The sequence below is a fragment of the Vicugna pacos genome, unplaced genomic scaffold, assembly GCF_048564905.1.
Source record: "Vicugna pacos unplaced genomic scaffold, VicPac4 scaffold_195, whole genome shotgun sequence".
NCBI lineage: Eukaryota > Metazoa > Chordata > Mammalia > Artiodactyla > Camelidae > Vicugna > Vicugna pacos.
In genome coordinates, this window is record NW_027328874.1 from 135,222 (window position 1) to 256,413 (window position 121,192).

The 121,192-nt window shown below is 45.1% G+C and overlaps 15 long non-coding RNA genes across 29 annotated transcripts; all 15 read left to right on the plus strand.

The window, feature by feature from the left end:
- Positions 1-10,596: 10,596 nt before the first annotated feature.
- LOC140695293 (uncharacterized) lies at positions 10,597-12,516 on the plus strand. Of its 3 annotated transcripts, XR_012070987.1 has the most exons (4): positions 10,597-10,714; positions 11,769-11,881; positions 12,090-12,180; positions 12,311-12,516. It is a non-coding gene; the product is annotated as an uncharacterized lncRNA (long non-coding RNA). The 3 variants fall into 3 exon arrangements; XR_012070986.1 differs by lacking the exon at positions 10,597-10,714 and having other exon boundaries at positions 11,673-11,881; XR_012070988.1 differs by lacking the exon at positions 10,597-10,714 and having other exon boundaries at positions 11,673-11,881; positions 12,263-12,480.
- An 8,634-nt stretch (positions 12,517-21,150) lies between these two features.
- On the plus strand, positions 21,151-23,107 carry LOC140695295 (uncharacterized). Of its 3 annotated transcripts, XR_012070993.1 has the most exons (4): positions 21,151-21,308; positions 22,363-22,475; positions 22,684-22,774; positions 22,905-23,107. It is a non-coding gene; the product is annotated as an uncharacterized lncRNA (long non-coding RNA). The 3 variants fall into 3 exon arrangements; XR_012070991.1 differs by lacking the exon at positions 21,151-21,308 and having other exon boundaries at positions 22,267-22,475; XR_012070992.1 differs by lacking the exon at positions 21,151-21,308 and having other exon boundaries at positions 22,267-22,475; positions 22,857-23,074.
- LOC140695291 (uncharacterized) lies at positions 23,100-28,406 on the plus strand. The gene is made up of 5 exons (XR_012070983.1): positions 23,100-23,329; positions 26,533-26,605; positions 27,702-27,772; positions 27,981-28,071; positions 28,202-28,406. It is a non-coding gene; the product is annotated as an uncharacterized lncRNA (long non-coding RNA).
- A 3,338-nt stretch (positions 28,407-31,744) lies between these two features.
- LOC140695296 (uncharacterized) lies at positions 31,745-33,704 on the plus strand. 2 transcript variants are annotated; one of them, XR_012070995.1, is made up of 4 exons: positions 31,745-31,902; positions 32,957-33,069; positions 33,278-33,368; positions 33,499-33,704. It is a non-coding gene; the product is annotated as an uncharacterized lncRNA (long non-coding RNA). The 2 variants fall into 2 exon arrangements; XR_012070994.1 differs by lacking the exon at positions 31,745-31,902 and having other exon boundaries at positions 32,861-33,069.
- Positions 33,705-38,125: 4,421 nt separating this feature from the next.
- LOC140695297 (uncharacterized) lies at positions 38,126-39,000 on the plus strand. 3 transcript variants are annotated; one of them, XR_012070996.1, is made up of 3 exons: positions 38,126-38,366; positions 38,575-38,665; positions 38,796-39,000. It is a non-coding gene; the product is annotated as an uncharacterized lncRNA (long non-coding RNA). The 3 variants fall into 3 exon arrangements; XR_012070997.1 differs by having other exon boundaries at positions 38,748-38,965; XR_012070998.1 differs by having other exon boundaries at positions 38,751-38,964.
- Positions 39,001-43,437: 4,437 nt separating this feature from the next.
- LOC140695298 (uncharacterized) lies at positions 43,438-44,298 on the plus strand. Of its 2 annotated transcripts, none has more exons than XR_012070999.1 (3): positions 43,438-43,663; positions 43,872-43,962; positions 44,093-44,298. It is a non-coding gene; the product is annotated as an uncharacterized lncRNA (long non-coding RNA). The 2 variants fall into 2 exon arrangements; XR_012071000.1 differs by having other exon boundaries at positions 44,045-44,262.
- A 4,421-nt stretch (positions 44,299-48,719) lies between these two features.
- Positions 48,720-49,594, plus strand: LOC140695343 (uncharacterized). Of its 2 annotated transcripts, none has more exons than XR_012071065.1 (3): positions 48,720-48,960; positions 49,169-49,259; positions 49,390-49,594. It is a non-coding gene; the product is annotated as an uncharacterized lncRNA (long non-coding RNA). The 2 variants fall into 2 exon arrangements; XR_012071066.1 differs by having other exon boundaries at positions 49,342-49,552.
- A 4,422-nt stretch (positions 49,595-54,016) lies between these two features.
- On the plus strand, positions 54,017-54,892 carry LOC140695301 (uncharacterized). 2 transcript variants are annotated; one of them, XR_012071004.1, is made up of 3 exons: positions 54,017-54,257; positions 54,466-54,556; positions 54,687-54,892. It is a non-coding gene; the product is annotated as an uncharacterized lncRNA (long non-coding RNA). The 2 variants fall into 2 exon arrangements; XR_012071005.1 differs by having other exon boundaries at positions 54,639-54,850.
- Positions 54,893-63,526: 8,634 nt separating this feature from the next.
- LOC140695299 (uncharacterized) lies at positions 63,527-65,487 on the plus strand. 2 transcript variants are annotated; one of them, XR_012071002.1, is made up of 4 exons: positions 63,527-63,684; positions 64,739-64,851; positions 65,060-65,150; positions 65,281-65,487. It is a non-coding gene; the product is annotated as an uncharacterized lncRNA (long non-coding RNA). The 2 variants fall into 2 exon arrangements; XR_012071001.1 differs by lacking the exon at positions 63,527-63,684 and having other exon boundaries at positions 64,611-64,851.
- Positions 65,488-68,823: 3,336 nt separating this feature from the next.
- LOC140695287 (uncharacterized) lies at positions 68,824-70,784 on the plus strand. 3 transcript variants are annotated; one of them, XR_012070979.1, is made up of 4 exons: positions 68,824-68,981; positions 70,036-70,148; positions 70,357-70,447; positions 70,578-70,784. It is a non-coding gene; the product is annotated as an uncharacterized lncRNA (long non-coding RNA). The 3 variants fall into 3 exon arrangements; XR_012070978.1 differs by lacking the exon at positions 68,824-68,981 and having other exon boundaries at positions 69,908-70,148; XR_012070980.1 differs by lacking the exon at positions 68,824-68,981 and having other exon boundaries at positions 69,908-70,148; positions 70,530-70,747.
- Positions 70,785-80,532: 9,748 nt separating this feature from the next.
- LOC140695300 (uncharacterized) lies at positions 80,533-81,365 on the plus strand. The gene is made up of 3 exons (XR_012071003.1): positions 80,533-80,741; positions 80,950-81,040; positions 81,171-81,365. It is a non-coding gene; the product is annotated as an uncharacterized lncRNA (long non-coding RNA).
- Positions 81,366-101,688: 20,323 nt separating this feature from the next.
- Positions 101,689-102,564, plus strand: LOC140695302 (uncharacterized). 2 transcript variants are annotated; one of them, XR_012071006.1, is made up of 3 exons: positions 101,689-101,929; positions 102,138-102,228; positions 102,359-102,564. It is a non-coding gene; the product is annotated as an uncharacterized lncRNA (long non-coding RNA). The 2 variants fall into 2 exon arrangements; XR_012071007.1 differs by having other exon boundaries at positions 102,311-102,522.
- A 4,421-nt stretch (positions 102,565-106,985) lies between these two features.
- On the plus strand, positions 106,986-107,861 carry LOC140695346 (uncharacterized). Its single transcript, XR_012071070.1, has 3 exons — positions 106,986-107,226; positions 107,435-107,525; positions 107,656-107,861. It is a non-coding gene; the product is annotated as an uncharacterized lncRNA (long non-coding RNA).
- Positions 107,862-112,282: 4,421 nt separating this feature from the next.
- LOC140695345 (uncharacterized) lies at positions 112,283-113,156 on the plus strand. Its single transcript, XR_012071069.1, has 3 exons — positions 112,283-112,523; positions 112,732-112,822; positions 112,953-113,156. It is a non-coding gene; the product is annotated as an uncharacterized lncRNA (long non-coding RNA).
- Positions 113,157-117,579: 4,423 nt separating this feature from the next.
- LOC140695290 (uncharacterized) lies at positions 117,580-118,277 on the plus strand. The gene is made up of 2 exons (XR_012070982.1): positions 117,580-117,820; positions 118,029-118,277. It is a non-coding gene; the product is annotated as an uncharacterized lncRNA (long non-coding RNA).
- Positions 118,278-121,192: the final 2,915 nt, after the last annotated feature.

Genomic DNA, 121,192 nt, shown 5'->3' on the forward strand with positions numbered 1-121,192 from the left:
CCTGCACTGGTTTCCATTCCCTGCTTTGCATTCTCCTGCTTCCAGGTGTCCTGAGGCCTCATCCTGTCTTTGGGAGTAACAGACCTCTCTTCGGCCAGTGTCCTATGCTAAGGGCTGGGTGAGTGGATGTTTCCATTGCTCTGTACATGGGAGCGAGTTTGAGTGCAGGTTGCACTTCTTCTCTGCCAACTGGGCATCGATGAATCAAAACTATCCAGATATATTTCACAGAAATGTGATATTTGCTTAGCTCTTTGTTTCTATACAGCCGTGGTGGGAGGGATTGTCCGAAGACAACTATTTTGACATTGTGTTGATATCCCATTTGCAGTCTTTAAGAAGTTTAACAGAACTCATTTACATGTTTTGGGAGTTATACGAAAATGGAGTTATTTTTTGAAACACACTAAATCGACCTAGAAGCCAGACTTGTCAATTTTGGTAACATTTTGTCAGCTCTACGGAAAAGCTAGACAGATAGAATGCAAACTAGCAGTCCAAACTGTTCAAGGGGTCATGTCAGCTCTTTAAGGTTGAAGCCTCCGAAACCAACAGGAACCATGAAATAACTTTTGGAAACATGGAATAACCCCCAACCTTGGATACACTTGTGCATGTGGTGCCCTGTATCCCAATGACACCTACTGGCCAATGTTGGCATTTCAAGGGGTAACATCCCACTCTAGGAAAATACAAGAGGAAACAAACCAAATATATACATTTAGGTTTGAATCCAAAAGCACCTAGAGGCATTCTAGCTAGGAGAATCCTGCTGCAGTTATGCTAGTCTATTGAGAACCAGGTGTTTTTCTATCAGTGTTGAGAACGCTTAATCATCCGATCCTGTAGTTTAAAGCCATTTAACGCATCCAAGTCTGCACCCCCATGATATAGTGCCCCCGGGGGCTTGACTCAAGTGATAGATGATCCACATAAGCTGTGTCTTTAATGTCATTGGCGACTTTTACAGTTCAGTTCACTTTCTGACTTGTACTATTTACCTTCACTGTCTTGAAAAACTGAAGCCTAATACAGATTCATGTTCAGTCAAAGATTCCCCTCACTTACCACACTCCCTTCACCCCAGGGAAGACATAAACACAACATTTGCTGAATCTAGCGGAAGGACATCGTTTCTAGGTGTGAGCTAAGTATTCAATTTTATCTATTTCAGCCGAGACTATTTGACCTTGAAGGTGTTCACTGTTGTTCACAGAGAGTGAAGCTGGAGGAACTCTGATTCTAGGAGGGGCTTGCTCTTCTCGTAATGGCTTCATTGCAGCTCAGGTACTGATCCTTCAAAATGGATGCCTGAGTGGAGGGGAGGCAAGGGCAAGTGCTCACTAGCTAGGCCCAAACCTGGGAAAAGGCTTACCTGGGCTTGTTGAATTTTGGTCTGAATGGCTTGGGAATGCCCCTTGGGACGTGTGGATTCTCACGACCTCTTCCAAGAACAGGAGCGTTTTGATCATCTCTGCCATTTCTTCTCCTTCAGACGTCAGGGACCTTCGACCCGTTATTGGAGAAGAGAATTGAGGAACTTCCTCAAGTCCACGTTGGCACTCCGTATGTTTCTGCCTGTATCAGTGAGTTTCAATATGTCTCATGAATGTCTTTTGAGCCTGGTATCCTCTACAGCTGTCTCCACGCCAGTATTCTCCATTGTAGCAGAACATCTCTCATCCATGTGTTCGCATCTCTCCTCAATCCGTGCAGCCAGCTTACCGGCCAGCTTCTCTTCGTGTCTCCCCTAAAGTCGACTTCACCAGGACTGGGCAAGTCTGAAAGTACCTCGGAGCCTGACCAGTAAGCTGATGACAGGCAGATCTTCCACTGTCTGCCCTTTCAGGTTCTGGAAACTGACCTGTGACCTCAGGTCTTTGGGCAGCAGCAGTATCTCGAACTTACACAGCTTCCCGGACCAAAGACCTAAGCCAAGCTCCACAGAGGGCGGCAGCCCCTCCATCACACTGATCCACCCACAGAACTCTGCCCGGTTACCTAGGATCCAACAGCCACAACAAGCCTCGCGGTACACACCAACATTCCACCTGGAATCCAACCGTTAACTGCCATCCCCAATGGCTGCTGCATCTTGTCAGTGTTGGGGGAGGGGCTGCATCCGACGAGAGGTTCCTAAGGTAAATGTGATTCTACCCACTAGCGTCCCATGGGCCTTTCTTCTTCCCTCTTTCCTTTTGTTCAGAGCTCTATGCACCGTACCAATGGAGGGAAGTGTGTCCCTTTTCAGTTGATGGTTTCACACGTCTTTAAACTTTCTAACAGTTCACAGTACACAGGGACCCACTAAAGGAGACTTATGTTCCTATAATATCCGTACACCCGGAATACATATGCGTCGCCTGATTTCTGCTGAAACACCCACACTCTCAGGACATGGATCCATTGGATTCATGGGGGCTGAAATTCCAAGAAATGAAACCAACCCCAATGTGCACTTTGCTGTCGGTCTCTTTTGCACTTAGTACACTTTGGCAGAGCTACTTGCCTTTGTTATAGGCTTCTTACATTTCTTCTCTACGTAGCCTAGAATATGGCATTCCTTCATCCTGTTGGAAGACATACAAGTCTACATCACGGACTAGGAATCCATTTGATTCCAAATCGGCATTAGTGTTAGGTCACGATATGCTCTTATGAATCAAAATTTACGAATATGAATGCACGCTTCTGATTTCCGAATACAAGTGTGCTGAGTACATGCAAGCCACGATACTGGGTCGATGCGTTCTGAATGACCCTTGACCTCACCTTGAGTATTTTCTTTTGAATAATCATGGTTCCCTTTGTCTATGTCAGCCAACCATACCATTTTGGTGCTTGTTTGTTGGTTTGATTCTTTGTTGGTCTTCTTCTCGCTTGTTTTGCAAACACGTCAGGCCATGCATCTCTCCTTTCGCTTCAAACAGAGTCAAATAAGCTGATTCACTTAAGAGAGTGCTTCCAATCACCTATGATTTCCTGCTTCCCTCTCCCATCTTTAGGGTTTTGATGTCCTCCTTAAGTTCTTCTTCTTTCTTCTCTGCCACACATGCTCTTCTTGCATTTCCAATAATGGTTTCTTCTTTCCATTCCATCTTGCTGCTTTTCTATTCAGGGGAGTTTTCTCAACCTTTCTTTTAGAAAAACTTTTGAACTGCTGAATTCTTTTAAGATTTGCCGGTCTGTAGAATTCTCTAGCTCTGCCGTTATTTGAAATGGTGTTCATGTGGCATAGGCTACCCTAGGTGGCAGCATTTGGCCATTCAGGATATGGTCTGTGTCCTGGCACTCCTCCCTGTCCTGCAATATTGCTGCCGAGATATCAGCTGAAACCCCTCTGGAGGTTTCCTTGTGACTATGTTGTTTCCTCCAGGTGCATTTTAAATCACTCGGATATTCGTGAACTTTGTTGATTTGAATCATACAGCTGCTGGTAGGTCTATTGGGATTCCACCTCCTTCGGATGCTGTGTAATTCCTGAATTCGCATAGATGATTCTTTCTTGGCTTTCAGCAAGTTTCAGTCTGATTTTTCTACAGATAAATTTTCAGACACTTTTTGTTACTTTATCTCTTGCTTTTCCATCTGGGACTCATGATTTCTATTCTTTCATGCCCTGTCTTAACCCAGGGTTCAACTGCAATGTTTTCATTTGTTTGCACTTGCTTTCCTATGTCTGCTTCTGACCGAGGTTTTTCTCTTCCCCTGTCTTCACAGTCATTCACGCGTCCCTCTGCATTATCTAGTCTGCTAAGGACTGAATTTTAGCCCTGATATTATCACAACCATTGAGTTTCCTGATATTTTTGGCTCGTGTTGAGACTTTCTCTTCCCCTTTTCTGGTATTCTGCCTTTTGTGATTCTGAGACACTGGTGTTCTTCAGTGTTTTCCTGACCTTCATTTTCAACACTTGTTCTGGATAGCGTTTTGCAGACTAGTTGTTTGAAAGCTTATCTTTTGCGCCTTCAATATCTTTGGAACTGAAAATGGTACTTCCTGTTTCTTTTACTGTTCTTCTTCATCTCTACTGGTCAGGTAATATCAGGTATCTAATGTAGACTTCTAGGGCTTTGTTAATTGAAAAATTTAGACTCTTGTCTCTACGCAATTCCATGGGATTTCTGTGAGGACAATTTCTCCTAGGCATTGATGCCATAACCTGTACCTGTGTGTGTTGTTTGGTATATCTCCAATTGCTGGTGTTGCATTAGTTGTGATGAACAACCCATTCTACTTCGATTAGCATAACTTCATTTTGATTATACTTATCTCACACTTCTGAAAGTGCACAGGACACTTCCTCTTGTGGAAATGAAGCTTCTAAAAGTTCTCAGCTCTGCATTCTTCTCTATGTCATTTTGGAGTGTTTCCAAAACAGCAAACTGAGAGTGCTCTTCTGCTTTTTATTGCCACGGGAATGTCCCAATGAAATGAGTTCTTTCCAGAGCTTCTCTGTCTACAGAAACACCTGTGGAAGCATATCTATGGATGTCACATATCAGGGCCTGCTGGAATGATCCCGCAGACCTTCCTTGTTGTCCTAGGTGCCGTACCGTGCCGGTGCCATCCAAAATGTAGCATCCGCTTTTGGGAGATAGTGCTGAAGGGAATGCTTCCTCTTCTCACGCTGTGGACTTGGACCACTCTCCCTTGTCCTCTCATCCTTGTGGCACGGGTGCACGAAGGCAACCACAGAGTTGTTGCGCATCCTGTGACTCAAACCAAACCATAATCCCAGCCCAGGTTATGAATGTAGCATATCCTAAGGCTTTTCATTCTGATTTCAAATTCAAGGCCCCCTGGATCCCTCAGACCAGATGCACGATATCTCTGATTCAGCCCCACACGTGCTCTATTGGCAAAATGCCCAATTGGTCCCTGGTCCTGCAGATGTACTGGGTGTGGCCATGGGACATATCGGTAATCGCAACCGCGCGACCAGTGTGGTTGATTTATTATTGGTACACAGTTCGGTTTGCTCTCTTGATTCGACCCACCACATCCCACAACGCACTCCAGATCCCTGAGACTCAGCGTGTGCCATCATCCGTAGCTCTATGCCTCACTGACCATTGCCTCTGCTACCTCAAATTTGGCAGCTGGGATCTTGGTCTCAGAATTAACTGTGGGGATATTTTGCGCTGGTTTCTTTGAGTTCTCTCAGCCAAGCATCTGCTGTGCACTCTTGTAAATCTCAGCACATCACCTTCAAACCCATGTCTCCTGTCCGCTTGAGAGTGTGCGTCCAAGTTAAACAGAGTTTCACCCTTGTTGCTCCATCACCAGGGGTCCGAACCTGCACTGGTTTCCATTCCCTGCTTTGCATTCTCCTGCTTCCAGGTGTCCTGAGGCCTCATCCTGTCTTTGGGAGTAACAGACCTCTCTTCGGCCAGTGTCCTATGCTAAGGGCTGGGTGAGTGGATGTTTCCATTGCTCTGTACATGGGAGCGAGTGAGTGCAGGTTGCACTTCTTCTCTGCCAACTGGGCATCGATGAATCAACACTATCCAGATACATTTCACAGAAATGTGATATTTGCTTAGCTCTTAGTTTCTATACAGCCGTGGTGGGAGGGATTGTCCGAAGACAACTATTTTGACATTGTGTTGATATCCCATTTGCAGTCTTTAAGAAGTTTAACAGAACTCATTTACATGTTTTGGGAGTTATACGAAAATGGAGTTATTTTTTGAAACACACTAAATCGACCTAGAAGCCAGACTTGTCAATTTTGGTAACATTGTGTCAGCTCTACGGAAAAGCTAGACAGATAGAATGCAAACTAGCAGTCCAAACTGTTCAAGGGGTCATGTCAGCTCTTTAAGGTTGAAGCCTCCGAAACCAACAGGAACCATGAAATAACTTTTGGAAACATGGAATAACCCCCAACCTTGGATACACTTGTGCATGTGGTGCCCTGTATCCCAATGACACCTACTGGCCAATGTTGGCATTTCAAGGGGTAACATCCCTCTCTAGGAAAATACAAGAGGAAACAAACCAAATATATACATTTAGGTTTGAATCCAAAAGCACCTAGAGGCATTCTAGCTAGGAGAATCCTGCTGCAGTTATGCTAGTCTATTGAGAACCAGGTGTTTTTCTATCAGTGTTGAGAACGCTTAATCATCCGATCCTGTAGTTTAAAGCCATTTAACGCAACCAAGTCTGCACCCCCATGATATAGTGCCCCCGGGGGCTTGACTCAAGTGAAAGACGATCCACATAAGCTGTGTCTTTAATGTCATTGGCGACTTTTACAGTTCAGTTCACTTTCTGACTTGTACTATTTACCTTCACTGTCTTGAAAAACTGAAACCTAATACAGATTCATGTTCAGTCAAAGATTCCCCTCATTTACCACACTCCCTTCACCCCAGGGAAGACATAAACACAACATTTGCTGAATCTAGCGGAAGGACATCGTTTCTAGGTGTGAGCTAAGTATTCAATTTTATCTATTTCAGCCGAGACTATTTGACCTTGAAGGTGTTCACTGTTGTTCACAGAGAGTGAAGCTGGAGGAACTCTGATTCTAGGAGGGGCTTGCTCTTCTCGTAATGGCTTCATTGCAGCTCAGGTACTGATCCTTCAAAATGGATGCCTGAGTGGAGGGGAGGCAAGGGCAAGTGCTCACTAGCTAGGCCCAAACCTGGGAAAAGGCTTACCTGGGCTTGTTGAATTTTGGTCTGAATGGCTTGGGAATGCCCCTTGGGACGTGTGGATTCTCACGACCTCTTCCAAGAACAGGAGCGTTTTGATCATCTCTGCCATTTCTTCTCCTTCAGACGTCAGGGACCTTCGACCCGTTATTGGAGAAGAGAATTGAGGAACTTCCTCAAGTCCACGTTGGCACTCCGTATGTTTCTGCCTGTATCAGTGAGTTTCAATATGTCTCATGAATGTCTTTTGAGCCTGGTATCCTCTACAGCTGTCTCCACGCCAGTATTCTCCATTGTAGCAGAACATCTCTCATCCATGTGTTCGCATCTCTCCTCAATCCGTGCAGCCAGCTTACCGGCCAGCTTCTCTTCGTGTCTCCCCTAAAGTCGACTTCACCAGGACTGGGCAAGTCTGAAAGTACCTCGGAGCCTGACCAGTAAGCTGATGACAGGCAGATCTTCCACTGTCTGCCCTTTCAGGTTCTGGAAACTGACCTGTGACCTCAGGTCTTTGGGCAGCAGCAGTATCTCGAACTTACACAGCTTCCCGGACCAAAGACCTAAGCCAAGCTCCACAGAGGGCGGCAGCCCCTCCATCACACTGATCCACCCACAGAACTCTGCCCGGTTACCTAGGATCCAACAGCCACAACAAGCCTCGCGGTACACACCAACATTCCACCTGGAATCCAACCGTTAACTGCCATCCCCAATGGCTGCTGCATCTTGTCAGTGTTGGGGGAGGGGCTGCATCCGACGAGAGGTTCCTAAGGTAAATGTGATTCTACCCACTAGCGTCCCATGGGCCTTTCTTCTTCCCTCTTTCCTTTTGTTCAGAGCTCTATGCACCGTACCAATGGAGGGAAGTGTGTCCCTTTTCAGTTGATGGTTTCACACGTCTTTAAACTTTCTAACAGTTCACAGTACACAGGGACCCACTAAAGGAGACTTATGTTCCTATAATATCCGTACACCCGGAATACATATGCGTCGCCTGATTTCTGCTGAAACACCCACACTCTCAGGACATGGATCCATTGGATTCATGGGGGCTGAAATTCCAAGAAATGAAACCAACCCCAATGTGCACTTTGCTGTCGGTCTCTTTTGCACTTAGTACACTTTGGCAGAGCTACTTGCCTTTGTTATAGGCTTCTTACATTTCTTCTCTACGTAGCCTAGAATATGGCATTCCTTCATCCTGTTGGAAGACATACAAGTCTACATCACGGACTAGGAATCCATTTGATTCCAAATCGGCATTAGTGTTAGGTCACGATATGCTCTTATGAATCAAAATTTACGAATATGAATGCACGCTTCTGATTTCCGAATACAAGTGTGCTGAGTACATGCAAGCCACGATACTGGGTCGATGCGTTCTGAATGACCCTTGACCTCACCTTGAGTATTTTCTTTTGAATAATCATGGTTCCCTTTGTCTATGTCAGCCAACCATACCATTTTGGTGCTTGTTTGTTGGTTTGATTCTTTGTTGGTCTTCTTCTCGCTTGTTTTGCAAACACGTCAGGCCATGCATCTCTCCTTTCGCTTCAAACAGAGTCAAATAAGCTGATTCACTTAAGAGAGTGCTTCCAATCACCTATGATTTCCTGCTTCCCTCTCCCATCTTTAGGGTTTTGATGTCCTCCTTAAGTTCTTCTTCTTTCTTCTCTGCCACACATGCTCTTCTTGCATTTCCAATAATGGTTTCTTCTTTCCATTCCATCTTGCTGCTTTTCTATTCAGGGGAGTTTTCTCAACCTTTCTTTTAGAAAAACTTTTGAACTGCTGAATTCTTTTAAGATTTGCCGGTCTGTAGAATTCTCTAGCTCTGCCGTTATTTGAAATGGTGTTCATGTGGCATAGGCTACCCTAGGTGGCAGCATTTGGCCATTCAGGATATGGTCTGTGTCCTGGCACTCCTCCCTGTCCTGCAATATTGCTGCCGAGATATCAGCTGAAACCCCTCTGGAGGTTTCCTTGTGACTATGTTGTTTCCTCCAGGTGCATTTTAAATCACTCGGATATTCGTGAACTTTGTTGATTTGAATCATACAGCTGCTGGTAGGTCTATTGGGATTCCACCTCCTTCGGATGCTGTGTAATTCCTGAATTCGCATAGATGATTCTTTCTTGGCTTTCAGCAAGTTTCAGTCTGATTTTTCTACAGATAAATTTTCAGACACTTTTTGTTACTTTATCTCTTGCTTTTCCATCTGGGACTCATGATTTCTATTCTTTCATGCCCTGTCTTAACCCAGGGTTCAACTGCAATGTTTTCATTTGTTTGCACTTGCTTTCCTATGTCTGCTTCTGACCGAGGTTTTTCTCTTCCCCTGTCTTCACAGTCATTCACGCGTCCCTCTGCATTATCTAGTCTGCTAAGGACTGAATTTTAGCCCTGATATTATCACAACCATTGAGTTTCCTGATATTTTTGGCTCGTGTTGAGACTTTCTCTTCCCCTTTTCTGGTATTCTGCCTTTTGTGATTCTGAGACACTGGTGTTCTTCAGTGTTTTCCTGACCTTCATTTTCAACACTTGTTCTGGATAGCGTTTTGCAGACTAGTTGTTTGAAAGCTTATCTTTTGCGCCTTCAATATCTTTGGAACTGAAAATGGTACTTCCTGTTTCTTTTACTGTTCTTCTTCATCTCTACTGGTCAGGTAATATCAGGTATCTAATGTAGACTTCTAGGGCTTTGTTAATTGAAAAATTTAGACTCTTGTCTCTACGCAATTCCATGGGATTTCTGTGAGGACAATTTCTCCTAGGCATTGATGCCATAACCTGTACCTGTGTGTGTTGTTTGGTATATCTCCAATTGCTGGTGTTGCATTAGTTGTGATGAACAACCCATTCTACTTCGATTAGCATAACTTCATTTTGATTATACTTATCTCACACTTCTGAAAGTGCACAGGACACTTCCTCTTGTGGAAATGAAGCTTCTAAAAGTTCTCAGCTCTGCATTCTTCTCTATGTCATTTTGGAGTGTTTCCAAAACAGCAAACTGAGAGTGCTCTTCTGCTTTTTATTGCCACGGGAATGTCCCAATGAAATGAGTTCTTTCCAGAGCTTCTCTGTCTACAGAAACACCTGTGGAAGCATATCTATGGATGTCACATATCAGGGCCTGCTGGAATGATCCCGCAGACCTTCCTTGTTGTCCTAGGTGCCGTACCGTGCCGGTGCCATCCAAAATGTAGCATCCGCTTTTGGGAGATAGTGCTGAAGGGAATGCTTCCTCTTCTCACGCTGTGGACTTGGACCACTCTCCCTTGTCCTCTCATCCTTGTGGCACGGGTGCACGAAGGCAACCACAGAGTTGTTGCGCATCCTGTGACTCAAACCAAACCATAATCCCAGCCCAGGTTATGAATGTAGCATATCCTAAGGCTTTTCATTCTGATTTCAAATTCAAGGCCCCCTGGATCCCTCAGACCAGATGCACGATATCTCTGATTCAGCCCCACACGTGCTCTATTGGCAAAATGCCCAATTGGTCCCTGGTCCTGCAGATGTACTGGGTGTGGCCATGGGACATATCGGTAATCGCAACCGCGCGACCAGTGTGGTTGATTTATTATTGGTACACAGTTCGGTTTGCTCTCTTGATTCGACCCACCACATCCCACAACGCACTCCAGATCCCTGAGACTCAGCGTGTGCCATCATCCGTAGCTCTATGCCTCACTGACCATTGCCTCTGCTACCTCAAATTTGGCAGCTGGGATCTTGGTCTCAGAATTAACTGTGGGGATATTTTGCGCTGGTTTCTTTGAGTTCTCTCAGCCAAGCATCTGCTGTGCACTCTTGTAAATCTCAGCACATCACCTTCAAACCCATGTCTCCTGTCCGCTTGAGAGTGTGCGTCCAAGTTAAACAGAGTTTCACCCTTGTTGCTCCATCACCAGGGGTCCGAACCTGCACTGGTTTCCATTCCCTGCTTTGCATTCTCCTGCTTCCAGGTGTCCTGAGGCCTCATCCTGTCTTTGGGAGTAACAGACCTCTCTTCGGCCAGTGTCCTATGCTAAGGGCTGGGTGAGTGGATGTTTCCATTGCTCTGTACATGGGAGCGAGTGAGTGCAGGTTGCACTTCTTCTCTGCCAACTGGGCATCGATGAATCAACACTATCCAGATACATTTCACAGAAATGTGATATTTGCTTAGCTCTTAGTTTCTATACAGCCGTGGTGGGAGGGATTGTCCGAAGACAACTATTTTGACATTGTGTTGATATCCCATTTGCAGTCTTTAAGAAGTTTAACAGAACTCATTTACATGTTTTGGGAGTTATACGAAAATGGAGTTATTTTTTGAAACACACTAAATCGACCTAGAAGCCAGACTTGTCAATTTTGGTAACATTGTGTCAGCTCTACGGAAAAGCTAGACAGATAGAATGCAAACTAGCAGTCCAAACTGTTCAAGGGGTCATGTCAGCTCTTTAAGGTTGAAGCCTCCGAAACCAACAGGAACCATGAAATAACTTTTGGAAACATGGAATAACCCCCAACCTTGGATACACTTGTGCATGTGGTGCCCTGTATCCCAATGACACCTACTGGCCAATGTTGGCATTTCAAGGGGTAACATCCCTCTCTAGGAAAATACAAGAGGAAACAAACCAAATATATACATTTAGGTTTGAATCCAAAAGCACCTAGAGGCATTCTAGCTAGGAGAATCCTGCTGCAGTTATGCTAGTCTATTGAGAACCAGGTGTTTTTCTATCAGTGTTGAGAACGCTTAATCATCCGATCCTGTAGTTTAAAGCCATTTAACGCAACCAAGTCTGCACCCCCATGATATAGTGCCCCCGGGGGCTTGACTCAAGTGAAAGACGATCCACATAAGCTGTGTCTTTAATGTCATTGGCGACTTTTACAGTTCAGTTCACTTTCTGACTTGTACTATTTACCTTCACTGTCTTGAAAAACTGAAACCTAATACAGATTCATGTTCAGTCAAAGATTCCCCTCATTTACCACACTCCCTTCACCCCAGGGAAGACATAAACACAACATTTGCTGAATCTAGCGGAAGGACATCGTTTCTAGGTGTGAGCTAAGTATTCAATTTTATCTATTTCAGCCGAGACTATTTGACCTTGAAGGTGTTCACTGTTGTTCACAGAGAGTGAAGCTGGAGGAACTCTGATTCTAGGAGGGGCTTGCTCTTCTCGTAATGGCTTCATTGCAGCTCAGGTACTGATCCTTCAAAATGGATGCCTGAGTGGAGGGGAGGCAAGGGCAAGTGCTCACTAGCTAGGCCCAAACCTGGGAAAAGGCTTACCTGGGCTTGTTGAATTTTGGTCTGAATGGCTTGGGAATGCCCCTTGGGACGTGTGGATTCTCACGACCTCTTCCAAGAACAGGAGCGTTTTGATCATCTCTGCCATTTCTTCTCCTTCAGACGTCAGGGACCTTGGACCCGTTATTGGAGAAGAGAATTGAGGAACTTCCTCAAGTCCACGTTGGCACTCCGTATGTTTCTGCCTGTATCAGTGAGTTTCAATATGTCTCATGAATGTCTTTTGAGCCTGGTATCCTCTACAGCTGTCTCCACGCCAGTATTCTCCATTGTAGCAGAACATCTCTCATCCATGTGTTCGCATCTCTCCTCAATCCGTGCAGCCAGCTTACCGGCCAGCTTCTCTTCGTGTCTCCCCTAAAGTCGACTTCACCAGGACTGGGCAAGTCTGAAAGTACCTCGGAGCCTGACCAGTAAGCTGATGACAGGCAGATCTTCCACTGTCTGCCCTTTCAGGTTCTGGAAACTGACCTGTGACCTCAGGTCTTTGGGCAGCAGCAGTATCTCGAACTTACACAGCTTCCCGGACCAAAGACCTAAGCCAAGCTCCACAGAGGGCGGCAGCCCCTCCATCACACTGATCCACCCACAGAACTCTGCCCGGTTACCTAGGATCCAACAGCCACAACAAGCCTCGCGGTACACACCAACATTCCACCTGGAATCCAACCGCTAACTGCCATCCCCAATGGCTGCTGCATCTTGTCAGTGTTGGGGGAGGGGCTGCATCCGACGAGAGGTTCCTAAGGTAAATGTGATTCTACCCACTAGCGTCCCATGGGCCTTTCTTCTTCCCTCTTTCCTTTTGTTCAGAGCTCTATGCACCGTACCAATGGAGGGAAGTGTGTCCCTTTTCAGTTGATGGTTTCACACGTCTTTAAACTTTCTAACAGTTCACAGTACACAGGGACCCACTAAAGGAGACTTATGTTCCTATAATATCCGTACACCCGGAATACATATGCGTCGCCTGATTTCTGCTGAAACACCCACACTCTCAGGACATGGATCCATTGGATTCATGGGGGCTGAAATTCCAAGAAATGAAACCAACCCCAATGTGCACTTTGCTGTCGGTCTCTTTTGCACTTAGTACACTTTGGCAGAGCTACTTGCCTTTGTTATAGGCTTCTTACATTTCTTCTCTACGTAGCCTAGAATATGGCATTCCTTCATCCTGTTGGAAGACATACAAGTCTACATCACGGACTAGGAATCCATTTGATTCCAAATCGGCATTAGTGTTAGGTCACGATATGCTCTTATGAATCAAAATTTACGAATATGAATGCACGCTTCTGATTTCCGAATACAAGTGTGCTGAGTACATGCAAGCCACGATACTGGGTCGATGCGTTCTGAATGACCCTTGACCTCACCTTGAGTATTTTCTTTTGAATAATCATGGTTCCCTTTGTATATGTCAGCCAACCATACCATTTTGGTGCTTGTTTGTTGGTTTGATTCTTTGTTGGTCTTCTTCTCGCTTGTTTTGCAAACACGTCAGGCCATGCATCTCTCCTTTCGCTTCAAACAGAGTCAAATAAGCTGATTCACTTAAGAGAGTGCTTCCAATCACCTATGATTTCCTGCTTCCCTCTCCCATCTTTAGGGTTTTGATGTCCTCCTTAAGTTCTTCTTCTTTCTTCTCTGCCACACATGCTCTTCTTGCATTTCCAATAATGGTTTCTTCTTTCCATTCCATCTTGCTGCTTTTCTATTCAGGGGAGTTTTCTCAACCTTTCTTTTAGAAAAACTTTTGAACTGCTGAATTCTTTTAAGATTTGCCGGTCTGTAGAATTCTCTAGCTCTGCCGTTATTTGAAATGGTGTTCATGTGGCATAGGCTACCCTAGGTGGCAGCATTTGGCCATTCAGGATATGGTCTGTGTCCTGGCACTCCTCCCTGTCCTGCAATATTGCTGCCGAGATATCAGCTGAAACCCCTCTGGAGGTTTCCTTGTGACTATGTTGTTTCCTCCAGGTGCATTTTAAATCACTCGGATATTCGTGAACTTTGTTGATTTGAATCATACAGCTGCTGGTAGGTCTATTGGGATTCCACCTCCTTCGGATGCTGTGTAATTCCTGAATTCGCATAGATGATTCTTTCTTGGCTTTCAGCAAGTTTCAGTCTGATTTTTCTACAGATAAATTTTCAGACACTTTTTGTTACTTTATCTCTTGCTTTTCCATCTGGGACTCATGATTTCTATTCTTTCATGCCCTGTCTTAACCCAGGGTTCAACTGCAATGTTTTCATTTGTTTGCACTTGCTTTCCTATGTCTGCTTCTGACCGAGGTTTTTCTCTTCCCCTGTCTTCACAGTCATTCACGCGTCCCTCTGCATTATCTAGTCTGCTAAGGACTGAATTTTAGCCCTGATATTATCACAACCATTGAGTTTCCTGATATTTTTGGCTCGTGTTGAGACTTTCTCTTCCCCTTTTCTGGTATTCTGCCTTTTGTGATTCTGAGACACTGGTGTTCTTCAGTGTTTTCCTGACCTTCATTTTCAACACTTGTTCTGGATAGCGTTTTGCAGACTAGTTGTTTGAAAGCTTATCTTTTGCGCCTTCAATATCTTTGGAACTGAAAATGGTACTTCCTGTTTCTTTTACTGTTCTTCTTCATCTCTACTGGTCAGGTAATATCAGGTATCTAATGTAGACTTCTAGGGCTTTGTTAATTGAAAAATTTAGACTCTTGTCTCTACGCAATTCCATGGGATTTCTGTGAGGACAATTTCTCCTAGGCATTGATGCCATAACCTGTACCTGTGTGTGTTGTTTGGTATATCTCCAATTGCTGGTGTTGCATTAGTTGTGATGAACAACCCATTCTACTTCGATTAGCATAACTTCATTTTGATTATACTTATCTCACACTTCTGAAAGTGCACAGGACACTTCCTCTTGTGGAAATGAAGCTTCTAAAAGTTCTCAGCTCTGCATTCTTCTCTATGTCATTTTGGAGTGTTTCCAAAACAGCAAACTGAGAGTGCTCTTCTGCTTTTTATTGCCACGGGAATGTCCCAATGAAATGAGTTCTTTCCAGAGCTTCTCTGTCTACAGAAACACCTGTGGAAGCATATCTATGGATGTCACATATCAGGGCCTGCTGGAATGATCCCGCAGACCTTCCTTGTTGTCCTAGGTGCCGTACCGTGCCGGTGCCATCCAAAATGTAGCATCGGCTTTTGGGAGATAGTGCTGAAGGGAATGCTTCCTCTTCTCACGCTGTGGACTTGGACCACTCTCCCTTGTCCTCTCATCCTTGTGGCACGGGTGCACGAAGGCAACCACAGAGTTGTTGCGCATCCTGTGACTCAAACCAAACCATAATCCCAGCCCAGGTTATGAATGTAGCATATCCTAAGGCTTTTCATTCTGATTTCAAATTCAAGGCCCCCTGGATCCCTCAGACCAGATGCACGATATCTCTGATTCAGCCCCACACGTGCTCTATTGGCAAAATGCCCAATTGGTCCCTGGTCCTGCAGATGTACTGGGTGTGGCCATGGGACATATCGGTAATCGCAACCGCGCGACCAGTGTGGTTGATTTATTATTGGTACACAGTTCGGTTTGCTCTCTTGATTCGACCCACCACATCCCACAACGCACTCCAGATCCCTGAGACTCAGCGTGTGCCATCATCCGTAGCTCTATGCCTCACTGACCATTGCCTCTGCTACCTCAAATTTGGCAGCTGGGATCTTGGTCTCAGAATTAACTGTGGGGATATTTTGCGCTGGTTTCTTTGAGTTCTCTCAGCCAAGCATCTGCTGTGCACTCTTGTAAATCTCAGCACATCACCTTCAAACCCATGTCTCCTGTCCGCTTGAGAGTGTGCGTCCAAGTTAAACAGAGTTTCACCCTTGTTGCTCCATCACCAGGGGTCCGAACCTGCACTGGTTTCCATTCCCTGCTTTGCATTCTCCTGCTTCCAGGTGTCCTGAGGCCTCATCCTGTCTTTGGGAGTAACAGACCTCTCTTCGGCCAGTGTCCTATGCTAAGGGCTGGGTGAGTGGATGTTTCCATTGCTCTGTACATGGGAGCGAGTGAGTGCAGGTTGCACTTCTTCTCTGCCAACTGGGCATCGATGAATCAACACTATCCAGATACATTTCACAGAAATGTGATATTTGCTTAGCTCTTAGTTTCTATACAGCCGTGGTGGGAGGGATTGTCCGAAGACAACTATTTTGACATTGTGTTGATATCCCATTTGCAGTCTTTAAGAAGTTTAACAGAACTCATTTACATGTTTTGGGAGTTATACGAAAATGGAGTTATTTTTTGAAACACACTAAATCGACCTAGAAGCCAGACTTGTCAATTTTGGTAACATTGTGTCAGCTCTACGGAAAAGCTAGACAGATAGAATGCAAACTAGCAGTCCAAACTGTTCAAGGGGTCATGTCAGCTCTTTAAGGTTGAAGCCTCCGAAACCAACAGGAACCATGAAATAACTTTTGGAAACATGGAATAACCCCCAACCTTGGATACACTTGTGCATGTGGTGCCCTGTATCCCAATGACACCTACTGGCCAATGTTGGCATTTCAAGGGGTAACATCCCTCTCTAGGAAAATACAAGAGGAAACAAACCAAATATATACATTTAGGTTTGAATCCAAAAGCACCTAGAGGCATTCTAGCTAGGAGAATCCTGCTGCAGTTATGCTAGTCTATTGAGAACCAGGTGTTTTTCTATCAGTGTTGAGAACGCTTAATCATCCGATCCTGTAGTTTAAAGCCATTTAACGCAACCAAGTCTGCACCCCCATGATATAGTGCCCCCGGGGGCTTGACTCAAGTGAAAGACGATCCACATAAGCTGTGTCTTTAATGTCATTGGCGACTTTTACAGTTCAGTTCACTTTCTGACTTGTACTATTTACCTTCACTGTCTTGAAAAACTGAAACCTAATACAGATTCATGTTCAGTCAAAGATTCCCCTCATTTACCACACTCCCTTCACCCCAGGGAAGACATAAACACAACATTTGCTGAATCTAGCGGAAGGACATCGTTTCTAGGTGTGAGCTAAGTATTCAATTTTATCTATTTCAGCCGAGACTATTTGACCTTGAAGGTGTTCACTGTTGTTCACAGAGAGTGAAGCTGGAGGAACTCTGATTCTAGGAGGGGCTTGCTCTTCTCGTAATGGCTTCATTGCAGCTCAGGTACTGATCCTTCAAAATGGATGCCTGAGTGGAGGGGAGGCAAGGGCAAGTGCTCACTAGCTAGGCCCAAACCTGGGAAAAGGCTTACCTGGGCTTGTTGAATTTTGGTCTGAATGGCTTGGGAATGCCCCTTGGGACGTGTGGATTCTCACGACCTCTTCCAAGAACAGGAGCGTTTTGATCATCTCTGCCATTTCTTCTCCTTCAGACGTCAGGGACCTTGGACCCGTTATTGGAGAAGAGAATTGAGGAACTTCCTCAAGTCCACGTTGGCACTCCGTATGTTTGTGCCTGTATCAGTGAGTTTCAATATGTCTCATGAATGTCTTTTGAGCCTGGTATCCTCTACAGCTGTCTCCACGCCAGTATTCTCCATTGTAGCAGAACATCTCTCATCCATGTGTTCGCATCTCTCCTCAATCCGTGCAGCCAGCTTACCGGCCAGCTTCTCTTCGTGTCTCCCCTAAAGTCGACTTCACCAGGACTGGGCAAGTCTGAAAGTACCTCGGAGCCTGACCAGTAAGCTGATGACAGGCAGATCTTCCACTGTCTGCCCTTTCAGGTTCTGGAAACTGACCTGTGACCTCAGGTCTTTGGGCAGCAGCAGTATCTCGAACTTACACAGCTTCCCGGACCAAAGACCTAAGCCAAGCTCCACAGAGGGCGGCAGCCCCTCCATCACACTGATCCACCCACAGAACTCTGCCCGGTTACCTAGGATCCAACAGCCACAACAAGCCTCGCGGTACACACCAACATTCCACCTGGAATCCAACCGTTAACTGCCATCCCCAATAGCTGCTGCATCTTGTCAGTGTTGGGGGAGGGGCTGCATCCGACGAGAGGTTCCTAAGGTAAATGTGATTCTACCCACTAGCGTCCCATGGGCCTTTCTTCTTCCCTCTTTCCTTTTGTTCAGAGCTCTATGCACCGTACCAATGGAGGGAAGTGTGTCCCTTTTCAGTTGATGGTTTCACACGTCTTTAAACTTTCTAACAGTTCACAGTACACAGGGACCCACTAAAGGAGACTTATGTTCCTATAATATCCGTACACCCGGAATACATATGCGTCGCCTGATTTCTGCTGAAACACCCACACTCTCAGGACATGGATCCATTGGATTCATGGGGGCTGAAATTCCAAGAAATGAAACCAACCCCAATGTGCACTTTGCTGTCGGTCTCTTTTGCACTTAGTACACTTTGGCAGAGCTACTTGCCTTTGTTATAGGCTTCTTACATTTCTTCTCTACGTAGCCTAGAATATGGCATTCCTTCATCCTGTTGGAAGACATACAAGTCTACATCACGGACTAGGAATCCATTTGATTCCAAATCGGCATTAGTGTTAGGTCACTATATGCTCTTATGAATCAAAATTTACGAATATGAATGCACGCTTCTGATTTCCGAATACAAGTGTGCTGAGTACATGCAAGCCACGATACTGGGTCGATGCGTTCTGAATGACCCTTGACCTCACCTTGAGTATTTTCTTTTGAATAATCATGGTTCCCTTTGTATATGTCAGCCAACCATACCATTTTGGTGCTTGTTTGTTGGTTTGATTCTTTGTTGGTCTTCTTCTCGCTTGTTTTGCAAACACGTCAGGCCATGCATCTCTCCTTTCGCTTCAAACAGAGTCAAATAAGCTGATTCACTTAAGAGAGTGCTTCCAATCACCTATGATTTCCTGCTTCCCTCTCCCATCTTTAGGGTTTTGATGTCCTCCTTAAGTTCTTCTTCTTTCTTCTCTGCCACACATGCTCTTCTTGCATTTCCAATAATGGTTTCTTCTTTCCATTCCATCTTGCTGCTTTTCTATTCAGGGGAGTTTTCTCAACCTTTCTTTTAGAAAAACTTTTGAACTGCTGAATTCTTTTAAGATTTGCCGGTCTGTAGAATTCTCTAGCTCTGCCGTTATTTGAAATGGTGTTCATGTGGCATAGGCTACCCTAGGTGGCAGCATTTGGCCATTCAGGATATGGTCTGTGTCCTGGCACTCCTCCCTGTCCTGCAATATTGCTGCCGAGATATCAGCTGAAACCCCTCTGGAGGTTTCCTTGTGACTATGTTGTTTCCTCCAGGTGCATTTTAAATCACTCGGATATTCGTGAACTTTGTTGATTTGAATCATACAGCTGCTGGTAGGTCTATTGGGATTCCACCTCCTTCGGATGCTGTGTAATTCCTGAATTCGCATAGATGATTCTTTCTTGGCTTTCAGCAAGTTTCAGTCTGATTTTTCTACAGATAAATTTTCAGACACTTTTTGTTACTTTATCTCTTGCTTTTCCATCTGGGACTCATGATTTCTATTCTTTCATGCCCTGTCTTAACCCAGGGTTCAACTGCAATGTTTTCATTTGTTTGCACTTGCTTTCCTATGTCTGCTTCTGACCGAGGTTTTTCTCTTCCCCTGTCTTCACAGTCATTCACGCGTCCCTCTGCATTATCTAGTCTGCTAAGGACTGAATTTTAGCCCTGATATTATCACAACCATTGAGTTTCCTGATATTTTTGGCTCGTGTTGAGACTTTCTCTTCCCCTTTTCTGGTATTCTGCCTTTTGTGATTCTGAGACACTGGTGTTCTTCAGTGTTTTCCTGACCTTCATTTTCAACACTTGTTCTGGATAGCGTTTTGCAGACTAGTTGTTTGAAAGCTTATCTTTTGCGCCTTCAATATCTTTGGAACTGAAAATGGTACTTCCTGTTTCTTTTACTGTTCTTCTTCATCTCTACTGGTCAGGTAATATCAGGTATCTAATGTAGACTTCTAGGGCTTTGTTAATTGAAAAATTTAGACTCTTGTCTCTACGCAATTCCATGGGATTTCTGTGAGGACAATTTCTCCTAGGCATTGATGCCATAACCTGTACCTGTGTGTGTTGTTTGGTATATCTCCAATTGCTGGTGTTGCATTAGTTGTGATGAACAACCCATTCTACTTCGATTAGCATAACTTCATTTTGATTATACTTATCTCACACTTCTGAAAGTGCACAGGACACTTCCTCTTGTGGAAATGAAGCTTCTAAAAGTTCTCAGCTCTGCATTCTTCTCTATGTCATTTTGGAGTGTTTCCAAAACAGCAAACTGAGAGTGCTCTTCTGCTTTTTATTGCCACGGGAATGTCCCAATGAAATGAGTTCTTTCCAGAGCTTCTCTGTCTACAGAAACACCTGTGGAAGCATATCTATGGATGTCACATATCAGGGCCTGCTGGAATGATCCCGCAGACCTTCCTTGTTGTCCTAGGTGCCGTACCGTGCCGGTGCCATCCAAAATGTAGCATCCGCTTTTGGGAGATAGTGCTGAAGGGAATGCTTCCTCTTCTCACGCTGTGGACTTGGACCACTCTCCCTTGTCCTCTCATCCTTGTGGCACGGGTGCACGAAGGCAACCACAGAGTTGTTGCGCATCCTGTGACTCAAACCAAACCATAATCCCAGCCCAGGTTATGAATGTAGCATATCCTAAGGCTTTTCATTCTGATTTCAAATTCAAGGCCCCCTGGATCCCTCAGACCAGATGCACGATATCTCTGATTCAGCCCCACACGTGCTCTATTGGCAAAATGCCCAATTGGTCCCTGGTCCTGCAGATGTACTGGGTGTGGCCATGGGACATATCGGTAATCGCAACCGCGCGACCAGTGTGGTTGATTTATTATTGGTACACAGTTCGGTTTGCTCTCTTGATTCGACCCACCACATCCCACAACGCACTCCAGATCCCTGAGACTCAGCGTGTGCCATCATCCGTAGCTCTATGCCTCACTGACCATTGCCTCTGCTACCTCAAATTTGGCAGCTGGGATCTTGGTCTCAGAATTAACTGTGGGGATATTTTGCGCTGGTTTCTTTGAGTTCTCTCAGCCAAGCATCTGCTGTGCACTCTTGTAAATCTCAGCACATCACCTTCAAACCCATGTCTCCTGTCCGCTTGAGAGTGTGCGTCCAAGTTAAACAGAGTTTCACCCTTGTTGCTCCATCACCAGGGGTCCGAACCTGCACTGGTTTCCATTCCCTGCTTTGCATTCTCCTGCTTCCAGGTGTCCTGAGGCCTCATCCTGTCTTTGGGAGTAACAGACCTCTCTTCGGCCAGTGTCCTATGCTAAGGGCTGGGTGAGTGGATGTTTCCATTGCTCTGTACATGGGAGCGAGTGAGTGCAGGTTGCACTTCTTCTCTGCCAACTGGGCATCGATGAATCAACACTATCCAGATACATTTCACAGAAATGTGATATTTGCTTAGCTCTTAGTTTCTATACAGCCGTGGTGGGAGGGATTGTCCGAAGACAACTATTTTGACATTGTGTTGATATCCCATTTGCAGTCTTTAAGAAGTTTAACAGAACTCATTTACATGTTTTGGGAGTTATACGAAAATGGAGTTATTTTTTGAAACACACTAAATCGACCTAGAAGCCAGACTTGTCAATTTTGGTAACATTGTGTCAGCTCTACGGAAAAGCTAGACAGATAGAATGCAAACTAGCAGTCCAAACTGTTCAAGGGGTCATGTCAGCTCTTTAAGGTTGAAGCCTCCGAAACCAACAGGAACCATGAAATAACTTTTGGAAACATGGAATAACCCCCAACCTTGGATACACTTGTGCATGTGGTGCCCTGTATCCCAATGACACCTACTGGCCAATGTTGGCATTTCAAGGGGTAACATCCCTCTCTAGGAAAATACAAGAGGAAACAAACCAAATATATACATTTAGGTTTGAATCCAAAAGCACCTAGAGGCATTCTAGCTAGGAGAATCCTGCTGCAGTTATGCTAGTCTATTGAGAACCAGGTGTTTTTCTATCAGTGTTGAGAACGCTTAATCATCCGATCCTGTAGTTTAAAGCCATTTAACGCAACCAAGTCTGCACCCCCATGATATAGTGCCCCCGGGGGCTTGACTCAAGTGAAAGACGATCCACATAAGCTGTGTCTTTAATGTCATTGGCGACTTTTACAGTTCAGTTCACTTTCTGACTTGTACTATTTACCTTCACTGTCTTGAAAAACTGAAACCTAATACAGATTCATGTTCAGTCAAAGATTCCCCTCATTTACCACACTCCCTTCACCCCAGGGAAGACATAAACACAACATTTGCTGAATCTAGCGGAAGGACATCGTTTCTAGGTGTGAGCTAAGTATTCAATTTTATCTATTTCAGCCGAGACTATTTGACCTTGAAGGTGTTCACTGTTGTTCACAGAGAGTGAAGCTGGAGGAACTCTGATTCTAGGAGGGGCTTGCTCTTCTCGTAATGGCTTCATTGCAGCTCAGGTACTGATCCTTCAAAATGGATGCCTGAGTGGAGGGGAGGCAAGGGCAAGTGCTCACTAGCTAGGCCCAAACCTGGGAAAAGGCTTACCTGGGCTTGTTGAATTTTGGTCTGAATGGCTTGGGAATGCCCCTTGGGACGTGTGGATTCTCACGACCTCTTCCAAGAACAGGAGCGTTTTGATCATCTCTGCCATTTCTTCTCCTTCAGACGTCAGGGACCTTGGACCCGTTATTGGAGAAGAGAATTGAGGAACTTCCTCAAGTCCACGTTGGCACTCCGTATGTTTCTGCCTGTATCAGTGAGTTTCAATATGTCTCATGAATGTCTTTTGAGCCTGGTATCCTCTACAGCTGTCTCCACGCCAGTATTCTCCATTGTAGCAGAACATCTCTCATCCATGTGTTCGCATCTCTCCTCAATCCGTGCAGCCAGCTTACCGGCCAGCTTCTCTTCGTGTCTCCCCTAAAGTCGACTTCACCAGGACTGGGCAAGTCTGAAAGTACCTCGGAGCCTGACCAGTAAGCTGATGACAGGCAGATCTTCCACTGTCTGCCCTTTCAGGTTCTGGAAACTGACCTGTGACCTCAGGTCTTTGGGCAGCAGCAGTATCTCGAACTTACACAGCTTCCCGGACCAAAGACCTAAGCCAAGCTCCACAGAGGGCGGCAGCCCCTCCATCACACTGATCCACCCACAGAACTCTGCCCGGTTACCTAGGATCCAACAGCCACAACAAGCCTCGCGGTAAACACCAACATTCCACCTGGAATCCAACCGCTAACTGCCATCCACAATGGCTGCTGCATCTTGTCAGTGTTGGGGGAGGGGCTGCATCCGACGAGAGGTTCCTAAGGTAAATGTGATTCTACCCACTAGCGTCCCATGGGCCTTTCTTCTTCCCTCTTTCCTTTTGTTCAGAGCTCTATGCACCGTACCAATGGAGGGAAGTGTGTCCCTTTTCAGTTGATGGTTTCACACGTCTTTAAACTTTCTAACAGTTCACAGTACACAGGGACCCACTAAAGGAGACTTATGTTCCTATAATATCCGTACACCCGGAATACATATGCGTCGCCTGATTTCTGCTGAAACACCCACACTCTCAGGACATGGATCCATTGGATTCATGGGGGCTGAAATTCCAAGAAATGAAACCAACCCCAATGTGCACTTTGCTGTCGGTCTCTTTTGCACTTAGTACACTTTGGCAGAGCTACTTGCCTTTGTTATAGGCTTCTTACATTTCTTCTCTACGTAGCCTAGAATATGGCATTCCTTCATCCTGTTGGAAGACATACAAGTCTACATCACGGACTAGGAATCCATTTGATTCCAAATCGGCATTAGTGTTAGGTCACGATATGCTCTTATGAATCAAAATTTACGAATATGAATGCACGCTTCTGATTTCCGAATACAAGTGTGCTGAGTACATGCAAGCCACGATACTGGGTCGATGCGTTCTGAATGACCCTTGACCTCACCTTGAGTATTTTCTTTTGAATAATCATGGTTCCCTTTGTATATGTCAGCCAACCATACCATTTTGGTGCTTGTTTGTTGGTTTGATTCTTTGTTGGTCTTCTTCTCGCTTGTTTTGCAAACACGTCAGGCCATGCATCTCTCCTTTCGCTTCAAACAGAGTCAAATAAGCTGATTCACTTAAGAGAGTGCTTCCAATCACCTATGATTTCCTGCTTCCCTCTCCCATCTTTAGGGTTTTGATGTCCTCCTTAAGTTCTTCTTCTTTCTTCTCTGCCACACATGCTCTTCTTGCATTTCCAATAATGGTTTCTTCTTTCCATTCCATCTTGCTGCTTTTCTATTCAGGGGAGTTTTCTCAACCTTTCTTTTAGAAAAACTTTTGAACTGCTGAATTCTTTTAAGATTTGCCGGTCTGTAGAATTCTCTAGCTCTGCCGTTATTTGAAATGGTGTTCATGTGGCATAGGCTACCCTAGGTGGCAGCATTTGGCCATTCAGGATATGGTCTGTGTCCTGGCACTCCTCCCTGTCCTGCAATATTGCTGCCGAGATATCAGCTGAAACCCCTCTGGAGGTTTCCTTGTGACTATGTTGTTTCCTCCAGGTGCATTTTAAATCACTCGGATATTCGTGAACTTTGTTGATTTGAATCATACAGCTGCTGGTAGGTCTATTGGGATTCCACCTCCTTCGGATGCTGTGTAATTCCTGAATTCGCATAGATGATTCTTTCTTGGCTTTCAGCAAGTTTCAGTCTGATTTTTCTACAGATAAATTTTCAGACACTTTTTGTTACTTTATCTCTTGCTTTTCCATCTGGGACTCATGATTTCTATTCTTTCATGCCCTGTCTTAACCCAGGGTTCAACTGCAATGTTTTCATTTGTTTGCACTTGCTTTCCTATGTCTGCTTCTGACCGAGGTTTTTCTCTTCCCCTGTCTTCACAGTCATTCACGCGTCCCTCTGCATTATCTAGTCTGCTAAGGACTGAATTTTAGCCCTGATATTATCACAACCATTGAGTTTCCTGATATTTTTGGCTCGTGTTGAGACTTTCTCTTCCCCTTTTCTGGTATTCTGCCTTTTGTGATTCTGAGACACTGGTGTTCTTCAGTGTTTTCCTGACCTTCATTTTCAACACTTGTTCTGGATAGCGTTTTGCAGACTAGTTGTTTGAAAGCTTATCTTTTGCGCCTTCAATATCTTTGGAACTGAAAATGGTACTTCCTGTTTCTTTTACTGTTCTTCTTCATCTCTACTGGTCAGGTAATATCAGGTATCTAATGTAGACTTCTAGGGCTTTGTTAATTGAAAAATTTAGACTCTTGTCTCTACGCAATTCCATGGGATTTCTGTGAGGACAATTTCTCCTAGGCATTGATGCCATAACCTGTACCTGTGTGTGTTGTTTGGTATATCTCCAATTGCTGGTGTTGCATTAGTTGTGATGAACAACCCATTCTACTTCGATTAGCATAACTTCATTTTGATTATACTTATCTCACACTTCTGAAAGTGCACAGGACACTTCCTCTTGTGGAAATGAAGCTTCTAAAAGTTCTCAGCTCTGCATTCTTCTCTATGTCATTTTGGAGTGTTTCCAAAACAGCAAACTGAGAGTGCTCTTCTGCTTTTTATTGCCACGGGAATGTCCCAATGAAATGAGTTCTTTCCAGAGCTTCTCTGTCTACAGAAACACCTGTGGAAGCATATCTATGGATGTCACATATCAGGGCCTGCTGGAATGATCCCGCAGACCTTCCTTGTTGTCCTAGGTGCCGTACCGTGCCGGTGCCATCCAAAATGTAGCATCCGCTTTTGGGAGATAGTGCTGAAGGGAATGCTTCCTCTTCTCACGCTGTGGACTTGGACCACTCTCCCTTGTCCTCTCATCCTTGTGGCACGGGTGCACGAAGGCAACCACAGAGTTGTTGCGCATCCTGTGACTCAAACCAAACCATAATCCCAGCCCAGGTTATGAATGTAGCATATCCTAAGGCTTTTCATTCTGATTTCAAATTCAAGGCCCCCTGGATCCCTCAGACCAGATGCACGATATCTCTGATTCAGCCCCACACGTGCTCTATTGGCAAAATGCCCAATTGGTCCCTGGTCCTGCAGATGTACTGGGTGTGGCCATGGGACATATCGGTAATCGCAACCGCGCGACCAGTGTGGTTGATTTATTATTGGTACACAGTTCGGTTTGCTCTCTTGATTCGACCCACCACATCCCACAACGCACTCCAGATCCCTGAGACTCAGCGTGTGCCATCATCCGTAGCTCTATGCCTCACTGACCATTGCCTCTGCTACCTCAAATTTGGCAGCTGGGATCTTGGTCTCAGAATTAACTGTGGGGATATTTTGCGCTGGTTTCTTTGAGTTCTCTCAGCCAAGCATCTGCTGTGCACTCTTGTAAATCTCAGCACATCACCTTCAAACCCATGTCTCCTGTCCGCTTGAGAGTGTGCGTCCAAGTTAAACAGAGTTTCACCCTTGTTGCTCCATCACCAGGGGTCCGAACCTGCACTGGTTTCCATTCCCTGCTTTGCATTCTCCTGCTTCCAGGTGTCCTGAGGCCTCATCCTGTCTTTGGGAGTAACAGACCTCTCTTGGGCCAGTGTCCTATGCTAAGGGCTGGGTGAGTGGATGTTTCCATTGCTCTGTACATGGGAGCGAGTGAGTGCAGGTTGCACTTCTTCTCTGCCAACTGGGCATCGATGAATCAACACTATCCAGATACATTTCACAGAAATGTGATATTTGCTTAGCTCTTAGATTCTATACAGCCGTGGTGGGAGGGATTGTCCGAAGACAACTATTTTGACATTGTGTTGATATCCCATTTGCAGTCTTTAAGAAGTTTAACAGAACTCATTTACATGTTTTGGGAGTTATACGAAAATGGAGTTATTTTTTGAAACACACTAAATCGACCTAGAAGCCAGACTTGTCAATTTTGGTAACATTGTGTCAGCTCTACGGAAAAGCTAGACAGATAGAATGCAAACTAGCAGTCCAAACTGTTCAAGGGGTCATGTCAGCTCTTTAAGGTTGAAGCCTCCGAAACCAACAGGAACCATGAAATAACTTTTGGAAACATGGAATAACCCCCAACCTTGGATACACTTTTGCATGTGGTGCCCTGTATCCCAATGACACCTACTGGCCAATGTTGGCATTTCAAGGGGTAACATCCCTCTCTAGGAAAATACAAGAGGAAACAAACCAAATATATACATTTAGGTTTGAATCCAAAAGCACCTAGAGGCATTCTAGCTAGGAGAATCCTGCTGCAGTTATGCTAGTCTATTGAGAACCAGGTGTTTTTCTATCAGTGTTGAGAACGCTTAATCATCTGATCCTGTAGTTTAAAGCCATTTAACGCATCCAAGTCTGCACCCCCATGATATAGTGCCCCCGGGGGCTTGACTCAAGTGATAGACGATCCACATAAGCTGTGTCTTTAATGTCATTGGCGACTTTTACAGTTCAGTTCACTTTCTGACTTGTACTATTTACCTTCACTGTCTTGAAAAACTGAAGCCTAATACAGATTCATGTTCAGTCAAAGATTCCCCTCACTTACCACACTCCCTTCACCCCAGGGAAGACATAAACACAACATTTGCTGAATCTAGCGGAAGGACATCGTTTCTAGGTGTGAGCTAAGTATTCAATTTTATCTATTTCAGCCGAGACTATTTGACCTTGAAGGTGTTCACTGTTGTTCACAGAGAGTGAAGCTGGAGGAACTCTGATTCTAGGAGGGGCTTGCTCTTCTCGTAATGGCTTCATTGCAGCTCAGGTACTGATCCTTCAAAATGGATGCCTGAGTGGAGGGGAGGCAAGGGCAAGTGCTCACTAGCTAGGCCCAAACCTGGGAAAAGGCTTACCTGGGCTTGTTGAATTTTGGTCTGAATGGCTTGGGAATGCCCCTTGGGACGTGTGGATTCTCACGACCTCTTCCAAGAACAGGAGCGTTTTGATCATCTCTGCCATTTCTTCTCCTTCAGACGTCAGGGACCTTGGACCCGTTATTGGAGAAGAGAATTGAGGAACTTCCTCAAGTCCACGTTGGCACTCCGTATGTTTCTGCCTGTATCAGTGAGTTTCAATATGTCTCATGAATGTCTTTTGAGCCTGGTATCCTCTACAGCTGTCTCCACGCCAGTATTCTCCATTGTAGCAGAACATCTCTCATCCATGTGTTCGCATCTCTCCTCAATCCGTGCAGCCAGCTTACCGGCCAGCTTCTCTTCGTGTCTCCCCTAAAGTCGACTTCACCAGGACTGGGCAAGTCTGAAAGTACCTCGGAGCCTGACCAGTAAGCTGATGACAGGCAGATCTTCCACTGTCTGCCCTTTCAGGTTCTGGAAACTGACCTGTGACCTCAGGTCTTTGGGCAGCAGCAGTATCTCGAACTTACACAGCTTCCCGGACCAAAGACCTAAGCCAAGCTCCACAGAGGGCGGCAGCCCCTCCATCACACTGATCCACCCACAGAACTCTGCCCGGTTACCTAGGATCCAACAGCCACAACAAGCCTCGCGGTACACACCAACATTCCACCTGGAATCCAACCGCTAACTGCCATCCCCAATGGCTGCTGCATCTTGTCAGTGTTGGGGGAGGGGCTGCATCCGACGAGAGGTTCCTAAGGTAAATGTGATTCTACCCACTAGCGTCCCATGGGCCTTTCTTCTTCCCTCTTTCCTTTTGTTCAGAGCTCTATGCACCGTACCAATGGAGGGAAGTGTGTCCCTTTTCAGTTGATGGTTTCACACGTCTTTAAACTTTCTAACAGTTCACAGTACACAGGGACCCACTAAAGGAGACTTATGTTCCTGTAATATCCGTACACCCGGAATACATATGCGTCGCCTGATTTCTGCTGAAACACCCACACTCTCAGGACATGGATCCATTGGATTCATGGGGGCTGAAATTCCAAGAAATGAAACCAACCCCAATGTGCACTTTGCTGTCGGTCTCTTTTGCACTTAGTACACTTTGGCAGAGCTACTTGCCTTTGTTATAGGCTTCTTACATTTCTTCTCTACGTAGCCTAGAATATGGCATTCCTTCATCCTGTTGGAAGACATACAAGTCTACATCACGGACTAGGAATCCATTTGATTCCAAATCGGCATTAGTGTTAGGTCACGATATGCTCTTATGAATCAAAATTTACGAATATGAATGCACGCTTCTGATTTCCGAATACAAGTGTGCTGAGTACATGCAAGCCACGATACTGGGTCGATGCGTTCTGAATGACCCTTGACCTCACCTTGAGTATTTTCTTTTGAATAATCATGGTTCCCTTTGTATATGTCAGCCAACCATACCATTTTGGTGCTTGTTTGTTGGTTTGATTCTTTGTTGGTCTTCTTCTCGCTTGTTTTGCAAACACGTCAGGCCATGCATCTCTCCTTTCGCTTCAAACAGAGTCAAATAAGCTGATTCACTTAAGAGAGTGCTTCCAATCACCTATGATTTCCTGCTTCCCTCTCCCATCTTTAGGGTTTTGATGTCCTCCTTAAGTTCTTCTTCTTTCTTCTCTGCCACACATGCTCTTCTTGCATTTCCAATAATGGTTTCTTCTTTCCATTCCATCTTGCTGCTTTTCTATTCAGGGGAGTTTTCTCAACCTTTCTTTTAGAAAAACTTTTGAACTGCTGAATTCTTTTAAGATTTGCCGGTCTGTAGAATTCTCTAGCTCTGCCGTTATTTGAAATGGTGTTCATGTGGCATAGGCTACCCTAGGTGGCAGCATTTGGCCATTCAGGATATGGTCTGTGTCCTGGCACTCCTCCCTGTCCTGCAATATTGCTGCCGAGATATCAGCTGAAACCCCTCTGGAGGTTTCCTTGTGACTATGTTGTTTCCTCCAGGTGCATTTTAAATCACTCGGATATTCGTGAACTTTGTTGATTTGAATCATACAGCTGCTGGTAGGTCTATTGGGATTCCACCTCCTTCGGATGCTGTGTAATTCCTGAATTCGCATAGATGATTCTTTCTTGGCTTTCAGCAAGTTTCAGTCTGATTTTTCTACAGATAAATTTTCAGACACTTTTTGTTACTTTATCTCTTGCTTTTCCATCTGGGACTCATGATTTCTATTCTTTCATGCCCTGTCTTAACCCAGGGTTCAACTGCAATGTTTTCATTTGTTTGCACTTGCTTTCCTATGTCTGCTTCTGACCGAGGTTTTTCTCTTCCCCTGTCTTCACAGTCATTCACGCGTCCCTCTGCATTATCTAGTCTGCTAAGGACTGAATTTTAGCCCTGATATTATCACAACCATTGAGTTTCCTGATATTTTTGGCTCGTGTTGAGACTTTCTCTTCCCCTTTTCTGGTATTCTGCCTTTTGTGATTCTGAGACACTGGTGTTCTTCAGTGTTTTCCTGACCTTCATTTTCAACACTTGTTCTGGATAGCGTTTTGCAGACTAGTTGTTTGAAAGCTTATCTTTTGCGCCTTCAATATCTTTGGAACTGAAAATGGTACTTCCTGTTTCTTTTACTGTTCTTCTTCATCTCTACTGGTCAGGTAATATCAGGTATCTAATGTAGACTTCTAGGGCTTTGTTAATTGAAAAATTTAGACTCTTGTCTCTACGCAATTCCATGGGATTTCTGTGAGGACAATTTCTCCTAGGCATTGATGCCATAACCTGTACCTGTGTGTGTTGTTTGGTATATCTCCAATTGCTGGTGTTGCATTAGTTGTGATGAACAACCCATTCTACTTCGATTAGCATAACTTCATTTTGATTATACTTATCTCACACTTCTGAAAGTGCACAGGACACTTCCTCTTGTGGAAATGAAGCTTCTAAAAGTTCTCAGCTCTGCATTCTTCTCTATGTCATTTTGGAGTGTTTCCAAAACAGCAAACTGAGAGTGCTCTTCTGCTTTTTATTGCCACGGGAATGTCCCAATGAAATGAGTTCTTTCCAGAGCTTCTCTGTCTACAGAAACACCTGTGGAAGCATATCTATGGATGTCACATATCAGGGCCTGCTGGAATGATCCCGCAGACCTTCCTTGTTGTCCTAGGTGCCGTACCGTGCCGGTGCCATCCAAAATGTAGCATCCGCTTTTGGGAGATAGTGCTGAAGGGAATGCTTCCTCTTCTCACGCTGTGGACTTGGACCACTCTCCCTTGTCCTCTCATCCTTGTGGCACGGGTGCACGAAGGCAACCACAGAGTTGTTGCGCATCCTGTGACTCAAACCAAACCATAATCCCAGCCCAGGTTATGAATGTAGCATATCCTAAGGCTTTTCATTCTGATTTCAAATTCAAGGCCCCCTGGATCCCTCAGACCAGATGCACGATATCTCTGATTCAGCCCCACACGTGCTCTATTGGCAAAATGCCCTATTGGTCCCTGGTCCTGCAGATGTACTGGGTGTGGCCATGGGACATATCGGTAATCGCAACCGCGCGACCAGTGTGGTTGATTTATTATTGGTACACAGTTCGGTTTGCTCTCTTGATTCGACCCACCACATCCCACAACGCACTCCAGATCCCTGAGACTCAGCGTGTGCCATCATCCGTAGCTCTATGCCTCACTGACCATTGCCTCTGCTACCTCAAATTTGGCAGCTGGGATCTTGGTCTCAGAATTAACTGTGGGGATATTTTGCGCTGGTTTCTTTGAGTTCTCTCAGCCAAGCATCTGCTGTGCACTCTTGTAAATCTCAGCACATCACCTTCAAACCCATGTCTCCTGTCCGCTTGAGAGTGTGCGTCCAAGTTAAACAGAGTTTCACCCTTGTTGCTCCATCACCAGGGGTCCGAACCTGCACTGGTTTCCATTCCCTGCTTTGCATTCTCCTGCTTCCAGGTGTCCTGAGGCCTCATCCTGTCTTTGGGAGTAACAGACCTCTCTTCGGCCAGTGTCCTATGCTAAGGGCTGGGTGAGTGGATGTTTCCATTGCTCTGTACATGGGAGCGAGTGAGTGCAGGTTGCACTTCTTCTCTGCCAACTGGGCATCGATGAATCAACACTATCCAGATACATTTCACAGAAATGTGATATTTGCTTAGCTCTTAGTTTCTATACAGCCGTGGTGGGAGGGATTGTCCGAAGACAACTATTTTGACATTGTGTTGATATCCCATTTGCAGTCTTTAAGAAGTTTAACAGAACTCATTTACATGTTTTGGGAGTTATACGAAAATGGAGTTATTTTTTGAAACACACTAAATCGACCTAGAAGCCAGACTTGTCAATTTTGGTAACATTGTGTCAGCTCTACGGAAAAGCTAGACAGATAGAATGCAAACTAGCAGTCCAAACTGTTCAAGGGGTCATGTCAGCTCTTTAAGGTTGAAGCCTCCGAAACCAACAGGAACCATGAAATAACTTTTGGAAACATGGAATAACCCCCAACCTTGGATACACTTGTGCATGTGGTGCCCTGTATCCCAATGACACCTACTGGCCAATGTTGGCATTTCAAGGGGTAACATCCCTCTCTAGGAAAATACAAGAGGAAACAAACCAAATATATACATTTAGGTTTGAATCCAAAAGCACCTAGAGGCATTCTAGCTAGGAGAATCCTGCTGCAGTTATGCTAGTCTATTGAGAACCAGGTGTTTTTCTATCAGTGTTGAGAACGCTTAATCATCTGATCCTGTAGTTTAAAGCCATTTAACGCATCCAAGTCTGCACCCCCATGATATAGTGCCCCCGGGGGCTTGACTCAAGTGATAGACGATCCACATAAGCTGTGTCTTTAATGTCATTGACGACTTTTACAGTTCAGTTCACTTTCTGACTTGTACTATTTACCTTCACTGTCTTGAAAAACTGAAGCCTAATACAGATTCATGTTCAGTCAAAGATTCCCCTCACTTACCACACTCCCTTCACCCCAGGGAAGACATAAACACAACATTTGCTGAATCTAGCGGAAGGACATCGTTTCTAGGTGTGAGCTAAGTATTCAATTTTATCTATTTCAGCCGAGACTATTTGACCTTGAAGGTGTTCACTGTTGTTCACAGAGAGTGAAGCTGGAGGAACTCTGATTCTAGGAGGGGCTTGCTCTTCTCGTAATGGCTTCATTGCAGCTCAGGTACTGATCCTTCAAAATGGATGCCTGAGTGGAGGGGAGGCAAGGGCAAGTGCTCACTAGCTAGGCCCAAACCTGGGAAAAGGCTTACCTGGGCTTGTTGAATTTTGGTCTGAATGGCTTGGGAATGCCCCTTGGGACGTGTGGATTCTCACGACCTCTTCCAAGAACAGGAGCGTTTTGATCATCTCTGCCATTTCTTCTCCTTCAGACGTCAGGGACCTTGGACCCGTTATTGGAGAAGAGAATTGAGGAACTTCCTCAAGTCCACGTTGGCACTCCGTATGTTTCTGCCTGTATCAGTGAGTTTCAATATGTCTCATGAATGTCTTTTGAGCCTGGTATCCTCTACAGCTGTCTCCACGCCAGTATTCTCCATTGTAGCAGAACATCTCTCATCCATGTGTTCGCATCTCTCCTCAATCCGTGCAGCCAGCTTACCGGCCAGCTTCTCTTCGTGTCTCCCCTAAAGTCGACTTCACCAGGACTGGGCAAGTCTGAAAGTACCTCGGAGCCTGACCAGTAAGCTGATGACAGGCAGATCTTCCACTGTCTGCCCTTTCAGGTTCTGGAAACTGACCTGTGACCTCAGGTCTTTGGGCAGCAGCAGTATCTCGAACTTACACAGCTTCCCGGACCAAAGACCTAAGCCAAGCTCCACAGAGGGCGGCAGCCCCTCCATCACACTGATCCACCCACAGAACTCTGCCCGGTTACCTAGGATCCAACAGCCACAACAAGCCTCGCGGTACACACCAACATTCCACCTGGAATCCAACCGTTAACTGCCATCCCCAATGGCTGCTGCATCTTGTCAGTGTTGGGGGAGGGGCTGCATCCGACGAGAGGTTCCTAAGGTAAATGTGATTCTACCCACTAGCGTCCCATGGGCCTTTCTTCTTCCCTCTTTCCTTTTGTTCAGAGCTCTATGCACCGTACCAATGGAGGGAAGTGTGTCCCTTTTCAGTTGATGGTTTCACACGTCTTTAAACTTTCTAACAGTTCACAGTACACGGGGACCCACTAAAGGAGACTTATGTTCCTATAATATCCGTACACCCGGAATACATATGCGTCGCCTGATTTCTGCTGAAACACCCACACTCTCAGGACATGGATCCATTGGATTCATGGGGGCTGAAATTCCAAGAAATGAAACCAACCCCAATGTGCACTTTGCTGTCGGTCTCTTTTGCACTTAGTACACTTTGGCAGAGCTACTTGCCTTTGTTATAGGCTTCTTACATTTCTTCTCTACGTAGCCTAGAATATGGCATTCCTTCATCCTGTTGGAAGACATACAAGTCTACATCACGGACTAGGAATCCATTTGATTCCAAATCGGCATTAGTGTTAGGTCACGATATGCTCTTATGAATCAAAATTTACGAATATGAATGCACGCTTCTGATTTCCGAATACAAGTGTGCTGAGTACATGCAAGCCACGATACTGGGTCGATGCGTTCTGAATGACCCTTGACCTCACCTTGAGTATTTTCTTTTGAATAATCATGGTTCCCTTTGTATATGTCAGCCAACCATACCATTTTGGTGCTTGTTTGTTGGTTTGATTCTTTGTTGGTCTTCTTCTCGCTTGTTTTGCAAACACGTCAGGCCATGCATCTCTCCTTTCGCTTCAAACAGAGTCAAATAAGCTGATTCACTTAAGAGAGTGCTTCCAATCACCTATGATTTCCTGCTTCCCTCTCCCATCTTTAGGGTTTTGATGTCCTCCTTAAGTTCTTCTTCTTTCTTCTCTGCCACACATGCTCTTCTTGCATTTCCAATAATGGTTTCTTCTTTCCATTCCATCTTGCTGCTTTTCTATTCAGGGGAGTTTTCTCAACCTTTCTTTTAGAAAAACTTTTGAACTGCTGAATTCTTTTAAGATTTGCCGGTCTGTAGAATTCTCTAGCTCTGCCGTTATTTGAAATGGTGTTCATGTGGCATAGGCTACCCTAGGTGGCAGCATTTGGCCATTCAGGATATGGTCTGTGTCCTGGCACTCCTCCCTGTCCTGCAATATTGCTGCCGAGATATCAGCTGAAACCCCTCTGGAGGTTTCCTTGTGACTATGTTGTTTCCTCCAGGTGCATTTTAAATCACTCGGATATTCGTGAACTTTGTTGATTTGAATCATACAGCTGCTGGTAGGTCTATTGGGATTCCACCTCCTTCGGATGCTGTGTAATTCCTGAATTCGCATAGATGATTCTTTCTTGGCTTTCAGCAAGTTTCAGTCTGATTTTTCTACAGATAAATTTTCAGACACTTTTTGTTTCTTTATCTCTTGCTTTTCCATCTGGGACTCATGATTTCTATTCTTTCATGCCCTGTCTTAACCCAGGGTTCAACTGCAATGTTTTCATTTGTTTGCACTTGCTTTCCTATGTCTGCTTCTGACCGAGGTTTTTCTCTTCCCCTGTCTTCACAGTCATTCACGCGTCCCTCTGCATTATCTAGTCTGCTAAGGACTGAATTTTAGCCCTGATATTATCACAACCATTGAGTTTCCTGATATTTTTGGCTCGTGTTGAGACTTTCTCTTCCCCTTTTCTGGTATTCTGCCTTTTGTGATTCTGAGACACTGGTGTTCTTCAGTGTTTTCCTGACCTTCATTTTCAACACTTGTTCTGGATAGCGTTTTGCAGACTAGTTGTTTGAAAGCTTATCTTTTGCGCCTTCAATATCTTTGGAACTGAAAATGGTACTTCCTGTTTCTTTTACTGTTCTTCTTCATCTCTACTGGTCAGGTAATATCAGGTATCTAATGTAGACTTCTAGGGCTTTGTTAATTGAAAAATTTAGACTCTTGTCTCTACGCAATTCCATGGGATTTCTGTGAGGACAATTTCTCCTAGGCATTGATGCCATAACCTGTACCTGTGTGTGTTGTTTGGTATATCTCCAATTGCTGGTGTTGCATTAGTTGTGATGAACAACCCATTCTACTTCGATTAGCATAACTTCATTTTGATTATACTTATCTCACACTTCTGAAAGTGCACAGGACACTTCCTCTTGTGGAAATGAAGCTTCTAAAAGTTCTCAGCTCTGCATTCTTCTCTATGTCATTTTGGAGTGTTTCCAAAACAGCAAACTGAGAGTGCTCTTCTGCTTTTTATTGCCACGGGAATGTCCCAATGAAATGAGTTCTTTCCAGAGCTTCTCTGTCTACAGAAACACCTGTGGAAGCATATCTATGGATGTCACATATCAGGGCCTGCTGGAATGATCCCGCAGACCTTCCTTGTTGTCCTAGGTGCCGTACCGTGCCGGTGCCATCCAAAATGTAGCATCCGCTTTTGGGAGATAGTGCTGAAGGGAATGCTTCCTCTTCTCACGCTGTGGACTTGGACCACTCTCCCTTGTCCTCTCATCCTTGTGGCACGGGTGCACGAAGGCAACCACAGAGTTGTTGCGCATCCTGTGACTCAAACCAAACCATAATCCCAGCCCAGGTTATGAATGTAGCATATCCTAAGGCTTTTCATTCTGATTTCAAATTCAAGGCCCCCTGGATCCCTCAGACCAGATGCACGATATCTCTGATTCAGCCCCACACGTGCTCTATTGGCAAAATGCCCTATTGGTCCCTGGTCCTGCAGATGTACTGGGTGTGGCCATGGGACATATCGGTAATCGCAACCGCGCGACCAGTGTGGTTGATTTATTATTGGTACACAGTTCGGTTTGCTCTCTTGATTCGACCCACCACATCCCACAACCCACTCCAGATCCCTGAGACTCAGCGTGTGCCATCATCCGTAGCTCTATGCCTCACTGACCATTGCCTCTGCTACCTCAAATTTGGCAGCTGGGATCTTGGTCTCAGAATTAACTGTGGGGATATTTTGCGCTGGTTTCTTTGAGTTCTCTCAGCCAAGCATCTGCTGTGCACTCTTGTAAATCTCAGCACATCACCTTCAAACCCATGTCTCCTGTCCGCTTGAGAGTGTGCGTCCAAGTTAAACAGAGTTTCACCCTTGTTGCTCCATCACCAGGGGTCCGAACCTGCACTGGTTTCCATTCCCTGCTTTGCATTCTCCTGCTTCCAGGTGTCCTGAGGCCTCATCCTGTCTTTGGGAGTAACAGACCTCTCTTCGGCCAGTGTCCTATGCTAAGGGCTGGGTGAGTGGATGTTTCCATTGCTCTGTACATGGGAGCGAGTGAGTGCAGGTTGCACTTCTTCTCTGCCAACTGGGCATCGATGAATCAACACTATCCAGATACATTTCACAGAAATGTGATATTTGCTTAGCTCTTAGTTTCTATACAGCCGTGGTGGGAGGGATTGTCCGAAGACAACTATTTTGACATTGTGTTGATATCCCATTTGCAGTCTTTAAGAAGTTTAACAGAACTCATTTACATGTTTTGGGAGTTATACGAAAATGGAGTTATTTTTTGAAACACACTAAATCGACCTAGAAGCCAGACTTGTCAATTTTGGTAACATTGTGTCAGCTCTACGGAAAAGCTAGACAGATAGAATGCAAACTAGCAGTCCAAACTGTTCAAGGGGTCATGTCAGCTCTTTAAGGTTGAAGCCTCCGAAACCAACAGGAACCATGAAATAACTTTTGGAAACATGGAATAACCCCCAACCTTGGATACACTTGTGCATGTGGTGCCCTGTATCCCAATGACACCTACTGGCCAATGTTGGCATTTCAAGGGGTAACATCCCTCTCTAGGAAAATACAAGAGGAAACAAACCAAATATATACATTTAGGTTTGAATCCAAAAGCACCTAGAGGCATTCTAGCTAGGAGAATCCTGCTGCAGTTATGCTAGTCTATTGAGAACCAGGTGTTTTTCTATCAGTGTTGAGAACGCTTAATCATCCGATCCTGTAGTTTAAAGCCATTTAACGCAACCAAGTCTGCACCCCCATGATATAGTGCCCCCGGGGGCTTGACTCAAGTGATAGACGATCCACATAAGCTGTGTCTTTAATGTCATTGGCGACTTTTACAGTTCAGTTCACTTTCTGACTTGTACTATTTACCTTCACTGTCTTGAAAAACTGAAGCCTAATACAGATTCATGTTCAGTCAAAGATTCCCCTCACTTACCACACTCCCTTCACCCCAGGGAAGACATAAACACAACATTTGCTGAATCTAGCGGAAGGACATCGTTTCTAGGTGTGAGCTAAGTATTCAATTTTATCTATTTCAGCCGAGACTATTTGACCTTGAAGGTGTTCACTGTTGTTCACAGAGAGTGAAGCTGGAGGAACTCTGATTCTAGGAGGGGCTTGCTCTTCTCGTAATGGCTTCATTGCAGCTCAGGTACTGATCCTTCAAAATGGATGCCTGAGTGGAGGAGAGGCAAGGGCAAGTGCTCACTAGCTAGGCCCAAACCTGGGAAAAGGCTTACCTGGGCTTGTTGAATTTTGGTCTGAATGGCTTGGGAATGCCCCTTGGGACGTGTGGATTCTCACGACCTCTTCCAAGAACAGGAGCGTTTTGATCATCTCTGCCATTTCTTCTCCTTCAGACGTCAGGGACCTTGGACCCGTTATTGGAGAAGAGAATTGAGGAACTTCCTCAAGTCCACGTTGGCACTCCGTATGTTTCTGCCTGTATCAGTGAGTTTCAATATGTCTCATGAATGTCTTTTGAGCCTGGTATCCTCTACAGCTGTCTCCACGCCAGTATTCTCCATTATAGCAGAACATCTCTCATCCATGTGTTCGCATCTCTCCTCAATCCGTGCAGCCAGCTTACCGGCCAGCTTCTCTTCGTGTCTCCCCTAAAGTCGACTTCACCAGGACTGGGCAAGTCTGAAAGTACCTCGGAGCCTGACCAGTAAGCTGATGACAGGCAGATCTTCCACTGTCTGCCCTTTCAGGTTCTGGAAACTGACCTGTGACCTCAGGTCTTTGGGCAGCAGCAGTATCTCGAACTTACACAGCTTCCCGGACCAAAGACCTAAGCCAAGCTCCACAGAGGGCGGCAGCCCCTCCATCACACTGATCCACCCACAGAACTCTGCCCGGTTACCTAGGATCCAACAGCCACAACAAGCCTCGCGGTACACACCAACATTCCACCTGGAATCCAACCGCTAACTGCCATCCCCAATGGCTGCTGCATCTTGTCAGTGTTGGGGGAGGGGCTGCATCCGACGAGAGGTTCCTAAGGTAAATGTGATTCTACCCACTAGCGTCCCATGGGCCTTTCTTCTTCCCTCTTTCCTTTTGTTCAGAGCTCTATGCACCGTACCAATGGAGGGAAGTGTGTCCCTTTTCAGTTGATGGTTTCACACGTCTTTAAACTTTCTAACAGTTCACAGTACACAGGGACCCACTAAAGGAGACTTATGTTCCTATAATATCCGTACACCCGGAATACATATGCGTCGCCTGATTTCTGCTGAAACACCCACACTCTCAGGACATGGATCCATTGGATTCATGGGGGCTGAAATTCCAAGAAATGAAACCAACCCCAATGTGCACTTTGCTGTCGGTCTCTTTTGCACTTAGTACACTTTGGCAGAGCTACTTGCCTTTGTTATAGGCTTCTTACATTTCTTCTCTACGTAGCCTAGAATATGGCATTCCTTCATCCTGTTGGAAGACATACAAGTCTACATCACGGACTAGGAATCCATTTGATTCCAAATCGGCATTAGTGTTAGGTCACGATATGCTCTTATGAATCAAAATGTACGAATATGAATGCACGCTTCTGATTTCCGAATACAAGTGTGCTGAGTACATGCAAGCCACGATACTGGGTCGATGCGTTCTGAATGACCCTTGACCTCACCTTGAGTATTTTCTTTTGAATAATCATGGTTCCCTTTGTATATGTCAGCCAACCATACCATTTTGGTGCTTGTTTGTTGGTTTGATTCTTTGTTGGTCTTCTTCTCGCTTGTTTTGCAAACACGTCAGGCCATGCATCTCTCCTTTCGCTTCAAACAGAGTCAAATAAGCTGATTCACTTAAGAGAGTGCTTCCAATCACCTATGATTTCCTGCTTCCCTCTCCCATCTTTAGGGTTTTGATGTCCTCCTTAAGTTCTTCTTCTTTCTTCTCTGCCACACATGCTCTTCTTGCATTTCCAATAATGGTTTCTTCTTTCCATTCCATCTTGCTGCTTTTCTATTCAGGGGAGTTTTCTCAACCTTTCTTTTAGAAAAACTTTTGAACTGCTGAATTCTTTTAAGATTTGCCGGTCTGTAGAATTCTCTAGCTCTGCCGTTATTTGAAATGGTGTTCATGTGGCATAGGCTACCCTAGGTGGCAGCATTTGGCCATTCAGGATATGGTCTGTGTCCTGGCACTCCTCCCTGTCCTGCAATATTGCTGCCGAGATATCAGCTGAAACCCCTCTGGAGGTTTCCTTGTGACTATGTTGTTTCCTCCAGGTGCATTTTAAATCACTCGGATATTCGTGAACTTTGTTGATTTGAATCATACAGCTGCTGGTAGGTCTATTGGGATTCCACCTCCTTCGGATGCTGTGTAATTCCTGAATTCGCATAGATGATTCTTTCTTGGCTTTCAGCAAGTTTCAGTCTGATTTTTCTACAGATAAACTTTCAGACACTTTTTGTTTCTTTATCTCTTGCTTTTCCATCTGGGACTCATGATTTCTATTCTTTCATGCCCTGTCTTAACCCAGGGTTCAACTGCAATGTTTTCATTTGTTTGCACTTGCTTTCCTATGTCTGCTTCTGACCGAGGTTTTTCTCTTCCCCTGTCTTCACAGTCATTCACGCGTCCCTCTGCATTATCTAGTCTGCTAAGGACTGAATTTTAGCCCTGATATTATCACAACCATTGAGTTTCCTGATATTTTTGGCTCGTGTTGAGACTTTCTCTTCCCCTTTTCTGGTATTCTGCCTTTTGTGATTCTGAGACACTGGTGTTCTTCAGTGTTTTCCTGACCTTCATTTTCAACACTTGTTCTGGATAGCGTTTTGCAGACTAGTTGTTTGAAAGCTTATCTTTTGCGCCTTCAATATCTTTGGAACTGAAAATGGTACTTCCTGTTTCTTTTACTGTTCTTCTTCATCTCTACTGGTCAGGTAATATCAGGTATCTAATGTAGACTTCTAGGGCTTTGTTAATTGAAAAATTTAGACTCTTGTCTCTACGCAATTCCATGGGATTTCTGTGAGGACAATTTCTCCTAGGCATTGATGCCATAACCTGTACCTGTGTGTGTTGTTTGGTATATCTCCAATTGCTGGTGTTGCATTAGTTGTGATGAACAACCCATTCTACTTCGATTAGCATAACTTCATTTTGATTATACTTATCTCACACTTCTGAAAGTGCACAGGACACTTCCTCTTGTGGAAATGAAGCTTCTAAAAGTTCTCAGCTCTGCATTCTTCTCTATGTCATTTTGGAGTGTTTCCAAAACAGCAAACTGAGAGTGCTCTTCTGCTTTTTATTGCCACGGGAATGTCCCAATGAAATCAGTTCTTTCCAGAGCTTCTCTGTCTACAGAAGCACCTGTGGAAGCTTATCTATGGATGTCACATATCAGGGCCTGCTGGAATGATCCCGCAGACCTTCCTTGTTGTCCTAGGTGCCGTACCGTGCCGGTGCCATCCAAAATGTAGCATCCGCTTTTGGGAGATAGTGCTGAAGGGAATGCTTCCTCTTCTCACGCTGTGGACTTGGACCACTCTCCCTTGTCCTCTCATCCTTGTCGCACGGGTGCACGAAGGCAACCACAGAGTTGTTGCGCATCCTGTGACTCAAACCAAACCATAATCCCAGCCCAGGTTATGAATGTAGCATATCCTAAGGCTTTTCATTCTGATTTCAAATTCAAGGCCCCCTGGATCCCTCAGACCAGATGCACGATATCTCTGATTCAGCCCCACACGTGCTCTATTGGCAAAATGCCCAATTGGTCCCTGGTCCTGCAGATGTACTGGGTGTGGCCATGGGACATATCGGTAATCGCAACCGCGCGACCAGTGTGGTTGATTTATTATTGGTACACAGTTCGGTTTGCTCTCTTGATTCGACCCACCACATCCCACAACGCACTCCAGATCCCTGAGACTCAGCGTGTGCCATCATCCGTAGCTCTATGCCTCACTGACCATTGCCTCTGCTACCTCAAATTTGGCAGCTGGGATCTTGGTCTCAGAATTAACTGTGGGGATATTTTGCGCTGGTTTCTTTGAGTTCTCTCAGCCAAGCATCTGCTGTGCACTCTTGTAAATCTCAGCACATCACCTTCAAACCCATGTCTCCTGTCCGCTTGAGAGTGTGCGTCCAAGTTAAACAGAGTTTCACCCTTGTTGCTCCATCACCAGGGGTCCGAACCTGCACTGGTTTCCATTCCCTGCTTTGCATTCTCCTGCTTCCAGGTGTCCTGAGGCCTCATCCTGTCTTTGGGAGTAACAGACCTCTCTTCGGCCAGTGTCCTATGCTAAGGGCTGGGTGAGTGGATGTTTCCATTGCTCTGTACATGGGAGCGAGTGAGTGCAGGTTGCACTTCTTCTCTGCCAACTGGGCATCGATGAATCAACACTATCCAGATACATTTCACAGAAATGTGATATTTGCTTAGCTCTTAGTTTCTATACAGCCGTGGTGGGAGGGATTGTCCGAAGACAACTATTTTGACATTGTGTTGATATCCCATTTGCAGTCTTTAAGAAGTTTAACAGAACTCATTTACATGTTTTGGGAGTTATACGAAAATGGAGTTATTTTTTGAAACACACTAAATCGACCTAGAAGCCAGACTTGTCAATTTTGGTAACATTGTGTCAGCTCTACGGAAAAGCTAGACAGATAGAATGCAAACTAGCAGTCCAAACTGTTCAAGGGGTCATGTCAGCTCTTTAAGGTTGAAGCCTCCGAAACCAACAGGAACCATGAAATAACTTTTGGAAACATGGAATAACCCCCAACCTTGGATACACTTGTGCATGTGGTGCCCTGTATCCCAATGACACCTACTGGCCAATGTTGGCATTTCAAGGGGTAACATCCCTCTCTAGGAAAATACAAGAGGAAACAAACCAAATATATACATTTAGGTTTGAATCCAAAAGCACCTAGAGGCATTCTAGCTAGGAGAATCCTGCTGCAGTTATGCTAGTCTATTGAGAACCAGGTGTTTTTCTATCAGTGTTGAGAACGCTTAATCATCCGATCCTGTAGTTTAAAGCCATTTAACGCATCCAAGTCTGCACCCCCATGATATAGTGCCCCCGGGGGCTTGACTCAAGTGATAGACGATCCACATAAGCTGTGTCTTTAATGTCATTGGCGACTTTTACAGTTCAGTTCACTTTCTGACTTGTACTATTTACCTTCACTGTCTTGAAAAACTGAAGCCTAATACAGATTCATGTTCAGTCAAAGATTCCCCTCACTTACCACACTCCCTTCACCCCAGGGAAGACATAAACACAACATTTGCTGAATCTAGCGGAAGGACATCGTTTCTAGGTGTGAGCTAAGTATTCAATTTTATCTATTTCAGCCGAGACTATTTGACCTTGAAGGTGTTCACTGTTGTTCACAGAGAGTGAAGCTGGAGGAACTCTGATTCTAGGAGGGGCTTGCTCTTCTCGTAATGGCTTCATTGCAGCTCAGGTACTGATCCTTCAAAATGGATGCCTGAGTGGAGGGGAGGCAAGGGCAAGTGCTCACTAGCTAGGCCCAAACCTGGGAAAAGGCTTACCTGGGCTTGTTGAATTTTGGTCTGAATGGCTTGGGAATGCCCCTTGGGACGTGTGGATTCTCACGACCTCTTCCAAGAACAGGAGCGTTTTGATCATCTCTGCCATTTCTTCTCCTTCAGACGTCAGGGACCTTGGACCCGTTATTGGAGAAGAGAATTGAGGAACTTCCTCAAGTCCACGTTGGCACTCCGTATGTTTCTGCCTGTATCAGTGAGTTTCAATATGTCTCATGAATGTCTTTTGAGCCTGGTATCCTCTACAGCTGTCTCCACGCCAGTATTCTCCATTGTAGCAGAACATCTCTCATCCATGTGTTCGCATCTCTCCTCAATCCGTGCAGCCAGCTTACCGGCCAGCTTCTCTTCGTGTCTCCCCTAAAGTCGACTTCACCAGGACTGGGCAAGTCTGAAAGTACCTCGGAGCCTGACCAGTAAGCTGATGACAGGCAGATCTTCCACTGTCTGCCCTTTCAGGTTCTGGAAACTGACCTGTGACCTCAGGTCTTTGGGCAGCAGCAGTATCTCGAACTTACACAGCTTCCCGGACCAAAGACCTAAGCCAAGCTCCACAGAGGGCGGCAGCCCCTCCATCACACTGATCCACCCACAGAACTCTGCCCGGTTACCTAGGATCCAACAGCCACAACAAGCCTCGCGGTACACACCAACATTCCACCTGGAATCCAACCGCTAACTGCCATCCCCAATGGCTGCTGCATCTTGTCAGTGTTGGGGGAGGGGCTGCATCCGACGAGAGGTTCCTAAGGTAAATGTGATTCTACCCACTAGCGTCCCATGGGCCTTTCTTCTTCCCTCTTTCCTTTCGTTCAGAGCTCTATGCACCGTACCAATGGAGGGAAGTGTGTCCCTTTTCAGTTGATGGTTTCACACGTCTTTAAACTTTCTAACAGTTCACAGTACACAGGGACCCACTAAAGGAGACTTATGTTCCTATAATATCCGTACACCCGGAATACATATGCGTCGCCTGATTTCTGCTGAAACACCCACACTCTCAGGACATGGATCCATTGGATTCATGGGGGCTGAAATTCCAAGAAATGAAACCAACCCCAATGTGCACTTTGCTGTCGGTCTCTTTTGCACTTAGTACACTTTGGCAGAGCTACTTGCCTTTGTTATAGGCTTCTTACATTTCTTCTCTACGTAGCCTAGAATATGGCATTCCTTCATCCTGTTGGAAGACATACAAGTCTACATCACGGACTAGGAATCCATTTGATTCCAAATCGGCATTAGTGTTAGGTCACGATATGCTCTTATGAATCAAAATGTACGAATATGAATGCACGCTTCTGATTTCCGAATACAAGTGTGCTGAGTACATGCAAGCCACGATACTGGGTCGATGCGTTCTGAATGACCCTTGACCTCACCTTGAGTATTTTCTTTTGAATAATCATGGTTCCCTTTGTATATGTCAGCCAACCATACCATTTTGGTGCTTGTTTGTTGGTTTGATTCTTTGTTGGTCTTCTTCTCGCTTGTTTTGCAAACACGTCAGGCCATGCATCTCTCCTTTCGCTTCAAACAGAGTCAAATAAGCTGATTCACTTAAGAGAGTGCTTCCAATCACCTATGATTTCCTGCTTCCCTCTCCCATCTTTAGGGTTTTGATGTCCTCCTTAAGTTCTTCTTCTTTCTTCTCTGCCACACATGCTCTTCTTGCATTTCCAATAATGGTTTCTTCTTTCCATTCCATCTTGCTGCTTTTCTATTCAGGGGAGTTTTCTCAACCTTTCTTTTAGAAAAACTTTTGAACTGCTGAATTCTTTTAAGATTTGCCGGTCTGTAGAATTCTCTAGCTCTGCCGTTATTTGAAATGGTGTTCATGTGGCATAGGCTACCCTAGGTGGCAGCATTTGGCCATTCAGGATATGGTCTGTGTCCTGGCACTCCTCCCTGTCCTGCAATATTGCTGCCGAGATATCAGCTGAAACCCCTCTGGAGGTTTCCTTGTGACTATGTTGTTTCCTCCAGGTGCATTTTAAATCACTCGGATATTCGTGAACTTTGTTGATTTGAATCATACAGCTGCTGGTAGGTCTATTGGGATTCCACCTCCTTCGGATGCTGTGTAATTCCTGAATTCGCATAGATGATTCTTTCTTGGCTTTCAGCAAGTTTCAGTCTGATTTTTCTACAGATAAACTTTCAGACACTTTTTGTTTCTTTATCTCTTGCTTTTCCATCTGGGACTCATGATTTCTATTCTTTCATGCCCTGTCTTAACCCAGGGTTCAACTGCAATGTTTTCATTTGTTGGCACTTGCTTTCCTATGTCTGCTTCTGACCGAGGTTTTTCTCTTCCCCTGTCTTCACAGTCATTCACGCGTCCCTCTGCATTATCTAGTCTGCTAAGGACTGAATTTTAGCCCTGATATTATCACAACCATTGAGTTTCCTGATATTTTTGGCTCGTGTTGAGACTTTCTCTTCCCCTTTTCTGGTATTCTGCCTTTTGTGATTCTGAGACACTGGTGTTCTTCAGTGTTTTCCTGACCTTCATTTTCAACACTTGTTCTGGATAGCGTTTTGCAGACTAGTTGTTTGAAAGCTTATCTTTTGCGCCTTCAATATCTTTGGAACTGAAAATGGTACTTCCTGTTTCTTTTACTGTTCTTCTTCATCTCTACTGGTCAGGTAATATCAGGTATCTAATGTAGACTTCTAGGGCTTTGTTAATTGAAAAATTTAGACTCTTGTCTCTACGCAATTCCATGGGATTTCTGTGAGGACAATTTCTCCTAGGCATTGATGCCATAACCTGTACCTGTGTGTGTTGTTTGGTATATCTCCAATTGCTGGTGTTGCATTAGTTGTGATGAACAACCCATTCTACTTCGATTAGCATAACTTCATTTTGATTATACTTATCTCACACTTCTGAAAGTGCACAGGACACTTCCTCTTGTGGAAATGAAGCTTCTAAAAGTTCTCAGCTCTGCATTCTTCTCTATGTCATTTTGGAGTGTTTCCAAAACAGCAAACTGAGAGTGCTCTTCTGCTTTTTATTGCCACGGGAATGTCCCAATGAAATCAGTTCTTTCCAGAGCTTCTCTGTCTACAGAAACACCTGTGGAAGCATATCTATGGATGTCACATATCAGGGCCTGCTGGAATGATCCCGCAGACCTTCCTTGTTGTCCTAGGTGCCGTACCGTGCCGGTGCCATCCAAAATGTAGCATCCGCTTTTGGGAGATAGTGCTGAAGGGAATGCTTCCTCTTCTCACGCTGTGGACTTGGACCACTCTCCCTTGTCCTCTCATCCTTGTCGCACGGGTGCACGAAGGCAACCACAGAGTTGTTGCGCATCCTGTGACTCAAACCAAACCATAATCCCAGCCCAGGTTATGAATGTAGCATATCCTAAGGCTTTTCATTCTGATTTCAAATTCAAGGCCCCCTGGATCCCTCAGACCAGATGCACGATATCTCTGATTCAGCCCCACACGTGCTCTATTGGCAAAATGCCCAATTGGTCCCTGGTCCTGCAGATGTACTGGGTGTGGCCATGGGACATATCGGTAATCGCAACCGCGCGACCAGTGTGGTTGATTTATTATTGGTACACAGTTCGGTTTGCTCTCTTGATTCGACCCACCACATCCCACAACGCACTCCAGATCCCTGAGACTCAGCGTGTGCCATCATCCGTAGCTCTATGCCTCACTGACCATTGCCTCTGCTACCTCAAATTTGGCAGCTGGGATCTTGGTCTCAGAATTAACTGTGGGGATATTTTGCGCTGGTTTCTTTGAGTTCTCTCAGCCAAGCATCTGCTGTGCACTCTTGTAAATCTCAGCACATCACCTTCAAACCCATGTCTCCTGTCCGCTTGAGAGTGTGCGTCCAAGTTAAACAGAGTTTCACCCTTGTTGCTCCATCACCAGGGGTCCGAACCTGCACTGGTTTCCATTCCCTGCTTTGCATTCTCCTGCTTCCAGGTGTCCTGAGGCCTCATCCTGTCTTTGGGAGTAACAGACCTCTCTTCGGCCAGTGTCCTATGCTAAGGGCTGGGTGAGTGGATGTTTCCATTGCTCTGTACATGGGAGCGAGTGAGTGCAGGTTGCACTTCTTCTCTGCCAACTGGGCATCGATGAATCAACACTATCCAGATACATTTCACAGAAATGTGATATTTGCTTAGCTCTTTGTTTCTATACAGCCGTGGTGGGAGGGATTGTCCGAAGACAACTATTTTGACATTGTGTTGATATCCCATTTGCAGTCTTTAAGAAGTTTAACAGAACTCATTTACATGTTTTGGGAGTTATACGAAAATGGAGTTATTTTTTGAAACACACTAAATCGACCTAGAAGCCAGACTTGTCAATTTTGGTAACATTGTGTCAGCTCTACGGAAAAGCTAGACAGATAGAATGCAAACTAGCAGTCCAAACTGTTCAAGGGGTCATGTCAGCTCTTTAAGGTTGAAGCCTCCGAAACCAACAGGAACCATGAAATAACTTTTGGAAACATGGAATAACCCCCAACCTTGGATACACTTGTGCATGTGGTGCCCTGTATCCCAATGACACCTACTGGCCAATGTTGGCATTTCAAGGGGTAACATCCCTCTCTAGGAAAATACAAGAGGAAACAAACCAAATATATACATTTAGGTTTGAATCCAAAAGCACCTAGAGGCATTCTAGCTAGGAGAATCCTGCTGCAGTTATGCTAGTCTATTGAGAACCAGGTGTTTTTCTATCAGTGTTGAGAACGCTTAATCATCCGATCCTGTAGTTTAAAGCCATTTAACGCATCCAAGTCTGCACCCCCATGATATAGTGCCCCCGGGGGCTTGACTCAAGTGATAGACGATCCACATAAGCTGTGTCTTTAATGTCATTGGCGACTTTTACAGTTCAGTTCACTTTCTGACTTGTACTATTTACCTTCACTGTCTTGAAAAACTGAAGCCTAATACAGATTCATGTTCAGTCAAAGATTCCCCTCACTTACCACACTCCCTTCACCCCAGGGAAGACATAAACACAACATTTGCTGAATCTAGCGGAAGGACATCGTTTCTAGGTGTGAGCTAAGTATTCAATTTTATCTATTTCAGCCGAGACTATTTGACCTTGAAGGTGTTCACTGTTGTTCACAGAGAGTGAAGCTGGAGGAACTCTGATTCTAGGAGGGGCTTGCTCTTCTCGTAATGGCTTCATTGCAGCTCAGGTACTGATCCTTCAAAATGGATGCCTGAGTGGAGGGGAGGCAAGGGCAAGTGCTCACTAGCTAGGCCCAAACCTGGGAAAAGGCTTACCTGGGCTTGTTGAATTTTGGTCTGAATGGCTTGGGAATGCCCCTTGGGACGTGTGGATTCTCACGACCTCTTCCAAGAACAGGAGCGTTTTGATCATCTCTGCCATTTCTTCTCCTTCAGACGTCAGGGACCTTGGACCCGTTATTGGAGAAGAGAATTGAGGAACTTCCTCAAGTCCACGTTGGCACTCCGTATGTTTCTGCCTGTATCAGTGAGTTTCAATATGTCTCATGAATGTCTTTTGAGCCTGGTATCCTCTACAGCTGTCTCCACGCCAGTATTCTCCATTGTAGCAGAACATCTCTCATCCATGTGTTCGCATCTCTCCTCAATCCGTGCAGCCAGCTTACCGGCCAGCTTCTCTTCGTGTCTCCCCTAAAGTCGACTTCACCAGGACTGGGCAAGTCTGAAAGTACCTCGGAGCCTGACCAGTAAGCTGATGACAGGCAGATCTTCCACTGTCTGCCCTTTCAGGTTCTGGAAACTGACCTGTGACCTCAGGTCTTTGGGCAGCAGCAGTATCTCGAACTTACACAGCTTCCCGGACCAAAGACCTAAGCCAAGCTCCACAGAGGGCGGCAGCCCCTCCATCACACTGATCCACCCACAGAACTCTGCCCGGTTACCTAGGATCCAACAGCCACAACAAGCCTCGCGGTACACACCAACATTCCACCTGGAATCCAACCGCTAACTGCCATCCCCAATGGCTGCTGCATCTTGTCAGTGTTGGGGGAGGGGCTGCATCCGACGAGAGGTTCCTAAGGTAAATGTGATTCTACCCACTAGCGTCCCATGGGCCTTTCTTCTTCCCTCTTTCCTTTCGTTCAGAGCTCTATGCACCGTACCAATGGAGGGAAGTGTGTCCCTTTTCAGTTGATGGTTTCACACGTCTTTAAACTTTCTAACAGTTCACAGTACACAGGGACCCACTAAAGGAGACTTATGTTCCTATAATATCCGTACACCCGGAATACATATGCGTCGCCTGATTTCTGCTGAAACACCCACACTCTCAGGACATGGATCCATTGGATTCATGGGGGCTGAAATTCCAAGAAATGAAACCAACCCCAATGTGCACTTTGCTGTCGGTCTCTTTTGCACTTAGTACACTTTGGCAGAGCTACTTGCCTTTGTTATAGGCTTCTTACATTTCTTCTCTACGTAGCCTAGAATATGGCATTCCTTCATCCTGTTGGAAGACATACAAGTCTACATCACGGACTAGGAATCCATTTGATTCCAAATCGGCATTAGTGTTAGGTCACGATATGCTCTTATGAATCAAAATTTACGAATATGAATGCACGCTTCTGATTTCCGAATACAAGTGTGCTGAGTACATGCAAGCCACGATACTGGGTCGATGCGTTCTGAATGACCCTTGACCTCACCTTGAGTATTTTCTTTTGAATAATCATGGTTCCCTTTGTATATGTCAGCCAACCATACCATTTTGGTGCTTGTTTGTTGGTTTGATTCTTTGTTGGTCTTCTTCTCGCTTGTTTTGCAAACACGTCAGGCCATGCATCTCTCCTTTCGCTTCAAACAGAGTCAAATAAGCTGATTCACTTAAGAGAGTGCTTCCAATCACCTATGATTTCCTGCTTCCCTCTCCCATCTTTAGGGTTTTGATGTCCTCCTTAAGTTCTTCTTCTTTCTTCTCTGCCACACATGCTCTTCTTGCATTTCCAATAATGGTTTCTTCTTTCCATTCCATCTTGCTGCTTTTCTATTCAGGGGAGTTTTCTCAACCTTTCTTTTAGAAAAACTTTTGAACTGCTGAATTCTTTTAAGATTTGCCGGTCTGTAGAATTCTCTAGCTCTGCCGTTATTTGAAATGGTGTTCATGTGGCATAGGCTACCCTAGGTGGCAGCATTTGGCCATTCAGGATATGGTCTGTGTCCTGGCACTCCTCCCTGTCCTGCAATATTGCTGCCGAGATATCAGCTGAAACCCCTCTGGAGGTTTCCTTGTGACTATGTTGTTTCCTCCAGGTGCATTTTAAATCACTCGGATATTCGTGAACTTTGTTGATTTGAATCATACAGCTGCTGGTAGGTCTATTGGGATTCCACCTCCTTCGGATGCTGTGTAATTCCTGAATTCGCATAGATGATTCTTTCTTGGCTTTCAGCAAGTTTCAGTCTGATTTTTCTACAGATAAATTTTCAGACACTTTTTGTTACTTTATCTCTTGCTTTTCCATCTGGGACTCATGATTTCTATTCTTTCATGCCCTGTCTTAACCCAGGGTTCAACTGCAATGTTTTCATTTGTTGGCACTTGCTTTCCTATGTCTGCTTCTGACCGAGGTTTTTCTCTTCCCCTGTCTTCACAGTCATTCACGCGTCCCTCTGCATTATCTAGTCTGCTAAGGACTGAATTTTAGCCCTGATATTATCACAACCATTGAGTTTCCTGATATTTTTGGCTCGTGTTGAGACTTTCTCTTCCCCTTTTCTGGTATTCTGCCTTTTGTGATTCTGAGACACTGGTGTTCTTCAGTGTTTTCCTGACCTTCATTTTCAACACTTGTTCTGGATAGCGTTTTGCAGACTAGTTGTTTGAAAGCTTATCTTTTGCGCCTTCAATATCTTTGGAACTGAAAATGGTACTTCCTGTTTCTTTTACTGTTCTTCTTCATCTCTACTGGTCAGGTAATATCAGGTATCTAATGTAGACTTCTAGGGCTTTGTTAATTGAAAAATTTAGACTCTTGTCTCTACGCAATTCCATGGGATTTCTGTGAGGACAATTTCTCCTAGGCATTGATGCCATAACCTGTACCTGTGTGTGTTGTTTGGTATATCTCCAATTGCTGGTGTTGCATTAGTTGTGATGAACAACCCATTCTACTTCGATTAGCATAACTTCATTTTGATTATACTTATCTCACACTTCTGAAAGTGCACAGGACACTTCCTCTTGTGGAAATGAAGCTTCTAAAAGTTCTCAGCTCTGCATTCTTCTCTATGTCATTTTGGAGTGTTTCCAAAACAGCAAACTGAGAGTGCTCTTCTGCTTTTTATTGCCACGGGAATGTCCCAATGAAATCAGTTCTTTCCAGAGCTTCTCTGTCTACAGAAACACCTGTGGAAGCATATCTATGGATGTCACATATCAGGGCCTGCTGGAATGATCCCGCAGACCTTCCTTGTTGTCCTAGGTGCCGTACCGTGCCGGTGCCATCCAAAATGTAGCATCCGCTTTTGGGAGATAGTGCTGAAGGGAATGCTTCCTCTTCTCACGCTGTGGACTTGGACCACTCTCCCTTGTCCTCTCATCCTTGTGGCACGGGTGCACGAAGGCAACCACAGAGTTGTTGCGCATCCTGTGACTCAAACCAAACCATAATCCCAGCCCAGGTTATGAATGTAGCATATCCTAAGGCTTTTCATTCTGATTTCAAATTCAAGGCCCCCTGGATCCCTCAGACCAGATGCACGATATCTCTGATTCAGCCCCACACGTGCTCTATTGGCAAAATTCCCAATTGGTCCCTGGTCCTGCAGATGTACTGGGTGTGGCCATGGGACATATCGGTAATCGCAACCGCGCGACCAGTGTGGTTGATTTATTATTGGTACACAGTTCGGTTTGCTCTCTTGATTCGACCCACCACATCCCACAACGCACTCCAGATCCCTGAGACTCAGCGTGTGCCATCATCCGTAGCTCTATGCCTCACTGACCATTGCCTCTGCTACCTCAAATTTGGCAGCTGGGATCTTGGTCTCAGAATTAACTGTGGGGATATTTTGCGCTGGTTTCTTTGAGTTCTCTCAGCCAAGCATCTGCTGTGCACTCTTGTAAATCTCAGCACATCACCTTCAAACCCATGTCTCCTGTCCGCTTGAGAGTGTGCGTCCAAGTTAAACAGAGTTTCACCCTTGTTGCTCCATCACCAGGGGTCCGAACCTGCACTGGTTTCCATTCCCTGCTTTGCATTCTCCTGCTTCCAGGTGTCCTGAGGCCTCATCCTGTCTTTGGGAGTAACAGACCTCTCTTCGGCCAGTGTCCTATGCTAAGGGCTGGGTGAGTGGATGTTTCCATTGCTCTGTACATGGGAGCGAGTGAGTGCAGGTTGCACTTCTTCTCTGCCAACTGGGCATCGATGAATCAACACTATCCAGATACATTTCACAGAAATGTGATATTTGCTTAGCTCTTTGTTTCTATACAGCCGTGGTGGGAGGGATTGTCCGAAGACAACTATTTTGACATTGTGTTGATATCCCATTTGCAGTCTTTAAGAAGTTTAACAGAACTCATTTACATGTTTTGGGAGTTATACGAAAATGGAGTTATTTTTTGAAACACACTAAATCGACCTAGAAGCCAGACTTGTCAATTTTGGTAACATTGTGTCAGCTCTACGGAAAAGCTAGACAGATAGAATGCAAACTAGCAGTCCAAACTGTTCAAGGGGTCATGTCAGCTCTTTAAGGTTGAAGCCTCCGAAACCAACAGGAACCATGAAATAACTTTTGGAAACATGGAATAACCCCCAACCTTGGATACACTTGTGCATGTGGTGCCCTGTATCCCAATGACACCTACTGGCCAATGTTGGCATTTCAAGGGGTAACATCCCTCTCTAGGAAAATACAAGAGGAAACAAACCAAATATATACATTTAGGTTTGAATCCAAAAGCACCTAGAGGCATTCTAGCTAGGAGAATCCTGCTGCAGTTATGCTAGTCTATTGAGAACCAGGTGTTTTTCTATCAGTGTTGAGAACGCTTAATCATCCGATCCTGTAGTTTAAAGCCATTTAACGCATCCAAGTCTGCACCCCCATGATATAGTGCCCCCGGGGGCTTGACTCAAGTGATAGACGATCCACATAAGCTGTGTCTTTAATGTCATTGGCGACTTTTACAGTTCAGTTCACTTTCTGACTTGTACTATTTACCTTCACTGTCTTGAAAAACTGAAGCCTAATACAGATTCATGTTCAGTCAAAGATTCCCCTCACTTACCACACTCCCTTCACCCCAGGGAAGACATAAACACAACATTTGCTGAATCTAGCGGAAGGACATCGTTTCTAGGTGTGAGCTAAGTATTCAATTTTATCTATTTCAGCCGAGACTATTTGACCTTGAAGGTGTTCACTGTTGTTCACAGAGAGTGAAGCTGGAGGAACTCTGATTCTAGGAGGGGCTTGCTCTTCTCGTAATGGCTTCATTGCAGCTCAGGTACTGATCCTTCAAAATGGATGCCTGAGTGGAGGGGAGGCAAGGGCAAGTGCTCACTAGCTAGGCCCAAACCTGGGAAAAGGCTTACCTGGGCTTGTTGAATTTTGGTCTGAATGGCTTGGGAATGCCCCTTGGGACGTGTGGATTCTCACGACCTCTTCCAAGAACAGGAGCGTTTTGATCATCTCTGCCATTTCTTCTCCTTCAGACGTCAGGGACCTTGGACCCGTTATTGGAGAAGAGAATTGAGGAACTTCCTCAAGTCCACGTTGGCACTCCGTATGTTTCTGCCTGTATCAGTGAGTTTCAATATGTCTCATGAATGTCTTTTGAGCCTGGTATCCTCTACAGCTGTCTCCACGCCAGTATTCTCCATTGTAGCAGAACATCTCTCATCCATGTGTTCGCATCTCTCCTCAATCCGTGCAGCCAGCTTACCGGCCAGCTTCTCTTCGTGTCTCCCCTAAAGTCGACTTCACCAGGACTGGGCAAGTCTGAAAGTACCTCGGAGCCTGACCAGTAAGCTGATGACAGGCAGATCTTCCACTGTCTGCCCTTTCAGGTTCTGGAAACTGACCTGTGACCTCAGGTCTTTGGGCAGCAGCAGTATCTCGAACTTACACAGCTTCCCGGACCAAAGACCTAAGCCAAGCTCCACAGAGGGCGGCAGCCCCTCCATCACACTGATCCACCCACAGAACTCTGCCCGGTTACCTAGGATCCAACAGCCACAACAAGCCTCGCGGTACACACCAACATTCCACCTGGAATCCAACCGCTAACTGCCATCCCCAATGGCTGCTGCATCTTGTCAGTGTTGGGGGAGGGGCTGCATCCGACGAGAGGTTCCTAAGGTAAATGTGATTCTACCCACTAGCGTCCCATGGGCCTTTCTTCTTCCCTCTTTCCTTTTGTTCAGAGCTCTATGCACCGTACCAATGGAGGGAAGTGTGTCCCTTTTCAGTTGATGGTTTCACACGTCTTTAAACTTTCTAACAGTTCACAGTACACAGGGACCCACTAAAGGAGACTTATGTTCCTGTAATATCCGTACACCCGGAATACATATGCGTCGCCTGATTTCTGCTGAAACACCCACACTCTCAGGACATGGATCCATTGGATTCATGGGGGCTGAAATTCCAAGAAATGAAACCAACCCCAATGTGCACTTTGCTGTCGGTCTCTTTTGCACTTAGTACACTTTGGCAGAGCTACTTGCCTTTGTTATAGGCTTCTTACATTTCTTCTCTACGTAGCCTAGAATATGGCATTCCTTCATCCTGTTGGAAGACATACAAGTCTACATCACGGACTAGGAATCCATTTGATTCCAAATCGGCATTAGTGTTAGGTCACGATATGCTCTTATGAATCAAAATTTACGAATATGAATGCACGCTTCTGATTTCCGAATACAAGTGTGCTGAGTACATGCAAGCCACGATACTGGGTCGATGCGTTCTGAATGACCCTTGACCTCACCTTGAGTATTTTCTTTTGAATAATCATGGTTCCCTTTGTATATGTCAGCCAACCATACCATTTTGGTGCTTGTTTGTTGGTTTGATTCTTTGTTGGTCTTCTTCTCGCTTGTTTTGCAAACACGTCAGGCCATGCATCTCTCCTTTCGCTTCAAACAGAGTCAAATAAGCTGATTCACTTAAGAGAGTGCTTCCAATCACCTATGATTTCCTGCTTCCCTCTCCCATCTTTAGGGTTTTGATGTCCTCCTTAAGTTCTTCTTCTTTCTTCTCTGCCACACATGTTCTTCTTGCATTTCCAATAATGGTTTCTTCTTTCCATTCCATCTTGCTGCTTTTCTATTCAGGGGAGTTTTCTCAACCTTTCTTTTAGAAAAACTTTTGAACTGCTGAATTCTTTTAAGATTTGCCGGTCTGTAGAATTCTCTAGCTCTGCCGTTATTTGAAATGGTGTTCATGTGGCATAGGCTACCCTAGGTGGCAGCATTTGGCCATTCAGGATATGGTCTGTGTCCTGGCACTCCTCCCTGTCCTGCAATATTGCTGCCGAGATATCAGCTGAAACCCCTCTGGAGGTTTCCTTGTGACTATGTTGTTTCCTCCAGGTGCATTTTAAATCACTCGGATATTCGTGAACTTTGTTGATTTGAATCATACAGCTGCTGGTAGGTCTATTGGGATTCCACCTCCTTCGGATGCTGTGTAATTCCTGAATTCGCATAGATGATTCTTTCTTGGCTTTCAGCAAGTTTCAGTCTGATTTTTCTACAGATAAATTTTCAGACACTTTTTGTTTCTTTATCTCTTGCTTTTCCATCTGGGACTCATGATTTCTATTCTTTCATGCCCTGTCTTAACCCAGGGTTCAACTGCAATGTTTTCATTTGTTTGCACTTGCTTTCCTATGTCTGCTTCTGACCGAGGTTTTTCTCTTCCCCTGTCTTCACAGTCATTCACGCGTCCCTCTGCATTATCTAGTCTGCTAAGGACTGAATTTTAGCCCTGATATTATCACAACCATTGAGTTTCCTGATATTTTTGGCTCGTGTTGAGACTTTCTCTGCCCCTTTTCTGGTATTCTGCCTTTTGTGATTCTGAGACACTGGTGTTCTTCAGTGTTTTCCTGACCTTCATTTTCAACACTTGTTCTGGATAGCGTTTTGCAGACTAGTTGTTTGAAAGCTTATCTTTTGCGCCTTCAATATCTTTGGAACTGAAAATGGTACTTCCTGTTTCTTTTACTGTTCTTCTTCATCTCTACTGGTCAGGTAATATCAGGTATCTAATGTAGACTTCTAGGGCTTTGTTAATTGAAAAATTTAGACTCTTGTCTCTACGCAATTCCATGGGATTTCTGTGAGGACAATTTCTCCTAGGCATTGATGCCATAACCTGTACCTGTGTGTGTTGTTTGGTATATCTCCAATTGCTGGTGTTGCATTAGTTGTGATGAACAACCCATTCTACTTCGATTAGCATAACTTCATTTTGATTATACTTATCTCACACTTCTGAAAGTGCACAGGACACTTCCTCTTGTGGAAATGAAGCTTCTAAAAGTTCTCAGCTCTGCATTCTTCTCTATGTCATTTTGGAGTGTTTCCAAAACAGCAAACTGAGAGTGCTCTTCTGCTTTTTATTGCCACGGGAATGTCCCAATGAAATGAGTTCTTTCCAGAGCTTCTCTGTCTACAGAAACACCAGTGGAAGCATATCTATGGATGTCACATATCAGGGCCTGCTGGAATGATCCCGCAGACCTTCCTTGTTGTCCTAGGTGCCGTACCGTGCCGGTGCCATCCAAAATGTAGCATCCGCTTTTGGGAGATAGTGCTGAAGGGAATGCTTCCTCTTCTCACGCTGTGGACTTGGACCACTCTCCCTTGTCCTCTCATCCTTGTGGCACGGGTGCACGAAGGCAACCACAGAGTTGTTGCGCATCCTGTGACTCAAACCAAACCATAATCCCAGCCCAGGTTATGAATGTAGCATATCCTAAGGCTTTTCATTCTGATTTCAAATTCAAGGCCCCCTGGATCCCTCAGACCAGATGCACGATATCTCTGATTCAGCCCCACACGTGCTCTATTGGCAAAATTCCCAATTGGTCCCTGGTCCTGCAGATGTACTGGGTGTGGCCATGGGACATATCGGTAATCGCAACCACGCGACCAGTGTGGTTGATTTATTATTGGTACACAGTTCGGTTTGCTCTCTTGATTCGACCCACCACATCCCACAACGCACTCCAGATCCCTGAGACTCAGCGTGTGCCATCATCCGTAGCTCTATGCCTCACTGACCATTGCCTCTGCTACCTCAAATTTGGCAGCTGGGATCTTGGTCTCAGAATTAACTGTGGGGATATTTTGCGCTGGTTTCTTTGAGTTCTCTCAGCCAAGCATCTGCTGTGCACTCTTGTAAATCTCAGCACATCACCTTCAAACCCATGTCTCCTGTCCGCTTGAGAGTGTGCGTCCAAGTTAAACAGAGTTTCACCCTTGTTGCTCCATCACCAGGGGTCCGACCCTGCACTGGTTTCCATTCCCTGCTTTGCATTCTCCTGCTTCCAGGTGTCCTGAGGCCTCATCCTGTCTTTGGGAGTAACAGACCTCTCTTCGGCCAGTGTCCTATGCTAAGGGCTGGGTGAGTGGATGTTTCCATTGCTCTGTACATGGGAGCGAGTGAGTGCAGGTTGCACTTCTTCTCTGCCAACTGGGCATCGATGAATCAACACTATCCAGATACATTTCACAGAAATGTGATATTTGCTTAGCTCTTTGTTTCTATACAGCCGTGGTGGGAGGGATTGTCCGAAGACAACTATTTTGACATTGTGTTGATATCCCATTTGCAGTCTTTAAGAAGTTTAACAGAACTCATTTACATGTTTTGGGAGTTATACGAAAATGGAGTTATTTTTTGAAACACACTAAATCGACCTAGAAGCCAGACTTGTCAATTTTGGTAACATTTTGTCAGCTCTACGGAAAAGCTAGACAGATAGAATGCAAACTAGCAGTCCAAACTGTTCAAGGGGTCATGTCAGCTCTTTAAGGTTGAAGCCTCCGAAACCAACAGGAACCATGAAATAACTTTTGGAAACATGGAATAACCCCCAACCTTGGATACACTTGTGCATGTGGTGCCCTGTATCCCAATGACACCTACTGGCCAATGTTGGCATTTCAAGGGGTAACATCCCTCTCTAGGAAAATACAAGAGGAAACAAACCAAATATATACATTTAGGTTTGAATCCAAAAGCACCTAGAGGCATTCTAGCTAGGAGAATCCTGCTGCAGTTATGCTAGTCTATTGAGAACCAGGTGTTTTTCTATCAGTGTTGAGAACGCTTAATCATCCGATCCTGTAGTTTAAAGCCATTTAACGCAACCAAGTCTGCACCCCCATGATATAGTGCCCCCGGGGGCTTGACTCAAGTGATAGACGATCCACATAAGCTGTGTCTTTAATGTCATTGGCGACTTTTACAGTTCAGTTCACTTTCTGACTTGTACTATTTACCTTCACTGTCTTGAAAAACTGAAGCCTAATACAGATTCATGTTCAGTCAAAGATTCCCCTCACTTACCACACTCCCTTCACCCCAGGGAAGACATAAACACAACATTTGCTGAATCTAGCGGAAGGACATCGTTTCTAGGTGTGAGCTAAGTATTCAATTTTATCTATTTCAGCCGAGACTATTTGACCTTGAAGGTGTTCACTGTTGTTCACAGAGAGTGAAGCTGGAGGAACTCTGATTCTAGGAGGGGCTTGCTCTTCTCGTAATGGCTTCATTGCAGCTCAGGTACTGATCCTTCAAAATGGATGCCTGAGTGGAGGGGAGGCAAGGGCAAGTGCTCACTAGCTAGGCCCAAACCTGGGAAAAGGCTTACCTGGGCTTGTTGAATTTTGGTCTGAATGGCTTGGGAATGCCCCTTGGGACGTGTGGATTCTCACGACCTCTTCCAAGAACAGGAGCGTTTTGATCATCTCTGCCATTTCTTCTCCTTCAGACGTCAGGGACCTTGGACCCGTTATTGGAGAAGAGAATTGAGGAACTTCCTCAAGTCCACGTTGGCACTCCGTATGTTTCTGCCTGTATCAGTGAGTTTCAATATGTCTCATGAATGTCTTTTGAGCCTGGTATCCTCTACAGCTGTCTCCACGCCAGTATTCTCCATTGTAGCAGAACATCTCTCATCCATGTGTTCGCATCTCTCCTCAATCCGTGCAGCCAGCTTACCAGCCAGCTTCTCTTCGTGTCTCCCCTAAAGTCGACTTCACCAGGACTGGGCAAGTCTGAAAGTACCTCGGAGCCTGACCAGTAAGCTGATGACAGGCAGATCTTCCACTGTCTGCCCTTTCAGGTTCTGGAAACTGACCTGTGACCTCAGGTCTTTGGGCAGCAGCAGTATCTCGAACTTACACAGCTTCCCGGACCAAAGACCTAAGCCAAGCTCCACAGAGGGCGGCAGCCCCTCCATCACACTGATCCACCCACAGAACTCTGCCCGGTTACCTAGGATCCAACAGCCACAACAAGCCTCGCGGTACACACCAACATTCCACCTGGAATCGAACCGCTAACTGCCATCCCCAATGGCTGCTGCATCTTGTCAGTGTTGGGGGAGGGGCTGCATCCGACGAGAGGTTCCTAAAGTAAATGTGATTCTACCCACTAGCGTCCCATGGGCCTTTCTTCTTCCCTCTTTCCTTTTGTTCAGAGCTCTATGCACCGTACCAATGGAGGGAAGTGTGTCCCTTTTCAGTTGATGGTTTCACACGTCTTTAAACTTTCTAACAGTTCACAGTACACAGGGACCCACTAAAGGAGACTTATGTTCCTGTAATATCCGTACACCCGGAATACATATGCGTCGCCTGATTTCTGCTGAAACACCCACACTCTCAGGACATGGATCCATTGGATTCATGGGGGCTGAAATTCCAAGAAATGAAACCAACCCCAATGTGCACTTTGCTGTCGGTCTCTTTTGCACTTAGTACACTTTGGCAGAGCTACTTGCCTTTGTTATAGGCTTCTTACATTTCTTCTCTACGTAGCCTAGAATATGGCATTCCTTCTTCCTGTTGGAAGACATACAAGTCTACATCACGGACTAGGAATCCATTTGATTCCAAATCGGCATTAGTGTTAGGTCACGATATGCTCTTATGAATCAAAATTTACGAATATGAATGCACGCTTCTGATTTCCGAATACAAGTGTGCTGAGTACATGCAAGCCACGATACTGGGTCGATGCGTTCTGAATGACCCTTGACCTCACCTTGAGTATTTTCTTTTGAATAATCATGGTTCCCTTTGTATATGTCAGCCAACCATACCATTTTGGTGCTTGTTTGTTGGTTTGATTCTTTGTTGGTCTTCTTCTCGCTTGTTTTGCAAACACGTCAGGCCATGCATCTCTCCTTTCGCTTCAAACAGAGTCAAATAAGCTGATTCACTTAAGAGAGTGCTTCCAATCACCTATGATTTCCTGCTTCCCTCTCCCATCTTTAGGGTTTTGATGTCCTCCTTAAGTTCTTCTTCTTTCTTCTCTGCCACACATGCTCTTCTTGCATTTCCAATAATGGTTTCTTCTTTCCATTCCATCTTGCTGCTTTTCTATTCAGGGGAGTTTTCTCAACCTTTCTTTTAGAAAAACTTTTGAACTGCTGAATTCTTTTAAGATTTGCCGGTCTGTAGAATTCTCTAGCTCTGCCGTTATTTGAAATGGTGTTCATGTGGCATAGGCTACCCTAGGTGGCAGCATTTGGCCATTCAGGATATGGTCTGTGTCCTGGCACTCCTCCCTGTCCTGCAATATTGCTGCCGAGATATCAGCTGAAACCCCTCTGGAGGTTTCCTTGTGACTATGTTGTTTCCTCCAGGTGCATTTTAAATCACTCGGATATTCGTGAACTTTGTTGATTTGAATCATACAGCTGCTGGTAGGTCTATTGGGATTCCACCTCCTTCGGATGCTGTGTAATTCCTGAATTCGCATAGATGATTCTTTCTTGGCTTTCAGCAAGTTTCAGTCTGATTTTTCTACAGATAAATTTTCAGACACTTTTTGTTTCTTTATCTCTTGCTTTTCCATCTGGGACTCATGATTTCTATTCTTTCATGCCCTGTCTTAACCCAGGGTTCAACTGCAATGTTTTCATTTGTTTGCACTTGCTTTCCTATGTCTGCTTCTGACCGAGGTTTTTCTCTTCCCCTGTCTTCACAGTCATTCACGCGTCCCTCTGCATTATCTAGTCTGCTAAGGACTGAATTTTAGCCCTGATATTATCACAACCATTGAGTTTCCTGATATTTTTGGCTCGTGTTGAGACTTTCTCTTCCCCTTTTCTGGTATTCTGCCTTTTGTGATTCTGAGACACTGGTGTTCTTCAGTGTTTTCCTGACCTTCATTTTCAACACTTGTTCTGGATAGCGTTTTGCAGACTAGTTGTTTGAAAGCTTATCTTTTGCGCCTTCAATATCTTTGGAACTGAAAATGGTACTTCCTGTTTCTTTTACTGTTCTTCTTCATCTCTACTGGTCAGGTAATATCAGGTATCTAATGTAGACTTCTAGGGCTTTGTTAATTGAAAAATTTAGACTCTTGTCTCTACGCAATTCCATGGGATTTCTGTGAGGACAATTTCTCCTAGGCATTGATGCCATAACCTGTACCTGTGTGTGTTGTTTGGTATATCTCCAATTGCTGGTGTTGCATTAGTTGTGATGAACAACCCATTCTACTTCGATTAGCATAACTTCATTTTGATTATACTTATCTCACACTTCTGAAAGTGCACAGGACACTTCCTCTTGTGGAAATGAAGCTTCTAAAAGTTCTCAGCTCTGCATTCTTCTCTATGTCATTTTGGAGTGTTTCCAAAACAGCAAACTGAGAGTGCTCTTCTGCTTTTTATTGCCACGGGAATGTCCCAATGAAATGAGTTCTTTCCAGAGCTTCTCTGTCTACAGAAACACCAGTGGAAGCATATCTAAGGATGTCACATATCAGGGCCTGCTGGAATGATCCCGCAGACCTTCCTTGTTGTCCTAGGTGCCGTACCGTGCCGGTGCCATCCAAAATGTAGCATCCGCTTTTGGGAGATAGTGCTGAAGGGAATGCTTCCTCTTCTCACGCTGTGGACTTGGACCACTCTCCCTTGTCCTCTCATCCTTGTCGCACGGGTGCACGAAGGCAACCACAGAGTTGTTGCGCATCCTGTGACTCAAACCAAACCATAATCCCAGCCCAGGTTATGAATGTAGCATATCCTAAGGCTTTTCATTCTGATTTCAAATTCAAGGCCCCCTGGATCCCTCAGACCAGATGCACGATATCTCTGATTCAGCCCCACACGTGCTCTATTGGCAAAATTCCCAATTGGTCCCTGGTCCTGCAGATGTACTGGGTGTGGCCATGGGACATATCGGTAATCGCAACCGCGCGACCAGTGTGGTTGATTTATTATTGGTACACAGTTCGGTTTGCTCTCTTGATTCGACCCACCACATCCCACAACGCACTCCAGATCCCTGAGACTCAGCGTGTGCCATCATCCGTAGCTCTATGCCTCACTGACCATTGCCTCTGCTACCTCAAATTTGGCAGCTGGGATCTTGGTCTCAGAATTAACTGTGGGGATATTTTGCGCTGGTTTCTTTGAGTTCTCTCAGCCAAGCATCTGCTGTGCACTCTTGTAAATCTCAGCACATCACCTTCAAACCCATGTCTCCTGTCCGCTTGAGAGTGTGCGTCCAAGTTAAACAGAGTTTCACCCTTGTTGCTCCATCACCAGGGGTCCGAACCTGCACTGGTTTCCATTCCCTGCTTTGCATTCTCCTGCTTCCAGGTGTCCTGAGGCCTCATCCTGTCTTTGGGAGTAACAGACCTCTCTTCGGCCAGTGTCCTATGCTAAGGGCTGGGTGAGTGGATGTTTCCATTGCTCTGTACATGGGAGCGAGTGAGTGCAGGTTGCACTTCTTCTCTGCCAACTGGGCATCGATGAATCAACACTATCCAGATACATTTCACAGAAATGTGATATTTGCTTAGCTCTTTGTTTCTATACAGCCGTGGTGGGAGGGATTGTCCGAAGACAACTATTTTGACATTGTGTTGATATCCCATTTGCAGTCTTTAAGAAGTTTAACAGAACTCATTTACATGTTTTGGGAGTTATACGAAAATGGAGTTATTTTTTGAAACACACTAAATCGACCTAGAAGCCAGACTTGTCAATTTTGGTAACATTGTGTCAGCTCTACGGAAAAGCTAGACAGATAGAATGCAAACTAGCAGTCCAAACTGTTCAAGGGGTCATGTCAGCTCTTTAAGGTTGAAGCCTCCGAAACCAACAGGAACCATGAAATAACTTTTGGAAACATGGAATAACCCCCAACCTTGGATACACTTGTGCATGTGGTGCCCTGTATCCCAATGACACCTACTGGCCAATGTTGGCATTTCAAGGGGTAACATCCCTCTCTAGGAAAATACAAGAGGAAACAAACCAAATATATACATTTAGGTTTGAATCCAAAAGCACCTAGAGGCATTCTAGCTAGGAGAATCCTGCTGCAGTTATGCTAGTCTATTGAGAACCAGGTGTTTTTCTATCAGTGTTGAGAACGCTTAATCATCCGATCCTGTAGTTTAAAGCCATTTAACGCAACCAAGTCTGCACCCCCATGATATAGTGCCCCCGGGGGCTTGACTCAAGTGATAGACGATCCACATAAGCTGTGTCTTTAATGTCATTGGCGACTTTTACAGTTCAGTTCACTTTCTGACTTGTACTATTTACCTTCACTGTCTTGAAAAACTGAAGCCTAATACAGATTCATGTTCAGTCAAAGATTCCCCTCACTTACCACACTCCCTTCACCCCAGGGAAGACATAAACACAACATTTGCTGAATCTAGCGGAAGGACATCGTTTCTAGGTGTGAGCTAAGTATTCAATTTTATCTATTTCAGCCGAGACTATTTGACCTTGAAGGTGTTCACTGTTGTTCACAGAGAGTGAAGCTGGAGGAACTCTGATTCTAGGAGGGGCTTGCTCTTCTCGTAATGGCTTCATTGCAGCTCAGGTACTGATCCTTCAAAATGGATGCCTGAGTGGAGGGGAGGCAAGGGCAAGTGCTCACTAGCTAGGCCCAAACCTGGGAAAAGGCTTACCTGGGCTTGTTGAATTTTGGTCTGAATGGCTTGGGAATGCCCCTTGGGACGTGTGGATTCTCACGACCTCTTCCAAGAACAGGAGCGTTTTGATCATCTCTGCCATTTCTTCTCCTTCAGACGTCAGGGACCTTGGACCCGTTATTGGAGAAGAGAATTGAGGAACTTCCTCAAGTCCACGTTGGCACTCCGTATGTTTCTGCCTGTATCAGTGAGTTTCAATATGTCTCATGAATGTCTTTTGAGCCTGGTATCCTCTACAGCTGTCTCCACGCCAGTATTCTCCATTGTAGCAGAACATCTCTCATCCATGTGTTCGCATCTCTCCTCAATCCGTGCAGCCAGCTTACCGGCCAGCTTCTCTTCGTGTCTCCCCTAAAGTCGACTTCACCAGGACTGGGCAAGTCTGAAAGTACCTCGGAGCCTGACCAGTAAGCTGATGACAGGCAGATCTTCCACTGTCTGCCCTTTCAGGTTCTGGAAACTGACCTGTGACCTCAGGTCTTTGGGCAGCAGCAGTATCTCGAACTTACACAGCTTCCCGGACCAAAGACCTAAGCCAAGCTCCACAGAGGGCGGCAGCCCCTCCATCACACTGATCCACCCACAGAACTCTGCCCGGTTACCTAGGATCCAACAGCCACAACAAGCCTCGCGGTACACACCAACATTCCACCTGGAATCCAACCGCTAACTGCCATCCCCAATGGCTGCTGCATCTTGTCAGTGTTGGGGGAGGGGCTGCATCCGACGAGAGGTTCCTAAGGTAAATGTGATTCTACCCACTAGCGTCCCATGGGCCTTTCTTCTTCCCTCTTTCCTTTTGTTCAGAGCTCTATGCACCGTACCAATGGAGGGAAGTGTGTCCCTTTTCAGTTGATGGTTTCACACGTCTTTAAACTTTCTAACAGTTCACAGTACACAGGGACCCACTAAAGGAGACTTATGTTCCTGTAATATCCGTACACCCGGAATACATATGCGTCGCCTGATTTCTGCTGAAACACCCACACTCTCAGGACATGGATCCATTGGATTCATGGGGGCTGAAATTCCAAGAAATGAAACCAACCCCAATGTGCACTTTGCTGTCGGTCTCTTTTGCACTTAGTACACTTTGGCAGAGCTACTTGCCTTTGTTATAGGCTTCTTACATTTCTTCTCTACGTAGCCTAGAATATGGCATTCCTTCATCCTGTTGGAAGACATACAAGTCTACATCACGGACTAGGAATCCATTTGATTCCAAATCGGCATTAGTGTTAGGTCACGATATGCTCTTATGAATCAAAATTTACGAATATGAATGCACGCTTCTGATTTCCGAATACAAGTGTGCTGAGTACATGCAAGCCACGATACTGGGTCGATGCGTTCTGAATGACCCTTGACCTCACCTTGAGTATTTTCTTTTGAATAATCATGGTTCCCTTTGTATATGTCAGCCAACCATACCATTTTGGTGCTTGTTTGTTGGTTTGATTCTTTGTTGGTCTTCTTCTCGCTTGTTTTGCAAACACGTCAGGCCATGCATCTCTCCTTTCGCTTCAAACAGAGTCAAATAAGCTGATTCACTTAAGAGAGTGCTTCCAATCACCTATGATTTCCTGCTTCCCTCTCCCATCTTTAGGGTTTTGATGTCCTCCTTAAGTTCTTCTTCTTTCTTCTCTGCCACACATGCTCTTCTTGCATTTCCAATAATGGTTTCTTCTTTCCATTCCATCTTGCTGCTTTTCTATTCAGGGGAGTTTTCTCAACCTTTCTTTTAGAAAAACTTTTGAACTGCTGAATTCTTTTAAGATTTGCCGGTCTGTAGAATTCTCTAGCTCTGCCGTTATTTGAAATGGTGTTCATGTGGCATAGGCTACCCTAGGTGGCAGCATTTGGCCATTCAGGATATGGTCTGTGTCCTGGCACTCCTCCCTGTCCTGCAATATTGCTGCCGAGATATCAGCTGAAACCCCTCTGGAGGTTTCCTTGTGACTATGTTGTTTCCTCCAGGTGCATTTTAAATCACTCGGATATTCGTGAACTTTGTTGATTTGAATCATACAGCTGCTGGTAGGTCTATTGGGATTCCACCTCCTTCGGATGCTGTGTAATTCCTGAATTCGCATAGATGATTCTTTCTTGGCTTTCAGCAAGTTTCAGTCTGATTTTTCTACAGATAAATTTTCAGACACTTTTTGTTTCTTTATCTCTTGCTTTTCCATCTGGGACTCATGATTTCTATTCTTTCATGCCCTGTCTTAACCCAGGGTTCAACTGCAATGTTTTCATTTGTTTGCACTTGCTTTCCTATGTCTGCTTCTGACCGAGGTTTTTCTCTTCCCCTGTCTTCACAGTCATTCACGCGTCCCTCTGCATTATCTAGTCTGCTAAGGACTGAATTTTAGCCCTGATATTATCACCACCATTGAGTTTCCTGATATTTTTGGCTCGTGTTGAGACTTTCTCTTCCCCTTTTCTGGTATTCTGCCTTTTGTGATTCTGAGACACTGGTGTTCTTCAGTGTTTTCCTGACCTTCATTTTCAACACTTGTTCTGGATAGCGTTTTGCAGACTAGTTGTTTGAAAGCTTATCTTTTGCGCCTTCAATATCTTTGGAACTGAAAATGGTACTTCCTGTTTCTTTTACTGTTCTTCTTCATCTCTACTGGTCAGGTAATATCAGGTATCTAATGTAGACTTCTAGGGCTTTGTTAATTGAAAAATTTAGACTCTTGTCTCTACGCAATTCCATGGGATTTCTGTGAGGACAATTTCTCCTAGGCATTGATGCCATAACCTGTACCTGTGTGTGTTGTTTGGTATATCTCCAATTGCTGGTGTTGCATTAGTTGTGATGAACAACCCATTCTACTTCGATTAGCATAACTTCATTTTGATTATACTTATCTCACACTTCTGAAAGTGCACAGGACACTTCCTCTTGTGGAAATGAAGCTTCTAAAAGTTCTCAGCTCTGCATTCTTCTCTATGTCATTTTGGAGTGTTTCCAAAACAGCAAACTGAGAGTGCTCTTCTGCTTTTTATTGCCACGGGAATGTCCCAATGAAATGAGTTCTTTCCAGAGCTTCTCTGTCTACAGAAACACCAGTGGAAGCATATCTATGGATGTCACATATCAGGGCCTGCTGGAATGATCCCGCAGACCTTCCTTGTTGTCCTAGGTGCCGTACCGTGCCGGTGCCATCCAAAATGTAGCATCCGCTTTTGGGAGATAGTGCTGAAGGGAATGCTTCCTCTTCTCACGCTGTGGACTTGGACCACTCTCCCTTGTCCTCTCATCCTTGTGGCACGGGTGCACGAAGGCAACGACAGAGTTGTTGCGCATCCTGTGACTCAAACCAAACCATAATCCCAGCCCAGGTTATGAATGTAGCATATCCTAAGGCTTTTCATTCTGATTTCAAATTCAAGGCCCCCTGGATCCCTCAGACCAGATGCACGATATCTCTGATTCAGCCCCACACGTGCTCTATTGGCAAAATTCCCAATTGGTCCCTGGTCCTGCAGATGTACTGGGTGTGGCCATGGGACATATCGGTAATCGCAACCGCGCGACCAGTGTGGTTGATTTATTATTGGTACACAGTTCGGTTTGCTCTCTTGATTCGACCCACCACATCCCACAACGCACTCCAGATCCCTGAGACTCAGCGTGTGCCATCATCCGTAGCTCTATGCCTCACTGACCATTGCCTCTGCTACCTCAAATTTGGCAGCTGGGATCTTGGTCTCAGAATTAACTGTGGGGATATTTTGCGCTGGTTTCTTTGAGTTCTCTCAGCCAAGCATCTGCTGTGCACTCTTGTAAATCTCAGCACATCACCTTCAAACCCATGTCTCCTGTCCGCTTGAGAGTGTGCGTCCAAGTTAAACAGAGTTTCACCCTTGTTGCTCCATCACCAGGGGTCCGAACCTGCACTGGTTTCCATTCCCTGCTTTGCATTCTCCTGCTTCCAGGTGTCCTGAGGCCTCATCCTGTCTTTGGGAGTAACAGACCTCTCTTCGGCCAGTGTCCTATGCTAAGGGCTGGGTGAGTGGATGTTTCCATTGCTCTGTACATGGGAGCGAGTGAGTGCAGGTTGCACTTCTTCTCTGCCAACTGGGCATCGATGAATCAACACTATCCAGATACATTTCACAGAAATGTGATATTTGCTTAGCTCTTTGTTTCTATACAGCCGTGGTGGGAGGGATTGTCCGAAGACAACTATTTTGACATTGTGTTGATATCCCATTTGCAGTCTTTAAGAAGTTTAACAGAACTCATTTACATGTTTTGGGAGTTATACGAAAATGGAGTTATTTTTTGAAACACACTAAATCGACCTAGAAGCCAGACTTGTCAATTTTGGTAACATTGTGTCAGCTCTACGGAAAAGCTAGACAGATAGAATGCAAACTAGCAGTCCAAACTGTTCAAGGGGTCATGTCAGCTCTTTAAGGTTGAAGCCTCCGAAACCAACAGGAACCATGAAATAACTTTTGGAAACATGGAATAACCCCCAACCTTGGATACACTTGTGCATGTGGTGCCCTGTATCCCAATGACACCTACTGGCCAATGTTGGCATTTCAAGGGGTAACATCCCTCTCTAGGAAAATACAAGAGGAAACAAACCAAATATATACATTTAGGTTTGAATCCAAAAGCACCTAGAGGCATTCTAGCTAGGAGAATCCTGCTGCAGTTATGCTAGTCTATTGAGAACCAGGTGTTTTTCTATCAGTGTTGAGAACGCTTAATCATCCGATCCTGTAGTTTAAAGCCATTTAACGCAACCAAGTCTGCACCCCCATGATATAGTGCCCCCGGGGGCTTGACTCAAGTGATAGACGATCCACATAAGCTGTGTCTTTAATGTCATTGGCGACTTTTACAGTTCAGTTCACTTTCTGACTTGTACTATTTACCTTCACTGTCTTGAAAAACTGAAGCCTAATACAGATTCATGTTCAGTCAAAGATTCCCCTCACTTACCACACTCCCTTCACCCCAGGGAAGACATAAACACAACATTTGCTGAATCTAGCGGAAGGACATCGTTTCTAGGTGTGAGCTAAGTATTCAATTTTATCTATTTCAGCCGAGACTATTTGACCTTGAAGGTGTTCACTGTTGTTCACAGAGAGTGAAGCTGGAGGAACTCTGATTCTAGGAGGGGCTTGCTCTTCTCGTAATGGCTTCATTGCAGCTCAGGTACTGATCCTTCAAAATGGATGCCTGAGTGGAGGGGAGGCAAGGGCAAGTGCTCACTAGCTAGGCCCAAACCTGGGAAAAGGCTTACCTGGGCTTGTTGAATTTTGGTCTGAATGGCTTGGGAATGCCCCTTGGGACGTGTGGATTCTCACGACCTCTTCCAAGAACAGGAGCGTTTTGATCATCTCTGCCATTTCTTCTCCTTCAGACGTCAGGGACCTTGGACCCGTTATTGGAGAAGAGAATTGAGGAACTTCCTCAAGTCCACGTTGGCACTCCGTATGTTTCTGCCTGTATCAGTGAGTTTCAATATGTCTCATGAATGTCTTTTGAGCCTGGTATCCTCTACAGCTGTCTCCACGCCAGTATTCTCCATTGTAGCAGAACATCTCTCATCCATGTGTTCGCATCTCTCCTCAATCCGTGCAGCCAGCTTACCGGCCAGCTTCTCTTCGTGTCTCCCCTAAAGTCGACTTCACCAGGACTGGGCAAGTCTGAAAGTACCTCGGAGCCTGACCAGTAAGCTGATGACAGGCAGATCTTCCACTGTCTGCCCTTTCAGGTTCTGGAAACTGACCTGTGACCTCAGGTCTTTGGGCAGCAGCAGTATCTCGAACTTACACAGCTTCCCGGACCAAAGACCTAAGCCAAGCTCCACAGAGGGCGGCAGCCCCTCCATCACACTGATCCACCCACAGAACTCTGCCCGGTTACCTAGGATCCAACAGCCACAACAAGCCTCGCGGTACACACCAACATTCCACCTGGAATCCAACCGCTAACTGCCATCCCCAATGGCTGCTGCATCTTGTCAGTGTTGGGGGAGGGGCTGCATCCGACGAGAGGTTCCTAAGGTAAATGTGATTCTACCCACTAGCGTCCCATGGGCCTTTCTTCTTCCCTCTTTCCTTTTGTTCAGAGCTCTATGCACCGTACCAATGGAGGGAAGTGTGTCCCTTTTCAGTTGATGGTTTCACACGTCTTTAAACTTTCTAACAGTTCACAGTACACAGGGACCCACTAAAGGAGACTTATGTTCCTGTAATATCCGTACACCCGGAATACATATGCGTCGCCTGATTTCTGCTGAAACACCCACACTCTCAGGACATGGATCCATTGGATTCATGGGGGCTGAAATTCCAAGAAATGAAACCAACCCCAATGTGCACTTTGCTGTCGGTCTCTTTTGCACTTAGTACACTTTGGCAGAGCTACTTGCCTTTGTTATAGGCTTCTTACATTTCTTCTCTACGTAGCCTAGAATATGGCATTCCTTCATCCTGTTGGAAGACATACAAGTCTACATCACGGACTAGGAATCCATTTGATTCCAAATCGGCATTAGTGTTAGGTCACGATATGCTCTTATGAATCAAAATTTACGAATATGAATGCACGCTTCTGATTTCCGAATACAAGTGTGCTGAGTACATGCAAGCCACGATACTGGGTCGATGCGTTCTGAATGACCCTTGACCTCACCTTGAGTATTTTCTTTTGAATAATCATGGTTCCCTTTGTATATGTCAGCCAACCATACCATTTTGGTGCTTGTTTGTTGGTTTGATTCTTTGTTGGTCTTCTTCTCGCTTGTTTTGCAAACACGTCAGGCCATGCATCTCTCCTTTCGCTTCAAACAGAGTCAAATAAGCTGATTCACTTAAGAGAGTGCTTCCAATCACCTATGATTTCCTGCTTCCCTCTCCCATCTTTAGGGTTTTGATGTCCTCCTTAAGTTCTTCTTCTTTCTTCTCTGCCACACATGCTCTTCTTGCATTTCCAATAATGGTTTCTTCTTTCCATTCCATCTTGCTGCTTTTCTATTCAGGGGAGTTTTCTCAACCTTTCTTTTAGAAAAACTTTTGAACTGCTGAATTCTTTTAAGATTTGCCGGTCTGTAGAATTCTCTAGCTCTGCCGTTATTTGAAATGGTGTTCATGTGGCATAGGCTACCCTAGGTGGCAGCATTTGGCCATTCAGGATATGGTCTGTGTCCTGGCACTCCTCCCTGTCCTGCAATATTGCTGCCGAGATATCAGCTGAAACCCCTCTGGAGGTTTCCTTGTGACTATGTTGTTTCCTCCAGGTGCATTTTAAATCACTCGGATATTCGTGAACTTTGTTGATTTGAATCATACAGCTGCTGGTAGGTCTATTGGGATTCCACCTCCTTCGGATGCTGTGTAATTCCTGAATTCGCATAGATGATTCTTTCTTGGCTTTCAGCAAGTTTCAGTCTGATTTTTCTACAGATAAATTTTCAGACACTTTTTGTTTCTTTATCTCTTGCTTTTCCATCTGGGACTCATGATTTCTATTCTTTCATGCCCTGTCTTAACCCAGGGTTCAACTGCAATGTTTTCATTTGTTTGCACTTGCTTTCCTATGTCTGCTTCTGACCGAGGTTTTTCTCTTCCCCTGTCTTCACAGTCATTCACGCGTCCCTCTGCATTATCTAGTCTGCTAAGGACTGAATTTTAGCCCTGATATTATCACCACCATTGAGTTTCCTGATATTTTTGGCTCGTGTTGAGACTTTCTCTTCCCCTTTTCTGGTATTCTGCCTTTTGTGATTCTGAGACACTGGTGTTCTTCAGTGTTTTCCTGACCTTCATTTTCAACACTTGTTCTGGATAGCGTTTTGCAGACTAGTTGTTTGAAAGCTTATCTTTTGCGCCTTCAATATCTTTGGAACTGAAAATGGTACTTCCTGTTTCTTTTACTGTTCTTCTTCATCTCTACTGGTCAGGTAATATCAGGTATCTAATGTAGACTTCTAGGGCTTTGTTAATTGAAAAATTTAGACTCTTGTCTCTACGCAATTCCATGGGATTTCTGTGAGGACAATTTCTCCTAGGCATTGATGCCATAACCTGTACCTGTGTGTGTTGTTTGGTATATCTCCAATTGCTGGTGTTGCATTAGTTGTGATGAACAACCCATTCTACTTCGATTAGCATAACTTCATTTTGATTATACTTATCTCACACTTCTGAAAGTGCACAGGACACTTCCTCTTGTGGAAATGAAGCTTCTAAAAGTTCTCAGCTCTGCATTCTTCTCTATGTCATTTTGGAGTGTTTCCAAAACAGCAAACTGAGAGTGCTCTTCTGCTTTTTATTGCCACGGGAATGTCCCAATGAAATGAGTTCTTTCCAGAGCTTCTCTGTCTACAGAAACACCAGTGGAAGCATATCTATGGATGTCACATATCAGGGCCTGCTGGAATGATCCCGCAGACCTTCCTTGTTGTCCTAGGTGCCGTACCGTGCCGGTGCCATCCAAAATGTAGCATCCGCTTTTGGGAGATAGTGCTGAAGGGAATGCTTCCTCTTCTCACGCTGTGGACTTGGACCACTCTCCCTTGTCCTCTCATCCTTGTGGCACGGGTGCACGAAGGCAACCACAGAGTTGTTGCGCATCCTGTGACTCAAACCAAACCATAATCCCAGCCCAGGTTATGAATGTAGCATATCCTAAGGCTTTTCATTCTGATTTCAAATTCAAGGCCCCCTGGATCCCTCAGACCAGATGCACGATATCTCTGATTCAGCCCCACACGTGCTCTATTGGCAAAATTCCCAATTGGTCCCTGGTCCTGCAGATGTACTGGGTGTGGCCATGGGACATATCGGTAATCGCAACCGCGCGACCAGTGTGGTTGATTTATTATTGGTACACAGTTCGGTTTGCTCTCTTGATTCGACCCACCACATCCCACAACGCACTCCAGATCCCTGAGACTCAGCGTGTGCCATCATCCGTAGCTCTATGCCTCACTGACCATTGCCTCTGCTACCTCAAATTTGGCAGCTTGGATCTTGGTCTCAGAATTAACTGTGGGGATATTTTGCGCTGGTTTCTTTGAGTTCTCTCAGCCAAGCATCTGCTGTGCACTCTTGTAAATCTCAGCACATCACCTTCAAACCCATGTCTCCTGTCCGCTTGAGAGTGTGCGTCCAAGTTAAACAGAGTTTCACCCTTGTTGCTCCATCACCAGGGGTCCGAACCTGCACTGGTTTCCATTCCCTGCTTTGCATTCTCCTGCTTCCAGGTGTCCTGAGGCCTCATCCTGTCTTTGGGAGTAACAGACCTCTCTTCGGCCAGTGTCCTATGCTAAGGGCTGGGTGAGTGGATGTTTCCATTGCTCTGTACATGGGAGCGAGTGAGTGCAGGTTGCACTTCTTCTCTGCCAACTGGGCATCGATGAATCAACACTATCCAGATACATTTCACAGAAATGTGATATTTGCTTAGCTCTTTGTTTCTATACAGCCGTGGTGGGAGGGATTGTCCGAAGACAACTATTTTGACATTGTGTTGATATCCCATTTGCAGTCTTTAAGAAGTTTAACAGAACTCATTTACATGTTTTGGGAGTTATACGAAAATGGAGTTATTTTTTGAAACACACTAAATCGACCTAGAAGCCAGACTTGTCAATTTTGGTAACATTTTGTCAGCTCTATGGAAAAGCTAGACAGATAGAATGCAAACTAGCAGTCCAAACTGTTCAAGGGGTCATGTCAGCTCTTTAAGGTTGAAGCCTCCGAAACCAACAGGAACCATGAAATAACTTTTGGAAACATGGAATAACCCCCAACCTTGGATACACTTGTGCATGTGGTGCCCTGTATCCCAATGACACCTACTGGCCAATGTTGGCATTTCAAGGGGTAACATCCCTCTCTAGGAAAATACAAGAGGAAACAAACCAAATATATACATTTAGGTTTGAATCCAAAAGCACCTAGAGGCATTCTAGCTAGGAGAATCCTGCTGCAGTTATGCTAGTCTATTGAGAACCAGGTGTTTTTCTATCAGTGTTGAGAACGCTTAATCATCCGATCCTGTAGTTTAAAGCCATTTAACGCAACCAAGTCTGCACCCCATGATATAGTGCCCCCGGGGGCTTGACTCAAGTGATAGACGATCCACATAAGCTGTGTCTTTAATGTCATTGGCGACTTTTACAGTTCAGTTCACTTTCTGACTTGTACTATTTACCTTCACTGTCTTGAAAAACTGAAGCCTAATACAGATTCATGTTCAGTCTAAGATTCCCCTCACTTACCACACTCCCTTCACCCCAGGGAAGACATAAACACAACATTTGCTGAATCTAGCGGAAGGACATCGTTTCTAGGTGTGAGCTAAGTATTCAATTTTATCTATTTCAGCCGAGACTATTTGACCTTGAAGCTGTTCACTGTTGTTCACAGAGAGTGAAGCTGGAGGAACTCTGATTCTAGGAGGGGTTTGCTCTTCTCGTAATGGCTTCATTGCAGCTCAGGTACTGATCCTTCAAAATGGATGCCTGAGTGGAGGGGAGGCAAGGGCAAGTGCTCACTAGCTAGGCCCAAACCTGGGAAAAGGCTTACCTGGGCTTGTTGAATTTTGGTCTGAATGGCTTGGGAATGCCCCTTGGGACGTGTGGATTCTCACGACCTCTTCCAAGAACAGGAGCGTTTTGATCATCTCTGCCATTTCTTCTCCTTCAGACGTCAGGGACCTTGGACCCGTTATTGGAGAAGAGAATTGAGGAACTTCCTCAAGTCCACGTTGGCACTCCGTATGTTTCTGCCTGTATCAGTGAGTTTCAATATGTCTCATGAATGTCTTTTGAGCCTGGTATCCTCTACAGCTGTCTCCACGCCAGTATTCTCCATTGTAGCAGAACATCTCTCATCCATGTGTTCGCATCTCTCCTCAATCCGTGCAGCCAGCTTACCGGCCAGCTTCTCTTCGTGTCTCCCCTAAAGTCAACTTCACCAGGACTGGGCAAGTCTGAAAGTACCTCGGAGCCTGACCAGTAAGCTGATGACAGGCAGATCTTCCACTGTCTGCCCTTTCAGGTTCTGGAAACTGACCTGTGACCTCAGGTCTTTGGGCAGCAGCAGTATCTCGAACTTACACAGCTTCCCGGACCAAAGACCTAAGCCAAGCTCCACAGAGGGCGGCAGCCCCTCCATCACACTGATCCACCCACAGAACTCTGCCCGGTTACCTAGGATCCAACAGCCACAACAAGCCTCGCGGTACACACCAACATTCCACCTGGAATCCAACCGCTAACTGCCATCCCCAATGGCTGCTGCATCTTGTCAGTGTTGGGGGAGGGGCTGCATCCGACGAGAGGTTCCTAAGGTAAATGTGATTCTACCCACTAGCGTCCCATGGGCCTTTCTTCTTCCCTCTTTCCTTTTGTTCAGAGCTCTATGCACCGTACCAATGGAGGGAAGTGTGTCCCTTTTCAGTTGATGGTTTCACACGTCTTTAAACTTTCTAACAGTTCACAGTACACAGGGACCCACTAAAGGAGACTTATGTTCCTGTAATATCCGTACACCCGGAATACATATGCGTCGCCTGATTTCTGCTGAAACACCCACACTCTCAGGACATGGAGCCATTGGATTCATGGGGGCTGAAATTCCAAGAAATGAAACCAACCCCAATGTGCACTTTGCTGTCGGTCTCTTTTGCACTTAGTACACTTTGGCAGAGCTACTTGCCTTTGTTATAGGCTTCTTACATTTCTTCTCTACGTAGCCTAGAATATGGCATTCCTTCATCCTGTTGGAAGACATACAAGTCTACATCACGGACTAGGAATCCATTTGATTCCAAATCGGCATTAGTGTTAGGTCACGATATGCTCTTATGAATCAAAATTTACGAATATGAATGCACGCTTCTGATTTCCGAATACAAGTGTGCTGAGTACATGCAAGCCACGATACTGGGTCGATGCGTTCTGAATGACCCTTGACCTCACCTTGAGTATTTTCTTTTGAATAATCATGGTTCCCTTTGTATATGTCAGCCAACCATACCATTTTGGTGCTTGTTTGTTGGTTTGATTCTTTGTTGGTCTTCTTCTCGCTTGTTTTGCAAACACGTCAGGCCATGCATCTCTCCTTTCGCTTCAAACAGAGTCAAATAAGCTGATTCACTTAAGAGAGTGCTTCCAATCACCTATGATTTCCTGCTTCCCTCTCCCATCTTTAGGGTTTTGATGTCCTCCTTAAGTTCTTCTTCTTTCTTCTCTGCCACACATGCTCTTCTTGCATTTCCAATAATGGTTTCTTCTTTCCATTCCATCTTGCTGCTTTTCTATTCAGGGGAGTTTTCTCAACCTTTCTTTTAGAAAAACTTTTGAACTGCTGAATTCTTTTAAGATTTGCCGGTCTGTAGAATTCTCTAGCTCTGCCGTTATTTGAAATGGTGTTCATGTGGCATAGGCTACCCTAGGTGGCAGCATTTGGCCATTCAGGATATGGTCTGTGTCCTGGCACTCCTCCCTGTCCTGCAATATTGCTGCCGAGATATCAGCTGAAACCCCTCTGGAGGTTTCCTTGTGACTATGTTGTTTCCTCCAGGTGCATTTTAAATCACTCGGATATTCGTGAACTTTGTTGATTTGAATCATACAGCTGCTGGTAGGTCTATTGGGATTCCACCTCCTTCGGATGCTGTGTAATTCCTGAATTCGCATAGATGATTCTTTCTTGGCTTTCAGCAAGTTTCAGTCTGATTTTTCTACAGATAAATTTTCAGACACTTTTTGTTTCTTTATCTCTTGCTTTTCCATCTGGGACTCATGATTTCTATTCTTTCATGCCCTGTCTTAACCCAGGGTTCAACTGCAATGTTTTCATTTGTTTGCACTTGCTTTCCTATGTCTGCTTCTGACCGAGGTTTTTCTCTTCCCCTGTCTTCACAGTCATTCACGCGTCCCTCTGCATTATCTAGTCTGCTAAGGACTGAATTTTAGCCCTGATATTATCACAACCATTGAGTTTCCTGATATTTTTGGCTCGTGTTGAGACTTTCTCTTCCCCTTTTCTGGTATTCTGCCTTTTGTGATTCTGAGACACTGGTGTTCTTCAGTGTTTTCCTGACCTTCATTTTCAACACTTGTTCTGGATAGCGTTTTGCAGACTAGTTGTTTGAAAGCTTATCTTTTGCGCCTTCAATATCTTTGGAACTGAAAATGGTACTTCCTGTTTCTTTTACTGTTCTTCTTCATCTCTACTGGTCAGGTAATATCAGGTATCTAATGTAGACTTCTAGGGCTTTGTTAATTGAAAAATTTAGACTCTTGTCTCTACGCAATTCCATGGGATTTCTGTGAGGACAATTTCTCCTAGGCATTGATGCCATAACCTGTACCTGTGTGTGTTGTTTGGTATATCTCCAATTGCTGGTGTTGCATTAGTTGTGATGAACAACCCATTCTACTTCGATTAGCATAACTTCATTTTGATTATACTTATCTCACACTTCTGAAAGTGCACAGGACACTTCCTCTTGTGGAAATGAAGCTTCTAAAAGTTCTCAGCTCTGCATTCTTCTCTATGTCATTTTGGAGTGTTTCCAAAACAGCAAACTGAGAGTGCTCTTCTGCTTTTTATTGCCACGGGAATGTCCCAATGAAATCAGTTCTTTCCAGAGCTTCTCTGTCTACAGAAACACCAGTGGAAGCATATCTATGGATGTCACATATCAGGGCCTGCTGGAATGATCCCGCAGACCTTCCTTGTTGTCCTAGGTGCCGTACCGTGCCGGTGCCATCCAAAATGTAGCATCCGCTTTTGGGAGATAGTGCTGAAGGGAATGCTTCCTCTTCTCACGCTGTGGACTTGGACCACTCTCCCTTGTCCTCTCATCCTTGTCGCACGGGTGCACGAAGGCAACCACAGAGTTGTTGCGCATCCTGTGACTCAAACCAAACCATAATCCCAGCCCAGGTTATGAATGTAGCATATCCTAAGGCTTTTCATTCTGATTTCAAATTCAAGGCCCCCTGGATCCCTCAGACCAGATGCACGATATCTCTGATTCAGCCCCACACGTGCTCTATTGGCAAAATTCCCAATTGGTCCCTGGTCCTGCAGATGTACTGGGTGTGGCCATGGGACATATCGGTAATCGCAACCGCGCGACCAGTGTGGTTGATTTATTATTGGTACACAGTTCGGTTTGCTCTCTTGATTCGACCCACCACATCCCACAACGCACTCCAGATCCCTGAGACTCAGCGTGTGCCATCATCCGTAGCTCTATGCCTCACTGACCATTGCCTCTGCTACCTCAAATTTGGCAGCTGGGATCTTGGTCTCAGAATTAACTGTGGGGATATTTTGCGCTGGTTTCTTTGAGTTCTCTCAGCCAAGCATCTGCTGTGCACTCTTGTAAATCTCAGCACATCACCTTCAAACCCATGTCTCCTGTCCGCTTGAGAGTGTGCGTCCAAGTTAAACAGAGTTTCACCCTTGTTGCTCCATCACCAGGGGTCCGACCCTGCACTGGTTTCCATTCCCTGCTTTGCCTTCTCCTGCTTCCAGGTGTCCTGAGGCCTCATCCTGTCTTTGGGAGTAACAGACCTCTCTTCGGCCAGTGTCCTATGCTAAGGGCTGGGTGAGTGGATGTTTCCATTGTTCTGTACATGGGAGCGAGTGAGTGCAGGTTGCACTTCTTCTCTGCCAACTGGGCATCGATGAATCAACACTATCCAGATACATTTCACAGAAATGTGATATTTGCTTAGCTCTTTGTTTCTATACAGCCGTGGTGGGAGGGATTGTCCGAAGACAACTATTTTGACATTGTGTTGATATCCCATTTGCAGTCTTTAAGAAGTTTAACAGAACTCATTTACATGTTTTGGGAGTTATACGAAAATGGAGTTATTTTTTGAAACACACTAAATCGACCTAGAAGCCAGACTTGTCAATTTTGGTAACATTTTGTCAGCTCTACGGAAAAGCTAGACAGATAGAATGCAAACTAGCAGTCCAAACTGTTCAAGGGGTCATGTCAGCTCTTTAAGGTTGAAGCCTCCGAAACCAACAGGAACCATGAAATAACTTTTGGAAACATGGAATAAACCCCAACCTTGGATACACTTGTGCATGTGGTGCCCTGTATCCCAATGACACCTACTGGCCAATGTTGGCATTTCAAGGGGTAACATCCCTCTCTAGGAAAATACAAGAGGAAACAAACCAAATATATACATTTAGGTTTGAATCCAAAAGCACCTAGAGGCATTCTAGCTAGGAGAATCCTGCTGCAGTTATGCTAGTCTATTGAGAACCAGGTGTTTTTCTATCAGTGTTGAGAACGCTTAATCATCCGATCCTGTAGTTTAAAGCCATTTAACGCAACCAAGTCTGCACCCCCATGATATAGTGCCCCCGGGGGCTTGACTCAAGTGATAGACGATCCACATAAGCTGTGTCTTTAATGTCATTGGCGACTTTTACAGTTCAGTTCACTTTCTGACTTGTACTATTTACCTTCACTGTCTTGAAAAACTGAAGCCTAATACAGATTCATGTTCAGTCAAAGATTCCCCTCACTTACCACACTCCCTTCACCCCAGGGAAGACATAAACACAACATTTGCTGAATCTAGCGGAAGGACATCGTTTCTAGGTGTGAGCTAAGTATTCAATTTTATCTATTTCAGCCGAGACTATTTGACCTTGAAGGTGTTCACTGTTGTTCACAGAGAGTGAAGCTGGAGGAACTCTGATTCTAGGAGGGGCTTGCTCTTCTCGTAATGGCTTCATTGCAGCTCAGGTACTGATCCTTCAAAATGGATGCCTGAGTGGAGGGGAGGCAAGGGCAAGTGCTCACTAGCTAGGCCCAAACCTGGGAAAAGGCTTACCTGGGCTTGTTGAATTTTGGTCTGAATGGCTTGGGAATGCCCCTTGGGACGTGTGGATTCTCACGACCTCTTCCAAGAACAGGAGCGTTTTGATCATCTCTGCCATTTCTTCTCCTTCAGACGTCAGGGACCTTGGACCCGTTATTGGAGAAGAGAATTGAGGAACTTCCTCAAGTCCACGTTGGCACTCCGTATGTTTCTGCCTGTATCAGTGAGTTTCAATATGTCTCATGAATGTCTTTTGAGCCTGGTATCCTCTACAGCTGTCTCCACGCCAGTATTCTCCATTGTAGCAGAACATCTCTCATCCATGTGTTCGCATCTCTCCTCAATCCGTGCAGCCAGCTTACCGGCCAGCTTCTCTTCGTGTCTCCCCTAAAGTCGACTTCACCAGGACTGGGCAAGTCTGAAAGTACCTCGGAGCCTGACCAGTAAGCTGATGACAGGCAGATCTTCCACTGTCTGCCCTTTCAGGTTCTGGAAACTGACCTGTGACCTCAGGTCTTTGGGCAGCAGCAGTATCTCGAACTTACACAGCTTCCCGGACCAAAGACCTAAGCCAAGCTCCACAGAGGGCGGCAGCCCCTCCATCACACTGATCCACCCACAGAACTCTGCCCGGTTACCTAGGATCCAACAGCCACAACAAGCCTCGCGGTACACACCAACATTCCACCTGGAATCCAACCGCTAACTGCCATCCCCAATGGCTGCTGCATCTTGTCAGTGTTGGGGGAGGGGCTGCATCCGACGAGAGGTTCCTAAGGTAAATGTGATTCTACCCACTAGCGTCCCATGGGCCTTTCTTCTTCCCTCTTTCCTTTCGTTCAGAGCTCTATGCACCGTACCAATGGAGGGAAGTGTGTCCCTTTTCAGTTGATGGTTTCACACGTCTTTAAACTTTCTAACAGTTCACAGTACACAGGGACCCACTAAAGGAGACTTATGTTCCTATAATATCCGTACACCCGGAATACATATGCGTCGCCTGATTTCTGCTGAAACACCCACACTCTCAGGACATGGATCCATTGGATTCATGGGGGCTGAAATTCCAAGAAATGAAACCAACCCCAATGTGCACTTTGCTGTCGGTCTCTTTTGCACTTAGTACACTTTGGCAGAGCTACTTGCCTTTGTTATAGGCTTCTTACATTTCTTCTCTACGTAGCCTAGAATATGGCATTCCTTCATCCTGTTGGAAGACATACAAGTCTACATCACGGACTAGGAATCCATTTGATTCCAAATCGGCATTAGTGTTAGGTCACGATATGCTCTTATGAATCAAAATTTACGAATATGAATGCACGCTTCTGATTTCCGAATACAAGTGTGCTGAGTACATGCAAGCCACGATACTGGGTCGATGCGTTCTGAATGACCCTTGACCTCACCTTGAGTATTTTCTTTTGAATAATCATGGTTCCCTTTGTATATGTCAGCCAACCATACCATTTTGGTGCTTGTTTGTTGGTTTGATTCTTTGTTGGTCTTCTTCTCGCTTGTTTTGCAAACACGTCAGGCCATGCATCTCTCCTTTCGCTTCAAACAGAGTCAAATAAGCTGATTCACTTAAGAGAGTGCTTCCAATCACCTATGATTTCCTGCTTCCCTCTCCCATCTTTAGGGTTTTGATGTCCTCCTTAAGTTCTTCTTCTTTCTTCTCTGCCACACATGCTCTTCTTGCATTTCCAATAATGGTTTCTTCTTTCCATTCCATCTTGCTGCTTTTCTATTCAGGGGAGTTTTCTCAACCTTTCTTTTAGAAAAACTTTTGAACTGCTGAATTCTTTTAAGATTTGCCGGTCTGTAGAATTCTCTAGCTCTGCCGTTATTTGAAATGGTGTTCATGTGGCATAGGCTACCCTAGGTGGCAGCATTTGGCCATTCAGGATATGGTCTGTGTCCTGGCACTCCTCCCTGTCCTGCAATATTGCTGCCGAGATATCAGCTGAAACCCCTCTGGAGGTTTCCTTGTGACTATGTTGTTTCCTCCAGGTGCATTTTAAATCACTCGGATATTCGTGAACTTTGTTGATTTGAATCATACAGCTGCTGGTAGGTCTATTGGGATTCCACCTCCTTCGGATGCTGTGTAATTCCTGAATTCGCATAGATGATTCTTTCTTGGCTTTCAGCAAGTTTCAGTCTGATTTTTCTACAGATAAATTTTCAGACACTTTTTGTTTCTTTATCTCTTGCTTTTCCATCTGGGACTCATGATTTCTATTCTTTCATGCCCTGTCTTAACCCAGGGTTCAACTGCAATGTTTTCATTTGTTTGCACTTGCTTTCCTATGTCTGCTTCTGACCGAGGTTTTTCTCTTCCCCTGTCTTCACAGTCATTCACGCGTCCCTCTGCATTATCTAGTCTGCTAAGGACTGAATTTTAGCCCTGATATTATCACCACCATTGAGTTTCCTGATATTTTTGGCTCGTGTTGAGACTTTCTCTTCCCCTTTTCTGGTATTCTGCCTTTTGTGATTCTGAGACACTGGTGTTCTTCAGTGTTTTCCTGACCTTCATTTTCAACACTTGTTCTGGATAGCGTTTTGCAGACTAGTTGTTTGAAAGCTTATCTTTTGCGCCTTCAATATCTTTGGAACTGAAAATGGTACTTCCTGTTTCTTTTACTGTTCTTCTTCATCTCTACTGGTCAGGTAATATCAGGTATCTAATGTAGACTTCTAGGGCTTTGTTAATTGAAAAATTTAGACTCTTGTCTCTACGCAATTCCATGGGATTTCTGTGAGGACAATTTCTCCTAGGCATTGATGCCATAACCTGTACCTGTGTGTGTTGTTTGGTATATCTCCAATTGCTGGTGTTGCATTAGTTGTGATGAACAACCCATTCTACTTCGATTAGCATAACTTCATTTTGATTATACTTATCTCACACTTCTGAAAGTGCACAGGACACTTCCTCTTGTGGAAATGAAGCTTCTAAAAGTTCTCAGCTCTGCATTCTTCTCTATGTCATTTTGGAGTGTTTCCAAAACAGCAAACTGAGAGTGCTCTTCTGCTTTTTATTGCCACGGGAATGTCCCAATGAAATCAGTTCTTTCCAGAGCTTCTCTGTCTACAGAAACACCAGTGGAAGCATATCTATGGATGTCACATATCAGGGCCTGCTGGAATGATCCCGCAGACCTTCCATGTTGTCCTAGGTGCCGTACCGTGCCGGTGCCATCCAAAATGTAGCATCCGCTTTTGGGAGATAGTGCTGAAGGGAATGCTTCCTCTTCTCACGCTGTGGACTTGGACCACTCTCCCTTGTCCTCTCATCCTTGTGGCATGGGTGCACGAAGGCAACCACAGAGTTGTTGCGCATCCTGTGACTCAAACCAAACCATAATCCCAGCCCAGGTTATGAATGTAGCATATCCTAAGGCTTTTCATTCTGATTTCAAATTCAAGGCCCCCTGGATCCCTCAGACCAGATGCACGATATCTCTGATTCAGCCCCACACGTGCTCTATTGGCAAAATTCCCAATTGGTCCCTGGTCCTGCAGATGTACTGGGTGTGGCCATGGGACATATCGGTAATCGCAACCGCGCGACCAGTGTGGTTGATTTATTATTGGTACACAGTTCGGTTTGCTCTCTTGATTCGACCCACCACATCCCACAACGCACTCCAGATCCCTGAGACTCAGCGTGTGCCATCATCCGTAGCTCTATGCCTCACTGACCATTGCCTCTGCTACCTCAAATTTGGCAGCTGGGATCTTGGTCTCAGAATTAACTGTGGGGATATTTTGCGCTGGTTTCTTTGAGTTCTCTCAGCCAAGCATCTGCTGTGCACTCTTGTAAATCTCAGCACATCACCTTCAAACCCATGTCTCCTGTCCGCTTGAGAGTGTGCGTCCAAGTTAAACAGAGTTTCACCCTTGTTGCTCCATCACCAGGGGTCCGACCCTGCACTGGTTTCCATTCCCTGCTTTGCCTTCTCCTGCTTCCAGGTGTCCTGAGGCCTCATCCTGTCTTTGGGAGTAACAGACCTCTCTTCGGCCAGTGTCCTATGCTAAGGGCTGGGTGAGTGGATGTTTCCATTGTTCTGTACATGGGAGCGAGTGAGTGCAGGTTGCACTTCTTCTCTGCCAACTGGGCATCGATGAATCAACACTATCCAGATACATTTCACAGAAATGTGATATTTGCTTAGCTCTTTGTTTCTATACAGCCGTGGTGGGAGGGATTGTCCGAAGACAACTATTTTGACATTGTGTTGATATCCCATTTGCAGTCTTTAAGAAGTTTAACAGAACTCATTTACATGTTTTGGGAGTTATACGAAAATGGAGTTATTTTTTGAAACACACTAAATCGACCTAGAAGCCAGACTTGTCAATTTTGGTAACATTTTGTCAGCTCTACGGAAAAGCTAGACAGATAGAATGCAAACTAGCAGTCCAAACTGTTCAAGGGGTCATGTCAGCTCTTTAAGGTTGAAGCCTCCGAAACCAACAGGAACCATGAAATAACTTTTGGAAACATGGAATAACCCCCAACCTTGGATACACTTGTGCATGTGGTGCCCTGTATCCCAATGACACCTACTGGCCAATGTTGGCATTTCAAGGGGTAACATCCCTCTCTAGGAAAATACAAGAGGAAACAAACCAAATATATACATTTAGGTTTGAATCCAAAAGCACCTAGAGGCATTCTAGCTAGGAGAATCCTGCTGCAGTTATGCTAGTCTATTGAGAACCAGGTGTTTTTCTATCAGTGTTGAGAACGCTTAATCATCCGATCCTGTAGTTTAAAGCCATTTAACGCAACCAAGTCTGCACCCCCATGATATAGTGCCCCCGGGGGCTTGACTCAAGTGATAGACGATCCACATAAGCTGTGTCTTTAATGTCATTGGCGACTTTTACAGTTCAGTTCACTTTCTGACTTGTACTATTTACCTTCACTGTCTTGAAAAACTGAAGCCTAATACAGATTCATGTTCAGTCAAAGATTCCCCTCACTTACCACACTCCCTTCACCCCAGGGAAGACATAAACACAACATTTGCTGAATCTAGCGGAAGGACATCGTTTCTAGGTGTGAGCTAAGTATTCAATTTTATCTATTTCAGCCGAGACTATTTGACCTTGAAGGTGTTCACTGTTGTTCACAGAGAGTGAAGCTGGAGGAACTCTGATTCTAGGAGGGGCTTGCTCTTCTCGTAATGGCTTCATTGCAGCTCAGGTACTGATCCTTCAAAATGGATGCCTGAGTGGAGGGGAGGCAAGGGCAAGTGCTCACTAGCTAGGCCCAAACCTGGGAAAAGGCTTACCTGGGCTTGTTGAATTTTGGTCTGAATGGCTTGGGAATGCCCCTTGGGACGTGTGGATTCTCACGACCTCTTCCAAGAACAGGAGCGTTTTGATCATCTCTGCCATTTCTTCTCCTTCAGACGTCAGGGACCTTGGACCCGTTATTGGAGAAGAGAATTGAGGAACTTCCTCAAGTCCACGTTGGCACTCCGTATGTTTCTGCCTGTATCAGTGAGTTTCAATATGTCTCATGAATGTCTTTTGAGCCTGGTATCCTCTACAGCTGTCTCCACGCCAGTATTCTCCATTGTAGCAGAACATCTCTCATCCATGTGTTCGCATCTCTCCTCAATCCGTGCAGCCAGCTTACCGGCCAGCTTCTCTTCGTGTCTCCCATAAAGTCGACTTCACCAGGACTGGGCAAGTCTGAAAGTACCTCGGAGCCTGACCAGTAAGCTGATGACAGGCAGATCTTCCACTGTCTGCCCTTTCAGGTTCTGGAAACTGACCTGTGACCTCAGGTCTTTGGGCAGCAGCAGTATCTCGAACTTACACAGCTTCCCGGACCAAAGACCTAAGCCAAGCTCCACAGAGGGCGGCAGCCCCTCCATCACACTGATCCACCCACAGAACTCTGCCCGGTTACCTAGGATCCAACAGCCACAACAAGCCTCGCGGTACACACCAACATTCCACCTGGAATCCAACCGCTAACTGCCATCCCCAATGGCTGCTGCATCTTGTCAGTGTTGGGGGAGGGGCTGCATCCGACGAGAGGTTCCTAAGGTAAATGTGATTCTACCCACTAGCGTCCCATGGGCCTTTCTTCTTCCCTCTTTCCTTTTGTTCAGAGCTCTATGCACCGTACCAATGGAGGGAAGTGTGTCCCTTTTCAGTTGATGGTTTCACACGTCTTTAAACTTTCTAACAGTTCACAGTACACAGGGACCCACTAAAGGAGACTTATGTTCCTATAATATCCGTACACCCGGAATACATATGCGTCGCCTGATTTCTGCTGAAACACCCACACTCTCAGGACATGGATCCATTGGATTCATGGGGGCTGAAATTCCAAGAAATGAAACCAACCCCAATGTGCACTTTGCTGTCGGTCTCTTTTGCACTTAGTACACTTTGGCAGAGCTACTTGCCTTTGTTATAGGCTTCTTACATTTCTTCTCTACGTAGCCTAGAATATGGCATTCCTTCATCCTGTTGGAAGACATACAAGTCTACATCACGGACTAGGAATCCATTTAATTCCAAATCGGCATTAGTGTTAGGTCACGATATGCTCTTATGAATCAAAATTTACGAATATGAATGCACGCTTCTGATTTCCGAATACAAGTGTGCTGAGTACATGCAAGCCACGATACTGGGTCGATGCGTTCTGAATGACCCTTGACCTCACCTTGAGTATTTTCTTTTGAATAATCATGGTTCCCTTTGTATATGTCAGCCAACCATACCATTTTGGTGCTTGTTTGTTGGTTTGATTCTTTGTTGGTCTTCTTCTCGCTTGTTTTGCAAACACGTCAGGCCATGCATCTCTCCTTTCGCTTCAAACAGAGTCAAATAAGCTGATTCACTTAAGAGAGTGCTTCCAATCACCTATGATTTCCTGCTTCCCTCTCCCATCTTTAGGGTTTTGATGTCCTCCTTAAGTTCTTCTTCTTTCTTCTCTGCCACACATGCTCTTCTTGCATTTCCAATAATGGTTTCTTCTTTCCATTCCATCTTGCTGCTTTTCTATTCAGGGGAGTTTTCTCAACCTTTCTTTTAGAAAAACTTTTGAACTGCTGAATTCTTTTAAGATTTGCCGGTCTGTAGAATTCTCTAGCTCTGCCGTTATTTGAAATGGTGTTCATGTGGCATAGGCTACCCTAGGTGGCAGCATTTGGCCATTCAGGATATGGTCTGTGTCCTGGCACTCCTCCCTGTCCTGCAATATTGCTGCCGAGATATCAGCTGAAACCCCTCTGGAGGTTTCCTTGTGACTATGTTGTTTCCTCCAGGTGCATTTTAAATCACTCGGATATTCGTGAACTTTGTTGATTTGAATCATACAGCTGCTGGTAGGTCTATTGGGATTCCACCTCCTTCGGATGCTGTGTAATTCCTGAATTCGCATAGATGATTCTTTCTTGGCTTTCAGCAAGTTTCAGTCTGATTTTTCTACAGATAAATTTTCAGACACTTTTTGTTTCTTTATCTCTTGCTTTTCCATCTGGGACTCATGATTTCTATTCTTTCATGCCCTGTCTTAACCCAGGGTTCAACTGCAATGTTTTCATTTGTTTGCACTTGCTTTCCTATGTCTGCTTCTGACCGAGGTTTTTCTCTTCCCCTGTCTTCACAGTCATTCACGCGTCCCTCTGCATTATCTAGTCTGCTAAGGACTGAATTTTAGCCCTGATATTATCACAACCATTGAGTTTCCTGATATTTCTGGCTCGTGTTGAGACTTTCTCTTCCCCTTTTCTGGTATTCTGCCTTTTGTGATTCTGAGACACTGGTGTTCTTCAGTGTTTTCCTGACCTTCATTTTCAACACTTGTTCTGGATAGCGTTTTGCAGACTAGTTGTTTGAAAGCTTATCTTTTGCGCCTTCAATATCTTTGGAACTGAAAATGGTACTTCCTGTTTCTTTTACTGTTCTTCTTCATCTCTACTGGTCAGGTAATATCAGGTATCTAATGTAGACTTCTAGGGCTTTGTTAATTGAAAAATTTAGACTCTTGTCTCTACGCAATTCCATGGGATTTCTGTGAGGACAATTTCTCCTAGGCATTGATGCCATAACCTGTACCTGTGTGTGTTGTTTGGTATATCTCCAATTGCTGGTGTTGCATTAGTTGTGATGAACAACCCATTCTACTTCGATTAGCATAACTTCATTTTGATTATACTTATCTCACACTTCTGAAAGTGCACAGGACACTTCCTCTTGTGGAAATGAAGCTTCTAAAAGTTCTCAGCTCTGCATTCTTCTCTATGTCATTTTGGAGTGTTTCCAAAACAGCAAACTGAGAGTGCTCTTCTGCTTTTTATTGCCACGGGAATGTCCCAATGAAATCAGTTCTTTCCAGAGCTTCTCTGTCTACAGAAACACCAGTGGAAGCATATCTATGGATGTCACATATCAGGGCCTGCTGGAATGATCCCGCAGACCTTCCTTGTTGTCCTAGGTGCCGTACCGTGCCGGTGCCATCCAAAATGTAGCATCCGCTTTTGGGAGATAGTGCTGAAGGGAATGCTTCCTCTTCTCACGCTGTGGACTTGGACCACTCTCCCTTGTCCTCTCATCCTTGTCGCACGGGTGCACGAAGGCAACCACAGAGTTGTTGCGCATCCTGTGACTCAAACCAAACCATAATCCCAGCCCAGGTTATGAATGTAGCATATCCTAAGGCTTTTCATTCTGATTTCAAATTCAAGGCCCCCTGGATCCCTCAGACCAGATGCACGATATCTCTGATTCAGCCCCACACGTGCTCTATTGGCAAAATTCCCAATTGGTCCCTGGTCCTGCAGATGTACTGGGTGTGGCCATGGGACATATCGGTAATCGCAACCGCGCGACCAGTGTGGTTGATTTATTATTGGTACACAGTTCGGTTTGCTCTCTTGATTCGACCCACCACATCCCACAACGCACTCCAGATCCCTGAGACTCAGCGTGTGCCATCATCCGTAGCTCTATGCCTCACTGACCATTGCCTCTGCTACCTCAAATTTGGCAGCTGGGATCTTGGTCTCAGAATTAACTGTGGGGATATTTTGCGCTGGTTTCTTTGAGTTCTCTCAGCCAAGCATCTGCTGTGCACTCTTGTAAATCTCAGCACATCACCTTCAAACCCATGTCTCCTGTCCGCTTGAGAGTGTGCGTCCAAGTTAAACAGAGTTTCACCCTTGTTGCTCCATCACCAGGGGTCCGACCCTGCACTGGTTTCCATTCCCTGCTTTGCCTTCTCCTGCTTCCAGGTGTCCTGAGGCCTCATCCTGTCTTTGGGAGTAACAGACCTCTCTTCGGCCAGTGTCCTATGCTAAGGGCTGGGTGAGTGGATGTTTCCATTGTTCTGTACATGGGAGCGAGTGAGTGCAGGTTGCACTTCTTCTCTGCCAACTGGGCATCGATGAATCAACACTATCCAGATACATTTCACAGAAATGTGATATTTGCTTAGCTCTTTGTTTCTATACAGCCGTGGTGGGAGGGATTGTCCGAAGACAACTATTTTGACATTGTGTTGATATCCCATTTGCAGTCTTTAAGAAGTTTAACAGAACTCATTTACATGTTTTGGGAGTTATACGAAAATGGAGTTATTTTTTGAAACACACTAAATCGACCTAGAAGCCAGACTTGTCAATTTTGGTAACATTTTGTCAGCTCTACGGAAAAGCTAGACAGATAGAATGCAAACTAGCAGTCCAAACTGTTCAAGGGGTCATGTCAGCTCTTTAAGGTTGAAGCCTCCGAAACCAACAGGAACCATGAAATAACTTTTGGAAACATGGAATAAACCCCAACCTTGGATACACTTGTGCATGTGGTGCCCTGTATCCCAATGACACCTACTGGCCAATGTTGGCATTTCAAGGGGTAACATCCCTCTCTAGGAAAATACAAGAGGAAACAAACCAAATATATACATTTAGGTTTGAATCCAAAAGCACCTAGAGGCATTCTAGCTAGGAGAATCCTGCTGCAGTTATGCTAGTCTATTGAGAACCAGGTGTTTTTCTATCAGTGTTGAGAACGCTTAATCATCCGATCCTGTAGTTTAAAGCCATTTAACGCAACCAAGTCTGCACCCCCATGATATAGTGCCCCCGGGGGCTTGACTCAAGTGATAGACGATCCACATAAGCTGTGTCTTTAATGTCATTGGCGACTTTTACAGTTCAGTTCACTTTCTGACTTGTACTATTTACCTTCACTGTCTTGAAAAACTGAAGCCTAATACAGATTCATGTTCAGTCAAAGATTCCCCTCACTTACCACACTCCCTTCACCCCAGGGAAGACATAAACACAACATTTGCTGAATCTAGCGGAAGGACATCGTTTCTAGGTGTGAGCTAAGTATTCAATTTTATCTATTTCAGCCGAGACTATTTGACCTTGAAGGTGTTCACTGTTGTTCACAGAGAGTGAAGCTGGAGGAACTCTGATTCTAGGAGGGGCTTGCTCTTCTCGTAATGGCTTCATTGCAGCTCAGGTACTGATCCTTCAAAATGGATGCCTGAGTGGAGGGGAGGCAAGGGCAAGTGCTCACTAGCTAGGCCCAAACCTGGGAAAAGGCTTACCTGGGCTTGTTGAATTTTGGTCTGAATGGCTTGGGAATGCCCCTTGGGACGTGTGGATTCTCACGACCTCTTCCAAGAACAGGAGCGTTTTGATCATCTCTGCCATTTCTTCTCCTTCAGACGTCAGGGACCTTGGACCCGTTATTGGAGAAGAGAATTGAGGAACTTCCTCAAGTCCACGTTGGCACTCCGTATGTTTCTGCCTGTATCAGTGAGTTTCAATATGTCTCATGAATGTCTTTTGAGCCTGGTATCCTCTACAGCTGTCTCCACGCCAGTATTCTCCATTGTAGCAGAACATCTCTCATCCATGTGTTCGCATCTCTCCTCAATCCGTGCAGCCAGCTTACCGGCCAGCTTCTCTTCGTGTCTCCCATAAAGTCGACTTCACCAGGACTGGGCAAGTCTGAAAGTACCTCGGAGCCTGACCAGTAAGCTGATGACAGGCAGATCTTCCACTGTCTGCCCTTTCAGGTTCTGGAAACTGACCTGTGACCTCAGGTCTTTGGGCAGCAGCAGTATCTCGAACTTACACAGCTTCCCGGACCAAAGACCTAAGCCAAGCTCCACAGAGGGCGGCAGCCCCTCCATCACACTGATCCACCCACAGAACTCTGCCCGGTTACCTAGGATCCAACAGCCACAACAAGCCTCGCGGTACACACCAACATTCCACCTGGAATCCAACCGCTAACTGCCATCCCCAATGGCTGCTGCATCTTGTCAGTGTTGGGGGAGGGGCTGCATCCGACGAGAGGTTCCTAAGGTAAATGTGATTCTACCCACTAGCGTCCCATGGGCCTTTCTTCTTCCCTCTTTCCTTTCGTTCAGAGCTCTATGCACCGTACCAATGGAGGGAAGTGTGTCCCTTTTCAGTTGATGGTTTCACACGTCTTTAAACTTTCTAACAGTTCACAGTACACAGGGACCCACTAAAGGAGACTTATGTTCCTATAATATCCGTACACCCGGAATACATATGCGTCGCCTGATTTCTGCTGAAACACCCACACTCTCAGGACATGGATCCATTGGATTCATGGGGGCTGAAATTCCAAGAAATGAAACCAACCCCAATGTGCACTTTGCTGTCGGTCTCTTTTGCACTTAGTACACTTTGGCAGAGCTACTTGCCTTTGTTATAGGCTTCTTACATTTCTTCTCTACGTAGCCTAGAATATGGCATTCCTTCATCCTGTTGGAAGACATACAAGTCTACATCACGGACTAGGAATCCATTTGATTCCAAATCGGCATTAGTGTTAGGTCACGATATGCTCTTATGAATCAAAATTTACGAATATGAATGCACGCTTCTGATTTCCGAATACAAGTGTGCTGAGTACATGCAAGCCACGATACTGGGTCGATGCGTTCTGAATGACCCTTGACCTCACCTTGAGTATTTTCTTTTGAATAATCATGGTTCCCTTTGTATATGTCAGCCAACCATACCATTTTGGTGCTTGTTTGTTGGTTTGATTCTTTGTTGGTCTTCTTCTCGCTTGTTTTGCAAACACGTCAGGCCATGCATCTCTCCTTTCGCTTCAAACAGAGTCAAATAAGCTGATTCACTTAAGAGAGTGCTTCCAATCACCTATGATTTCCTGCTTCCCTCTCCCATCTTTAGGGTTTTGATGTCCTCCTTAAGTTCTTCTTCTTTCTTCTCTGCCACACATGCTCTTCTTGCATTTCCAATAATGGTTTCTTCTTTCCATTCCATCTTGCTGCTTTTCTATTCAGGGGAGTTTTCTCAACCTTTCTTTTAGAAAAACTTTTGAACTGCTGAATTCTTTTAAGATTTGCCGGTCTGTAGAATTCTCTAGCTCTGCCGTTATTTGAAATGGTGTTCATGTGGCATAGGCTACCCTAGGTGGCAGCATTTGGCCATTCAGGATATGGTCTGTGTCCTGGCACTCCTCCCTGTCCTGCAATATTGCTGCCGAGATATCAGCTGAAACCCCTCTGGAGGTTTCCTTGTGACTATGTTGTTTCCTCCAGGTGCATTTTAAATCACTCGGATATTCGTGAACTTTGTTGATTTGAATCATACAGCTGCTGGTAGGTCTATTGGGATTCCACCTCCTTCGGATGCTGTGTAATTCCTGAATTCGCATAGATGATTCTTTCTTGGCTTTCAGCAAGTTTCAGTCTGATTTTTCTACAGATAAATTTTCAGACACTTTTTGTTTCTTTATCTCTTGCTTTTCCATCTGGGACTCATGATTTCTATTCTTTCATGCCCTGTCTTAACCCAGGGTTCAACTGCAATGTTTTCATTTGTTTGCACTTGCTTTCCTATGTCTGCTTCTGACCGAGGTTTTTCTCTTCCCCTGTCTTCACAGTCATTCACGCGTCCCTCTGCATTATCTAGTCTGCTAAGGACTGAATTTTAGCCCTGATATTATCACCACCATTGAGTTTCCTGATATTTTTGGCTCGTGTTGAGACTTTCTCTTCCCCTTTTCTGGTATTCTGCCTTTTGTGATTCTGAGACACTGGTGTTCTTCAGTGTTTTCCTGACCTTCATTTTCAACACTTGTTCTGGATAGCGTTTTGCAGACTAGTTGTTTGAAAGCTTATCTTTTGCGCCTTCAATATCTTTGGAACTGAAAATGGTACTTCCTGTTTCTTTTACTGTTCTTCTTCATCTCTACTGGTCAGGTAATATCAGGTATCTAATGTAGACTTCTAGGGCTTTGTTAATTGAAAAATTTAGACTCTTGTCTCTACGCAATTCCATGGGATTTCTGTGAGGACAATTTCTCCTAGGCATTGATGCCATAACCTGTACCTGTGTGTGTTGTTTGGTATATCTCCAATTGCTGGTGTTGCATTAGTTGTGATGAACAACCCATTCTACTTCGATTAGCATAACTTCATTTTGATTATACTTATCTCACACTTCTGAAAGTGCACAGGACACTTCCTCTTGTGGAAATGAAGCTTCTAAAAGTTCTCAGCTCTGCATTCTTCTCTATGTCATTTTGGAGTGTTTCCAAAACAGCAAACTGAGAGTGCTCTTCTGCTTTTTATTGCCACGGGAATGTCCCAATGAAATCAGTTCTTTCCAGAGCTTCTCTGTCTACAGAAACACCAGTGGAAGCATATCTATGGATGTCACATATCAGGGCCTGCTGGAATGATCCCGCAGACCTTCCATGTTGTCCTAGGTGCCGTACCGTGCCGGTGCCATCCAAAATGTAGCATCCGCTTTTGGGAGATAGTGCTGAAGGGAATGCTTCCTCTTCTCACGCTGTGGACTTGGACCACTCTCCCTTGTCCTCTCATCCTTGTGGCATGGGTGCACGAAGGCAACCACAGAGTTGTTGCGCATCCTGTGACTCAAACCAAACCATAATCCCAGCCCAGGTTATGAATGTAGCATATCCTAAGGCTTTTCATTCTGATTTCAAATTCAAGGCCCCCTGGATCCCTCAGACCAGATGCACGATATCTCTGATTCAGCCCCACACGTGCTCTATTGGCAAAATTCCCAATTGGTCCCTGGTCCTGCAGATGTACTGGGTGTGGCCATGGGACATATCGGTAATCGCAACCGCGCGACCAGTGTGGTTGATTTATTATTGGTACACAGTTCGGTTTGCTCTCTTGATTCGACCCACCACATCCCACAACGCACTCCAGATCCCTGAGACTCAGCGTGTGCCATCATCCGTAGCTCTATGCCTCACTGACCATTGCCTCTGCTACCTCAAATTTGGCAGCTGGGATCTTGGTCTCAGAATTAACTGTGGGGATATTTTGCGCTGGTTTCTTTGAGTTCTCTCAGCCAAGCATCTGCTGTGCACTCTTGTAAATCTCAGCACATCACCTTCAAACCCATGTCTCCTGTCCGCTTGAGAGTGTGCGTCCAAGTTAAACAGAGTTTCACCCTTGTTGCTCCATCACCAGGGGTCCGACCCTGCACTGGTTTCCATTCCCTGCTTTGCCTTCTCCTGCTTCCAGGTGTCCTGAGGCCTCATCCTGTCTTTGGGAGTAACAGACCTCTCTTCGGCCAGTGTCCTATGCTAAGGGCTGGGTGAGTGGATGTTTCCATTGTTCTGTACATGGGAGCGAGTGAGTGCAGGTTGCACTTCTTCTCTGCCAACTGGGCATCGATGAATCAACACTATCCAGATACATTTCACAGAAATGTGATATTTGCTTAGCTCTTTGTTTCTATACAGCCGTGGTGGGAGGGATTGTCCGAAGACAACTATTTTGACATTGTGTTGATATCCCATTTGCAGTCTTTAAGAAGTTTAACAGAACTCATTTACATGTTTTGGGAGTTATACGAAAATGGAGTTATTTTTTGAAACACACTAAATCGACCTAGAAGCCAGACTTGTCAATTTTGGTAACATTTTGTCAGCTCTACGGAAAAGCTAGACAGATAGAATGCAAACTAGCAGTCCAAACTGTTCAAGGGGTCATGTCAGCTCTTTAAGGTTGAAGCCTCCGAAACCAACAGGAACCATGAAATAACTTTTGGAAACATGGAATAAACCCCAACCTTGGATACACTTGTGCATGTGGTGCCCTGTATCCCAATGACACCTACTGGCCAATGTTGGCATTTCAAGGGGTAACATCCCTCTCTAGGAAAATACAAGAGGAAACAAACCAAATATATACATTTAGGTTTGAATCCAAAAGCACCTAGAGGCATTCTAGCTAGGAGAATCCTGCTGCAGTTATGCTAGTCTATTGAGAACCAGGTGTTTTTCTATCAGTGTTGAGAACGCTTAATCATCCGATCCTGTAGTTTAAAGCCATTTAACGCAACCAAGTCTGCACCCCCATGATATAGTGCCCCCGGGGGCTTGACTCAAGTGATAGACGATCCACATAAGCTGTGTCTTTAATGTCATTGGCGACTTTTACAGTTCAGTTCACTTTCTGACTTGTACTATTTACCTTCACTGTCTTGAAAAACTGAAGCCTAATACAGATTCATGTTCAGTCAAAGATTCCCCTCACTTACCACACTCCCTTCACCCCAGGGAAGACATAAACACAACATTTGCTGAATCTAGCGGAAGGACATCGTTTCTAGGTGTGAGCTAAGTATTCAATTTTATCTATTTCAGCCGAGACTATTTGACCTTGAAGGTGTTCACTGTTGTTCACAGAGAGTGAAGCTGGAGGAACTCTGATTCTAGGAGGGGCTTGCTCTTCTCGTAATGGCTTCATTGCAGCTCAGGTACTGATCCTTCAAAATGGATGCCTGAGTGGAGGGGAGGCAAGGGCAAGTGCTCACTAGCTAGGCCCAAACCTGGGAAAAGGCTTACCTGGGCTTGTTGAATTTTGGTCTGAATGGCTTGGGAATGCCCCTTGGGACGTGTGGATTCTCACGACCTCTTCCAAGAACAGGAGCGTTTTGATCATCTCTGCCATTTCTTCTCCTTCAGACGTCAGGGACCTTGGACCCGTTATTGGAGAAGAGAATTGAGGAACTTCCTCAAGTCCACGTTGGCACTCCGTATGTTTCTGCCTGTATCAGTGAGTTTCAATATGTCTCATGAATGTCTTTTGAGCCTGGTATCCTCTACAGCTGTCTCCACGCCAGTATTCTCCATTGTAGCAGAACATCTCTCATCCATGTGTTCGCATCTCTCCTCAATCCGTGCAGCCAGCTTACCGGCCAGCTTCTCTTCGTGTCTCCCATAAAGTCGACTTCACCAGGACTGGGCAAGTCTGAAAGTACCTCGGAGCCTGACCAGTAAGCTGATGACAGGCAGATCTTCCACTGTCTGCCCTTTCAGGTTCTGGAAACTGACCTGTGACCTCAGGTCTTTGGGCAGCAGCAGTATCTCGAACTTACACAGCTTCCCGGACCAAAGACCTAAGCCAAGCTCCACAGAGGGCGGCAGCCCCTCCATCACACTGATCCACCCACAGAACTCTGCCCGGTTACCTAGGATCCAACAGCCACAACAAGCCTCGCGGTACACACCAACATTCCACCTGGAATCCAACCGCTAACTGCCATCCCCAATGGCTGCTGCATCTTGTCAGTGTTGGGGGAGGGGCTGCATCCGACGAGAGGTTCCTAAGGTAAATGTGATTCTACCCACTAGCGTCCCATGGGCCTTTCTTCTTCCCTCTTTCCTTTTGTTCAGAGCTCTATGCACCGTACCAATGGAGGGAAGTGTGTCCCTTTTCAGTTGATGGTTTCACACGTCTTTAAACTTTCTAACAGTTCACAGTACACAGGGACCCACTAAAGGAGACTTATGTTCCTATAATATCCGTACACCCGGAATACATATGCGTCGCCTGATTTCTGCTGAAACACCCACACTCTCAGGACATGGATCCATTGGATTCATGGGGGCTGAAATTCCAAGAAATGAAACCAACCCCAATGTGCACTTTGCTGTCGGTCTCTTTTGCACTTAGTACACTTTGGCAGAGCTACTTGCCTTTGTTATAGGCTTCTTACATTTCTTCTCTACGTAGCCTAGAATATGGCATTCCTTCATCCTGTTGGAAGACATACAAGTCTACATCACGGACTAGGAATCCATTTAATTCCAAATCGGCATTAGTGTTAGGTCACGATATGCTCTTATGAATCAAAATTTACGAATATGAATGCACGCTTCTGATTTCCGAATACAAGTGTGCTGAGTACATGCAAGCCACGATACTGGGTCGATGCGTTCTGAATGACCCTTGACCTCACCTTGAGTATTTTCTTTTGAATAATCATGGTTCCCTTTGTATATGTCAGCCAACCATACCATTTTGGTGCTTGTTTGTTGGTTTGATTCTTTGTTGGTCTTCTTCTCGCTTGTTTTGCAAACACGTCAGGCCATGCATCTCTCCTTTCGCTTCAAACAGAGTCAAATAAGCTGATTCACTTAAGAGAGTGCTTCCAATCACCTATGATTTCCTGCTTCCCTCTCCCATCTTTAGGGTTTTGATGTCCTCCTTAAGTTCTTCTTCTTTCTTCTCTGCCACACATGCTCTTCTTGCATTTCCAATAATGGTTTCTTCTTTCCATTCCATCTTGCTGCTTTTCTATTCAGGGGAGTTTTCTCAACCTTTCTTTTAGAAAAACTTTTGAACTGCTGAATTCTTTTAAGATTTGCCGGTCTGTAGAATTCTCTAGCTCTGCCGTTATTTGAAATGGTGTTCATGTGGCATAGGCTACCCTAGGTGGCAGCATTTGGCCATTCAGGATATGGTCTGTGTCCTGGCACTCCTCCCTGTCCTGCAATATTGCTGCCGAGATATCAGCTGAAACCCCTCTGGAGGTTTCCTTGTGACTATGTTGTTTCCTCCAGGTGCATTTTAAATCACTCGGATATTCGTGAACTTTGTTGATTTGAATCATACAGCTGCTGGTAGGTCTATTGGGATTCCACCTCCTTCGGATGCTGTGTAATTCCTGAATTCGCATAGATGATTCTTTCTTGGCTTTCAGCAAGTTTCAGTCTGATTTTTCTACAGATAAATTTTCAGACACTTTTTGTTTCTTTATCTCTTGCTTTTCCATCTGGGACTCATGATTTCTATTCTTTCATGCCCTGTCTTAACCCAGGGTTCAACTGCAATGTTTTCATTTGTTTGCACTTGCTTTCCTATGTCTGCTTCTGACCGAGGTTTTTCTCTTCCCCTGTCTTCACAGTCATTCACGCGTCCCTCTGCATTATCTAGTCTGCTAAGGACTGAATTTTAGCCCTGATATTATCACAACCATTGAGTTTCCTGATATTTCTGGCTCGTGTTGAGACTTTCTCTTCCCCTTTTCTGGTATTCTGCCTTTTGTGATTCTGAGACACTGGTGTTCTTCAGTGTTTTCCTGACCTTCATTTTCAACACTTGTTCTGGATAGCGTTTTGCAGACTAGTTGTTTGAAAGCTTATCTTTTGCGCCTTCAATATCTTTGGAACTGAAAATGGTACTTCCTGTTTCTTTTACTGTTCTTCTTCATCTCTACTGGTCAGGTAATATCAGGTATCTAATGTAGACTTCTAGGGCTTTGTTAATTGAAAAATTTAGACTCTTGTCTCTACGCAATTCCATGGGATTTCTGTGAGGACAATTTCTCCTAGGCATTGATGCCATAACCTGTACCTGTGTGTGTTGTTTGGTATATCTCCAATTGCTGGTGTTGCATTAGTTGTGATGAACAACCCATTCTACTTCGATTAGCATAACTTCATTTTGATTATACTTATCTCACACTTCTGAAAGTGCACAGGACACTTCCTCTTGTGGAAATGAAGCTTCTAAAAGTTCTCAGCTCTGCATTCTTCTCTATGTCATTTTGGAGTGTTTCCAAAACAGCAAACTGAGAGTGCTCTTCTGCTTTTTATTGCCACGGGAATGTCCCAATGAAATGAGTTCTTTCCAGAGCTTCTCTGTCTACAGAAACACCAGTGGAAGCATATCTATGGATGTCACATATCAGGGCCTGCTGGAATGATCCCGCAGACCTTCCTTGTTGTCCTAGGTGCCGTACCGTGCCGGTGCCATCCAAAATGTAGCATCCGCTTTTGGGAGATAGTGCTGAAGGGAATGCTTCCTCTTCTCACGCTGTGGACTTGGACCACTCTCCCTTGTCCTCTCATCCTTGTGGCACGGGTGCACGAAGGCAACCACAGAGTTGTTGCGCATCCTGTGACTCAAACCAAACCATAATCCCAGCCCAGGTTATGAATGTAGCATATCCTAAGGCTTTTCATTCTGATTTCAAATTCAAGGCCCCCTGGATCCCTCAGACCAGATGCACGATATCTCTGATTCAGCCCCACACGTGCTCTATTGGCAAAATGCCCAATTGGTCCCTGGTCCTGCAGATGTACTGGGTGTGGCCATGGGACATATCGGTAATCGCAACCGCGCGACCAGTGTGGTTGATTTATTATTGGTACACAGTTCGGTTTGCTCTCTTGATTCGACCCACCACATCCCACAACGCACTCCAGATCCCTGAGACTCAGCGTGTGCCATCATCCGTAGCTCTATGCCTCACTGACCATTGCCTCTGCTACCTCAAATTTGGCAGCTGGGATCTTGGTCTCAGAATTAACTGTGGGGATATTTTGCGCTGGTTTCTTTGAGTTCTCTCAGCCAAGCATCTGCTGTGCACTCTTGTAAATCTCAGCACATCACCTTCAAACCCATGTCTCCTGTCCGCTTGAGAGTGTGCGTCCAAGTTAAACAGAGTTTCACCCTTGTTGCTCCATCACCAGGGGTCCGACCCTGCACTGGTTTCCATTCCCTGCTTTGCCTTCTCCTGCTTCCAGGTGTCCTGAGGCCTCATCCTGTCTTTGGGAGTAACAGACCTCTCTTCGGCCAGTGTCCTATGCTAAGGGCTGGGTGAGTGGATGTTTCCATTGTTCTGTACATGGGAGCGAGTGAGTGCAGGTTGCACTTCTTCTCTGCCAACTGGGCATCGATGAATCAACACTATCCAGATACATTTCACAGAAATGTGATATTTGCTTAGCTCTTTGTTTCTATACAGCCGTGGTGGGAGGGATTGTCCGAAGACAACTATTTTGACATTGTGTTGATATCCCATTTGCAGTCTTTAAGAAGTTTAACAGAACTCATTTACATGTTTTGGGAGTTATACGAAAATGGAGTTATTTTTTGAAACACACTAAATCGACCTAGAAGCCAGACTTGTCAATTTTGGTAACATTTTGTCAGCTCTACGGAAAAGCTAGACAGATAGAATGCAAACTAGCAGTCCAAACTGTTCAAGGGGTCATGTCAGCTCTTTAAGGTTGAAGCCTCCGAAACCAACAGGAACCATGAAATAACTTTTGGAAACATGGAATAAACCCCAACCTTGGATACACTTGTGCATGTGGTGCCCTGTATCCCAATGACACCTACTGGCCAATGTTGGCATTTCAAGGGGTAACATCCCTCTCTAGGAAAATACAAGAGGAAAGAAACCAAATATATACATTTAGGTTTGAATCCAAAAGCACCTAGAGGCATTCTAGCTAGGAGAATCCTGCTGCAGTTATGCTAGTCTATTGAGAACCAGGTGTTTTTCTATCAGTGTTGAGAACGCTTAATCATCCGATCCTGTAGTTTAAAGCCATTTAACGCAACCAAGTCTGCACCCCCATGATATAGTGCCCCCGGGGGCTTGACTCAAGTGATAGACGATCCACATAAGCTGTGTCTTTAATGTCATTGGCGACTTTTACAGTTCAGTTCACTTTCTGACTTGTACTATTTACCTTCACTGTCTTGAAAAACTGAAGCCTAATACAGATTCATGTTCAGTCAAAGATTCCCCTCACTTACCACACTCCCTTCACCCCAGGGAAGACATAAACACAACATTTGCTGAATCTAGCGGAAGGACATCGTTTCTAGGTGTGAGCTAAGTATTCAATTTTATCTATTTCAGCCGAGACTATTTGACCTTGAAGGTGTTCACTGTTGTTCACAGAGAGTGAAGCTGGAGGAACTCTGATTCTAGGAGGGGCTTGCTCTTCTCGTAATGGCTTCATTGCAGCTCAGGTACTGATCCTTCAAAATGGATGCCTGAGTGGAGGGGAGGCAAGGGCAAGTGCTCACTAGCTAGGCCCAAACCTGGGAAAAGGCTTACCTGGGCTTGTTGAATTTTGGTCTGAATGGCTTGGGAATGCCCCTTGGGACGTGTGGATTCTCACGACCTCTTCCAAGAACAGGAGCGTTTTGATCATCTCTGCCATTTCTTCTCCTTCAGACGTCAGGGACCTTGGACCCGTTATTGGAGAAGAGAATTGAGGAACTTCCTCAAGTCCACGTTGGCACTCCGTATGTTTCTGCCTGTATCAGTGAGTTTCAATATGTCTCATGAATGTCTTTTGAGCCTGGTATCCTCTACAGCTGTCTCCACGCCAGTATTCTCCATTGTAGCAGAACATCTCTCATCCATGTGTTCGCATCTCTCCTCAATCCGTGCAGCCAGCTTACCGGCCAGCTTCTCTTCGTGTCTCCCCTAAAGTCGACTTCACCAGGACTGGGCAAGTCTGAAAGTACCTCGGAGCCTGACCAGTAAGCTGATGACAGGCAGATCTTCCACTGTCTGCCCTTTCAGGTTCTGGAAACTGACCTGTGACCTCAGGTCTTTGGGCAGCAGCAGTATCTCGAACTTACACAGCTTCCCGGACCAAAGACCTAAGCCAAGCTCCACAGAGGGCGGCAGCCCCTCCATCACACTGATCCACCCACAGAACTCTGCCCGGTTACCTAGGATCCAACAGCCACAACAAGCCTCGCGGTACACACCAACATTCCACCTGGAATCCAACCGCTAACTGCCATCCCCAATGGCTGCTGCATCTTGTCAGTGTTGGGGGAGGGGCTGCATCCGACGAGAGGTTCCTAAGGTAAATGTGATTCTACCCACTAGCGTCCCATGGGCCTTTCTTCTTCCCTCTTTCCTTTTGTTCAGAGCTCTATGCACCGTACCAATGGAGGGAAGTGTGTCCCTTTTCAGTTGATGGTTTCACACGTCTTTAAACTTTCTAACAGTTCACAGTACACAGGGACCCACTAAAGGAGACTTATGTTCCTATAATATCCGTACACCCGGAATACATATGCGTCGCCTGATTTCTGCTGAAACACCCACACTCTCAGGACATGGATCCATTGGATTCATGGGGGCTGAAATTCCAAGAAATGAAACCAACCCCAATGTGCACTTTGCTGTCGGTCTCTTTTGCACTTAGTACACTTTGGCAGAGCTACTTGCCTTTGTTATAGGCTTCTTACATTTCTTCTCTACGTAGCCTAGAATATGGCATTCCTTCATCCTGTTGGAAGACATACAAGTCTACATCACGGACTAGGAATCCATTTGATTCCAAATCGGCATTAGTGTTAGGTCACGATATGCTCTTATGAATCAAAATTTACGAATATGAATGCACGCTTCTGATTTCCGAATACAAGTGTGCTGAGTACATGCAAGCCACGATACTGGGTCGATGCGTTCTGAATGACCCTTGACCTCACCTTGAGTATTTTCTTTTGAATAATCATGGTTCCCTTTGTATATGTCAGCCAACCATACCATTTTGGTGCTTGTTTGTTGGTTTGATTCTTTGTTGGTCTTCTTCTCGCTTGTTTTGCAAACACGTCAGGCCATGCATCTCTCCTTTCGCTTCAAACAGAGTCAAATAAGCTGATTCACTTAAGAGAGTGCTTCCAATCACCTATGATTTCCTGCTTCCCTCTCCCATCTTTAGGGTTTTGATGTCCTCCTTAAGTTCTTCTTCTTTCTTCTCTGCCACACATGCTCTTCTTGCATTTCCAATAATGGTTTCTTCTTTCCATTCCATCTTGCTGCTTTTCTATTCAGGGGAGTTTTCTCAACCTTTCTTTTAGAAAAACTTTTGAACTGCTGAATTCTTTTAAGATTTGCCGGTCTGTAGAATTCTCTAGCTCTGCCGTTATTTGAAATGGTGTTCATGTGGCATAGGCTACCCTAGGTGGCAGCATTTGGCCATTCAGGATATGGTCTGTGTCCTGGCACTCCTCCCTGTCCTGCAATATTGCTGCCGAGATATCAGCTGAAACCCCTCTGGAGGTTTCCTTGTGACTATGTTGTTTCCTCCAGGTGCATTTTAAATCACTCGGATATTCGTGAACTTTGTTGATTTGAATCATACAGCTGCTGGTAGGTCTATTGGGATTCCACCTCCTTCGGATGCTGTGTAATTCCTGAATTCGCATAGATGATTCTTTCTTGGCTTTCAGCAAGTTTCAGTCTGATTTTTCTACAGATAAATTTTCAGACACTTTTTGTTTCTTTATCTCTTGCTTTTCCATCTGGGACTCATGATTTCTATTCTTTCATGCCCTGTCTTAACCCAGGGTTCAACTGCAATGTTTTCATTTGTTTGCACTTGCTTTCCTATGTCTGCTTCTGACCGAGGTTTTTCTCTTCCCCTGTCTTCACAGTCATTCACGCGTCCCTCTGCATTATCTAGTCTGCTAAGGACTGAATTTTAGCCCTGATATTATCACCACCATTGAGTTTCCTGATATTTTTGGCTCGTGTTGAGACTTTCTCTTCCCCTTTTCTGGTATTCTGCCTTTTGTGATTCTGAGACACTGGTGTTCTTCAGTGTTTTCCTGACCTTCATTTTCAACACTTGTTCTGGATAGCGTTTTGCAGACTAGTTGTTTGAAAGCTTATCTTTTGCGCCTTCAATATCTTTGGAACTGAAAATGGTACTTCCTGTTTCTTTTACTGTTCTTCTTCATCTCTACTGGTCAGGTAATATCAGGTATCTAATGTAGACTTCTAGGGCTTTGTTAATTGAAAAATTTAGACTCTTGTCTCTACGCAATTCCATGGGATTTCTGTGAGGACAATTTCTCCTAGGCATTGATGCCATAACCTGTACCTGTGTGTGTTGTTTGGTATATCTCCAATTGCTGGTGTTGCATTAGTTGTGATGAACAACCCATTCTACTTCGATTAGCATAACTTCATTTTGATTATACTTATCTCACACTTCTGAAAGTGCACAGGACACTTCCTCTTGTGGAAATGAAGCTTCTAAAAGTTCTCAGCTCTGCATTCTTCTCTATGTCATTTTGGAGTGTTTCCAAAACAGCAAACTGAGAGTGCTCTTCTGCTTTTTATTGCCACGGGAATGTCCCAATGAAATGAGTTCTTTCCAGAGCTTCTCTGTCTACAGAAACACCAGTGGAAGCATATCTATGGATGTCACATATCAGGGCCTGCTGGAATGATCCCGCAGACCTTCCTTGTTGTCCTAGGTGCCGTACCGTGCCGGTGCCATCCAAAATGTAGCATCCGCTTTTGGGAGATAGTGCTGAAGGGAATGCTTCCTCTTCTCACGCTGTGGACTTGGACCACTCTCCCTTGTCCTCTCATCCTTGTGGCACGGGTGCACGAAGGCAACCACAGAGTTGTTGCGCATCCTGTGACTCAAACCAAACCATAATCCCAGCCCAGGTTATGAATGTAGCATATCCTAAGGCTTTTCATTCTGATTTCAAATTCAAGGCCCCCTGGATCCCTCAGACCAGATGCACGATATCTCTGATTCAGCCCCACACGTGCTCTATTGGCAAAATGCCCAATTGGTCCCTGGTCCTGCAGATGTACTGGGTGTGGCCATGGGACATATCGGTAATCGCAACCGCGCGACCAGTGTGGTTGATTTATTATTGGTACACAGTTCGGTTTGCTCTCTTGATTCGACCCACCACATCCCACAACGCACTCCAGATCCCTGAGACTCAGCGTGTGCCATCATCCGTAGCTCTATGCCTCACTGACCATTGCCTCTGCTACCTCAAATTTGGCAGCTGGGATCTTGGTCTCAGAATTAACTGTGGGGATATTTTGCGCTGGTTTCTTTGAGTTCTCTCAGCCAAGCATCTGCTGTGCACTCTTGTAAATCTCAGCACATCACCTTCAAACCCATGTCTCCTGTCCGCTTGAGAGTGTGCGTCCAAGTTAAACAGAGTTTCACCCTTGTTGCTCCATCACCAGGGGTCCGACCCTGCACTGGTTTCCATTCCCTGCTTTGCCTTCTCCTGCTTCCAGGTGTCCTGAGGCCTCATCCTGTCTTTGGGAGTAACAGACCTCTCTTCGGCCAGTGTCCTATGCTAAGGGCTGGGTGAGTGGATGTTTCCATTGTTCTGTACATGGGAGCGAGTGAGTGCAGGTTGCACTTCTTCTCTGCCAACTGGGCATCGATGAATCAACACTATCCAGATACATTTCACAGAAATGTGATATTTGCTTAGCTCTTTGTTTCTATACAGCCGTGGTGGGAGGGATTGTCCGAAGACAACTATTTTGACATTGTGTTGATATCCCATTTGCAGTCTTTAAGAAGTTTAACAGAACTCATTTACATGTTTTGGGAGTTATACGAAAATGGAGTTATTTTTTGAAACACACTAAATCGACCTAGAAGCCAGACTTGTCAATTTTGGTAACATTTTGTCAGCTCTACGGAAAAGCTAGACAGATAGAATGCAAACTAGCAGTCCAAACTGTTCAAGGGGTCATGTCAGCTCTTTAAGGTTGAAGCCTCCGAAACCAACAGGAACCATGAAATAACTTTTGGAAACATGGAATAAACCCCAACCTTGGATACACTTGTGCATGTGGTGCCCTGTATCCCAATGACACCTACTGGCCAATGTTGGCATTTCAAGGGGTAACATCCCTCTCTAGGAAAATACAAGAGGAAACAAACCAAATATATACATTTAGGTTTGAATCCAAAAGCACCTAGAGGCATTCTAGCTAGGAGAATCCTGCTGCAGTTATGCTAGTCTATTGAGAACCAGGTGTTTTTCTATCAGTGTTGAGAACGCTTAATCATCCGATCCTGTAGTTTAAAGCCATTTAACGCAACCAAGTCTGCACCCCCATGATATAGTGCCCCCGGGGGCTTGACTCAAGTGATAGACGATCCACATAAGCTGTGTCTTTAATGTCATTGGCGACTTTTACAGTTCAGTTCACTTTCTGACTTGTACTATTTACCTTCACTGTCTTGAAAAACTGAAGCCTAATACAGATTCATGTTCAGTCAAAGATTCCCCTCACTTACCACACTCCCTTCACCCCAGGGAAGACATAAACACAACATTTGCTGAATCTAGCGGAAGGACATCGTTTCTAGGTGTGAGCTAAGTATTCAATTTTATCTATTTCAGCCGAGACTATTTGACCTTGAAGGTGTTCACTGTTGTTCACAGAGAGTGAAGCTGGAGGAACTCTGATTCTAGGAGGGGCTTGCTCTTCTCGTAATGGCTTCATTGCAGCTCAGGTACTGATCCTTCAAAATGGATGCCTGAGTGGAGGGGAGGCAAGGGCAAGTGCTCACTAGCTAGGCCCAAACCTGGGAAAAGGCTTACCTGGGCTTGTTGAATTTTGGTCTGAATGGCTTGGGAATGCCCCTTGGGACGTGTGGATTCTCACGACCTCTTCCAAGAACAGGAGCGTTTTGATCATCTCTGCCATTTCTTCTCCTTCAGACGTCAGGGACCTTGGACCCGTTATTGGAGAAGAGAATTGAGGAACTTCCTCAAGTCCACGTTGGCACTCCGTATGTTTCTGCCTGTATCAGTGAGTTTCAATATGTCTCATGAATGTCTTTTGAGCCTGGTATCCTCTACAGCTGTCTCCACGCCAGTATTCTCCATTGTAGCAGAACATCTCTCATCCATGTGTTCGCATCTCTCCTCAATCCGTGCAGCCAGCTTACCGGCCAGCTTCTCTTCGTGTCTCCCCTAAAGTCGACTTCACCAGGACTGGGCAAGTCTGAAAGTACCTCGGAGCCTGACCAGTAAGCTGATGACAGGCAGATCTTCCACTGTCTGCCCTTTCAGGTTCTGGAAACTGACCTGTGACCTCAGGTCTTTGGGCAGCAGCAGTATCTCGAACTTACACAGCTTCCCGGACCAAAGACCTAAGCCAAGCTCCACAGAGGGCGGCAGCCCCTCCATCACACTGATCCACCCACAGAACTCTGCCCGGTTACCTAGGATCCAACAGCCACAACAAGCCTCGCGGTACACACCAACATTCCACCTGGAATCCAACCGCTAACTGCCATCCCCAATGGCTGCTGCATCTTGTCAGTGTTGGGGGAGGGGCTGCATCCGACGAGAGGTTCCTAAGGTAAATGTGATTCTACCCACTAGCGTCCCATGGGCCTTTCTTCTTCCCTCTTTCCTTTTGTTCAGAGCTCTATGCACCGTACCAATGGAGGGAAGTGTGTCCCTTTTCAGTTGATGGTTTCACACGTCTTTAAACTTTCTAACAGTTCACAGTACACAGGGACCCACTAAAGGAGACTTATGTTCCTATAATATCCGTACACCCGGAATACATATGCGTCGCCTGATTTCTGCTGAAACACCCACACTCTCAGGACATGGATCCATTGGATTCATGGGGGCTGAAATTCCAAGAAATGAAACCAACCCCAATGTGCACTTTGCTGTCGGTCTCTTTTGCACTTAGTACACTTTGGCAGAGCTACTTGCCTTTGTTATAGGCTTCTTATATTTCTTCTCTACGTAGCCTAGAATATGACATTCCTTCATCCTGTTGGAAGACATACAAGTCTACATCACGGACTAGGAATCCATTTGATTCCAAATCGGCATTAGTGTTAGGTCACGATATGCTCTTATGAATCAAAATTTACGAATATGAATGCACGCTTCTGATTTCCGAATACAAGTGTGCTGAGTACATGCAAGCCACGATACTGGGTCGATGCGTTCTGAATGACCCTTGACCTCACCTTGAGTATTTTCTTTTGAATAATCATGGTTCCCTTTGTATATGTCAGCCAACCATACCATTTTGGTGCTTGTTTGTTGGTTTGATTCTTTGTTGGTCTTCTTCTCGCTTGTTTTGCAAACACGTCAGGCCATGCATCTCTCCTTTCGCTTCAAACAGAGTCAAATAAGCTGATTCACTTAAGAGAGTGCTTCCAATCACCTATGATTTCCTGCTTCCCTCTCCCATCTTTAGGGTTTTGATGTCCTCCTTAAGTTCTTCTTCTTTCTTCTCTGCCACACATGCTCTTCTTGCATTTCCAATAATGGTTTCTTCTTTCCATTCCATCTTGCTGCTTTTCTATTCAGGGGAGTTTTCTCAACCTTTCTTTTAGAAAAACTTTTGAACTGCTGAATTCTTTTAAGATTTGCCGGTCTGTAGAATTCTCTAGCTCTGCCGTTATTTGAAATGGTGTTCATGTGGCATAGGCTACCCTAGGTGGCAGCATTTGGCCATTCAGGATATGGTCTGTGTCCTGGCACTCCTCCCTGTCCTGCAATATTGCTGCCGAGATATCAGCTGAAACCCCTCTGGAGGTTTCCTTGTGACTATGTTGTTTCCTCCAGGTGCATTTTAAATCACTCGGATATTCGTGAACTTTGTTGATTTGAATCATACAGCTGCTGGTAGGTCTATTGGGATTCCACCTCCTTCGGATGCTGTGTAATTCCTGAATTCGCATAGATGATTCTTTCTTGGCTTTCAGCAAGTTTCAGTCTGATTTTTCTACAGATAAATTTTCAGACACTTTTTGTTTCTTTATCTCTTGCTTTTCCATCTGGGACTCATGATTTCTATTCTTTCATGCCCTGTCTTAACCCAGGGTTCAACTGCAATGTTTTCATTTGTTTGCACTTGCTTTCCTATGTCTGCTTCTGACCGAGGTTTTTCTCTTCCCCTGTCTTCACAGTCATTCACGCGTCCCTCTGCATTATCTAGTCTGCTAAGGACTGAATTTTAGCCCTGATATTATCACAACCATTGAGTTTCCTGATATTTTTGGCTCGTGTTGAGACTTTCTCTTCCCCTTTTCTGGTATTCTGCCTTTTGTGATTCTGAGACACTGGTGTTCTTCAGTGTTTTCCTGACCTTCATTTTCAACACTTGTTCTGGATAGCGTTTTGCAGACTAGTTGTTTGAAAGCTTATCTTTTGCGCCTTCAATATCTTTGGAACTGAAAATGGTACTTCCTGTTTCTTTTACTGTTCTTCTTCATCTCTACTGGTCAGGTAATATCAGGTATCTAATGTAGACTTCTAGGGCTTTGTTAATTGAAAAATTTAGACTCTTGTCTCTACGCAATTCCATGGGATTTCTGTGAGGACAATTTCTCCTAGGCATTGATGCCATAACCTGTACCTGTGTGTGTTGTTTGGTATATCTCCAATTGCTGGTGTTGCATTAGTTGTGATGAACAACCCATTCTACTTCGATTAGCATAACTTCATTTTGATTATACTTATCTCACACTTCTGAAAGTGCACAGGACACTTCCTCTTGTGGAAATGAAGCTTCTAAAAGTTCTCAGCTCTGCATTCTTCTCTATGTCATTTTGGAGTGTTTCCAAAACAGCAAACTGAGAGTGCTCTTCTGCTTTTTATTGCCACGGGAATGTCCCAATGAAATCAGTTCTTTCCAGAGCTTCTCTGTCTACAGAAACACCAGTGGAAGCATATCTATGGATGTCACATATCAGGGCCTGCTGGAATGATCCCGCAGACCTTCCTTGTTGTCCTAGGTGCCGTACCGTGCCGGTGCCATCCAAAATGTAGCATCCGCTTTTGGGAGATAGTGCTGAAGGGAATGCTTCCTCTTCTCACGCTGTGGACTTGGACCACTCTCCCTTGTCCTCTCATCCTTGTGGCACGGGTGCACGAAGGCAACCACAGAGTTGTTGCGCATCCTGTGACTCAAACCAAACCATAATCCCAGCCCAGGTTATGAATGTAGCATATCCTAAGGCTTTTCATTCTGATTTCAAATTCAAGGCCCCCTGGATCCCTCAGACCAGATGCACGATATCTCTGATTCAGCCCCACACGTGCTCTATTGGCAAAATGCCCAATTGGTCCCTGGTCCTGCAGATGTACTGGGTGTGGCCATGGGACATATCGGTAATCGCAACCGCGCGACCAGTGTGGTTGATTTATTATTGGTACACAGTTCGGTTTGCTCTCTTGATTCGACCCACCACATCCCACAACGCACTCCAGATCCCTGAGACTCAGCGTGTGCCATCATCCGTAGCTCTATGCCTCACTGACCATTGCCTCTGCTACCTCAAATTTGGCAGCTGGGATCTTGGTCTCAGAATTAACTGTGGGGATATTTTGCGCTGGTTTCTTTGAGTTCTCTCAGCCAAGCATCTGCTGTGCACTCTTGTAAATCTCAGCACATCACCTTCAAACCCATGTCTCCTGTCCGCTTGAGAGTGTGCGTCCAAGTTAAACAGAGTTTCACCCTTGTTGCTCCATCACCAGGGGTCCGACCCTGCACTGGTTTCCATTCCCTGCTTTGCCTTCTCCTGCTTCCAGGTGTCCTGAGGCCTCATCCTGTCTTTGGGAGTAACAGACCTCTCTTCGGCCAGTGTCCTATGCTAAGGGCTGGGTGAGTGGATGTTTCCATTGTTCTGTACATGGGAGCGAGTGAGTGCAGGTTGCACTTCTTCTCTGCCAACTGGGCATCGATGAATCAACACTATCCAGATACATTTCACAGAAATGTGATATTTGCTTAGCTCTTTGTTTCTATACAGCCGTGGTGGGAGGGATTGTCCGAAGACAACTATTTTGACATTGTGTTGATATCCCATTTGCAGTCTTTAAGAAGTTTAACAGAACTCATTTACATGTTTTGGGAGTTATACGAAAATGGAGTTATTTTTTGAAACACACTAAATCGACCTAGAAGCCAGACTTGTCAATTTTGGTAACATTTTGTCAGCTCTACGGAAAAGCTAGACAGATAGAATGCAAACTAGCAGTCCAAACTGTTCAAGGGGTCATGTCAGCTCTTTAAGGTTGAAGCCTCCGAAACCAACAGGAACCATGAAATAACTTTTGGAAACATGGAATAAACCCCAACCTTGGATACACTTGTGCATGTGGTGCCCTGTATCCCAATGACACCTACTGGCCAATGTTGGCATTTCAAGGGGTAACATCCCTCTCTAGGAAAATACAAGAGGAAACAAACCAAATATATACATTTAGGTTTGAATCCAAAAGCACCTAGAGGCATTCTAGCTAGGAGAATCCTGCTGCAGTTATGCTAGTCTATTGAGAACCAGGTGTTTTTCTATCAGTGTTGAGAACGCTTAATCATCCGATCCTGTAGTTTAAAGCCATTTAACGCAACCAAGTCTGCACCCCCATGATATAGTGCCCCCGGGGGCTTGACTCAAGTGATAGACGATCCACATAAGCTGTGTCTTTAATGTCATTGGCGACTTTTACAGTTCAGTTCACTTTCTGACTTGTACTATTTACCTTCACTGTCTTGAAAAACTGAAGCCTAATACAGATTCATGTTCAGTCAAAGATTCCCCTCACTTACCACACTCCCTTCACCCCAGGGAAGACATAAACACAACATTTGCTGAATCTAGCGGAAGGACATCGTTTCTAGGTGTGAGCTAAGTATTCAATTTTATCTATTTCAGCCGAGACTATTTGACCTTGAAGGTGTTCACTGTTGTTCACAGAGAGTGAAGCTGGAGGAACTCTGATTCTAGGAGGGGCTTGCTCTTCTCGTAATGGCTTCATTGCAGCTCAGGTACTGATCCTTCAAAATGGATGCCTGAGTGGAGGGGAGGCAAGGGCAAGTGCTCACTAGCTAGGCCCAAACCTGGGAAAAGGCTTACCTGGGCTTGTTGAATTTTGGTCTGAATGGCTTGGGAATGCCCCTTGGGACGTGTGGATTCTCACGACCTCTTCCAAGAACAGGAGCGTTTTGATCATCTCTGCCATTTCTTCTCCTTCAGACGTCAGGGACCTTGGACCCGTTATTGGAGAAGAGAATTGAGGAACTTCCTCAAGTCCACGTTGGCACTCCGTATGTTTCTGCCTGTATCAGTGAGTTTCAATATGTCTCATGAATGTCTTTTGAGCCTGGTATCCTCTACAGCTGTCTCCACGCCAGTATTCTCCATTGTAGCAGAACATCTCTCATCCATGTGTTCGCATCTCTCCTCAATCCGTGCAGCCAGCTTACCGGCCAGCTTCTCTTCGTGTCTCCCCTAAAGTCGACTTCACCAGGACTGGGCAAGTCTGAAAGTACCTCGGAGCCTGACCAGTAAGCTGATGACAGGCAGATCTTCCACTGTCTGCCCTTTCAGGTTCTGGAAACTGACCTGTGACCTCAGGTCTTTGGGCAGCAGCAGTATCTCGAACTTACACAGCTTCCCGGACCAAAGACCTAAGCCAAGCTCCACAGAGGGCGGCAGCCCCTCCATCACACTGATCCACCCACAGAACTCTGCCCGGTTACCTAGGATCCAACAGCCACAACAAGCCTCGCGGTACACACCAACATTCCACCTGGAATCCAACCGCTAACTGCCATCCCCAATGGCTGCTGCATCTTGTCAGTGTTGGGGGAGGGGCTGCATCCGACGAGAGGTTCCTAAGGTAAATGTGATTCTACCCACTAGCGTCCCATGGGCCTTTCTTCTTCCCTCTTTCCTTTCGTTCAGAGCTCTATGCACCGTACCAATGGAGGGAAGTGTGTCCCTTTTCAGTTGATGGTTTCACACGTCTTTAAACTTTCTAACAGTTCACAGTACACAGGGACCCACTAAAGGAGACTTATGTTCCTATAATATCCGTACACCCGGAATACATATGCGTCGCCTGATTTCTGCTGAAACACCCACACTCTCAGGACATGGATCCATTGGATTCATGGGGGCTGAAATTCCAAGAAATGAAACCAACCCCAATGTGCACTTTGCTGTCGGTCTCTTTTGCACTTAGTACACTTTGGCAGAGCTACTTGCCTTTGTTATAGGCTTCTTACATTTCTTCTCTACGTAGCCTAGAATATGGCATTCCTTCATCCTGTTGGAAGACATACAAGTCTACATCACGGACTAGGAATCCATTTGATTCCAAATCGGCATTAGTGTTAGGTCACGATATGCTCTTATGAATCAAAATTTACGAATATGAATGCACGCTTCTGATTTCCGAATACAAGTGTGCTGAGTACATGCAAGCCACGATACTGGGTCGATGCGTTCTGAATGACCCTTGACCTCACCTTGAGTATTTTCTTTTGAATAATCATGGTTCCCTTTGTATATGTCAGCCAACCATACCATTTTGGTGCTTGTTTGTTGGTTTGATTCTTTGTTGGTCTTCTTCTCGCTTGTTTTGCAAACACGTCAGGCCATGCATCTCTCCTTTCGCTTCAAACAGAGTCAAATAAGCTGATTCACTTAAGAGAGTGCTTCCAATCACCTATGATTTCCTGCTTCCCTCTCCCATCTTTAGGGTTTTGATGTCCTCCTTAAGTTCTTCTTCTTTCTTCTCTGCCACACATGCTCTTCTTGCATTTCCAATAATGGTTTCTTCTTTCCATTCCATCTTGCTGCTTTTCTATTCAGGGGAGTTTTCTCAACCTTTCTTTTAGAAAAACTTTTGAACTGCTGAATTCTTTTAAGATTTGCCGGTCTGTAGAATTCTCTAGCTCTGCCGTTATTTGAAATGGTGTTCATGTGGCATAGGCTACCCTAGGTGGCAGCATTTGGCCATTCAGGATATGGTCTGTGTCCTGGCACTCCTCCCTGTCCTGCAATATTGCTGCCGAGATATCAGCTGAAACCCCTCTGGAGGTTTCCTTGTGACTATGTTGTTTCCTCCAGGTGCATTTTAAATCACTCGGATATTCGTGAACTTTGTTGATTTGAATCATACAGCTGCTGGTAGGTCTATTGGGATTCCACCTCCTTCGGATGCTGTGTAATTCCTGAATTCGCATAGATGATTCTTTCTTGGCTTTCAGCAAGTTTCAGTCTGATTTTTCTACAGATAAATTTTCAGACACTTTTTGTTTCTTTATCTCTTGCTTTTCCATCTGGGACTCATGATTTCTATTCTTTCATGCCCTGTCTTAACCCAGGGTTCAACTGCAATGTTTTCATTTGTTTGCACTTGCTTTCCTATGTCTGCTTCTGACCGAGGTTTTTCTCTTCCCCTGTCTTCACAGTCATTCACGCGTCCCTCTGCATTATCTAGTCTGCGAAGGACTGAATTTTAGCCCTGATATTATCACAACCATTGAGTTTCCTGATATTTTTGGCTCGTGTTGAGACTTTCTCTTCCCCTTTTCTGGTATTCTGCCTTTTGTGATTCTGAGACACTGGTGTTCTTCAGTGTTTTCCTGACCTTCATTTTCAACACTTGTTCTGGATAGCGTTTTGCAGACTAGTTGTTTGAAAGCTTATCTTTTGCGCCTTCAATATCTTTGGAACTGAAAATGGTACTTCCTGTTTCTTTTACTGTTCTTCTTCATCTCTACTGGTCAGGTAATATCAGGTATCTAATGTAGACTTCTAGGGCTTTGTTAATTGAAAAATTTAGACTCTTGTCTCTACGCAATTCCATGGGATTTCTGTGAGGACAATTTCTCCTAGGCATTGATGCCATAACCTGTACCTGTGTGTGTTGTTTGGTATATCTCCAATTGCTGGTGTTGCATTAGTTGTGATGAACAACCCATTCTACTTCGATTAGCATAACTTCATTTTGATTATACTTATCTCACACTTCTGAAAGTGCACAGGACACTTCCTCTTGTGGAAATGAAGCTTCTAAAAGTTCTCAGCTCTGCATTCTTCTCTATGTCATTTTGGAGTGTTTCCAAAACAGCAAACTGAGAGTGCTCTTCTGCTTTTTATTGCCACGGGAATGTCCCAATGAAATGAGTTCTTTCCAGAGCTTCTCTGTCTACAGAAACACCTGTGGAAGCATATCTATGGATGTCACATATCAGGGCCTGCTGGAATGATCCCGCAGACCTTCCTTGTTGTCCTAGGTGCCGTACCGTGCCGGTGCCATCCAAAATGTAGCATCCGCTTTTGGGAGATAGTGCTGAAGGGAATGCTTCCTCTTCTCACGCTGTGGACTTGGACCACTCTCCCTTGTCCTCTCATCCTTGTGGCACGGGTGCACGAAGGCAACCACAGAGTTGTTGCGCATCCTGTGACTCAAACCAAACCATAATCCCAGCCCAGGTTATGAATGTAGCATATCCTAAGGCTTTTCATTCTGATTTCAAATTCAAGGCCCCCTGGATCCCTCAGACCAGATGCACGATATCTCTGATTCAGCCCCACACGTGCTCTATTGGCAAAATGCCCAATTGGTCCCTGGTCCTGCAGATGTACTGGGTGTGGCCATGGGACATATCGGTAATCGCAACCGCGCGACCAGTGTGGTTGATTTATTATTGGTACACAGTTCGGTTTGCTCTCTTGATTCGACCCACCACATCCCACAACGCACTCCAGATCCCTGAGACTCAGCGTGTGCCATCATCCGTAGCTCTATGCCTCACTGACCATTGCCTCTGCTACCTCAAATTTGGCAGCTGGGATCTTGGTCTCAGAATTAACTGTGGGGATATTTTGCGCTGGTTTCTTTGAGTTCTCTCAGCCAAGCATCTGCTGTGCACTCTTGTAAATCTCAGCACATCACCTTCAAACCCATGTCTCCTGTCCGCTTGAGAGTGTGCGTCCAAGTTAAACAGAGTTTCACCCTTGTTGCTCCATCACCAGGGGTCCGAACCTGCACTGGTTTCCATTCCCTGCTTTGCCTTCTCCTGCTTCCAGGTGTCCTGAGGCCTCATCCTGTCTTTGGGAGTAACAGACCTCTCTTCGGCCAGTGTCCTATGCTAAGGGCTGGGTGAGTGGATGTTTCCATTGCTCTGTACATGGGAGCGAGTGAGTGCAGGTTGCACTTCTTCTCTGCCAACTGGGCATCGATGAATCAACACTATCCAGATACATTTCACAGAAATGTGATATTTGCTTAGCTCTTTGTTTCTATACAGCCGTGGTGGGAGGGATTGTCCGAAGACAACTATTTTGACATTGTGTTGATATCCCATTTGCAGTCTTTAAGAAGTTTAACAGAACTCATTTACATGTTTTGGGAGTTATACGAAAATGGAGTTATTTTTTGAAACACACTAAATCGACCTAGAAGCCAGACTTGTCAATTTTGGTAACATTTTGTCAGCTCTACGGAAAAGCTAGACAGATAGAATGCAAACTAGCAGTCCAAACTGTTCAAGGGGTCATGTCAGCTCTTTAAGGTTGAAGCCTCCGAAACCAACAGGAACCATGAAATAACTTTTGGAAACATGGAATAACCCCCAACCTTGGATACACTTGTGCATGTGGTGCCCTGTATCCCAATGACACCTACTGGCCAATGTTGGCATTTCAAGGGGTAACATCCCTCTCTAGGAAAATACAAGAGGAAACAAACCAAATATATACATTTAGGTTTGAATCCAAAAGCACCTAGAGGCATTCTAGCTAGGAGAATCCTGCTGCAGTTATGCTAGTCTATTGAGAACCAGGTGTTTTTCTATCAGTGTTGAGAACGCTTAATCATCCGATCCTGTAGTTTAAAGCCATTTAACGCAACCAAGTCTGCACCCCCATGATATAGTGCCCCCGGGGGCTTGACTCAAGTGATAGACGATCCACATAAGCTGTGTCTTTAATGTCATTGGCGACTTTTACAGTTCAGTTCACTTTCTGACTTGTACTATTTACCTTCACTGTCTTGAAAAACTGAAGCCTAATACAGATTCATGTTCAGTCAAAGATTCCCCTCACTTACCACACTCCCTTCACCCCAGGGAAGACATAAACACAACATTTGCTGAATCTAGCGGAAGGACATCGTTTCTAGGTGTGAGCTAAGTATTCAATTTTATCTATTTCAGCCGAGACTATTTGACCTTGAAGGTGTTCACTGTTGTTCACAGAGAGTGAAGCTGGAGGAACTCTGATTCTAGGAGGGGCTTGCTCTTCTCGTAATGGCTTCATTGCAGCTCAGGTACTGATCCTTCAAAATGGATGCCTGAGTGGAGGGGAGGCAAGGGCAAGTGCTCACTAGCTAGGCCCAAACCTGGGAAAAGGCTTACCTGGGCTTGTTGAATTTTGGTCTGAATGGCTTGGGAATGCCCCTTGGGACGTGTGGATTCTCACGACCTCTTCCAAGAACAGGAGCGTTTTGATTATCTCTGCCATTTCTTCTCCTTCAGACGTCAGGGACCTTGGACCCGTTATTGGAGAAGAGAATTGAGGAACTTCCTCAAGTCCACGTTGGCACTCCGTATGTTTCTGCCTGTATCAGTGAGTTTCAATATGTCTCATGAATGTCTTTTGAGCCTGGTATCCTCTACAGCTGTCTCCACGCCAGTATTCTCCATTGTAGCAGAACATCTCTCATCCATGTGTTCGCATCTCTCCTCAATCCGTGCAGCCAGCTTACCGGCCAGCTTCTCTTCGTGTCTCCCCTAAAGTCGACTTCACCAGGACTGGGCAAGTCTGAAAGTACCTCGGAGCCTGACCAGTAAGCTGATGACAGGCAGATCTTCCACTGTCTGCCCTTTCAGGTTCTGGAAACTGACCTGTGACCTCAGGTCTTTGGGCAGCAGCAGTATCTCGAACTTACACAGCTTCCCGGACCAAAGACCTAAGCCAAGCTCCACAGAGGGCGGCAGCCCCTCCATCACACTGATCCACCCACAGAACTCTGCCCGGTTACCTAGGATCCAACAGCCACAACAAGCCTCGCGGTACACACCAACATTCCACCTGGAATCCAACCGCTAACTGCCATCCCCAATGGCTGCTGCATCTTGTCAGTGTTGGGGGAGGGGCTGCATCCGACGAGAGGTTCCTAAGGTAAATGTGATTCTACCCACTAGCGTCCCATGGGCCTTTCTTCTTCCCTCTTTCCTTTTGTTCAGAGCTCTATGCACCGTACCAATGGAGGGAAGTGTGTCCCTTTTCAGTTGATGGTTTCACACGTCTTTAAACTTTCTAACAGTTCACAGTACACAGGGACCCACTAAAGGAGACTTATGTTCCTATAATATCCGTACACCCGGAATACATATGCGTCGCCTGATTTCTGCTGAAACACCCACACTCTCAGGACATGGATCCATTGGATTCATGGGGGCTGAAATTCCAAGAAATGAAACCAACCCCAATGTGCACTTTGCTGTCGGTCTCTTTTGCACTTAGTACACTTTGGCAGAGCTACTTGCCTTTGTTATAGGCTTCTTACATTTCTTCTCTACGTAGCCTAGAATATGGCATTCCTTCATCCTGTTGGAAGACATACAAGTCTACATCACGGACTAGGAATCCATTTGATTCCAAATCGGCATTAGTGTTAGGTCACGATATGCTCTTATGAATCAAAATTTACGAATATGAATGCACGCTTCTGATTTCCGAATACAAGTGTGCTGAGTACATGCAAGCCACGATACTGGGTCGATGCGTTCTGAATGACCCTTGACCTCACCTTGAGTATTTTCTTTTGAATAATCATGGTTCCCTTTGTATATGTCAGCCAACCATACCATTTTGGTGCTTGTTTGTTGGTTTGATTCTTTGTTGGTCTTCTTCTCGCTTGTTTTGCAAACACGTCAGGCCATGCATCTCTCCTTTCGCTTCAAACAGAGTCAAATAAGCTGATTCACTTAAGAGAGTGCTTCCAATCACCTATGATTTCCTGCTTCCCTCTCCCATCTTTAGGGTTTTGATGTCCTCCTTAAGTTCTTCTTCTTTCTTCTCTGCCACACATGCTCTTCTTGCATTTCCAATAATGGTTTCTTCTTTCCATTCCATCTTGCTGCTTTTCTATTCAGGGGAGTTTTCTCAACCTTTCTTTTAGAAAAACTTTTGAACTGCTGAATTCTTTTAAGATTTGCCGGTCTGTAGAATTCTCTAGCTCTGCCGTTATTTGAAATGGTGTTCATGTGGCATAGGCTACCCTAGGTGGCAGCATTTGGCCATTCAGGATATGGTCTGTGTCCTGGCACTCCTCCCTGTCCTGCAATATTGCTGCCGAGATATCAGCTGAAACCCCTCTGGAGGTTTCCTTGTGACTATGTTGTTTCCTCCAGGTGCATTTTAAATCACTCGGATATTCGTGAACTTTGTTGATTTGAATCATACAGCTGCTGGTAGGTCTATTGGGATTCCACCTCCTTCGGATGCTGTGTAATTCCTGAATTCGCATAGATGATTCTTTCTTGGCTTTCAGCAAGTTTCAGTCTGATTTTTCTACAGATAAATTTTCAGACACTTTTTGTTTCTTTATCTCTTGCTTTTCCATCTGGGACTCATGATTTCTATTCTTTCATGCCCTGTCTTAACCCAGGGTTCAACTGCAATGTTTTCATTTGTTTGCACTTGCTTTCCTATGTCTGCTTCTGACCGAGGTTTTTCTCTTCCCCTGTCTTCACAGTCATTCACGCGTCCCTCTGCATTATCTAGTCTGCGAAGGACTGAATTTTAGCCCTGATATTATCACAACCATTGAGTTTCCTGATATTTTTGGCTCGTGTTGAGACTTTCTCTTCCCCTTTTCTGGTATTCTGCCTTTTGTGATTCTGAGACACTGGTGTTCTTCAGTGTTTTCCTGACCTTCATTTTCAACACTTGTTCTGGATAGCGTTTTGCAGACTAGTTGTTTGAAAGCTTATCTTTTGCGCCTTCAATATCTTTGGAACTGAAAATGGTACTTCCTGTTTCTTTTACTGTTCTTCTTCATCTCTACTGGTCAGGTAATATCAGGTATCTAATGTAGACTTCTAGGGCTTTGTTAATTGAAAAATTTAGACTCTTGTCTCTACGCAATTCCATGGGATTTCTGTGAGGACAATTTCTCCTAGGCATTGATGCCATAACCTGTACCTATGTGTGTTGTTTGGTATATCTCCAATTGCTGGTGTTGCATTAGTTGTGATGAACAACCCATTCTACTTCGATTAGCATAACTTCATTTTGATTATACTTATCTCACACTTCTGAAAGTGCACAGGACACTTCCTCTTGTGGAAATGAAGCTTCTAAAAGTTCTCAGCTCTGCATTCTTCTCTATGTCATTTTGGAGTGTTTCCAAAACAGCAAACTGAGAGTGCTCTTCTGCTTTTTATTGCCACGGGAATGTCCCAATGAAATCAGTTCTTTCCAGAGCTTCTCTGTCTACAGAAACACCTGTGGAAGCATATCTATGGATGTCACATATCAGGGCCTGCTGGAATGATCCCGCAGACCTTCCTTGTTGTCCTAGGTGCCGTACCGTGCCGGTGCCATCCAAAATGTAGCATCCGCTTTTGGGAGATAGTGCTGAAGGGAATGCTTCCTCTTCTCACGCTGTGGACTTGGACCACTCTCCCTTGTC